Source organism: Schistocerca gregaria, chromosome 5, assembly GCF_023897955.1.
Source record: "Schistocerca gregaria isolate iqSchGreg1 chromosome 5, iqSchGreg1.2, whole genome shotgun sequence".
NCBI classification, from domain to species: Eukaryota; Metazoa; Arthropoda; class Insecta; order Orthoptera; family Acrididae; genus Schistocerca; species Schistocerca gregaria.
The window spans coordinates 519,965,304-520,098,393 of NC_064924.1; the positions used below are offsets into that span (position 1 = coordinate 519,965,304).

The 133,090-nt window shown below is 40.4% G+C and overlaps 1 protein-coding gene and 1 long non-coding RNA gene across 2 annotated transcripts; one reads left to right on the forward strand and one right to left on the reverse strand.

Moving 5' to 3' along the window:
• Window positions 1-1,200: 1,200 nt before the first annotated feature.
• On the reverse strand, window positions 1,201-99,736 carry LOC126272768 (tubulin beta chain). The gene is made up of 6 exons (XM_049975905.1): window positions 99,319-99,736; window positions 99,132-99,240; window positions 98,142-98,497; window positions 97,690-97,889; window positions 20,982-21,234; window positions 1,201-1,693 (listed from the first exon to the last, which is right to left on the reverse strand). Exons 1-6 carry the CDS (start codon window positions 99,373-99,375, stop codon window positions 1,325-1,327), a joined length of 1,344 nt encoding a protein of 447 aa, XP_049831862.1. The 5' UTR covers window positions 99,376-99,736; the 3' UTR covers window positions 1,201-1,324.
• LOC126272770 (uncharacterized) lies at window positions 79,716-80,738 on the forward strand. Its single transcript, XR_007549261.1, has 3 exons — window positions 79,716-80,103; window positions 80,261-80,371; window positions 80,550-80,738. It is a non-coding gene; the product is annotated as an uncharacterized LOC126272770 (long non-coding RNA).
• Window positions 99,737-133,090: the final 33,354 nt, after the last annotated feature.

The window sequence follows — 133,090 nt, forward strand, 5'->3', positions numbered from 1 at the left end:
TTGCCAAAGTTGTTTTGGGTATGCTGCAGAAGTTTCACTTGAAAGTCCTTACATGTCTTCCATACAGTCCCTATCTCTCCCCATTCCATTTCCATATCTTTGAAACCCTGAAGAAAGACTCTGTGACCATCGATTTTCTTCAGATAAAGAGATATGTGTCTTGGTACAATCACAGTTCTGTTGGCAACTGCAAGTCTTTTCCCATGAAGGCATTGACCATCTTGTCTCAGATTGGGATCAATGTATTAATAATTATGACAATTACTTTAGAAAAAATAAACAGTTTACTTTTTTCCCATGTGTCCCATTTTCATTTGCCTTCACCTTATACTCGCATCGATTTCTTCCCTCTGAAGAATCTAAGTAGTTTATCATACTTTTTATAAGCTTAATTGTCATTCTGGGCCTCTTCGATTTGGTGAGTAGCTTTCTATATTTCCATAAGTCAAAACTTTTGAATACATATGAATCTTATGAGTGATTGGTCTTTTCCAGTTAACTAGTAGCTGCTCCCTAGTATACTGACTCCCATCTTATGTTTTCGTCATTCTTGATGATAGTAACTTGTAGTTGGTTCCAACAATTTTTCTTGTAAAGTGATCAGGAACTCTTTGATCTGCTCTGTTAATGTAGAATTCAAAATACTACTTATGAGTAACAACAGTATTTGCAATGTTGTTTTTTTTATGAGAGGAAAGTTACATACCAATATATGTCTTTATTTATGTATCTCTATTTGCTTGCATTTCTGCCTATCACTCGGCTAAGCGTAGTGTCTGCCTGATGTCAAGGGCACTACTGTACTATATTGTGCTGAGATGGGGATGGAGCAGTTCTGGTACAAATATGAAAATGGAATAGTCAGTAGTATTCCCTTTCACAGAGATGGGTGGACTGCAGGAACAAGGATGTCTGAGGATTGCTGGAAACAAAAATAGTTACTGGCAAAAAACATGTAAACATAAATTGAGAAATGAACTGCCTTGTTGTGATTGCTCTGTGTGTTGTCTGTTTTATGCAGAAGATTCATGTTGTCTCTTTTATGCAGAAGATTCTAATTGTTGAGCACAAAAAGCTTTATTAGCTGCAATGCAACACCTAAATCATAAATACACCATTAACTCTCCAGACACACACTTTGAATGGCGAAACTGCATTCTTGTGTCTAACACATATAATGATACAAATGAAATACTATGGTAAAAAATTCAGTGTTTATTTCTGCAGATCTTCAGTAACAAGTTAACAGATTTCAATTTCTTTGAGCAACACTAAAAACTCAGAATTAATTAAGTACAGCATTTACTGCCATGAAAATTTGGATTTATGCTTCTTCTCCTTCTCCTTCCTCCTCTTCATCAAATTCTCCCTCTTCTTCAGCTGTTGCTTCCTGATACTGCTGATATTCACTAATTAAATCATTCATGTTTGATTCAGCCTCAGTAAATTCCATCTCATCCATACCTTCACCTGTGTACCAATGAAGGAAAGCTTTGCGTTTGAACATTGTTGAAAACTGTTCCCCTAAACGTTTAAAGAGCTCTTGTATAGCTGTGGAATTCCCAATAAATGTTGCTGACATTTTAAGTCCACGAGGTGGTATGTCACACACTGCAGTCTTAACATTGTTTGGAATCCACTCAGCAAAATAACTGCTGTTCTTGTTCTGGACATTCAGCATTTGTTCATCCACCTGCAAACACCGTCACGCATATTATCTGGTTCATCATACATCAGGAACTATTTTAATAAACACTGTTTTATTGTCAGTTGTGTTGTGCACTATGAACAGAGATCTTGTATTATGTACTGATAGCTTTCTCAAATATTCAAGTTGATGCCTATTACTAATGAATATTGATGAAAGATGATGAGAAGTCAACCTATCCAAAACATGCCATTTAAAACTAAAAAACCTCACCATGAAGAAATCAATATTTGCATATGTGAGTGTATAGCAGGAAACTACAACTGTGCTAAATTAGTTTGAAAATAAATAATGAAAATGTAAATTAGGATAAACACATTGAACATATAAGTGGTAAAATTAGCTAACTCAAAGACACAAATATTATGAAAATGATGTGCTGCACACTAATCCATTCAACATTATGGTATAGTTTTTTTTGGGAGACACCTCAAAAACAAACATCAATAGAATATTCAAACTACAAAAAAGGGGGAATAAGGATGATAGCCAACCTTAAATGTAGAGGATAACATAGGCCAGCTGTTAAATTTCGTAAGACACTAACATTGTTTAGCATATATCAGAAGCAGCCAAGATTTCTGCTTGCAGGCCGGGCACTGGCAAGAGTGCCAGAGCACTTGCATTCACAGCACATTTCCCCCACTGCAATGCCAAACAGTGTGAACAGGAGCAGAGGCAGAGGGGGAAACTGAATGTGCCATATTTAAATTGCACTACATATAACTTGGTTTTATTTTCAGGTTTCCCAACAATGTAGACCACAAACAGAACAAATTTTCAGTATTATTTATTTTTGGCATGCTGAAGACATAATATATTTTTTATGTGATGCAGACTGTTGGCACACAGACAGTCACAGACAATTTCAAAGAGTTTCACACTTACATTGTCATGTAAGTGTGACTTGTTTAGTTTCATGATTGAAAAAAAAAAGCCTGTGATACAAATATGTCAATCATCTCATTACAGAGATGTAGAAACTCTGAGGGATGCAATGTAGATATCCTGGACAGTTGTACTGTAAAAGGATTTGTCATTAAATTGGGAATTACCTTGCAGGTCAATCATTTACATCTGCACATGCACAGGGGTGCTTCTATCTGAAACAACAAATGGTCTCAAAAAGAGTTCAAAATCAGACGTAAGATTGACAGTGTCCTCAAAATATTTGGGGAACTATCTTTGTAATTCTTTCAAGGCCACAATGAATTCTTCAAACATCAAGTCCTTTTATAACGACAGTGAGCTTATGTAACTGAATCGTGTTTGTCAAAATGTTCCTTTTCTATAATATTATTTTCTTTTCAGATGTATCTCCACCAAATCCGGAAGTTGTTCCTCATCTTTCAGTGTCTTACTATTGGATGTGTGTAGTCAAGTCCATCTAAAATGCACTTTTTCCTTCATAAATGCAACAAAAGTGAGTTTTAAATTGAAATATAATTCCAGGCTTACCCCTTGACTTAACCAACGTACTTTGCAGTAATATATAAAATATTCATACTCTTCATTCAGTTTCACTGAAAATAGCTGAAACTGACAGTGGAGCAGTATGTACACTTCAGATATTTTGCTATTTAGCAATATCTTCACAAGCTGCATGGCTGCAAATTTAGCACAAAGTACTCCTTAATGTACTGAACAATGAATCCCATCTTTCAATCATTGTAATTCTTTGCTCTTTCATTGTCAATTAAACCTTTAAATTCTTTCTGCATGGTATTGTAATATAGCTTCCTAGCAACTTTGTGATACCCCTTACTTGTGCAACTGCATAATATATCCTGAGAATTCTCATCCCTCTCTTCTGTCATTCCCATTCAAGTTTAAACACTTGTAATGGTAGACTGCTTCTTTTGTGCAAACACTCCCTGGACCTGTGACTGTCCTTCATACCATAAACAAATAGTGAAGGGTAAACAGTGCTGACATCATTATTCTGCTGAACTGAAGAGAGTTGCACCAACTGAAAATGCTACCCCACAATATTAAATGAAATTATGTAAACTGAAGGTGGAGGGAGAGAAATAAAATGGAAGGAACTAATGATATCAGTTGCATCAGTGCTTTATGCATAACCAGCAGTGATGAGTGAAAATGTATGTAGGACCATGACTCAAGCCCAGGATTTTCTGTGTACAAAGCAGTTGCATTAACCATCATGCTGGCTAGACACAGAATTTACCACAAGTACATGGACTATCTCAGCATGCTCCCCAGCTGACTCACTCCCACATATCACTACCTATCCACAGTCTCCATCCATGTCCTCCTTGCTCACTAATTTTAGATTCCTGGTGGAGGTCAAACATAAATCTGCATCTGCACTGAAGGTTGTGGATTCATTGCCTATTGAGGCAAATTCATTATATGAATGTGTGATGTCTGGCCATTTGGGCATATCCAAAAGACCGGACCCCATGTGTTCATACAACTAAATTAAATGTCATGTTGTACCAAGTACTTCTGGGAAGGATTGAGCAAAAGCATTTAATGAAAAGCCTTGGTTTGCACACTCAGCTGTGTGAAGTTTGGCATACCATGGCCATCACTGACCTACACGAGCTCCTGTGTTGGACAAAATTAAAATATTCTCCTGACACTCAAAATAACAAGACACAACACAGCCACGACACAAAGAAATGGGTCCTCTTCCATGAGCCAATACAAAATTGCATGAAATACAAAACAATGGCATCATATGTAGGTCCAAAAGCCCTAGAAAAACTACTTTCAAACTTGAGAGTGATAAACGATAAGAATATTTTTAAAAAATCTCTCAGACCTTATTTAATAGAAAACAGTTACTATATCATTAATGATTTCATATGCACTACTGTTAAATTGTAGGACAATTTGCAATGCAATTACTATATCAAAAGAAATGTCACTTAACATAAATGATATAAAAGGCAATCATAATTTGCCATGAAATAGACCTAGAATATTATTGTAGAAAATCATAATTCGCTAAATGCTTAGAAAAAGTTTATTCTCAGCAGTGTGTGTGTAATATAGACCTAACTGCACCTGATTGATACAGTGTATTTTGTCTATGGGTATGATGAATAAATAAATAAATAAAATTGTTGTGTATTCATGATAAGTACTGTGGGATATAACAAGTACTGAAATAAATACTGTTTTTTAACCAAAAGCCTACAAACCACCAGCTGAATACACCCTGTGTGATCTCAAGCCATATATCTAGTATAATGTTAATACAGGCCTAATGTATAAACATTATGGACCTAACTTCTGTCAGGTTGTGTCAAAAGAAGGAACAGAATGAATCTGAATGGAATATAATTACAGAGTGACATGGTATGGAATTTGACAAAATTAAGTTTGGGAAAATTTCGCATATTCATTAAAGGTGGTGCAAAAATTTTTGTACCTAGTTGTCAATAAATCAGAAATCTTGTGTTAAGTAATTGTATTGACCATTTTGTAATAATTGAAAGGAATAAAAATGTGCTAGTAATCTAGAGAGCTACGTTACTTATACATGGGTAATATTCTTTTTTAAATGTATTTTGATACTCGTTTCGTATTTTAGTATTTTGCTTGAGATACTCCTTGTGTGATGTGTGGCAGATGGCATAACTCATCAGAAATCCTGATACCACAACAAGTGCTGCACAGGGTTACCAATATACTGTACAGTGCTAAGGGAGACCTGGTAACTACGAGGATAATCCCAAAAGTAAGGTCTCCTTTTTTTTTTTATAAGTACATAGACCTGTTTATTTCTACATTGGTTTACATCAGGTTACAGCTTGAACATTTAGTAATGTTTTGACATAATCACCATTTCTCTTGATGCATTTTTGTAGACACTGTGGCAGTTTTTGTATGCCCGTGTCATACCAGCTCGCCGCCATGCTGTTCAGAAAGTTATGAACTTCTTCTTTCATCTTCTTGTCGGAGCTGAATCACTAGGACCACAATTAATGCTGACAGGTACTGTGAGACCCTGGAAAACTCAGATGGGCAATTCAGAAGCAGAGAAGAGGAATGCTGAGCAAGGGCGTACACATTCTCCATGACAACACTCGCCCACACATCGCTCGGCAAACCGTTGCTCTCCTGCAACAGTTTCAGTGGAGTGTAATCACCCACCTACCCTACAGTCCTGACTTGGTGCCCAGCGACTATCACCTGTTCCCTAGGTTAAAATAACATTTGGCCGGAAAGTGATTCAGTTCTGACTATGAGGTGAAAGAAGAGGTTCATAACTTTCTGAACAGCATGGTGCAAGCTGGTATGACATGGGCATACAAGAACTGCCACAGCATCTACAAAAATGCATTGACAGTAATAGCGATTATGTTGAAAAATAGCTAAATGTTCAAGCTGCAAACTGATGTAAACCATTGTAGAAATAAACAGGTCTATGTACTTCTAAAGAAATAGGTGACCTTACTTTTGGGATTACTCTCGTATATCATTCCATTGTATGGATATTGAAGACAACAATTACATTCTTGTACATATTGAGTGTGAAGTGGAAAGCTTTTGACAGTTAGTATGAATCTATCTCCTGCTCATGGGGGGGGGGGGGGGGGGGGGAGGGGGGAGGAAACAACAAAAAAACAGGAAATTATAAACCATTACATGTTTGTCCAAATAAACAAAAGTATGACAGCTGTTCAAAAAGAGTCTGACCTTATTTTATTTTTGTTGAAACGAACAATGGTATCAGGGTCCATGCACTATCTATGTATGTAGGCACATGTAGTGAGCATGCCTGATTTTTTACAGTGGAAAGAACTGGTTGCTGAGTAGCCACTGACACATGAAAACATGTAAGTGGTATTTTTCGAATTTTGTGGTGTGATCAAAATGACAGAAAAAGTGGAACAACATTACTGCACCAAGTTTTGTTTTAAGCATGGCTATTCTCACATTGAAACAGTCTGCAAGATTTGACAAGTGCCAGGGACAAAGCAATGGGTACCACACAGATAAAGGAGTAGTACAAACACTTCAAAGATGGCCACTCATCAGTGGCAAGTGAAGCACTTTCAGGTAGGCCTTCCAACATTTCTAAGTGACGTTGTTATTGATCATGTAAGGATCCTAGTGATGCAGGATTGACAAAGCAAGATCAGAGAACTTGCAGTCGAGGTTAAAATTAGTATTGGCTCCATTCATTCCATTTTAACAGGACATCTGAACCTCAGAAGGATCATACCAAAATTTGTGCCAAAGCTGCTAACAACCGAGCAGAAGCACCTTTATTCAAAGATCACACAGGACATGCTGGATACTCTGAACAGCCATCCTAACTGACTTAACACAGTGATCACTGGGATGAGTCCTGTGTTAATGGGTACAGCCCAGAAACAAAGTTTCAGTCATTATAATGGAAGCATGCATCATCCCTGAGACCTAAAAAAGCAAGACAGGTCCACAGTAATGTGAAAGTCATTCTAACTGTCTTTTTTGACTCAGATGGTGTGGCCCATCTTGAGTACAATGCAGAAGGTACTCTTGTCAATAAAGAGGACTGTCAAAAGGTTCTGTGTTGCCTTCATGAAGCAGTAAGTAGTGAGGTTCAAAGGCTGGATTTGTGGGCACCAGGCAGTTGGCACCTTCATCACAATAATGCACCCACTCATCATTCTAAGTTAATTTTTTGACCAAACGCAGCATGACTATGGTTTGTCAGCCTCTCTATTCTCCTCACTTTGCACTGAGTGACTCCTGGCTTTTCACTAAACTCAAAATGACTCCAAAAGGGGCCAGATTTCAGAACAGGGAAGACATTATTCAGAATTTGATGGAGCAGCTGTGCTCCATATCAAAGGAGGCTTTCCAGCAATATTAGCAGCATTATGAGAGGCGTGTAGAAGCTAAAGGGGACTACTTTGAAGATGACTAGTGCCAATCAATTGTATCTGAGCAAAGATTAACTTTAGAAATAAAAGTAGATACTTTCTGAACAGCCCTCATATTTATGTGAGAAACTGATTATTTGACTAAATCAAGAAAATAAAAGAAGAAAAAATATAATTATGTATGAATCTGAATGATGAAAGCACAGCTGCTGCAGTCAACAAAATACATGATAATGTTTGCCTTGAAAACACACACACACACACACACACACACACACACACACACACACCAGAAGGAGAATTCACATTGTAGCAATTCTGTATCTTGCAACACATTGCAAAAGGACAACTAGTTTGGTTATTCCAACAGAGAGATTTCAGCAAAGCAGTCACACATGATCAGATATGCTACTAATTATGTAACTATGAAATTAAAGTGTCATGAAAGTACTAAAACCAGTCACAATGGAGGTCAAAATTTTACTGTGTAAGGTGGTATAGTGTTTAATACACTGAACTTGTATCCAGAAATACTAGCACTGAAATTCATCTGTTTTAGGTTTAACTCTTTGGGTGCTTCAGACATGTGTACTGCATCCCTAACAGAGTTGTGTATCATTGTCACCTAATGTGCTTAATGGCCTGTATCTAAGCATCTACCTAAGCCAGAGCTACCACAGTTTCCTGCTTCACCTTGTGCTGAGCATTTCTTGGGTGTTTTCTGTTGTGTCTCCTTCTATCACTCTAAGATTTGTCACCGGCATGAGGAACACTGCAAATGTAAAATTAGTTTCAGAATTTGAGGACAGTATGTGAATTAACACTTGATACAGATCTGCGGAGATTTAAAGCTGGCTTATCCTCCAATAGTTTATGATGCAATTTTGGTATCTAATTCTGATTGTTATGTGTCACTTTCAGTACATAGAAGTAGTTCAGTATCCCTTCATAGCTATAAATTCTTAATATGTAATGTAGTGTATGCATTCTTCATTTTACTAAATAAAGGAATAAACAAATTTGATCTTACAAAAGTAGATATTTTTGGATTGCACATTGTCTGTCCAGATTATAATACTGTTCCATTGCATGTGAGGGATGAAAGCCATCAGTGATACTGTTTTCCTTTATAGTATTTTTGTAATAAAAAAGCATCATGATACACTGCCCAGTGAATGAAATATACTGATTGTCTGTAATATCATTCATGTATTGGCATTTATTTTGAGCCACATTGAAAGCTTTTAAACTCCACTGTTACTGTTTCATGTTGTTGTTGTTGTTGTTGTTGTGGTCTTCAGTCCTGAGACTGGTTTGATGCAGCTCTCCATGCTGCTCTATCCTGTGCAAGCTTCTTCATCTCCCAGCACCTACTGCAGCCTACATCCTTCTGAATCTGCTTAGTGTATTCATCTCTTGGTCTCCCTCTACGATTTTTACCCTCCACACTGCCCTCCAGTACTAAATTGGTGATCCCTTGGTGCCTCAGAACATGTCCTACCAACCGATCCCTTCTTCTAATCAAGTTGTGCCACAAACTCCTCTTCTCCCCAATCCTATTCAGTACCTCCTCATTAGTTATGTGATCTACCCATCTAATCTTTAGCATTTTTCTGTAGCAACACATTTCAAAAGCTTCTATTCTCTTCTTGTCCAAACTATTTATCGTCCATGTTTCACTTCCATACATGGCTACACTCCATACAAATACTTTGGGAAACGACTTCCTGACACTTAATTCTATACTCAATGTTAACAAATTTCTCTTCTTCAGAATCGCTTTCCTTGCCATTGCCAGTCTACATTTTATATCCTCTCTACTTCGACCATCATCAGTTATTTTGCTCCCCAAATAGCAAAACTCCTTCACTACTTCAAGTGTCTCATTTCCTAATCTAATTCCATTAGCATCACCCAACTTAATTCGACTACATTCCATTATCCTCATTTTGCTTTTGTTGATGTTCATCTTATATCCTCCTTTCAAGACACTGTCCATTCTATTCAACTGCTCTTCCAAGTCCTTTGCTGCCTCTGACAGAATTACAATGTCATCGGTGAACCTTAAAGTTTTTATTTCTTCTCCAAACTTTTCTTTTGTTTCCTTTATTGCTTGCTCAATATACAGATTGAATAGCATTGGGGATAGGCTACAACCCTGTCTCACTCCCTTCCCAACCACTGCTTCCCTTTCATGTCCCTTTGACTCTGGTTTCTGCTATCTGGTTTCTGTACAAATTGTAAATAGCTTTTCACTCCCTGTATTTTACCCCTGCCACCTTCAGAATTTGAAAGAGAGTATTCCAGTCAACATTGTCAAAAGCTTTCTCTAAGTCTACTTATGCTAGGTACGTAGGTTTGCCTTTTCTTAATCTTTCTTCTAAGATAAGTCGTAGGGTCAGTATTGCCTCACATGTTCCAACGTTTCTACAGAATCCAAACTGATCTTCCCCGAGGTCAGCTTCTACCATTTTTTCCATTTGTCTGTAAAGAATTCACGTTAGTATTTTGCAGCTGTGACTTATTAAACTGATAGTTCAGTAATTTTCACATCTGTCAACAATTACTTTCTTTGGGATTGGACTTATTATATTCTTCTTGAAGTCTGAGGGAATTACACCTGTCTCATACATCTTGCTCACCAGATGGTAGATTTTTGTCAGGAATGGCTCTCCGAAGGCCGTCAGTAGTTCTAATGGAATGTTGTGTACTCCCGGGGCCTTGTTTTGACTTAGGTCTTCCAGTGCTCTGTCAAACCTTCACGCAGTATCATATCTCCCATTTCATCTTCATCTATATCCTCTTCCATTTCCATAATTTTGTCTTCAAGTACATCGCCCTTGTATAGACCCTCTATATACTCCTTCCACCTTTCTGCTTTCCCCTCTTTGCTTTGAACTGGGTTTCCATCTGAACTCTTGATATTCGTGCAAGTGGTTCTCTTTTCTGCAAAGGTCTCTTTAATTTTCCTGTAGGCAGTATCTATCTTACCCCTAGTGCGATAAGCCTCTCCATCCTTACATTTGTCCTCTAGCCATCCCTGCTTAGCCATTTTTCACTTCCTCTCGATATCATGTTTGAGACGTTTGTATTCCTTTTTGCCTGCTTCATTTACTGCATTTTTGTATTTTCTCCTTTCATCAATTAAATTCAGTGTCTCTTCTGTTACCCAATGATTTCTACTAGCCCTCGTCTTTTTACTTACTTGATCCTCTGCTGCCTTCACTATTTCATCCCTCAAAGCTACTCATTCTTCTTCTACTGTATTTCTTTCGCCACATTCTTGTCAATTGTTCCCTTATGCTCTCCCTGAAACTCTGTACAACCTCTGGTTCTTTCAGTTTGTCCAGGTCCCATCTTAAATTCCCACCTTTTTGCAGTTTCTTCAGTTTTAATCTACAGTTCATAACCAATAGATTGTGGTCAGAGTCCACATCTGCCCCTGGAAATGTCTTACAATTTAAAACCTGGTTCCTAAATCTCTGTCTTACCATTATATAATCTATCTGAAACCTTTTAGTATCTCTAGGGTTCTTCCATGTATACAACCTTCTTTCATGATTCTTGAATCAAGTGTTAGCTATGATTAATTTATGCTCTGTGCAAAATTCTGCCAAGCGGATTCATCTTTCATTTCTTAGCCCTAATCTGTATTCACCTACTACATTTCCTTCTCTTCCTTTTCCAGTCACTCATGACTATTAAATTTTCATCTCTCTTCACTACCTGAATAATTTCTTGTATCTCATCATACATTTCATCAATTTCTTCGTCATCTGCAGAGCTAGTTGGTATATAAACTTGTACTACTGTAGTAGGCATGGGTTTCGTGTCTATCTTGGCCACAATAATGCGTTCACTATGCTGTTTGTAGTAGCTTACCCTCACTCCTATTTTTTTTATTCATTACTGAACCTAATCCTGCATTACCCCTATTTGATTTTGTATTTATAATCCTATATTCACCTGACCAAAAGTCTTGTTCCTCCTGCCACCAAACTTCAGTAATTCCCACTATATCTAACTTTAACTTATCCATTTCCCTTTTTAAATTTTCTAACCTACCTGCCCAATTAAATGATATGACATTCCATGCTCTGATCCGTAGAATGCCAGTTTTCTTTCTCCTTGTCCTCTTGAGTAGCCCCGTCTGGAGATCCAAATGGAGACTATTTTACCTCCGGAATATTTTACCCAAGAGGATGCCATCATCATTTATTTGTACAGTAAAACTGCATGCCTTTGGGAAAAATTATGACTGTAGTTTCCCCTTTCTTTCAGCCGTTCGCAGTACCACAACAGCAAGGCCATTTTGGTTAGCATTACAAGGCCAGATCAGTCAGTCATCCAGACTGTTGCCCGTGCAGCTACTGAAAAGGATGCTGCCCCTCTTCAGGAACCACACGTTTGTCTGGCCTCTCAACAGATACCCCTCTGTTATGGTTGCACCTGCGGTACGGATATTTGTATCGTTGAGGCACACAAGCCACGGCAAGGTCCATGGTTCATAGGGGGAAGATTGTTCCATGAGATTTTTTAATTTCAATGTTATTATATCATGAGACTTATTTAGTAGCTTCATGAATGGTTTTTCACCAGACTGATTGAGTGCTTAATCATTGGAGGTGGACAGATAGCCTATCTATAATACACTCCTGGAAATTGAAATAAGAACACCGTGAATTCATTGTCCCAGGAAGGGGAAACTTTATTGACACATTCCTGGGGTCAGATACATCACATGATCACACTGACAGAACCACAGGCACATAGACACAGGCAACAGAGCATGCACAATGTCGGCACTAGTACAGTGTATATCCACCTTTCGCAGCAATGCAGGCTGCTATTCTCCAATGGAGACGATCGTAGAGATGCTGGATGTAGTCCTGTGGAACGGCTTGCCATGCCATTTCCACCTGGTGCCTCAGTTGGACCAGCGTTTGTGCTGGATGTGCAGACCACATGTGACGACGCTTCATCCAGTCCCAAACATGCTCAATGGGGGACAGATCCGGAGATCTTGCTGGCCAGGGTAGTTGACTTACACCTTCTAGAGCACGTTGGGTGGCACGGGATACATGCGGACGTGCATTGTCCTGTTGGAACAGCAAGTTCCCTTGCCGGTCTAGGAATGGTAGAATGATGGGTTCGATGACAGTTTGGATGTACCGTGCACTATTAAGTGTCCCCTTGACGATCACCAGAGGTGTACGGCCAGTGTAGGAGATTGCTCCCCACACCATGATGCCAGGTGTTGGCCCTGTGTGCCTCGGTCGTATGCAGTCCTGATTGTGGTGCTCACCTGCACGGCGCCAAACACGCATACGACCATCATTGGCACCAAGGCAGAAGCCACTCTCATCGCTGAAGACGACACGTCTCCATTCGTCCCTCCATTCACGCCTGTCGTGACACCACTGGAGGCGGGCTGCACTATGTTGGGACGTGAGCGGAAGATGGCCTAACGGTGTGCGGGACCGTAGCCCAGCTTCATGGAGACGGTTGCGAATGGTCCTCGCCGATACCCCAGGAGCAACAGTGTCCCTAATTTGCTGGGAAGTGGCAGTGCGGTCCCCTATGGCACTGCGTTGGATCCTAGGGTCTTGGCGTGCATCCGTGCGTCGCTGCGGTCCGGTCCCAGGTCGACTGGCATGTGCACCTTCCGACGACCACTGGCGACAACATCGATGTACTGTGGAGACCTCACGCCCCACGTGTTGAGCAATTCGGCGGTACGTCCACCCGGCCTCCCGCATTCCCCCTATACGCCCTCTCTCAAAGTCCGTCAACTGCACATATGGTTCACGTCCACGCTGTCGCGGCATGCTACCAGTGTTAAAGACTGCGATGGAGCTCCGTATGCCACGGGAAACTGGCTGACACTGACGGCGACAGTGCACAAATGCTGCGCAGCTAGCGCCATTCGACGGCCAACACCGCGGTTCCTGGTGTGTCCGCTGTGCCGTGCGTGTGATCATTGCTTGTACAGCCCTCTCGCAGTGTCCGGAGCAAGTATGGTGGGTCTGACACACCGGTGTCAATGTGTTCTTTTTTCCATTTCCAGGAGTGTAAGTACACCCTGAAAGCAATACATCTATGAAACAACTCTCTTCTTACAGGAAATTTGGTAATGTGTTACTTATATTTCTGATAACTACTTGTCCACTGAAAACAGGCAACATAGTTTTCTGTCACACAGTCAGTAATATTTCATAACCTGAATACAATTTCAGACTAGGCATATACAATCTGAAATGTTCATCTTTTCATGTGTGTTTTCTGGCACAGTAATTCATCCCAAGTCAGCCACAAAGGGAAAGATGGGTACTGGCCTGAACAGTTTATGGAAATGCATGAAAACAGTACAATTTTTGTGCATTAATGTCTTTAAGGCAATAGAAATCAAGCTGTATGGACATTTTTATTAATATAAAAATAGATCAAAATCATACATAGATGATCATTTATTATATTTGTGTATCTGACACAGGATATGCAGTATTTTTATTTTTGTGGATTTCACTTACAAAATAAATCATGACACTTCAAACCTCCGGTCTGTGAATTTTTCTGCACAATATGTTCTCTCAAAAATGACAGTATTATTGGATCTTTCCCTAGTTAACAGTTGTGTCCTAAAGGTGAATCATCAAGTGTGTGATTAAGTGGACAAAAATAATTTTGTTGCATTCACATTTGTCACTAAACTGTGTTTTGCTATCACTTTTAGATTCGGATTAACTGTCAATTTCATTCTTGTTGAGACATGAGACTGTAGTGTTATGCTTGCTGATGTGGATGGCTCAAGACTGTTGTTGCCCAGAAGCTTTTGCTTAGAACAGTATGAACAACACATCATTGTACAGTGGAGAAGCTTTTATTCTGTAATCAATAACACTAGACAATGGTGGATAGATGGGCACAAGTGGATTAGACTGATGCCTGAATTACTGTGTGTCTAAGAAGTTCCCATGTCTCTTTATCAAAACAGTATCTTGAACTGGAGTTCTGACATATAAGAGCTATACATCCAATAGCTCTGTGTGTGTGCTATTGTGCTTTACACAGAGGTCTGTGTGTCTCCATGCCCTCCTTGACATATTGCAGAACATCTTCGAAGTTATGCTTCATCAACACTTCCAAGTAATTTATCATCAGCCATGTACCAACAATGAGCTACAGGGGATTTAATTACTCCCCATAATGAGTTGTCTGGTATGGTAAGATCATGGTGGCAGTTTCAATGAGGATGGAGATGGTTCTGAACCACATACTATCCAGAAGTCTCAAAACTGCTTATCAAAGAACTTGCATAACCAAAAGTCAGTGTGTACTAGAGGTCAGTCCTGCTGCAACCACATAGAATCTATGATTCCCTTTCAGTTAAGCTGTGGTATTAACCACATTTGAAACATGTCAAAATATGGTTTACTATTCATGTAACTTTTAAAAAATAGGATATAAAGAAGTTTCATGATTACATTCTGGTCTATATCATAACATTCCTTTCCAACTCTCACTAATAATGACATTTTTCATGTGACAAAAAATCAATTTCCCTCCTGTGTGAACTATGATATATTGCACATTCATCATTGCTCCATGCTGTCATCAGGTAATTCAGTCACAAACATTGGTCTAAATCCATTTACAAACACTGGTCTAAATTCTTTCATTCTTAAGTCTTTTTTCATGTGGTCATGCAAAACTAAGTTCAGTTGCTCTTTTGCAAACGGATTTTATTAAAGACCACTCAGTTCATTGAGCCACAGTGGCACACATTTCCTCTCACATTATCTTATAACCACTAAGTGGCTTGCTTTTGATGCTGTCTGAAATGAAACCACATTTCTGCCAATCAAGTAGGAGTGCCTTGTGAGGCGGAGTTTTGCCGAAGCGATCTCTAAACTTACTCATCATCTCTGTTACTTTTGCATGTCTGGTGACATTTGTGCACCCCACAGGTGTAACAAATCACTCGTCAACAGTGTGTGTCCACTCACATCAGTCATGGCTTCGTAACTTGAAAAGACACGATACTGAAGTGAAACAATACAGTACTGGCAACATATTTTGGCAGCTTCGAAGGAGGGATAGCATTAACTATTTATTTTCCTAATTGTGCAAAGTCAAAAGTGGACAAATTTCTCAGAGAACCTGTGCTCTGTTGACACTGAAACTAAGTGAAGATGGTATTCGGGCCTTAAACTCCAACCACTTGCTGCAAATTGCATTAATGTATTTATAAAAACATTTTGAGAATAATATAAGTGAAATTAGGGCATGTACTGAAGCATACAGTCAGTCCGTTTTTCCTTGTCCTTGGAAGAATGCAACAGGACAGGAACTTGTTAATCCCTGTATGAAGTGCAGGTGGTTTATGATAGGAATGAAAATTACTCTTCCACCAGAACTCCCAGTGATGTGTTCCATTTTCTATGATGTATTTACAAACAGATCACTCGAATATGAAACAAATTAATTAATAAAATTAAATAAGCATTGCAATCTCTGAAGTGTGCATTCCATGAGTGAGTTGATAGGTCAGATGAATCTTCCACAGTACCACATTATTCAAAACCGTCTCAATTCTTTGTCAAGAAGTAAGGCCAGCTGTACTTATACATCTATATTCTGTGCAGATGATGCTGTCATTTACTGCCTAGTAAAGTCATCAAAAGGTCAAAATCAGTTGCAGAATGATTTAGATAAGGTATCTGTATGCCATGAAAACTGGCAATTGACTCTAAATAATGAGAAAAGTGAAGTCATAACACAAAGAGGAATCCATTAAATTTCAATTACACAGCAAATCAAACAACTGTAAAGGCTGTAAATTCAACTAAATATTTAGTTATTACAATTACGAATAACTTAAATTGGATTGATCACATAGATTATGTTGTGGTGAGGGTGAACCAAAGACAGTGATTTATTGGCAGAACACTTCAAAAATGCAACAGGTTCTCTGAAGAGGCTGTTTACACTATGCTTGGCCACCCTCTTCTGCTGTATTGCCATGCCGTGTGGGATCTGCATCAGATAGGATTCATGGAGGACATTGAAAAAATTCAAAGAAAGACAGCTTGTCTTGTACTATCATGAAACGGGGGAGAGAGTGCCACGGATATGATACACAAATTGGGGTGATAATAATTAAAACAAAGGCATATTTTGTTGTGACATGATCTCATGAAGTTTGAGTCACGAACTTTCTCCTCAGTGTTTGTTGGCGCCCACCTACGGAGGGAAAATAATAATCATAATAAAATAAGAGAAATCAAAGCTCACACAGAAAGATTTAATTTTTTGTTTATCAAGTATGTGTTTGAGAGTGGAACGGTAGAGAAATTGCTTCAAAGTGGTTCAATGACCTCTCTGGCCAGGCACTTAATTGTGAATTGTAAGATACTCATGTAGATGTAGGTTAAAATGGATGCAGGTTGCAATTGTTACCCAGAGGTGTTTGCTGGCGGCTTGTAAACTGTCAGTGTTTCTTAATCCATCACTGCAGCACAGCATAGTCATCTAGCTGAAGGACCTTTTTTTAAACTTAATTTTTTTAAACTCATAGCCATTTTCACTTTCTTCTTACTGGTTATACAGAAGCATAACATTATCTTGCATCCATCAGTATATATCTGCTCAATTTAACGACTTCTATGTAATCTGCTGATAAGCATAATACATCTCTAATATTATATCTGCTCTTTTATTTTCCTGTATAGATATTCCAAATCAATCCTTTTTACTAATGAGACTTCTTATACTTGGTTAAAAGACACTAAATGTGTTTTCTTTAATACTCATGGCTTTGTCCAATGTGCAGTACTTAGTTTTGCTAGTTTCCATTTAAATCAGAACAATTTCTAAACTGAAGCTCTTGTCACTTGGACAAATTTGCTAAAATTAAGTCCTAGGAAACATGATGGATATCACTGAGCTAAGATGACTACTACTTTGCTCAGATTGGATGCTTTTGGCAATTATCTGTGCAAGCAACCTCTTACCAAAAGCATTCAGATGTAAAAGAATGAGGGATGATGCATCAGTCACACTCATGTGAGAATGTTTTTGTATCCTTAAAATATTCTGAGCTTTATTGTAACATGTTTCACAGAATGCTTCACCAAGGGTTTATCACAAAGCTCAGAGAGAGACACTTTGGTAAATTCCATAGAATAGGTAATTTTCTCATAGATAACTGTGTAGTTAACAATGGACAATATTTATCCACACTTGCACTATGTACTTTTGCAGGGAAAGATAAACATGCAGACTGAAGCAAAGGCTGTTCTTTATTGTCAATGACAAGTGTGCTCACTTGTTGTGGTAGTACCAGTGATGTCAATCCCCATGATGCAACCACATTAGCCCCCTCGTTTTTTTTTTTTTAAAAAAAAAAAAAACTTTTAGTCCTTGGTACTTGGGGGAACTGGCACTTGACTTGTCTGCCAGTTCTCATGAAGACAGCCTGTGACATTTGTCTGCTTTATTTCTTCTTTGATAGTCCATGGTATGAGTGCACTGCATTGTGGAACTGGCTGAATAATGGGGAGTGGAACTTCAACACCGACTACTTTAAATAATGTAGCCAACAGTTGCATTTCATAGTTCTTTACTTTTGGTGTTCACAACTCTCCCCCCCCCCCCCCCCCCCCCCTAATAATACACAGTTATACAGCCAGTGCACTATTGTTTAACTTTCGATAGGCCTCTTTAATAGGTTGCAGGCAAACATCCACATAATGCTACAATAGATTTAGATAAGATACCTAAGATTTAGATAAGATACCTGTATAGTTCACAAATTGGCAGTTGATCTTAAATAATGGAAGTTGAGAGAGCATCTGTGATGAGTGCTAAAGGAAATATGTAAAACTTCTGTTACACAATAAGTCAATCAAATCTAATTGAGTTAAATACCTAGGAATTACAATTACAAACAACTTAAATTGGAGAGAACACATAGAAAATTATGTGTGGAAGGCAAACCAATGACTGCATTTTATTGGCAGAAAACTTAGAAAATGTAACAGATCTACAAAAGAGACTGCTTACACTGTGTTCTCTGTCCAGTTTTGGAGTACTGCTGCACATTGGGGGATCCTTACCAGAAAGAATGAACAGACTACATTGAGGTGGTTCAAAGGAGGACAGCACATTTTGCATTACTGAGAAACAGAGGAGAAGGTGCCAAGGACATGATACAAGATTTGGGATGGACATCATTAAAGCAAAGACATTTCTCAGTGCAGCGGGATCTTCTCATGAAATTTCAATCACCAACTTTCTCCTCTGAATGCAAAAATATTTTGTTGATGCCAACCTACTTAGGGAGAAATGATCATCATAATAAAGTATGGGAAATCAGAGCTTGCTCAAAAAGACGTAAATGTTTGTTTTTCCGCATGCAGTGTGACAGTGGAATAATAGAGAATTATTGTGAAGGTGGTTTGATGAACCCACTCCTGGATACGTGTGATTTGCAAAGTATCCATGTAGCTGTAGATGTAGAAGTAGTCTTAATTTGCTACCTTAATATCTGTTGCATCAGTCCACAATTGTAGGCAGTCCCTAAGTACAATCCAGATAGATTCAAGTCCTTAGCCAAGTCAATAATACCCTGAAACCACTGACAGAGAGAGGCATATAACAGAACATTTAGTGGACTAATGATAACTTGCAGCATCCCCTCAGCTGAGGAGGGCAGCTGTCAGCCAATGGCCATGGTCGCTATGTAGGTGCCTCTGGCAGCAGGGTGTGGAATGTTTGGTGCCAACCTATGAATTATGAAGTGACACTTCTAGCATGGGGCAAGTGTACCTGTACCTATGTGTGTACTTCTGAACTTCTTAGGTAGTTTGATTGCTTCGTCTACAGCCTCCAAAGCACTGAAGTTATTAGTGTTGTAGCACCACCTATACTATTTCACTGACTTGGAAAGCTTGAGTGTAATCCAGTCTTCTGAAACATTCTTAACATTACTAGTGCAAACTCTAGGTCACAATTGTGGTAATTCTTCTTGTGCTACTGCCAAATCAGCCTGAAGCTTCATTATTAGCTGCTCTTTTTCTAGTAACGATAACTGATTTCCAAAAAAATCACTTTAAATCTTAATTTCACAAAGATGCATACTCTATTTCAAACAACCAAAAATGACCTTTCTTTAGCACCCAAAGTGTACCTTACTAATTGTACTCTGCATGAAATACTGTGAGCAAATTTCCTTGGGGTCTAGTTGGATAACTCTTGAAAAGGAAGTCAACGTATAGATAAACTCACTGGGTTCAGCTAAAGACAAATGTGTTGTCTTATTTTGTATGTTTTTATTCCTGGTTGTCTTGCAGAATTATCCCCTGTGGTGGTGCAAAAAAGTGTTTATTCAACAAAAGGAGTGAGTAGTGAGAACATTGATTGAATCCAGGACACCTATTTTGTTTATTTTTACTCCTTATGCTTCCTGCCATCATTGAGAATGTTTGACTTGTAAGAAGGTAATAGGTTGTATGCTGCAGATAAAAGCTCTTTAAGTACTAGTTAGTCAATTTGAGAACCAGCCAGAGAATTTATAATGATCTTGAAGTTCTAACACTCACTTCTCAATACATTTACTCCTACTGATTTTTGTTGCTGATCAAAAAAGTCAGTTTCAAATGAACTGTGATCAAAAAAATAACAATAGAAGAGACAAAAATAATTTTCATGAAGACTTTCCTACCTTATCTAGAGTTCAAATTGGATTTATGTTCTCTGGTGCAAAGGTCTTCTTATGCTCCCATTAAACACAAAGCAAGAAACTCAGAATTCCTATCACTTAAAAACAAAATCAAAAATTCCTCTCATTAGCCACTCTTTTTACAAACTGCCATTTTATTTAGATTACATGATTGGAAATCCTGATAGCTACAATAGAAGTATCTGTGTTCATTTTAAAGGTGCATGACAAGTAACAATGCATTATAAACATTTATCTGTTGTTACAGATGAAGGTAACTATACAAATGAAAATATTATGCTACCAATAAACTAACACTGTAATTATACAAATCTCTAAATAATAAAAAGCAGTAACTCTAGGTATGACAGTGCATCCCTCATCAAGTGAGAATCCCATGTTGATTCAATCTAATTTTACATGAGATATCTTTGCAGGCAGTCTCTAACCCAGATCTGTGGACTGAAGGTGTTACATTATGGATCTGGACTGGGACTGTGAAATCAACTTCTAGTTACAGACCTATTTCAGTCCTATCAATTTTTGGCAGTCACCTGTGATATAAGTTCTGGCTACAGTTTAAAAAGGGAAATTATACTCTTAATGTGATACAAGTGACAGATACCATTCTGTTGACTTACTGTAATGGAGGCACACACATATGTAAAAGCAAGCTAAGCAAGTTAATTAATTAAATAAACATCACCTCTTTCATAGACATGCGCCCTCTGAAGATGGCTGCCACAGTGAGATATCGACCATGTCTGGGGTCACAAGCTGTCATCATATTTTTTGCATCAAACATCTGCTGCGTGAGTTCCGGTACAGTTAAAGCTCTGTACTGCTGAGACCCACGTGATGTCAAGGGAGCAAATCCAGGCATGAAAAAATGCAAACGGGGAAATGGGACCATATTTACAGCAAGCTTGCGAAGATCAGCATTTAATTGTCCAGGGAACCTGAAATTTAAAAGTAAACATATAGTATTTTGTAAATAAAATAGAAAGAAACTTCCACATGGGAAAAATATATCAAAAACAAAGATTCCAAGACTTACCAAGCGGGAAAGCGCCGGCAGACAGGCACATGAACAAAACACACAAACACACACACAGAATTACGAGCTTTCGCAACTGGCAGTTGCTTCGTCAGGCAAAGAGGGAAGGAGAGGGAAAAATGAAAGGATGTGGGTTTTAAGGGAGAGGGTAAGGAGTCATTCCAATCCCGGGAGCAGAAAGACTTCCCTTAGGGGAAAAAAAAAGGACAGGTGCACACTCGCACATACACACACACACACAATCTAAATAATTTCTTATTCTTCTAGTAGAAATAAAAAAATGATACATGTTTAAAAAGCTAAAGAAAATACAACGGAAAATCTAGGATCGAATGTAACAATATTATGAAAAGGAAAGTTGCTATTCACCATATAGAGGAGACGGATACCTTCATCAACAACACACACATACACATACACACACACACACACACACACACACACACACACACACACACACACACATACACACACACATGAACGTAGACTCAGGAAACTGAAACCACAATGCGAGCAGCAGCACCAGTGCACGATGGGAGTGGCGACTGGGTGGGGGTAAGGAAGAGGCTGGGGCTTGGAGGGAAGGGATATTATGATGGGGATGGTGGACAGAAAAGTACTGCCTTCAACATGCAAACTAACCTTATATCTGCAGAAAAAACTGCAGTCCACCATCTAAAAACTGATCCTGGCCTTATAATCTTACTTGCAGACAAAGGCCCTATCACTGTTGTTTTGAACTGCAAGGATTACCTGGCAAAAGGACTCCTCCAGCAGTCAGATACTTCCACCTACAAACAAACCTTGCCACAGTGACCCCATTCCGGAAATCTAGCAGGATCTCCAGTCACTACTCAAATCCTTAGGCCCATTCCAGAACCTCTCTCTAGAGTCAATCTCTCTACTCACCCCTGCCATTCCCCACATTCCTACCTTCTATATGCTTCGTAAAGTCCATAAACCTAACCACCCAGGATGCCTCATTGTGGCTGGTTACTGTGCCCCCACTGAGAGAATCTCTGCTCTCATAGACTAACACCTTCAATATATTACCTGGAACCTTCCCTTCTATATAAAAGATAGGAACCATTTCCTCCACTGACTCTCCACAGTTCCTATCCCTTTACCACATAGTGCCCTGTTCATCACTATTGATGCCACCTCCCTTTATACTAATGTTCCTAATGCCCATGGCCTTACCACTATTGAACACTACCTTTCCCAATGCCCAACAGATTCCAAACCAACAACCTTCTTCCTAGTCGCCATGACCAAGTGTGTCCTCACCCACAATTACTTCTCCTTTGAAGGCATTACCTACAAACAGATCTAGGTATGTATATGGGCACCCACATGGCATCATCCAATGCCAACCTATTCATGAGCCACTTAGAGGAATCCTTCCTAAAAACCCAGAATCCTAAACCCCTCACCTGGTACAGATTCATTGATGACATCTCTGCAATCTGGACTGAGGGTGAGGATACCCTATCCACATTCCTCCACAACCTCAACAACTTCTCCCCCATTTGCTTCACCTGGTCCTACTCATCCCAACAAGCCACCTTCATAGATGTTGACTTCCACCTCACCTACAGCAGTACCTCCGTCCATGCCAAACCTACTAACCACCAGCAATACCTCCACTTCGACAGCTGCCCTAGCCACCTGTGGTCGCTGCATCTGCAGTGATGAGCACTCCCTCTTGAAATATACTGAAGGTCTCACTGAAGGCTTCACAGAACGTAATTATCCTCCCAACCTTGTACAAAAACAAATCTCCTGAGCCTTATCTTTCCAGTCTCACACTGTCTGATCACAGAGAAGCATTCCCTTCATAACTGAGTATGTCTCCTGTACTGTATGTATTTAAACTCACAGACTGATTACGTGTGTGCTACTAGTGTGATTCACAACTCAAACAATTATTTATCATTGTGGTTTATGGAATGTCACAGGACTTCTATATGGAATATCATAATTTGCTAGAATGTTCTATGTATGTATCAATAAGACCACTCTCTACTCATACAATAAAGGTGCTTTCAGCATGAAGTGTAAGTTCTTGTTGATGACCCAGTCCTCATAATGTATTTGATTCTGGATTGTGTGTGATGCAGATTGGTGGAGATATCCAGTTATCTCAAACATTAAAACCACAGTGGCTGCAATAAGGTTACATAAAACCAGTCATCTTGATGGGCAGGAACCCAAATACAAATAGTACATTCCCCCTATGGTCTACATTGTCAAGGCACCAATGAAATCAAAAGAATTGCCAAGTGATATGTCCACCAGACATCTAGCAGTATATGTGGGAGATGCTGACCAGTATCCAGCAAAAAGTTTGAAGGGATTCAGTTGCGTCACGAAGCACAAATAGTGGCATGACATGTTGTGTCTCACTGATGTGTATATTTACTTGGATGGTACAACCCAACTGTGGTTTAATAACAATGAAGAAGTGAAAATTAAGAAAACATTCAGCAACAAGCAGAGGGAAGTTTGCACAGCTGAAAAACAACTGAAGTAAGGAGCCCAACACCAAAGACAAATGACACAGTTGTCAACACAGACTATTTAAGCACAATGTCACACTTTGAACCTGAATGTGATGGAGGTCAGCAATTTTCACACCCAGTGAAGGGTTTGTTAGAGGACTCCTTTCAAGAACTTCAACAAAGGAATTCATTAAGTGGTGTCAGTACATCTAGGCACTGTATGATATGGGAGTAAGCCAAGTTATGCCTGAAAGACTTCCAAATTTCATAATGTTGGTCATCGTGGAAGACCATCACAATGTCACATTGCAATATGGCAAATAGTAATAGAGAAATATGTGGTTTATAGTGCCTGTTAACGTAATACCCAGATGGCTGGAAGTAGCAGCATTCAATGCCATACCCAGCCAGGAAGTGATATCATAGGTAATTCTCAAAGAGATTCATCAGTCATAGGCACCAATCTCTAGAATACATGCCAACATTGAGGAATAGACCTTTGTGTTGATGACCATTGCTGCACCATAACTGAGCTGGATCTTCAGTGCATCACAGTCATTTCTGATCACTATACACAGATTCCAGCCATTTGCCCAGCAGTAAATCTGTAAAACTTAATGAGCTGACCATATATGGGGGCTGCCACAGATGAAAATCCTACACAGACAGCAGCTGCTAAGATGACAGGAAGGCAAAGTCCTAGCCAATGCTTTTCTTTGTTCCCTCTCACTCCCAGCCATCAGCCTAGCCCTCCCTTCCCTTGTCCACTTCTTTTCTCCTCTCACCAACTCCTTTGACATGACCCCTCACCCCATTCAAGCTGCAGTGCTTATATTACATTTACTCTTTACAGTATTTATATTCTACCCAGCAATTTCCATTACCATATTTAACTCGAGTCTTTGTATTAAACGGATCTTGACTTTTCCTCTACATGTACAGATCATAGTGTGCTGTGGAAAGTTATGTAAATGCTTTGTCTGAAAGAGCAATGGCTTTTCCCACAGTACTTGTTCTCCTCCCATTATACTACACTTATATACATAAAGTACTCTACAAATAATTTTTATGACTGTCAATAAGTGTAAATCAGAACTACAATTTCTTAGCAGGGCTGTATTTAATTTATCTATCTAGCTACCTCTGTTGAATTTCCCCAACCAATGAAATTTTATGATGTGAACTCAACCAACAGTCTGGTTCTTGCCACCTCAGATTTTGATAGTTTTTTGTATACTGACAGTAGCAGTTGTTTACATGAATAATGACAAAATTACAATTCTGGAAATTCCTGGGTGAAAGAGTACATAAAATAAGTGAAAGACAACCACTTGTGTGTATTCTCACTAAAAAAAGAGCAAGAGCTCAAAAGCTAATGTTAATTGTTTTCTATTATGTGTTTCTATGCACCACATAGCAGCCCTCTGCAGGTAAATGACTGCCTTTCCCCTCATTTATCATTAATATCAAAATTAAAATGATCATATCACAAAAAATATTTGACTTAAATACCTTAAAATTGAAAAATTTCATTGAGTTTCTTGTAAGTTTAAAAATCTGTGCTACTTGGTCATATTCAAATAAAAGCGAGAAATTTTCCTGAACATTTTTTTAAATTTCAAAATGAGAATTTATTATTTCTTTGAAAGAAATGTACATTAGTCACACATTATTTATTAATGTGTGTGCCAAATTTGTTAATGGTACTCCATTGGGAATATACTGGAACAAATTTAGTAGTAAGTGTAACCTCCAGTGCCTAGTCTGTTATGTCTTTGACTTAGTCATAAGTTGTAATGGAACCTGAAGCTTCAAAAACCAGATAAATACTTCTGCAACATGTGCACCAAACAGCGCAGGTGGAGCAGTTCTTGGAATAAGGAGATACTTGGTGAATTGAGTGGCCTGCCTGTTCCCTGACTAAAATCCCATCGAGCACACATCTCAACGGTGAGACATATTTCAGCATGTCCATGTCCACCACGACCATCCAACAGCTGTCAACTGTGCTGGTGGAGGAAAGAAATGTCCTACCATAAGAACTCCTTACTAATTTCATGGCCAGCATGATAACATGTTGCAGAGCATAGATTACACACCAATAAGAACAGTGCACACCTTTTGCAATGTCCAGGGGAACATCATGAATTGTGCTGCTGACTTCAATGTAATCCTTATCTTTTAATAAAAGAGTCATTTTCTGTTTGTCTCATTGTATGTTTCTTTCAGTTACCTGTATCAATTCTCGGTACCTATGATCCAACTTTCATCCAGTTGTTACTTGGCAGTGACACAACAAGCACAAATGTTCTTCAGTTATGCATACTGGTGTACTTAAAAATGCGTTATTTGAGTGCCTTGGAATGACAAACTTACTAGATTAAAACTTTTTGCTAGACAGGTACCAAACCTGGGATCTTCGCCTTTCATGTGCAAGTGTTCTACTGACTCAGCTTTCCAAGCCATATTCTTTCTCCAGGAGTGCTAGTCCTGCAAGGTAAGCAAGAAAAATATAATCTTATTAGAATCTAACATTATTTACTGCACTCATCTTTTAAAGGATATAACTTTGTCCTCTCAAGCAATAGTGATAGATTATTCATACAACAATGTGTTCTTTTCCAATGTAATCTATGAATCTTTTCACTTCTTTTCCTTTGATATTCTGTGTTCTTCCAGTTACAGTTGCGAGATTTAATTTTCTTGGAGCTGTCAGTTTACCTGGTATTCTTGGGTATGAAGTAGATGGAGCTGGTCCATAAATGATGCATAAATAAAAGCTTTACTCCTTCTTTTGCATCTCTTGATATCACACAAGGCTTCCATCATTTGTTGTAATAATAAGTAACAAATTCTATAACCTGTACAAAAGCATGGCATCTACATCTGGAGCCACTTGAATTGTGTGAGGATCAAAATCCTTAAAATGAGAAATAACTTTTGTCTTGACTTTGGCTTTGCTCATAGGACTAAATAGATGATACTTCTAACTCCCTGTGACACAGCTTAATAAAATATTTTTGGCAAGCTCCTTTATTCTGCTGCAAGTTCACCATTTGTCACATAGACAAAAGTGACTGATTGTATATTTGTTTAAATTCCTCACACAATTGGAAGGAAAATACTTGGTCATACTGCTGCCACAGCTGATTAATATGAATGTTAAGAACAGCACCTCAACCGTAATTTTAGGTTCATTTATTAAGCCACAACTGCTTTCATTCTATATCCACAGGTGGCAACTGATGGACTATGGTGCTGCTCTGGACAATGGTATGTCAAAAAATGACTTCCAAAATTTTTTGAAACTATAGATTACTCAAGTAAATTATTAAATGCCGGCCGCGGTGGTCTCGCGGTTTTAGGTGCGCAGTCCGGAACCGTGCGACTGCTACGGTCGCAGGTTCGAATCCTGCCTCGGGCATGGATGTGTGTGATGTCCTTAGGTTAGTTAGGTTTAAGTAGCTCTAAGTTCTAGTGGACTGATGACCACAGCAGTTTAGTCCCATAGTGCTCAGAGCCATTTGAACCATTTGAATTATTAAATTTTTTTCTATAGGTAACAATATGTTTGAGCATCACCCGTTTCATTATTATAGTATTTTTAGAGCTTTAATTGTGTGACTGATGTTGTTGTTGTAGTCTTCAGTCCTGAGACTGGTTTGATGCAGCTCTCCATGCTACTCTATCCTGTGCAAGCTTCTTCATCTCCCAGTACCTACTGCAACCTACATAATTCTGAATCTGCTTAGTGTATTCGTCTCTTGGTCTCCCTCTACGATTTTTACCCCCCACGCTGCCCTCCAAATACTAAATTGGTGATCCCTCGATGTCTCAGAACATGTCCTACCAACCGATCCCTTCTTCTAGTCAAGTTGTGCCACAAGCTCCTCTTCTCCCCAATTCTATTCAATACCTCCTCATTAGTTATGTGATCAACCCATCTAATCTTCAACATTCTTCTGTACCACCACATTTCGAAAGCTTCTATTCTACTCTTGTCTAAGCTATTTATCGTCCATGTTTCACTTCCATACATGGCTATAACCCATACAAATACTTTCAGAAACGACTTCCTGACACTTAAATCAATACTCGATGTTAACAAATGTCTCTTCTTAAGAAATGCTTTCCTTGCCATTGACAGTCTACATCTTATATCCTATCTACTTCAACCATCATCAGTTATTTTTCTCCCCAAATAGCAAAACTCCTTTACTACTTTAAGTGTGTCATTTCCTAATCTAATTCCCTCAGCATCACCCGACTCAATTCGACTACATTCCGTTATCCTCGTTTTGCTTTTGTTGATGTTCATCTTATACCCTCCTTTCAAGACACTGTCCATTCTGTTCAACTGCTCTTCCAAGTCCTTTACTGTCTCTGACAGAACTACAATGTCATCAGCGAACCTCAAAGTTTTTATTTCTTCTCCATGGATTTTAATACCTACTCCATACTTTTCTTTTGTTTCCTTTACTGCTTGCTCAATATACAGATTGAATAACATTGGGGAGAGACTGCAACCCTGTCTCACTCCCTTCCCAACCACTGCTTCCCTTTCATGTCCCTTGACTCTTATAACCGCCATCTGGTTTCTGTACAAATTGTAAATAGCCTTTCGCTCCCTGTATTTTATGCCTGCCACCTTCAGAATTTGAAAGAGAGTATTCCAATTAACATTGTCAAAAGCTTCCTCTAAGCCTACAAATGCTAGAAACGTAGGTTTGCCTTTTCTTAATCTTTTTCTAAGATAAGTCATAGGGTCAGTATTGCCTCATGTGTTCCAACATTTCTATGGAATCCAAACTGATCTTCCCCGAGGTCGGATTCTACTAGTTTTTCCATTCGTCTGAAAAGAATTCGCATTAGTATTTTGCAGCTGTCACTTATTAAACTGATAGTTTGGTAATTTTCACATCTGTCAACACCTGCTTTCTTTGGGATTGGGATTATTATATTCTTCTTGAAGTCTGAGGGTATTTTGCCTGTCTCATACATTTTGCTCACCAGATGGTAGAGTTTTGTCAGGACCGGCTCTCCCAAGGTTGTCAGTAGTTCTAATGGAATGTTGTCTACTCCAGGGGCCTTGTTTCGACTCAGGTCTTTCAGTGCTCTGTCAAAATCTACACACAGCATCGTATCTCCCATTTCATTTTCATCTACATCCTCTTCCATTTCCATAATATTGTCCTCAAGTACATCGCCCTTGTATAGACCCTCTATATACTCCTTCCACCTTTCTGCTTTCCCTTCTTTGCTTAAAACTGGGTTTCCATCAAAGCACTTGATATTCATGCAAGTGGTTCTCCTTTCTCCAAAGGGCTCTTTAATTTTCCTGTAGGCAGTATGTATCTTACCCCTAGTGAGATAAGCCTCTACATCCTTACATTTGTCCTCTAGCCATCCCTGCTTAGCCATTCTGCACTTCCTGTCGATATTTTTGAGACGTTTGTATTCCTTTTTGCCTGCTTCATTTACTGCATTTTTTATATTTTCTCCTTTCATCAATTAAATTCAATATTTCTTCTGTTACCCAAGGGTTTCTACTAGCCCTCGTCTTTTTACCTACTTGATCCTCTGCTGCCTTCACTATTTCATCCCTCAAAGCTACCCTTTCTTCTTCTACTGTATTTCTTTCGCCCCATTCCTGTCAATTGTTCTCTTATGCTCTCCCTGAAACTCTGTACAATGTCCTTCTTTCATGATTCTTAAACCAAGTATTAACTATGATTAAGGTGGCTTCCTATTTCATTTTTTAGCCCCAATCCATATTAACCTACTATGTTTCCTTCTCTCCCTTTTCCTTCTGATGAATTCCAGTCACCCATGACTATTAAATTTTCATCTCCCTTCACTACCTGAATAATTTCTTGTATCTCATCATACATTTCATCAATTTCTTCGTCATCTGCAGAGCTAGTTGGCATACAAACTTGTACTACTGTAGTAGGCATGGGCTTCGTGTTTGTCTTGGCCACAATAATGAGTTCACTATGCTGTTTGTAGTAGCTTACTCATACCCCTATTTTTTTTATTCATTGTTAAATGTACTCCTGCATTACCCCTATTTGATTTTGTATTTATAACCCTGTATTCACCTGACCAGAAGTCTTGTTCCTCCTGTCACCGAACTTCACTAATTCCCTCTATATCTAACTTTAACCTATCCATTTCCCTTTTTAAATTTAAGGGATCTGACATTCCATGCTCCGATCCATAGAATGCCAGTTTTCTTTCTCCTGATAACAACGTTCTCTTGAGTAGTCCCCGTCCGGAGATCCAAATGGGGGACTATTTTACCTCCGTAATATTTTACCCAAGAGGATGCCATCATCATTTAATCATACAGTAAAGCTGCATGCCCTCAGGAAAAATTACGGCTGTAGTTTCCCCTTGCTTTCAGCCATTCACAGTACCAGAACAGCAAGGCCATTTTGGTTAGTGTTACAAGGCCAGATCAGTCAATCAACAAGACTGTTGCCCCAGAAACTACTGAAAAGGCTGCTGCCCCTCTTCAGGAACCACACGTTTATCTGGCCTCTCAACAGATACCCCTCCGTTGTGGTTGCACCTTTGGTACGGCTATCTGTATCGTTGAGGCACGCAAGCCGCCCCACCAATGGCAAGGTCCATGGTTCATGATTCGAGTTCTTAATGTTTAGTACAAAAATTAATTACGTAGCTGCTATACTGTGTAGCACTGGACAAAGTGTTGGTGAGCATGGATGGAAGGGAGCAAGCTGGATGGCCAGTACAGCGTGTTATGTCAATTCACATAAAAGCTCTATACGTGCGAAGGCAACACAAGAATTTTATATAATGCAATAGGAAATTTTATAAACCAGTATCTGACTATGGCAACCAATGAAGCCTATTTTAATTGGAGCATGCATATTATTTTTAACACAGTTTTTGTGCTCATAGATGAAAGCTTAACACCACTTCAAGAAGCTTTAATGTGAATTTACAATTTTATCTTTTAGGTACATTTCACGGTGATGGCAACCTGTTAAATTGAAGCAGTTCCTTTGTGGTATGTTGACATACACTTTGACATAGAAGCAGTCCTGCTGTGGTACATTTGGCACACACTTTGTGCCAGGAGGTAGTATTTTAGTAAAGAGAAAATTTAAATAAAAGAGACATATTTTATTGTTACTTCATCAGTAATGGTTGCATATCATATGAAGCACTTATTAATCTATTTTCTCATTGTCAAGGCTTATAACTACTTTTTGTATCAATATGGATCCTAAAAAGTGTGAAGTTGATAGTGAAAGAAGGAAGTTTTTAACTGAGTGGACTGAAAAATATTGTTTATGCTGTCTCACAGGCCTAGAGCTGTTCCAGTATCCCTCATGTACAACAAAACTGATGCTCTTGTTAAAAGCGCTAATTTAAAGTGATGCAATGAAACAACTCACCAGCAGTTCTATGAAAATTTCCTTGGGTACTGAAGCTCATGAAGAGAACCTCCAGGCATATCTAGGTTAGTACCAAAAAAAATCATATCCTTATTAAACCACTCTATGAGCAGGCTAGAAAAATCTGCTGAAGCAGCACTGCGTATGTGTTGGATGCTTAATAAACACCAATAGCCATTTTCAGACCCTTTGACAGTAAAAACATGTATGTTGGAACAGCCAAGCCACCAACTGAAGAGAAAAAGGATGATGTTGCTGCACTTCAAGGTATTCCATTGTCAGTAAGTAGCAATGCCAGAAGAACCAAAATTTTGATTGCTGACAATAAAAGTAGTTTGCTCAAACTTTTCCAGAAGACACTTGGGTAAGCCACTGCACTTGATGAATCATGTAACATTGTTGATGAAGAACAAATGTCTACTTCTGTGTAATTTTTGAATACTGAAAGTAAAGCACTTAGGGAAGAACTGCCGGAAATATTGTCATTTAAAAGCGAAACTCATGGGGAAGATTTATTCAAGAGTTTCGTTGACTTCATGGTAAAATCAAACATTAGTTAACATAAAATGGTGTCTCTTTCAACAACAGCACCTCAGTGATGATTGGCAAATAAAAGGAACTAGTAAAGAGAATCAAGAATGAGAATGCTGGGCTGCTACATTGTCAGTGCATACCAGATGTCCCGGTATGAAATGAGCGTTTTTTTCTGAAAATGGAACCTTAATTTTAAATTTAAAAGTAAAAACATTTTATTCAAAGTACTGACCATTGCTTTCTATACATTTTGACCACCTTTCTGGCAATTTGTGGACACCACGCCAATAGAAATGTTCGTCTTTTGAAGCAAACCAATCAGACACCCAATTTTCGACTTCTTCGTAGGAATCAAAGTGTTCCTCGGCCAATGCATGTCCCATTGATGAAAACAAATGATAAACGGAAGGGGCCAAGTCTGGTGAATACGGCAGGTGGGGTAGCAGCTCCCAGCCAAGTGTTTTGTTTGTATCCTGAACCAGTTTTGCTTTGTGTGCAGGTGCATTGTTGTGTAAAAAATTACTTTGCCAAGTCTTCTGGCCCATTCTGGTCTTTTTTCGATCAATGCATAGTTCAAATTGATCATTTGTTGTCTGTAGCAATTAGTATTCACAGTTTCACCTTGTTTTAGAAGCTCATGATACACCACACCTTTCTGAACCCACCAAACACAGAGCATTGTCTTCTTGCCAGATCGATCTGGTTTTGCAGTCGATGTTGATGGTTGTCCCAGATTAACCCATGATTTTTCCCATTTAGGATTCTTAAAATAAATCCATTTTTCATTGCCAGTAACAATTTGATGCAAAATTGATTTTCTTTCATGTCTTTGAAGCAAAATTTGACAAATGGTTTTTCGGTTTTCCATCTGTCTTTCATTCAATTCATGTGGCACCCATTTTCCACACTTTTGGATCTTTCCCATAGCTTTCAAACGGTCAGAAATTGTTGTGCAACATGTAGCATTGCTGCAATTTGCTTTTGACTCAAAGTATCATCTTCATCCAATATTGCTTGAAATTCAGCGTCTTCAAACTTTTTTGGTGGTCTTCCACATTCTTCATTTCTTACATCAAAATCATTATTTCTGAACCATTGAAACCGTCTTTTGCATGTTGCTTCTTATAGAACATGATCACCATATGCCTCAACAAGCATTTGATGGGACTCTGGCAGCACTTTTTTTCAAATGAAAACAAAAAATTAATGCTTTCCGCAAATCATCACTTTCTGGTACAAAATTCGACATTGTTAACACGATGAAAACATATGATGATGTTTGTTCCATGACTTGATGTATACTAAATATCTTTGACAGATGTCATACCAACCAAGGAAAAAAAAATATTAAGGCTCGTTCACAACAAATGTTTCCTATCGACACATTTGTATCTTAATGCTCATTTCATAACGGTAAACCTGGTAATTCACCAGAAAAGTCTTTGTGGAAAACTCAGTGCCGTTCTTAAAGAAATAATGCACTATTTGGTCAAGTTGATTCATATTATGAGGTCTCATTCTACCCTTCAGTACAGAGAGTTGAAAGAGTTTCTACCAGAGTGTGACTTGTCACATTCTGACTTGCTGCAGCACAACAATGTTTGTTGTGAAAGTAAAGGTCAAATGATTGAATCTTTGGCAAGTAAAAGAAGTAGTAACCTACTCCTCAGACAACTTGGATATGAAAGAAACAAGGAAGCATTTGCAGTTCCTAACAAAGGAATGTAATATGCTGGCTGTGGATCTTGCGAATGACTTTCTGAAACATTTAAATGCACTCAATACCAAGCTACAAGGAAATAGGAAATTAATGTGTTCTGATACAAACGTATCTTCTTTCCATTGCAAGCTGGATATCTCTGAAGAAGCCACTGCAAGTCAAAAATCTATTACTTTTCCAAAAATTCTTGAATACAAAAATAATTATGGCGTAGACATTGCAGTATTTTCAAATTTTATGTCAGATCTCAGGAAGGAATTGACAATATGATTCTGAGACTTTGTACAGATGGGGATGTTGCAATTCTTCAGAACTGCCTTTTTTGTATTTCCCCAGGGGCAGAATGGACTGATGTGGCTGCAAAGTCGTTCTGTCTTTCAGAACCATTACTTCAAATGGAGCTAATAGACTTGCAGGAAGACATTTTCTTGCAAATGTTAAAACTGCCATCTGCTGAAGAATTTGGGAGTGAACGTGTCCCAGAAAAATAAGGAAATTGCAAAAAGGTTAGCCATTTACTGGCTGCAGTATTTGATTCCACAAATGACTTTTTTGAAAAACCAGTATTGCTCAAGATCAACAGCCACTGGCCACCCACCTTGAAGACACTCTTCATGTAAGCTGCTCCCCATGTAAACTTAACTTTAAAAAACACAACACTCAAGACTGCAAATTTAATCTCTCCAGTTTATTTTTGAATATAATTATGCTGTTTTGAATATAATTATGGCTATCTATTGTATTTCATATTATTTTGTGAGTGAAAATTAAAGTAATTAGAAAGGACTAAAGGAATATGAGTTTTTTAATCTCAATACAATTGTCATATGGGATGGTTTGGAAAGGTTTACCACATTCATGAAATGATAAATCAAAGTGACTGTAATTATTATTATTATTATTATTATTATTATTATTATTATTATTATTATTATTTTCTTTTTACAAAAGTGGTGCGAGCAGTTGCAAAATTAAAACCACAGCTTAACACAGACGTATTGTGCAGTGTCTCTAGTATGCCTGTTGATCACATCATGTCACAGTCATTTGGAGGATGCTGTCAGCATATAAACAACTCCAGAATAGAGTGTCTCCCACCAAGTGTGAAGCTCATCAACAAATGAGTAATGTGGATGGCAAAACTTTCAGGAATGACAGCAAAGTGCAACAGTGGTGCAGGAATATTCAGGAAAGATATACAGATGTTCATGATACAGGCCATCAGAGATGGAAGCAGGTGTAAACTGATGATCCTGTTCAGAAAGTGGACCAGGTGATCTGAGAAAATTGTTAGCTCACAGTTTATGTGTTGAATGATTCATTTCCTGAGTTTTCAAAGTCAGGTGTCTATACCATTTTGAGAGACTTCAGTACTTACTGCAAATTCTGTGTGAGGTAGGCTCCCAAGATGATGTCTGACCACTGCAAAACACAGTGAATGAGCCTGCCACCTTGAAGTTTCACCAGCACTGCCTCAACACAGTGAATGGGCCTCCACCTTGAAGTTTCACCAGCACTGCGATGATGAAGAAGATTTTTTTTTAAACGAAATTGTCAAGGAGATGGGGTATGAGTCCATTTTGAAAATGAAGAAACAAAAGAGCAATCGAATAAGTGGATGCATTCTCTTTCCCAAATAAACCAAAAAACCTTCATCATCAGGAAGTGTATGGTTACTGTCTTCTGTTTTGTTGGCACAATTCATTAAATGTGGCACAACTGTCATTGCAGCTTCATACAGCATGCCTCTTCAACTTCTGCAAAGAACAATTTAGAACAAGCAAAGAGGAATGTTGTCATCAGGCACTGTCCTCCTTCATGGTATACTCAGTTGCACATTGCAACTGTTACAATGACACTCCCACAGCACTTGTGATGGGAAGTGTTTGATCATCTGCCATACAGTTCGGACTTGGCTCCCTCTGCTCTTCATGTCTTTGCTCATATGAACCACTGGCTATGAGGACAGCATATTAGCATAGATAGTGACTTGCAGGCCAATCTTAGATAACTGGCCTGAAGTACGCCCATCTATGAAAAGGGTATTGGAAACTTGGTACCATGCTATGACATTTCTCTAAGTCCAAGCAGCACCTATGCAAGCTGGCGGGTGTAGCTAAATTTACAAATAAATTTTTTTTATTTTCACTGTGTTTTCATTTCACAGCCCATCAAACCTTGAAAACAAAATAACCCTGAGAATTCATAGGGAGTTTCATTTTAATATTAGTTTTACAAATCAGGTTGCAAACTGTAAAGTCAACAATACATATTGTAGAAATATGGAATTTATTTAGTGTTTGATAGGTAACCATTACAGCTTATTACTAAGTTCAAAGTCATACAGAATGGATGCTGCACAGTAAATTGACTTTTTTTAAAAAATATGTTCCCATTGGAATACCATTACGGAGTTTGGCACATACATTTAACAAATACTGTATGAGTAACATACATTATTTTGCAATTTTATGAAATTAAGAAAAGTTTAGTTTAAGAAAATGTTGTCTTTTATGAATAAAGTGGTACATATTTTTAAAGTTTATAAGAAAATGAATGACATGGAGGTCTGTAAATCAAATGGTTTTGAGATATGACCATTCTAAGATATCAAAACATGCAAAAATCACAAAATTTTTGAAACTAAAAATTCATAGGCCTAACTCAAAAACTAATACCCAAAAACATCTTTAAGTTTAAATTTTACCTTGTTCTGATAGAAAGAATAAAATGACAAAAAATAATAAAATTCTACACCATCAAGCCTCAAATCTATTTTTCTTATTGACTGATTCCACACAGAATGACTTGATAACTAATCCACAAAAACAGCAATTTAAAACAGAGTTTATGTAAAAGTCTACCACTCTGCATTTAAGGTTTAATGTTTTATTGTATAAAATCTGAATATGCAATTATGATTGTGTGAAATAATGAAATTAAAAAACGAAAAGTATTTTCATTTTGCACCATCACTTTTCTTTATATGAAGATTTTGTATTTTGTGGTAGCCATTAATAACAGAATACAGAGAATTTACAAAGAAAAGTTTCATTAGGAAGATAGCTTTACTTTGCTGTTACACTGTTGCTAAGTGCTTGCACTGACACATCAAGCCATGATGGAAGTTTGGTCTATTGCACTACAGCCATCATAATGGTGTAATACTGATGTTGACAGAATTGTTTCCAATTGGTAGAAGAATTTGAAAAAGTAAAAACTATTTTTTTGTAAAAGTAAATTTATATTTTTTGAATGCATTTGTTAATTGGTGTTTGAAATTTTTGCTAGTGCGCTCACAGTAGCCCTGTAACCTTGCTATGTTGTCACAAGTCAGTAAGCTTATTTCCCTAATGTTATGGATCTTAAGATGTATTGTACACTTCCTACAATATCCCATGTATGAATACGTTTTCTGCAAATTGCTCCCCCCCCCCCCCCCCCTTTTCAAGAGCTCAAGAAGTTGTACATTTCCTACAGTATCCCATGTATGAATAAAGTTTTGTGAAAATTCCATTAACCATTCTCTTAAGTCTTGGCAGTTCTGCCAATGTAAGTGCCATGAGTATGATGGGGCACCAGTGAGGATTTGGTGCTATGGAGCCCAGGGTCGAGGTGGTGAATGCTGACCTAAGCCAGATTTCCACAGGCATCAGTTTCTTACAAATGCATCCCCTCCATCTCTATACATACATGCAAGTTAGCATTTACAAAAGTCAGCATTTACATATGCCAAAGTTGGAAATGCTACTTACATAACTTTCAGATTGTGACAAGTTAAATTAATTGTACTCGAGTTTTGCAGCTTTTAGCCGAAGAGCTTATAGTGACATTAACAAACAAATATCAGTTCACATTCTCAGTTACAATACTTTTTAAACGAAAGCATCATTTCAAACTGTTATAACTTCAAGTTGAACAAATATATTTGAAGGACGACGCAATACATGAAAGTCACAGATCAAGTAAACAGAGTAAGACATGTGTCACTTTAACAGTCAAATCATAACTGAGTCCGAGTCTAGTGGCCACTGGCTGGCTGGTCGCTTAGGTGGCGCTGCTGCTGCATGGCTGACAGACAGCGCCGCATGTAGAGGATGCGCGTAACTGCACGGCGGCACTTTGAAAGATCGGCGAGTCATAACACTTTTCCCCCATTTGAAGTTTTTTGTACAGGTCTTGCTGGAGGTGACCTGTAGATTGCTAACGTCAATAGGTGTTGTCTGACTAGCCGTAAAGTCTCGAGGAGGAGACTTCCCGTAAGGACGGAAGTGTCCCCAATGATAACGTGTCGAGATGACAGGAGGTGTGGGGGCCGAATCTGCTGGGTCCCCATGCACCTATCTGCCCATTGCGGCAAGTCCGGTTGTTATAACAGGAGACATGGGTGATGTGTCCACATCCGTAGGAGCAGGAGTTGCTCCGACACATGGTGGTCATCTGGTTCCTGCAAGGGCACGTCTTCTGTTGGCGTCAGTTCTTGTGCTGGCACTGATATGATGGTGAGAGGACTGCATTGTGAGTAATGAGAGATTCCAGGATCCCAAGCATCAGGTAGAGCCAAAGGTGGTTAGCGGCATCCGGAACAGGCATTGCTGGCACATGAAGCTGAAGCTGGTCCGAATGACGCACTGCAACACCCGTGTCCATCTGGATTTCATACAGGCGTCGGCCATGGTGTTGTAAGATGCGGCCAGGACTCCATTTTGGCTGCCTGCCATATCCCCGTACCCATACAAGGATGCCGGCAGTGAACCAGCCAAGCGAAGGCACCCGCAACCATGAGGTGGAAGGGCGCAGAAGATGAAGTAGCGTGCGGGGCTGTCAGCCATGTAAGAGCTCACCCGGGCTGTGGTTGCCCATGGGGGTGAAATGGTGAGAAGCCAGAAATTGGAGAAGCGCATCATCCGCAGCAGAAGAAGTCAGGAGTATCCTCATCTGAGCCTTAAATGTGCGGACCAGTCGTTCAGCCTCACTGTTTGACTGTGGATGGAATGGAGGGGCCGTGACATGCATGACGCCATGATGGGCACAAAAATCCGCAAAATTGGAAGAGGCAAGCTGCGGACCATTATCAGTAACAAGAGTAGAGGGAAGGCCTTCCAAAGAGAAAATGCGAGCTAGAGCACTGGTGGTTGCCACGGTGGTAGGCGACGTGCAACGGACAATGAATGGAAAGTTAGAGTAGGCGTCAATAACGAGAAGCCAATAAGTGCCTAAAAAAGGTCCCGCAAAGTCAGCATGAATATGCTCCCAGGGCTTCTCAGGTGAAGGCCATGGTGACAAAGATGACTTCGGGGCAGCGGCCTGTGATGCACAAGGGCTGCAGGCAGTGACCATGTGTGCTATTTCAGAGTCGATGCCAGGCCAGTACACATGACAGTGCGCCAGAGATTTTCTGTGAGAGACACCCCAGTGTCCTTGGTGAAGGAGGCGCAAGACCAAAGCATGCAAAGTGATGGTGGTTAGTGTTTAACGTCCCGTCGACAACGAGGTCATTAGAGACGGAGCGCAAGCTTGGGTTAGGGAAGGATTGGGAAGGAAATCGGCCGTGCCCTTTCAAAGGAACCATCCCGGCATTTGCCTGAAACGATTTAGGGAAATCATGGAAAACCTAAATCAGGATGGCCGTAGATGGGATTGAACCGTCGTCCTCCCGAATGTGAGTCCAGTGTGCTAACCACTGTGCCACCTCGCTCGGTAACAAGATATTGGCCAGGTCGATAAGTAGCCAGGCACAGGGCCTGTTTCAGCATAGTCTTCAATTTCTGGAAAGCCGCATTGCATGACGCGGACCAGTGAAAAGGCACATTTTTATGCAACAGGCGATGCAACGGCTGAGCCATTGAAGCAGCAGACGGTAAAAACCTGTGATAGATGAAGTCCTGTAGTTCCTTAACAGATGTAGGGTGAGGAAGGGCATCAATTGCAGCGACAGTTTCTGAAGCGGACGAATACCATCCCGAGAGAGTTGAAACTCCAAGTACGTGATAGATGCCTGAAAAAATTTTGATTTCTGAAGATTACACTTAAGACCGGCTGTCTGTGAGACATGAAAAAATATGCGGAGATTCTTAAGATGTTCTTCAGTGGTGGAGCCAGTGACAACAATGTCGTCCATGTAATTTATACACCCAGGGACAGTGATCAATAATTGTTCCAAGAATCGCTGAAAGAGAGCAGGGGTTTTAGCAACCCCAAATGGCAATCATTGGTATTGATAGAGGCTGAAAGTCATGTTAAGGACCAGAAACTGCCAGGAAGCAGTGTCGAGAGGAAGTTGATGATAAGCTTCTGACAGGTCAAGTTTAGAAAAATACTGGCCTCCAGCAAGTTTAGTGAACAATTCTTCAGGTCAAGGCATAGGGTAGGTGTCAATAAGGCATTGAGCATTTACAGTGGCCTTGAAATCACCACAGAGACGAATATCACCATTTGGCTTAGCAACAATAATGACAGGAGAGGACCACTCACTGGAAGTGACATGAAGCAAGACCCCCGAAGCAGTGAGACGATCCAGCTCCCATGTGACCTGATCACAAAGGGCCACAGGAATGGGCCGAGACCGAAAAAACTTAGGCTGAGCAGTGGGTTTGAGAGTGATATGAGCTTCAAAGTCGTCTGTATGGCCTAACCTAGGAGAAAAAAGGGACGAAAATATCATCGACAAGGAATCCAACTGAGCATAAGCAATAGCACCAGAGGCGATATTGACAGAGTCATCTATGGAGAACCCAAAAACGCGAAAGGCATTGAAACCAAAAAGATTCTCCATGTTACTATGGTCAACCAAAAATATGGGAACAGTGCGAATGACAGATTTGTAAGATACCTCAGCATCAAATTGTCCCAAGAGAGAAATCTTCTGTTTATTGTAAGTCCATAATTGCCTAGTGACAGGTGACAGGATTGGAGAACCTAACTGAAGATATGTCTGAGAATTGATGGGAGTGGCAGCAGAACCTGTATCCACCTGCATGTGAACACCTCGACCAAGTATTTAGACAGTAAGGAATAACTTACCTGAAAGGGAAGAAGTACAATTGACAGACAACACAGAATCAGAATCAGCACCATGTCCATGAACATCATGTATGTGATCGGATTTGCAAACGGATGACACATGACCCTTTTTTTTTTTTTGCATTTGTGGCACACAGCCCAACGTTGTGGACAATCCTCTCATGAATGTTTCGTAAAACACCACGGACATGAAGGAAGTTGCTGTGGGTTTTGCTGCAGTTTCTTAGAGCTTTGTGTATGGTTAGGCCAAGGCTGCACTTGGGAGCGTACTGCGGCCACGTCGGCCGGCGGGGACACGCCACACCCTTTGTCAAAGGCGCAAAGAGGTTGTATTTCCCCAACGTCACCTCTTGCCTCTATTTGCGCTCCAGCGGCGCGAGAAATTTCAGAATACTGAGCGATGGATAGGACTTCATCTAGAGTCGGATTTGCCAACTGAAGGGCACAGTGCCTAACTTCTTTGTTGGGTGCCGACCGGATAATAGCATCCCATACCATGGAATTGGCGTAGGATTCTTTGTGAACATCAGTAACAAATTGACACTTTCTGCTGAGGTCGTGAAGTTCAGCAGCCTAAGCGCGATAGGATTTATTTGGTTGTTTTTGACAACGATAAAAGGCAACATGAGAGGCTACCATATGCGTATGCTTTTGAAAATAAACGGACAGAAGTGAGCACATTTCAGCAAATGACAAAGATGCAGGATCTTTCAAAGGAGCCAATTGCGACAACCACCAACACATTTGACGTGAAATCCATGAAAGGGACAGAGACTTACATGTTTGGTCGTCCATGACATGAAGTGCTGTCGAAGACATTTTTCATAATCAGACCAGTCTTGCACCATCTTGTCGTTATGAGGAAAGGGAGGTAGAGACAACGATGAGAGATGCACCACATTTGATGCCACAACAAAATCACGAATCACATTCGTGAGAAGCGTTTGCTGTTCTATGAGACCTTGCAACAGTTGCTCAAAAGTAGCCATGGAAACACATGGGTCAACGATGAAAAAGAAAAATTCACTACCTCGTCGCTAATTGTTATAACTTCAAGTTGAACAAATATATTTCAAGGATGATGCAGTACATGAAAGTCACAGATAAAGTAAACAGAGTAAGATGTGTGTCACTTTAAAAGTCAAATCATAACTGAGTCTGAGTCAAGTGGCCGCTGGCTGGCTGGTCGCTTAGGTGGCGCTGCTGCTGCAAGGCTGGCAGACAGCGCCACATGTAGGGGATGCGCATAACTGCGCGGCAGCACTTTGAAAGATCAGTGAGTCACAACACAATGTTATGTTCCTATATTACAAATAAGTGATTATAAGGAGTTGCTAACTGCTAGCATGATATTCATATCACACAATTTAAAAATATGTTGCCACTTTAGAAAGTATTTATTCACTTTGCTCAAGACTTAGCCCATTACTCTGGCATGACACTAACTTTTCACATTAAAAAATAAATAAATAAATAAAAATAAAAATAAAAAATAGGTCTGTATGTAGCAGTTCCAGCTGCTTTATTATTTCTTCATTTGTTGATCTCGGTGTCAATGTACTGCATTGCTACACTGACTGAAAAATGGGGTTTGTAATTTGGACACTGACTACTGTAAATAATGTAGCCGACAGATGCACAGTTGTGTTTCACAGTACTTTAATTTCGCTTTTTGACAACCTCCCATTCACACATTTATGTGTGTATGGCCAGTGCACCATTGTTTAAACTTTCCATAAGCCTCATTAATAGTTTGCAGGCAACCTTCACATACTGCTACAATAGTTTACTGTTGAACATCTACGAGCAGTAAAACCTAACCACAAAGTTCACAGTTGTTGAAGAATAATCACATACGTATGGAAACAGTCACTGTCATTGTTGTTATGCATGGTCTTATTGTTAAACATTTATTCCACAGTTAAGTTTAAGCATTGTTATCATTCTAACCAACATAGGTTCCTTGTCTGAAACTTGGCCGTGGACTGACTGTCTCGTGACCAAAAATTGGTCCCTTATATATCACCACAACAATAGGTACTGAAACTGCACATTGTTCAAAGTTAAATTTACAGAAATTACAATTAAAACTTAACTCATTAAATTAACTGAATACATTAAAAAATTCCATCCTTTTAACAATTTCTTCTACTACAAGAGTTCGGCCGAATGATTTGTTAAATTGTGAAATTAACAAATATAGTCATGCAAACAATACTTTTGACAAAACTGTTAATTACTTTGGAATTAATTAAGGGCTAGCTTTGCTAACATGCTTCCGAATAGATCCAAATAGATCCTTTAAAAGGACTGTTAGTTGTTCCTCCAAATGTTTATACTTTGTGCAGAATTTACATTTGTTTATATATCAACAACAGAATTTAAGTTACAAAACAATTACATATTTTTCCCTATAATGAAAACTACTAACTAGGAATAGTCGAAATAAATTAGAAAATCAATTGCAGACATAAAACTAAGCACAAAATTAGATCTGGTGTTCTATTCTTTAAAACTGATGGCCAATCTTTCTCTTTTATGAAAATGCAGATTATATTCATGAATGTTAATGGTAATTATTTAAACATGAAAAAATAAATTTAAGGAGGCAAATGGCAAAACTAAAGGGGAATTAAAATTATCTGAGCTTGCTTCATCACATGCGCTGTCAAACAAATGAGAGCAGAATGAGAGGAGATGCACATGCTGGCTGCTAGTGAAGCTCATAGGTGATGGTGGGTGATGCAACATCATGCAAGAAAGTTAAATAACTTTCAGCTTTTGTAACTTATGGGTAAACTATCATGACAATGTGACGTGGGGTGTTTCCACATATAAGTTAACTTACAAGAGTGGTGGTGGGGGAATAGACGTGTAAGTAATTCATGTCTGTGGAAACCCGGTTTTCATTCATATGAGCTACCCACTGAAAAATTCAGCTGAATAAGCTCTGCAAAAAAATTACACCTCTGTCATTTCTGATCATGATGGCTCACACATAAAGCTGTCATGCATGTGGGTTTCCACTGATTTGTCCAAGGATGTATGTGTGTCCAGAGGAAAACCTGGATCTTTTCTTGTGCCTGGAGATATCTGACTCATTGCAGATAAATAGATTTTAGTAAATCCTACTTAAAATTCATTAAATGAGAACTGCTGTATGTGTATTTTTGTTCATTTTATGTTAGAAAACCAGTGGCAAGCATGCTTAGATGCTCTTCTACACATACATTTCTATACTTATTTAGTGAGAACAATGAGAAGCCACCAACAACCAGTGATCGCATGCACCATGCTGCCTGCCCACCAGCTTATCACAGATAGACTGTATGTTTTTTAAGTTCTTCTCTGGGGTTGGCAATTTAAGTGATGGTAGGACTACTTACACCACAGTTATAACAAAAAACTTTTTCATTTTAAAGTTTTGTTGGCATGAATCCGTAGGCTGCACCCCTGTTCTTTGACAGTGTACTGGACGTCACTTAAAGTGGCTGCCTTTGCCTGTTAATGAATAACTTTACTCATTACTCATTCCTGAATGCCCTCCTTCATGATGGGATTTATGAAATGAATGAGGAAAAGGATGGCTAAAATCAAAGTATCTTGTGTCAGAAAGAGAGAGCTTTACTTAATGTGGAGGACTAGGTCCAATCTAGTTGTAACTGTGCACCAGAATCAGCATGGCAAAATTGTTAAATATCTCATCAAAACAACAAAAAAAGCGAAAAAACCATGTACTGCAGTGTATACAAAAAAATCAAATTCAAAGAACGAAGAAAAAACACTTTGGATTATTAGGAGCCTATTGGCATGAAACAAATCAACTTCATATGGTAAATTGTATCAAACTCACTTATTGCACTAGCTGCCAGACTGATGATAAAGCAGCTGAAACCACTAAAATCAATCAAGGTCCCCAGGGCTGGACAGAATCCCTATCAGATTCTGTACAGAATGCTGTAGATACCACACCCTTCCCCCTCAAAAAACTGTGTTCAGTAATTGGAAGAATGCACAGTATCATACCCATCTTCAACAAAGGCAGTAGAAATGAATACAAAGCTATCATCCAATATCATTGACATACATGTGTAGAAGAATTTTGAAAATAATGAGATACCTAGAACAGAACGATCTCCTCAATTCCAATATGGATGCAAAAAACATCAGTTATGTGAAAACCAATCACACTTTTCTCACATGACATTCTGAAAGCAATGAATTGAGGCATTCATGTGGCTGTAGCATTTCTAGAGTTCCAAAAAGTATCATGTCAACATTTATTTTGGATGGTGTGGTCATATGAGGTATGATGTGAAGTTTGTCAGGTGGACTGAGGTTTTCTAGGTTGGGAGGACACAGCAAATACTCATGGATGGACAACCATCAACAGATGTAGGAGTTATGCCACAGGAAAGGGAATTGGGACCCTCGCTGTTCACATTGTATATTAACAACCTTATTCTTCTTAGGTCTTCAACCATCAGGTTTGTTAGCAACGGTTCTGTACTGCAGAACACTCCAAACAAATGCATTTATGTCATCATTGCTGAGATGTTTGTCTATGCTGCTGGATGTGAAAAGGTTTCTTCCCTTGTTAAAAGCAGATTTTGCCTGGTGGATCCGGCTTGCAACATCCTTCCATGATCTTCCGCCTGAAGTAATTTTACTCCCTAGGTAGGCTAAGGATCTGACAGTCTCCAGTCACTCATTGCTAAGTTAGCTGTCTTTATACTTTACGCCACTTTCTCCCAACATCTCAAAAAGCTGTCACCAGTCTACACTAACAAATCCTTTTTCTAAGTCAATGAGGGCAAAATATGTTGCTTGAGCTTTCTGTAATCTTTTTTCAAGAATTAATTACAAGTCCAGTACTACTTGTGTGCCTACCCCTCTTCTAGAGCCAAACTCATCATCCATGATCATTGCATCTATCCTGCCGTCAGGCTCAGGTCAGGTCAAGAACATTTTTTTTATGCAAGAAACTTATTATTTTGTATCTCCCTCTCCCCCTTTTCCCTCACACACTTTCACCCATGTCAGTTTTTTCTACCAATTTTGATATCCACTGTACACAAATTCTGCACTTGGGTGCCCCCGGCACCCTTCTCCAGTTGGTGCCCCAAACAGCACCTTGTGTCACTAGGGCCTGAAATAGGCCCTGCCTGCCTTTGATCCAACTTGGAATGATACAGAGGTTAAGATCCTGCAGGTGTGTGTTATCAAACTAAGGGTCCTATATTGTTCACATCTGTTTGCAGATGCTTTTTTTTTTTTTTTTTGAAATGGCTATGTAACACATTTTTAAAGTCTCTTTGGAGCTCACCAGCTTCACATATAAATTGCAAAGATAGAACAGTTCTTCATGTAGCTATCCTCCAGCAGCCTTGATGAATTCTGCTGGTATATCACCAACTCCAGCAGCTTTCCCAGGTTTTACCTGCTTCACTGCAAGGTTGAACTCACCACACAAGAGAATCTTCCTCTCTTCCTGGATCGACTTCCTCAGCATTCGTCAATTCAAAATCTTCATTATTCCCTGCATAAAGATTTACAGTGTGTTGTTCCCTTCTTTCTGCTACATCTTTCTGCACATATAATAATATTCAGTCTTCATTTTGGACTCTGCGGCATTTTATTCATCTACTTCCAAAGAAGCCAGTGTACATTTACTTTAGCACAGTTAGTCAGGTTTCAATAGTCACCTGCTGCACACCTGCAGAGCAGCAAGTTACATACTTAGCTTTTCTGTGTTTTCTTACAAGTGCTGGAATGGATAGGATGTGTGCATGCTGTGAACAGATACAAGAGGTGCTGGCCACAGTTCACAAACAGCTGTAGGTACTTTGGCTGTGGTCAACTGTCTTGAAGCTGCATTTAGTTCCAGATGATGGATTTAGAGGAATTATGGGGAAAGTTTAAACAGATTGTAAATCACACTCTGGAGAAATATGTGCTGTGGAAGAGGATTAAGGATGAAAAAGATCCCCGGTGGTTTAATAATTAAATTCATAAAATGCTGTGGAAGCAAGGCCTATTGCACTCTCAGTTCAAAAGAGAATTTGCAAATGATGACAGACAAAAGTTAACAGAAATCTGTGCAACTAAAAAGATCAATGGTACAGCATACACAACTACAACTGTCATACCTTAACAAAGGATCTAGCCATGAACACAAGAAAATTCTGGTCCTACATAAGATCACTAAGTGGGTCAAAGTCTTCTATCCAGTGACTCATTGACCAATCTGGTATGACAATAGCTGAATTTTTAAATTTCACATTTAAGAAGTCATTCATGCAGGAGGATCACACAGACATACCATCAACTGAACATAACATCCGTGGCATAGAGAAGAAACTGAAAGAGTTGAAAACAAATATATTGCCAGTTCTGGATTGAATCCCAATTAAGTTTTACAAGGAGTGTTCTACACCACTGACCCCTTACTTAGCTTGCCTTTATTACAAATTTCTCACCCAGCAGAAAGTCCCAAGCAACTGGAAAAAACACAGATGATTCCTATGCACAAGAAGTGTAAAAGGATGAACAGCAAAATTAACTTAATATCAGTTTGCTGCAGAATTCTTCAACATGTTCTCACTTACAGTGTGTTGTTCCCTTCTTTCTGCTACATCTTTCTGCACATTCATTTTTCAACATGTTCTCACTTTGAATACAATATGGTTCCTTGAGATGGAAAAAACTTCTGTCCATGAATCATCACAGGAATTGGCTGTGCTTACCTCACATGATATCCTGCAAACTATGGATGAAGAACAGCATCCATATTCCATATTCCTAGATTCCCAGGAAGCATTTCACAAGGTGCCTTATTGCAGATTTTTAATGAAGGTACAAGCATACAGAATAGGTTCCCAGATATGTGAGTGCCTTCAACACTTCTTAAATAATAGGACCTATTTACATTGTCCTTGATGGTGAGCTTTCATCTTATACACTCATTAGAAGTGCCCCAGGGAAGTATGATATAACCTGTCTAATTCTCCACATACACAAGGATGAACAGCAATCTGTGGCTGTTTGCTGTTGATGCTATGGCAAATGGGAAGGTGTCACTTGACTGTAGGAAGATACAAGATGATAAATAAAATTTCTAGTTGGTTTGATGAATGACATCTAGCTCTAAATGAAGGAAAATGTAAGATATGAAATCGATGAGCATGCAAGGATTCTAATGGGGAAGGTGAAAGGTGAACTTCTAGTTTCCTGCGACATTTTTTGGAAAGTGTTCATATGAATAGGAGAACACACGTGGAACACTAGTACAACCTATTCTTGAATACTGCTTGTGTGTTGGGATACCTAGCTAGTTGGATTAAAGGAAGACATCATAGCAATTCAGAGGCAGGCTCCTACATTTGTTACTGATAGTTCAATCAACACTGACGTATTACCTTTGAGAATTCAAATGGGAATCCCCAGAGGGAAGGTGACATTATTTTTAAAGGAATTTTATTGAGAAAATTTAGAGAACAGGCATGACCCTACTGCTGGCAAGGTATGTTTTGTGTAAGGTCCATGAACATAAGCGAAATTAGGGCTCATATGGAGATACAAATATGGAGGCACAAAGACAGTCATTCTTCCCCCGCTCTATTTGCGAGTGGAACAGGAAAGGAAATGACTACAAGTGGTATAAGGTACCCTCTGCTATGCACTGTATAGTGACTTGCAGGTACATATGTATACATAGATTTAGAACTGTTTAATGAATTTTTAGTTGATTTACAGACACAATTTGGCTTCCCTACATTGACCATTTCATTCTCTTTGCAGTGGTCCTAGTAGAATTGTTGTCTAGCTTTTTTTTTTTTTTTTTGCTCTTAGTTGATTTCATTCCTCAACACACTATATTGTCTGTGCCCTTCTTCAGTGTTGTATTATTAATAGTAATTTCAGACTTTTTGCAGATGATGCAGCTAAGGGAATACTGACATCGATAGTGCTGCTTAGAGGCACAAGTGTCCCTGGGCAGAGAGAGTGGGGGCACTAAACAGGAATATCTGTGCAATAAATGAAGACTTCAGCATGCTGTGAGACATGTGCATGTGCAATTATGCTTCTGTGTCATTTGATTGCAATAAGATACTGTCTGCTCAAAACTATCTTGTCTCCATTATCAGAACTTTCATTACACACAATAGAGAAATCTTCCATATTGGTGACACTGTGTCAACAGCATACCATGTACCATGATGGCACGTATTTGTTTCATTTCAGTTAATGCACATTAACAATGCAACCATCTTTTGTTGGACATACCACTTCACCAACCCCTTGTGAATCTGCTGCATGGAGCCCTCAGGGGTTCAGCATTCACTTGATGGGTACGGGCTTGGGGACCCCTGGATTCATGAGCTGGGGACTGGTACGTGCTTCCAGTCCTCTTGTCACTGTAGAAGCTGGGCATGCTTTGGTGACCACTGTATGGTGTGGCGGTGTAACATAGTTTGTCACAGGGACTAGGGATCTTTGCTTGACCACCCAGCTGGCGAGGATGGTAAAAACCCCTATAAAAACCCTTCAGTCTCAAGGCATGCTGCATGCCAATGTTGAGGTGTAACAGTCATCAGTGGGTTAACCTCTGGGGCACCTAATACACCTCAATTATATTAGGCTTACCTAGGCACGCGGAACTCCGCCTAGGTGGATTTTTATTTCCCTAGCTGCTCATGGGACTTGGATGGAACCCTTTAAGTCTTTCCTTCTCCTCCTAGCAGAATGAGTGGGCTGCTGCTGGGTATCAACCCCTAGTCCAGTGAGGGCACTCGTGTAGTCCCTCCTCCTGACTCAGGGATTTTTCAGAGTACTTATGGTAATAGTAACAGAATGAATGCTTCTGGTCAGAAGTGTTCATAATAGTTACAAGGAAAGAGGGCAGCTTCAAGAAATTTTCCCCTTTTCACATTCAAAAGGGTTTAGAGAAGATTGCTGTGCATTTAAAATAGGTCAACTGTTTGCACTATGGGACACTGTTGGTTGAAACATCTAGTTCCCAGCAAGTGAAGAACATCCAGATAGCTCAATACTTCAGAGAATGTGCAATGAAAACTGAACAGCACAACGCCTTGGACTACAACAAAGGAGTGTGAATTGCAGGGATGTGGTTAACATTCCCAGAGAAGAACTGAAAGCTGAGTGGACCCAACAAGACAGTGTTGATGTGCAAAACACAATGAAAAGGATGAGAAGTGATCTAGTGAAATCTGATTCATTTCTACTGACTTTCAACAGTACAAAACTTCCAGAGAACGTCAAGGTTTTCTTCATTTAAGCTTGTGACTATTTTAAATGCCAGTGGTTTGACCACACTACTCTTGGTTGTAAGGCGGAAGCCATTTGAAGCAAATGTCGTCAGGCTGCCCATGACGCACTTGGTTGTTCATCTTTTCTGAACAGTGTAAATTGCTCTAGGGATCATCCAGTCTGGAGTAGGGACTGCCTTGAGGAAAGGAAGATACTGGAAATTTAAACAAAGAAGTGCATCCAGTATGATGAGGCCAAAAAGATCTATAAAGCTATGCAGCCCTCCACATTTGCTACCTCTTTTCCTTCTATTCGTAAACAACCAGTTCAGAAGACTGCTGTTATTGCACAAACAGAGGATGCTAGTGTCAGCATTAGTAGCTGTGCCACCTTCACATTTGTGGCTCCAAAGCCTCTCCATGGGGGGAGGGAATCAAAGTCCAAGGTAAATAACGTCACTGTTGGAAACAGAAAGTAAGCAGTCTGATGATGTGGATGTCTCTCTGACATCTATCATGATTTGTCTTCAGAGCTAAAGGACCCTGATATTGGCTTAGAGCACTTGTCTCACACCAAGACTGAATCTCTCTTCCCAGCAGAAAGACAGAGCGAAAGTACACTCCTGTGATAAAGGTCACCCATACTACAGTATAATGTTAATGGGTTCAGGACACACATGGGGGAACTGAAAAGCTTAGCACTTCAACGCCCCCTGTGCTTAAGGATTAGGCTCTCTCAGACCTTTCATAACAACTCCCCTGCCTATGTCTCCTACTGGCTGAGTTCAGTGCCCATAATGTATTATGGGGCTTGAATTATACTTGCCCTAGGGGTCAAGTCTTGGAAGACTCTGTGATTTCTCAGAATCCTCAACACAGGCAGTAAAATTCGTTTCTTGGCTGCTACTGGATTATCCTCAGCCAAAGACCTCTCTTTCTGCTCTCCAGCCCTTGTAGACTCTGCTCAGTGGGAAGAAAATTAATTTCATTCCAATGAACACTTCCCACTCTGGACGCACCTACTGGAGCATTACATGAACAGAAACCACCAAACAGGATGTCACAACAGCTAACTGGACATTGTTCAGTGAGCTGGCCATGTTTGAATACCGTGGCAGCATCCAGGAACGGGTGAACCACATCTCACAAGTGATCCATCATGCTGCTGAATTATCCATCCTCAGGCACTTAGGAGGAAACCTGTACCTTATGAGTGCTGCTCAGCAAACTGGGACAGGTGTGCAGCTCTTCAACAGTTTAAATACCACCCAACAGAAGACAAGCTAACAGACTTAAGTCAAGAGAGCCAAGGACGGATGCATTTTTATGGAAGGTGAGAAAAGGCCATGGCAAGTGTTCCTGGATTCCAGCAACCATTCCACTTGTTCTATGAAAGTCTGGTAAGCCATCAGGAGGATTTCCAGTAAACACAGTCATTTTCCAATAGAAGCATTGCTCATATGATGGCAGAGAATTTTGCAATGACTATGGCCAGTGTCAGCCAGTATCTAATGTTCTGCCATTACTGTGGGACTGTTAAGAGGGGCAAGTTGTAATTCAGATGCAACAATTCCGAATCTTACAGCTACACTTTCTCCATGTGGAAGCTGGATTCAGCACTGTCTGGGACGCGTGATACTATACCCCATCACGACCAAACCTGGTACTGCATGTGCTTCAACATTTGCCAAGAGTGTCACAGGAAATCCTCCTCAACTGTTTTAATTTGATATGGCAGACAGGCTAGTTTCCCAGTTTGTGGAGAGAGGCAGTTTTGATACTTCTCATCAAACCAAGAAAGGACTCAACATGCTGTCGTAGTTACCAGAGCACACCTTAATGAGCTGTGTAAGAAAGACCCTGAAGCGAATGGTTAACCATCATCTGGTCTGGTGTTAGAGAATAACTCCTTAGCTACTCTCAGTGTGGATCCCAGAGATTTCAGTTCACCTTCGACAGCATGAAGCTGCTATAGGTGGCTATTCAGCAGGCTTTCTTATGTAAACACCACTCTCTTGGTATATTGTATGGCAGCAGTAAGGCTAATAACACTGCTCAGAGACACAGTATTTTAGGGCAACTCTATTAATGGGACTTCTGCAGCCACCTCCCCATCTTCATATTTTTGCTTTAGGTCCTGAGTTGGTGATATGATGTCAGATCGTTTTGAGCAGGAGAATGGTGTCCCTCAGGGCAGTGTTTTAAGTGTTACCCTCTTTGCCATGGTCATAAACAGTATCATGTCTCCCGTACAGAATCCATGTCTCCCGTACAGAATCCATGTCTCCCGTACAGAATCCTGTATAACGCTCCTTATGTGGACGATTTTTCCGTTTTCTGTTCCTCTTCAAATGTTGCCACAGTTACTTGTGAGTTACAGCTTACAGTGCAGAGGTCAGAGGAATGGACTACAAAAATGAGTTTTCAGTTTTCTGCAGATAAGTGTGAATGTGTTTATTTTGATCATTCTCACTGTATATTTAATTTACCTGACTTGCATATGAGGGACAACATTCTACATTTTAAAATTTCAGTGAGGTTTCTGGGCCTCATTTCTTACTCCAAATTGTCATGATTACCTCATCTGAGAGACATGAAAACCAGAACACAGAAGAAACCGTATATCTTAAAGAGCTTTTAGCCACAGGTCTTAGGGATCAGGTGGGACACAGCTGTTCCGGTTTATAGGGCTTTTGTGCATTTATTGTGGGACTGTGGGTACGTGGTGTACAGGTCAGCAAAGCCTTCCTACCCAAAGATTATTGACACTAACCACTATGAGCAGATTAGGCTGGCCATGGGTGTTTATGGGACCAGCCTCATACCCAGTCTCTGTGCTGAGGCTAGGGAATTGCCACTCACCATTCAGCGAAAGCTCCTCATGGTGTGTCAGGCATGTTAAGCTCCTCGCTGCTGCAAATTCACCTGAACACCATACTGTTGCTTGTCAGTGTCTGGAACATCTTTTCTCCAGTTGTCCACAAGCAACAATGTCATTTGGGAGCCATGTACAGTATGTGCTGGAGTCACTTGGTGTGGAGCAAGTACAACCTCAACTCCAGGGTTTTAACTGGCTGCCACCCTGGTTATTGCAGAAGCCCAGAGTGATTTTAGGTTTTGTGCGGTAAAGGAGAGATTTCACTCCTGCATATGTTTTTGGTACATTGTTTTATGACGTAGTAACTGAGCACTACAACTCTGTAGCTGTATTTCAGGATAGGTTTCAACAGCAGACCCCTTTGATTGCTCTGTTGTTTTCCCCGATGATATTCTCAAGATCCAACTGTCTCAAGACTTTACTGTCCTTGATGTGGAATTATATGTGATCTTGCAGGCACTGAACAGATAAGATGGGTTTTCAGTGTTAAATACCTTGTCTGTTCCGATTCCTTGAACGCCCTTCACTCTCTACATCACATGGACTCAGCAGATAAAGTAGTCCAGAATATCAAGGATGCCCTCCTCTGACTACAAAGGCTGGGCAAGGAAATATCTTTGTGCTGGGTGCCAGGGCACATGGGTATTGTAGGGAATGAAAGGACAGATGTACCAACCAAGGAGGTGTGTCACGATCCTCAATTAGTTTAGTCCGCTACCCCCCAACATGCTCTCACCTCACTGTTGAGGTACAGAGTCATGTGGTGCTGGGAAGAAGAATGGCTGGAAGTGACAGATGCTGCATCTGATTAAGTCAGCAATGTGGCCATGGTGTAGCTCCTTCCAGCCACACAGGCAGCATGGAGTCCCCCTCACAGGTCTTCATATAGGACACAGCTCTATGATGCATGGTCTCTTTCCTGGCAATACAACCTTCCCACGTGTGATGCTTGTGACATACATCTCATAGTGCACCACATTTTATTACATTGCATTTTATTTTTGAACCACAGTACGGTGGCTCATTTACCGACTATTTTAGCTGACAATCAAACGAATGTGGTACAACTTTTAAAATTATGTAAATTTTCCAACTTTTTCTCTGAAATTTTAGGCTGACTGGTTCATCCCTGTTTTTGGTTAATGATCAGTCAGCCACATATTGCTGTGAATCTATTTTAGTTATTCCAGTCTTCATTGTGTTTCAATTGATAGTTGTCAAAAATCTCTTCATTTGTGGTGTCGTTTTCCACGTTGTGAACTAGAGTGACTGAGTGGGTGATCATGAGTGAGACTGGGAGAGAGTGAGTGTCCCAGTTTACCTTTCAGTTCTGTAATCACATTTTCTATGTTTTAACCACGTTCGTTGGAGTGAATGTGGTCAAAACATAGAAAATACGATTAAAGAAATGAGAGTCCATTGGCTCTGGGTACTGTTTTCTATAACAGGCCCAGCCCAAACCCTCCTCAACAATGACAACAGCTGGATATTCTTCTGTTAGACCATGAACACTTGCACAGTGACTCTGGATTCTGTATTACATAACAGGTCCAGCCCAAACCATCTTCAACAAAGGTAAGAGTCAGATGTATTTCTGTTAGACTTTGGACATGAACTGCCTCCAAGTGCATCAGTGTGTGAACCAGCGCAATTAACAGTACAACTTTTGAACTGTGGTGCATTTCACAAGACACCCACATCAACTGTGCCACGAATAGTGGTTGGAAATACAATTACTTCACACATGGCTCTACAATTGGCCACCCACTACATTATTGTTAGCCAGTTCACGACTGTGACATGAGTACTACAGATGACCTCGCATCTGAGGCCATTTCACTCAGCCACTGTTATACCACTACTACATGACACGCACAGACTGGCCCTCAAGCCATACTGCTGCCATTTTGCTGAGAACAATCCTCTCTCTGCTTCGTAACTGAAGAATGTATTTTTGGTAATGTAGGCATCCTGGGTGATGATACCAAATGTGTGACACTAATTGCCATCTGGCAGAGCATGCTGATCTCATCAGTGATGACTTACTGACACCATACACTCAAAACAAATACAATGGGCAAAATCAGACCTTTTGCAGTGCCTGTAGCAGACATTGGAACAGCCGTTACAACAAGCAATATATGAGGATATCTCACTGATGCCATCCCAGCTTAGGTGTCAGCAGACAACACTTGACGCAATCTAATGCTGGATGCAGCTCTGTCGACACTGTGGGAGGTGAAAAACATCACAGTTACAAGTGGCAATTATCACTCTTTAGGCAGAGCCTGCTGAAAAAAAATATTCTGGCTGATAGGACATTTACCATGATGCAACACCATCAGCAAATAAACGCCACAGCTAATTCCACTCCACACAGCACATGGTCACAGTCGAACACCAAAATCACTGACATGCTTCTTGCAAGCTAGTACAGTGCGTTCTATGTCGCCATGCACTACAAAAAATGTAGGCACCTCAGCCACAGCAAATTTCACACAGTCCAAGGTGCAATTATACATGATCTACAATGGCACAGTGCGACCCATTTTAACAACTACTGACCCAGCAATTGTTAAAATGGATTGCACCATGCCATTGTAGATCGTGTATAGTTGCACCTTGTAATGTGTGAAATTTGCTGTGGCAGAGGTGCGTACATTCATTATGCTGCATGCTGACATGAAATGTGCTGTACTAACCTGTGTTGCAAGAAGTGTGTCAGTGATTCTGGCATTCATCTGTGGCCATGTGGTGTATGTGACATTTATTCATCAATGGTGTTGCATCATGGTAAACATCCTATCAGCCAGAATATTATTATTTTTTTTTCAGCAGGCTCTGCCTCAAAATGTGTGATGTAAGTTTCACTACACACATTGCTGACAGACCTACGTCCAGCATTAGATTGTGTCAAGTGTTGTCTGCTGGGACTGTGAAGTTCTGGATATTTGTTATCAGGTAGCTATCATACATGTACAGGAGCTGAGAACTCTTATAGTCCCCACACAGTCTTTCTTCCGCATGAGTTTTATTGGTGACTGCTGCCTTTATAGCATGCAGGCTGCTGGGGCTAGACAGCACACTTTGTGTTAAATTGCTCAGTTGCAGGTGCTACCATCTTCAGAGTGGACTGTAAAAAGGCACACCTCCAAATTCTCATGTACACCGATGGTATTGCAAAAACAGCAATATCACACCATTTGGATTGTTTGAACGTGTCCTCGTGCCATACGATCTGATGAATCCATTCCAAATGTGGCAGTATTTCAAAGACAGGATACTTTTTAAATTTGATTTCTGCTACGCCTACTTTGACCTATCTTCATTTTTTTCAGCCACAGCCCAGCAACACAACTAGCTCCTCAAAAAAGTTTTCGATGCCTTACAGGACCTAGGCATGGTCATTAATGAGGAGAAGTCTCAGCTGCAGAAGGTTGAAGTAACCATCCAAGGGCATAAATTAAATGCTGCAGGTATCAGACCTACAGCTGATTGAACTGATCTCAGCAAACAACTCTCCCTCCCTCTAAACTACCACAAACTTTGACACCTCTCAGAGAACTTCTATCAGCATCACCTTCTGCAAGCAGCAGCAACCCAGCACCAGTAAATTACGTCCTTGCTCACCTGAACAAGCAGGGGAAAAGACGAGTAGTTTGACCAATAAAATGAACAATGCATTAGAACTTGTTAAGGACTGTCTAAGATGAGGAATTATGTTGGCTCACCCCGTTCTGAATGCGCAGCTCCCCATCACCACAGACACCAGTGACACTGGTACCATGGCTGTACTGCAACATGTTGTAGGGGATAAGATTCAACCACTACGCTTCTTTTCAAGTAAAATGTTTGAAGATAGCTCCCGCTACCAGTTTGCATTCAGAGTCTGTTAATTCTCATCATATGACTATAATTGTCCTGCATGAATTCATCCACTGAGTAATAACACTTCAGTGACAGTACCCCATATACTTTTCTTTTAAGTGAACCTAAATTCATCTGCATCAACTTGTTCAATTTTCATTTATTACAAATTTTCATTCCCATGTACTTCGGTCCCTGGGAGATGAAGAAGCTTGCACAGGATAGAGTAGCATGGAGAGCTGCATCAAACCAGTCTCACGACCGAAGACCACAACAACAACAACATGTCGCAAACCTTTCTACATGAATCAGCTAATTACAAATGACAGCTTCACCAGTGCACTTTGCTTTTGTATGTTATGTATGTAATACTACCTCCATCTGCATATGTGCATATCGCTATCCCACGACTTTTGTCCTATCAGTGTAAAATTAACAGAGGCATTGAGTGTAATATTGAGAAGCAGCATGTATGGTATACAGAAATAAAATCAGTAGCGGCGAAGATGAATAGAAGACCTATTTCGAGTCATCCACCATCCAGTGGCGTCACCATTTACACCAACATCGCTTATTGTGAACTGTGTTTTATTCATCTCAAGGCGTACATTTGCAATCCATTTGGTTTGCATACAGGAGACATGTAAAAATTTATAAAACAATGACAATGATTTTTACATTAATAAATAATGGCACTATAATAAATAATGACACTATAAGGATAGCAAATTGTAGCCAGCTCAAATATCCAGTTTGTCCTGCGTGAATTCATCCACTGAGTAATAACACCCCATATACCTTTCTTTAAGTGAACCTAAATTCATCTGCATCAACTTTTTCAATTTCCATTTATTACAAATTGTCATTCCCATGTACTTAGGTCCCTGGGCATACAGTCTGAGGCAGTGGGTGGGGAGCATAATATTTTCTTTGTTTCTGGTATCATGTGAATGGACAAAATGGTTTCCCTCAAATAATTTATGACTGGTGTACAAAAATATAATAATCTCATATATGCTTAAGGATGGCAGGGTTAATATTTTAAGTTTTCTAAATAATGGTCGACCTGGTTCTTTGCAATTTGCAGTGCACATATTTCATATGATTTTTTTCTGCATTTTTTAGTATCCGCACTATGTTTGTTGAGTTACTCCAAAAAACAATACCATACCTAATAATGGACTACAAGTAGCTTGTATATGCTACTTTTAATGTGTCCATGTCAGTTGCAGTTGACAATATTTGCATTGCAAATGCAAAGCTGCTCAGTTTGTTTGCCAGGTTTTAAATGTGTGCCTGCCAGCTCAAATTTTTTATCTACATTTAAACCTAAGAATTTGACTGAGTCAACTTCGTCTATACCTCGGTTGTTGTGTACAATCTTAATCTGCTCACATTTTGACTGTTTGGTTCTGAACTGCATCACATGAGTCTTAGATATGTTTAGATTCAACCCATTTAGCTGAAACCAAGTTTCTAAGGTAGTGAGGGTACTGATCACAGATTTGGAAATTTTTTCCAAGTCCTGATCTTCAACTAAGACAGAAGTATCATCTATGAACAGAACTGATGGGGAGCTGATATTTAATGGTAAGTCATTAACATAAAAGAGAAATAGGACTGGGCCTAATAAGGAGCCTTGTGGAACACCCTGAGATATTTTTTCTGGTCAGAAAAATAAGATGTGCCATTTGAAGAACTGCTAACTCTTTGCTTTCTGTTGGATAAGTAGGATTTAAGCCATTGTAGGGCACTGCCACTGATGCTATATTTTTCAAGTTTGTAAATAAGCAATGCATGGTTTGCGGAATAAAATGCCTTTGTAAGGTTGCAGAAAATTCCTGACCCCTTATTTCTCTTGTCTAATGAAACTCAATGAAACTGTTTACTGCATCGATGACGGTTTTACTTTGCTGAAAACTAAATCGATTGTTTAGAATAACAGAATATTTTGCAATAAAGTTTTGGATTTGTGCAACAGTAAGTTTTCCAAATGTTTTACATATTCATTGTTACCAATTGTAAGAGATCGTATTTACAAATACTGTTGCAGCCGAAAACGGCGATCGACACCCTATTTGGGCTGTACAAGTATCTCTTCATGCTGTAAGGCCTCAAGAACGCTACACAAACGTGGCGACGTTTTACTGATGGACTACTCCTTTGACTTCTATACTGCTACAGCTATCTCACAGTCATACTCATCTTCTCCAGTACTAGTGATGAACACTTGCATCACCTAGAACGATTTCTAGGTGCACTATGACAACACACGTGACGATCTTAAGACACGCACTCAATGCGCCAGGCATCAAACAAACAGCAGAATGTATGGATATGACGAAAAACCTTCTAATTCAGAAACTTTTCACAACCCGCATTGATCCTTGGAATCTTTAACTTCTCTTGGCGACACCTTCCCCATGCAGCTACATTGCAGTCTCCTCTCACAAAGGCCTTAGCTGGCAAAGCCAGACACAGAAAAAAGAAAGTCACATGGTTTACAGAGATGACAGAAGCATTCCATCAAGCGAAGATCTGTTTTGTATGAACTGTTATGATGACACACCCTAACCCGAAGCTCAAGATGAGTGTCGTTCAGTGACACTGCAATGGGAGCTTAAGTCATAATCTTTTGACTGAGAGAGGACATGAACCAGTAAAATACTCCTGCGAGGAAATCAAGAGACCACCAAGTGACTGTGTACACAGATAATTGAACCTCTGGGGCATGCCATTAAGAACCCATCTCAGGATGTCAGTGTATGATGTTTCAGACATTTGGACCTTATTGCACAGTGCACCACTGACAGATTCAGATTCAGATTCAGATTCTTTATTGGTCATTCAGCATTATTACATGCAATAGACTTCGTCAGTTCACTTAACCTAATATTTTTATTAAATATATTTAACACATTTAACTTAAGTTGATATTGGGTATTTCTAAAAATTCTTCTATTGAATAGAATGGGTTCATTAACAAGAAGCTGTGTAGCTTTTCCTTAAATAATTTGATTGGCATGCTTGTGGCATATTTGTACAATTTGTTATATATTTTAATTGACATGTACTTATGGCTATTGTTTGTTTTTGCTAATCTATTCTGTGGCAAGATCAGAGAAGTACAGTTTCTTGTATTGTAGTCATGTCTTTGATTCATTACACTTAAATTAGGTAGTTCCGCAAGTATGAAGTTAACACTATCAAGAACTGTTAAAATTCTATATTTAATGAACAATGGTTTACAATGTGTCCTATTATCTACCTTTGCTATTACTCTGATTGCTTTCTTCTGGATCACCAAAATTTCATTTATTTTTTTTTGCTATTTCCCCAGAGCGTTAGCCCATACCTTAAAACAGACTGAAAAAAAGCAAAGTACGCTGTCCTTACATATTCCGATGTCACACAGAACATCAGCCTCTTCAACAGGTGTATAACTCTTGACAGCCAATTGCTATGTGTTCTGCATTAGAGTCCCATGTTAGTTTGTTGTCCAGGATTATACCTAAAAATTTTGCACTTTGTTTTTCTATCTTTGTAGTCTTTGATAGACTGAACCACATGTTCTGGGTCTTTGTCTCATTTAATAGTAGCCCATTTGCATTAAACCATGATGTTGCATTTTCTTTTGCCAAATTCATACTGCTTACAAGTCTATCAAAATCATGGTTTACAGACAGCAGAGTTGTATCATCTGCATACATATATGTCTTTACATTAATATTTGCCAGTAGGTCATTTATATGTATGAGGAATAGAAGTGGTCCTAATTTAGATCCCTGTGGCACTCCATGTTGAACCTCAAGTGTGTTTGACACATTACTTCCTGAGCTTACCACTTGCTTCCTATTATTAAGGTATGATTTGACGAGTTTTAAACTTTTGCCACATATTCCATAATATTCGAGTTTAGAGAGTAAAACAGAGTGGTCAACACAGTCAAAGGCCTTGCTCAGGTCACATAAGGTTACCTGTATGTGAGCCTGGTCCTCAAATGCTGCTAAAATGTCACTCACTAAGAGTTCTATGGCATGTATGGTTGACCTTTCTTTCCTGTAACCAAACTGTGATGTACTCAGCATATCGTTTAGTTCTAGGTACTCATAGATCTGCTGATACATTATGCCTTCAAAGACTTTGGCTAGTGTTGGAATTAGTGAAATTGGCCTGTAGTTAGCAGGCTCAGCTTTGCTTCCCTTCTTAAAGATTGGAGTCACCTTGGATAGTCTGAGAGAATCAGGAAAGACCCCTTATCTAAGACACAAGTTTATAGAATATGTTAATGGTGCTGCAATGTAAGGTATTACTTCTTTCAGTAAATTGTTTGACATATCATAAATATCTGTACTATGTGAATTTTTCATTTCTTTGACAATTTTGATAACTTCGTCTTGACATATCTCTTTAAGGTGTTCCAATGAAGGTCCGGCCTGATTATGATTTCGGTTTGCAGTCTTAAGATAATCTATATGCGTCATATTGGGTTTAGTGATCAAGTTTTTTATTTCATCTGCACAGCTTACAAAATATTTGTTGAATGTATCTACTGGTATTGGGACTGTCTCATCAAAGTTTCTTATTTGACCTTTAACAGTCTTAATTATTGTCCAGGCAGTTTTGCACTGGTTTCTACTACTTTTTATGAGATTAGTGTTGTATCTTTGTTTAGCCAATTGTAGCTCTGTCTTATACAATTTTTTTGCGTTGATTTCAAGATCCTTAATTTCTTTAGAATTAATTACTTTGCCTAGGCGCTTTAACAGCATTAGCTTATTTTTTAGATTCTCCAACTCTTTCGTGTACCACATTTTACCCTTTCTTGTTTTGTGATATTTCTTTGGTGCAAGATGAGCTTTTAAAACCCCTATTAAGTAATTGTGGAATGTTTCATATACTAACTGCGCATTAGAACCACATGTTTGAAATAATTTGTCCCAGTTAGTTATGTTTAGTTGGTGTGTTAGTTTTCCGAGATTGTTTTTTGTTAGTATAAATGTATTGCATTTTGATATTTTTTGTGTGGCCTTGTTCCCATTCCTTTTCATAATATGTCTTAATTCTACTGTTAGGATAGAGTGGTCAGAGAAAGCAAATTCCTTTACATTGGTGGAGTAAATATCATGAGTACAGTTGACAAAAGCATTGTCCAGGCACGCTTTTAGTCTTGTCGGTTCAGAATTTACATGATGGAAGTTGTGCTGCCTTAGCATGTTTAGTAACTTATTTACACTTGGTTTGTTACATGTTACATCAAAGCCTGAATTAAAGTCCCCCCCAATTAGTTACATATTGTTTCCACTTTGTTATGTGGCAGAGTATACTGTCTAACTTATCTAAGAAAGTTTTTTCATCTGAGTCAGGGGTATGGTATATACATACTAAGATAAGTTTCATTACATCACATATGATTCCAGCAATTTCAAAGTGTTTCTCTTCACATGCCCAACTAAGATCTAGTGGTCTAAACTCTATTTCCTTTGAAACGAAGATAACAGTACCTCCTTTGCGGTACTGAGATCTGCAAAAACTGTTTCCATGTTTATAGCCTTCTGGTACATAGTATTCAATTTGTCCTGGTTTAAGCCAATGTTCAGATAAACATAGGAAGGAGTACTTATTATGTGGCATTGCCTCCTCCAGTATTTCAACTTTACTTTCAAGACCCTGAATGTTTAAGAATATGATACTACTGTTACTTATCTGTGAGTTTGCAGGCAGTTTTTTCACATTTTTGTCTTCTTTTTGGCTTGAAACCATAAAAAATTATCACTAAGTGGTACAGATGTATTTTTCCTTTGGCTCCTCCTTAAGCTGCACTGTACTGCTACTGTTGCTTCCTTTTCCACCGCTGTACTTGGTGATGTGGTTACTGCTGCTGGTGAAACTTCTGCTGGTACTGCCTTTTCCACTACTGTTACTGGTGATGTGGTTACTGTTGCTGGTGAAACTTCTGCTACTGGTGATGTGGTTACTGTTGCTGGTGAAACTTCTGCTTGGTACTGCTACAGTTACTTCCTTTTCCCTTGCTGTTACTGATGATGCCACTGGTGACTGTGATACTTCACATGTTGGCACAGATGTCATTTTTTCATCACAGAGTGTATCTGCAGATGTTTCTTCCTCATATGTTGTAGGTGCACTTTTCATTTCTGTTGTCATTGGCAGAGAACCTGTTGCAGGTAGTGCTATTTTCACATGGGTGTCCACTCCTGCAGTTTTTATCACCTGGAGAATTTCTTTGGCCAGCACTTTCTTGCCTAGGTTATTTCTGTGTAGTCCATGTCTAGTAAAATGCTCTCTTACTGAAGTCGTCGCTTCAATGAAAGTTGTGTGCACAAAACTGCTACAAATCTTCCTGAATTTTCGATTTGTTGCGATGATTTCTCTGTTTACACATAAGTTTTCTGTTAAGTCGTGCCTATGGGGAATGTTTACAACAAATACTTTCGCCTGTGAAATTTTTCTTAGCGATTCTTTCAGTGCTCACATCCATGATGCAGACAATATAACTGCAGACTACCTTTCAAGAAGCAGTGCAATTTCTCTTCAGTATGACAACCAGCACATTGCAGTTGAACAAACAAACGACCCAAGCAACGAAGATCTCCTCAACGGCCATTACACAAAACTCTGCGTCGAGTGTCAGTCTCTCCCCATGTCTCAAGCAACACTGTGGTGTTCTGCAGGATGAGCCACAAACGCTGGTGCCTCTTACTATGCACCACTAAATATTTGAGCAACTACATAACATGAGCGAATCTGGTGTGAAGGCTATGGTCTATCTGGTGATGGATGGATTTGTACAGGCCAAAGTCAAATGAGACTGTCGTCGCTGGTGGAAAGCCCCTTAATGTGCCAGCACTGCAAGACACCCAGTCACACCCAGCCTCATCTTGGACACTTTTCCCCATCGTTAGACTTGATTCCAGCATGTTCACCTCGACATCATTGGACCTCTGCCAGAGTCAGAAGGATTTAGATACCTCCTATCCATAATATACAGGACGTCACAATAGGTGGAAATCATAATCTATGTGTCACATTACAGCTGAATTAGCTGTATGTGCATTCATTGAGCTATGGATTATCTACTTCAGCTTACCTGAACTATTTACCACTCATAAGGGCCACCAATTTGAATTGGCCTTCTTCAGCACCCTGTGCCACCTCTGCAAGATCAACCCACACATGAACTACCACATATCAACTGCAAAGTAATGGCCTTGTTGAGAGGTGGCATAGGTCGTTAAGGTGGCCCTTATGTGCCACAGCATTTTCTGGGCTGAGACACTCCCACGAGTCCCACTCGGCATTTGCTCAGCGTACAAGGATGTCTCAGGCAGAGGTGGTCTACACAGAGCCGATGGTCTTGCCTGTAGACTTGCCTAGCCTATGGCCGACAGAGATGAGATGGACTTGCCTACACTAGTTTATCGTGTTCAGCAACATATCCAGAACATACATGTCCTGCCACCGTCAGCCCTTTTGATCCCAAAAGTATTTATACACAAAGAACATTGCCTCCTGCAACTTTGTGATGTTGCTAGACGATGCTGTACGAGCAGCTCTACAGCCCATAATCAGGCCCATACAGGGTGCTCAAACATGGCCCACAGATATTCGACATTCTATAGCGCAGCAAACCTATGACTGTCTCGCTCGATTTAAACCTGCTTGGGTGCTCCAGGATAACTCCATCTCAACTCATTGAGACGTCGACATCCCGGTCAAGGAGAAACACGATTAACATAGATTGCTCACTTCACACCCGCCCTCAGATTCGATGTGAGATGGGCAGGACTTTGACGAGTTTCCACTGCCACCTTCTCCATTGATCGCAGCATGTGAGTCATGATACGTGTGTATCAGACTCCTTCCATAACTTCTGGTACAATAACACATGAAAAGCAGCAGCATGTCTTACAGCACCACGATAAATGGCCTCCAAGGCGATACGATCAGTCACGCACATCCAGTGTTATTAAAAAGGAAATTGGGCCTGAGTAGCGAAACGGACTGCGATTGGCTAGCGCAGTGACGTCACTATAGGAGCAAAGCGAGGCAGTGGCTGTCGCAGCGAGCGGCTCTCAAGCACAAATAACTACTTATAACTGCAATAAGTTATCAGGAAATTGTTTAAAACAGCCAGTTTATCTGTTCAGCTGTTGGCAATTGATGAAGAGCACCACTGCCAGGATTTTCGTCTTTGTGTTGTTGCTGCTGCATTTTGCATTTTCAGTTTCATAGTGAGGAAGCCAATACAAATGAAAACCTTGTTTTAAAATATAATTTGATAATTTCTAGTGAAAAATCGGCACAAGTGGTTTGGACAGCAGCGCATATTGTTTTCACTATATTTCTTTCTTTCGTAACATTTTCCAAATTGGTAAATTCAAGAAAAATTAATTCAAAATGCGGCACTTTATGTAGCCAAGCCCACCGCGGGATAGGACATCAGTCCAGCTGATATGCCTCTCAAGTGGCAGGAAATCTTAAGATATGACTAGATAGTGTTCCCAGTGCGTCGTCATACTTCTTTGCACAAACACGTTGTACCCGGCCAGGTATCTGAATCCTCCTGACAAGCAGCCAGGTCTCTCCCTGACAGCTGACTCTTCTGGTGTAAGTTGAAGACGAAAGTTAATATCCTGCAGTTCTCTTTCATTCGTATCTATTCCGAGCAGTCTTCATACAACAGATTTATTAACAATTTTCCCACCTGGAAGCCTTATTCCATCATCTAGAATGTGGTTCTTCTTTAATTTAAATAAATGTAGAATCTCTAAGAACACCCAGATTCTTTGTTTTCATACTGAGGATTTGGAAAGCAGGAATATGCATCTGTTACACTAAAACCCTTACACACAGTTCGATTTCTTGCGCCGAGGTCGCAGACCGCCGAAAAAATATTGTAGCCAACATCCTGTATGGCGCAGATGGCCGTGTTTAACTGATTAGCTTTTGTCAGTGAGACAAAATCATAGTAGGCTGGCTGCCTCCACACTGAAAACAAACGCATCTCATAACAAGTAACACCTTAGTGTGCAGTCCTACAACACGATCTTCAACAGAATCGTATGAAATACTGCTGTCTACAGTCACTTCGTCGAATGAGAGCACACATATACATTCAGCTTTTGACAATAATGAACTTTAATTAGCAACTGCAAAACATCTGAAAGCACACCAGGAAAGAATGTGAAAGAGATGACCATCTTTATTAGCGTTGATCGCCTTGGAAGTGGGAAACCAACCTGATTTCTTAAAAATAAATAATGCTTCCTTGGTACAGCACTAAAAATAACTCTTTCGCAAATGTCTTCTCTTTGCCATTTCACTTGTTTCTTTTCATTCAGCAAGTAGTTTATCTGCATTCTTGAAAACACGTTTGCCTGATAATTACCACTGTCTTCTGCACTAACATCTTTTGATGTGTGTACTGATGTTTTATTTTCTCAACACAAGCTTTCACTTTTATTTTCATGCAGTTCTCATTATACCTCGGTTTTGCACATATAGCTCTCAGACTGTGGTTCCTATATTCTAATTCGTGTTGGGTTTACTAAGTTCATTGATTTGCTTACTGTCAATCTCACATTCAACTGTAGCTGTTGTCCAGCACAGTATTTTAATTTTTTTAAACACATTAGCGAGGTGCTCAACAGCACTTTGCATTGTCTTCCTTGCCTGCAACCTTTCTGTCCTGCACTTGAATTATCACTAACACTTGCTTATATATTTACAGTAATTTGGTTTAAGTACTTTCAAAGGTGGTAGATTAAAAACTTCTGCTTGTAAGTCAGGAATGTAGTCATCAAGTGTGAAATGCAACAAACACACTGTTGATGTCATAACACAGAAGCAATGTTTTTGGTGGCACTTTGTTATCCAGACTTCCTGCAATGACAGTCTTCTGGGAACAAATGATAAATTATAAATAAGTCTTTTGTCTTCCAAGTGTGCGACAGGCACCTCGTTACATCACAGCCAAGCATTTTACGGCAAAACTTGTATCAAGCATCGCAAAACATCACAAACTAAAGCAAGCAACACAACTCTGTTATGCGCTTCGATACAGAATGGAGCTGCATGTCCCTATGTGCTCTTGTGATGACGAGATACACAGAACGAAAAAATGTTCAGCGATCAGCGCATGCTATTTGGTCGCCCCCTGCGTGCTTCTGCGTCCGCCAACCACTGCTTTCCGCAGTACTCTGTGAGGATGTCGACCTCTGCGCGAGGCTCCAACATCTCTGGCCGGCACAGAGTGGACGATCTTTGCATAGACTGAGAAGATGTGGGTAAAGTTGCTCTTTAGAATAAAGTACACATTACGTGAACCACGTCGTGTATGATTGGAAGTAGTGCCTACTATTCTGTGAGCGATCCTTCCTACATTCGTAATGGGTTTGTTACTCGGGCGTCATCCAATCACTAGTCCACGTTCGACGCCACTGAGCTCTCCTGACTTCTCTACTGACAACGCAATACTCCCTGCGTCTTTTTATAATGGTAGGTCCACTTCTCGTGACATATAGCGGCTATTACTCTGGATTTCAACCCCCAGGTCTGCTTTTCGACACGACGACAGGGGTACCAAAATTAAAAGTACAGCACATGATACAGAGCTGGCCTTATTCTACTGCAGGTCAGCACTGTTTCACATAAAACGATTGGTACTGTATCATTGATAGCCAGATCATGGGTATAATTCTTGCAGACCACAGACATTAAGAATAGTTTTTAGAAAATCTGTTGCCAGGGAACTTGGAGATTGTGATTGTGCGAACGAGTACTGCACAATAAGCTCCCCTAATGAAAACTATCGTTTGCAGTGATGTTGTTCTGTTACCATCTATGTCAATATGTTATTACTTTTTTGGACTGGAGAAATACAAAAGTTTACCAGTAAAATGTATGAATGTGGGAGGAATTGTTTGCCTGCTGTGTAAGTACATGTGCATACGTCGCTAGTGTCTGAAAAAATTTTGCTGATAAAGCGGAAAGGGGCTGTGTAAGACTCTATAATTGCCCAGTTTCGGTATGCGTCATACCATAAGAACTAACTTTTATAGGAGACACAGAAAACTTAGAGAAGTGATAGGTAGTAGCATTGAGCCTCAGACTGCTCCAAGGTCCGATCATCATGCATTTATTACTTTTTTTTTGAAGAGTGAAATGAGTAGGTTAACAGATCTGTCCATTTTGGCTCGAAGAATGCCATGTCTTGTTCCTTTGTGAATGTGTCTCCCTTTCCATGGTTTTGAAATTGCTCATGTACTATTCTGACAAAGGGAGGAGAGACGTGAGGAGATAGTCGCTCTTCTGTGCCATACCGCCTTTATTATTGCCTTCTTTGGTGTATTGTTGTCAAGTTGACTAGGAGGCGTGGCCTGACTGTTGTGGTAATGCAATCTCCCTTGCTGTACATCGCTGAAAAGCGAGGCAAAATAAATTCATTATAGTAGGGACTGTGGTAGGAGACAAAACGGTGTTCTGCATTTTGAAATAATAAAATACTGTGAGCTTTTGTAAACTGCGAGTGCTAAAACACTTGATTATAATATATCGTCTTCGAAATGAAGTGTGTTTTTAATAGTGACCTATAAAAGGAATGCCCATACATAAAAAAAAAACAATTTCTGACGCAGATATTAGGTGCAATAATTGTGCATCTGCTTTCATTATAAGCCATGGGGGGCGATCGTTTACATCACAATATATGTTAAAAGTGAAAAACATAAAAGAATGGTGCATGCAAATGCTTATTCTAGAACCATATTGACTTTTTTTGGTGATAATGATGAAATTAGTAGCTGTTGAAGGAGCGTTCAGTTACCATACCGTCCAACAAAACCAGTCTTTCAGATCAACGGACTGTAATGCTAAACTTATCCAACGTAATTTTGAACAAAAATTTAATTGCAGCTGTAACAAAACTGAGGCAGTTATATCCAATGTGTTAACCCCATTTGTCAGTTCTCAACAAGAATCTAATCTGCAGATAGCTAATTTTATATAAGTGACGTGGATGCATCATACCATAACGAAGTAAAAGTGTTTCCGTTGCTTGTTAGGTACATTAATCCTACTGAGGGGATTCAAGTTGAAATAATGGATCTGAAATCCTTTCCTGGAGAAACTTCAGAAATCATTGCCACATTTCTGAACGAGTGTTTGAAAAATAACAACTTAAAGAAACCGCTCTTTGTGCAAGTAACACGAAATGCAGATTTGGTGGTGTGCTTCCAGAAAAGGCATCAACGCCTTCACAAAACTAGAGGAAATTTAGTCATAACTTACTTGGGATTGAGGTTCTGCTAATATGATCCACAATACTATCCATATGATGTTCTTCCTATTCATATTGGAGGCGTTATTTCTAAAATATGTTTGTACTTCTTTGTGTATATTGAAGGAGTTGAAAATCTTAAAGTATACTGTGAATTTGTAGACCAGCAGTACAAAAAAAGTGGCTTTACTCACTATGGCCAGACGTCTTTTGACAATGTTTGCTCCTCTGAAATCGTATTTGAATCTGAAAATAAATGTCCGTTTCTTATTAAATCAGTCTATAAAAATCATTCTTCAAAAAAAATTCTTTAAAAATTCTTCTTGAAAAAGCTTTCTTCACAAACATCAACTTTTCACAATACACTGCAAAGAGTTAAGGTGAAACAATTATAGTTTTGGAAGTAATTTCTGTGTTTAATGATTTAAAGGCCAATTTAGTTTCCAAGGATGAAGGCTGTTTCATAACATCAGTTGTCAGAACAATTCTTGGTAAATTGGAAAATGAGGGATTATCATCAGAGGTTGCAAATTTTGAACAATATGCCCATGTATTTCATCAGACTGCAGCTGAATGTTTAAATAAGTGGCTGGGGCCCACTGAGAGATTGTGGGACATCAGTTGGGTAGCACTTAAGGCAGGAGTACCCCAATGAAGATTTCATTCATGAAATGGTTCCTTTAGCTGTAACGGACGATACTGACCTGTATTACGAGTATGTCTATATTAAACAATACATATCACTGAAAATATCTGAGCTGATAATGTCGCTGTTGAGCACCTGTGATCTCCGAAAATTTTACAAAAGTGGAAAATGGGAAAAATCATCATGTAGCAACTCTTGGGTAGAAATTATTTTACGCTGTAACATGAACAATGTGCCTTATACGAATTATCTCAAAATATTGGAACTTCTTCTTTGTTTACCTGGGACTAACACCATCACCAACCGAATGTTTTCTCATATGAATGGTTTATGGACAACTGACAAGAACACTCTTTCAGTGAAGACTCTGCAAGCTATGTTGATTAACAAGGCGGGCTTTAATTATACTTGCATAAATTTTTACAAAATGTCGAGTGGTAAAGTGTACTTACTGAAGAATATACCCTCATCAGCAAAACATCAGCGAGGATGAATCCTGCTGCAATAATTCTACACTTCAGAACTGTTGTACAAGTTACACAATTTTATTTATTTATTATTAATTTCGAATCCATGGTATTTATGACGAAACAACTTTACGCTTTCTGTTTTATCCCTTTTTCATTTTCAAAAATTTCAAAATGTCCTTTCTTCTTGTTTCGAAAATATGGCCAACTTAAATATAGTCTAAGTCCTACATCCTACTTGCTTTTTTAAAGGGAGTTTGTTGCTGAGGGAGATAAATGAAGTGACTATTTGAATCGAGAGGACCTAAATGACACCATCTGGTATTGGTTGATTTCTGACTGCTGCGAATGTGAACTAGCAAAACACTCTTCAGTGCATCTAGATGTGTGAGAGCAGGAGTGATAGGCGGAATTAACGATGTTATATGTAACTGATTTTGGAATCGTGTTAAGTGTGACATGTTAGTCTCATTGAACACTGTTGTTTGTTGTACACACTGTCGGCATTCGATTTTATCGCATCAATACCCTTGCCGAGTGTCTTTTTGGGGTTAGCATATAATATTATTATACTCAAATTATAACATATCCAAAAAGCTGAGCTTCTTTAGTCGAAATTATTATTTCATGCTTATTTACAGGCATAGACGTCCGCAGAGGTAGGGGAAGGAGCAAGATGTTAACTTACCTCTTCTCCCCCCACCCTCGCCGAACGAGGTGGCGAAGTGGTTGTCACACTGACTTGCAGTCAGGTGGCCAAGAGTTCAAACTGCCATCCAATCATCCTGACTTTGGTTAACCGTCATTTCCCTAAATCGTTCCTGGCAAATGCTGGGACGGTTCCTTAAAGAGGGCGCGACTGATTTCCTTTCCCATCCTTGAAACAATCCGGCATTTTCGTCTGTCTCTAATGACCTCGATGTCGACTGGACGTTAAAGTCCTAATCTTCCGTTCCTCATTCCTCCCCAAGTAATCTGGAGTATTAAGTTTTGATTCATACATTATACATTATAAATTCTATGAAATTTAATAAGTTTTTGTTACCTATAAAATTTAGTTCATGTGGTTTGCGACGTCTCGAAACTGACAATCTCATTTGTATAAAATGTGGCAAGTTTAGTCTTACCCCCCTCTCCATCCTCTGCATAAATTTCTGCAGACCCCCATGCTAACAGAATGAACGAAGGCGTGGCATACGTTTTATACTCAAGTCAGAAGTCATGATGAGACCCACTGCCAAGCCGGTTCTGGCTCACACAAGCTAATATAAATTGCTACATGTCACACAGTGTATAAAAGACAATGGATCATACCGTTAAAAAAGGAAAACATACAAAATTTAATAAATTACAGCAAGATTTAACGATGGCTATTTTGGAAAACTGAAGTTTTCGGACAAAATTGACAATATTGTGCATACTATGGAGTATTAGCCAAATGAAAATGTTTGTATTAATTGTGTATTTCAGAAAGTATGTCTTACATTTCACACATTCGATTTTTGTTGCAATTGAAACAAGCACATGTACTGTATAACACCGTCAAGACAGTTTCGAGAATATTTTCCGACACAAAATATTTATCATTTGGAGCACTCCCCCCTTCCCCTTTTCACTCTGACACTTTCATCCGTGTCAGTTTTAGCTGCTAATTGTGAAATGCACTGTATACAAATCTTGTACTTGGGTGTCTCTCTCACCTTGGCGCCCCAAGCGGCCGCTACTAATAATTGTGATACGTCTTGTACATAAGTCTGGCAGTTGTGCCGCATCTCGCGCTCTTCTCAGCTTGTGTCCCAAATGTCGGCTAGTGTCGTTTATGCCTTAAACAGACCCTGAACTCCATCGTGTCCAGCAGGGGCAAGTGTGCAGCGGTCCACTACGTCAAACTGAGCGATTTCCATGCGCCACGTCTGAATAAAACAATAGCGGATACAAGGGATTGACAGAAATAAAGGCTGGGGGGCGAGTCTGCAAAGGTTCGAATGAACCCTGAGTTTATGTTAGTACAAAATTAAAGCTTCGCCGAACGAAACGGCTAATAGCCCTTCAGCAGTGTGACAACCAAACAAGCATAAATTATGCAACGATTAATAAAGCAATATTCTTCATTGGGGTCGTCAACATTATCCTAAAATTGCCCAAACCTTCAGCTTATCAGAATAATAGACAATCTTTTATCAGAGTAATAGACAATCATTTCTAGAAGTGTCTGAGAGTTCTCTATTTAGTAAAAAGTTGTACTCCAGTTTCCAACGCAAGGTGAGAGGAGAGGGTGGCTAGTGCCTCCTCTTGCTCCCCCTCCACATTTGCGAAGTCCATGGCATATTAAAAAATTTAAAACAAAGAATAGGCCCATCTACGATAAGCAATACAGCATCTATCAACGCGCAAGCGAATTAAATTTGTGCAGTGGTATTTTTGAGCATGAGCTGTAAAAGAGAAAAGTATGTATGTTGGTAGTATTTTGTAGGAAAATGTGTTCATACAATATTATCCAATCAGGAAGAGTTTTACCACTGTGTCGCAAGGTGTGCTCTTTTCTTTAGCAAATACCTTGAATACGTTTTGAAATGGGCCACATACAGTCGAAAAATCTCAAAGTCGAAAGCGCGAGAATCGTTTGATTAAGTGCGACGACGCTGTGCATTTGCTCCAGGCAGTTTGCAATTTCTTCATATTTGAGCAACAATATAACATTACATTGTGCAACTATGGACTGTTCTTGTGAAAGATCACCCTTTTTGTAACAAACATAGCTGCATTTCAACCACCATATGCCCTGCTATCCAACAAAGAAGTTATCAGGACCCAATTATGGATTGCCCTTTTTTTACATAATCTATCAGGGCCATTCCTTGAGAACCTAAAAAAAGAACATTGTCCATCTGCTTATTACCTGATAAATTTGTTTTCACATTCTGCAATAAAATTACACTGGTCCTAGTTCATACATTCATGTTCACAAGAAACAGAACACCTTGAACGGCTAGAGATAGGACATTAGTACCACAAGGCGTGTACATTAGTATGTTCAGCAGAAATTATTAGCATTTGAATTTATTTATATTGAATGTATTTGTATTGCGAGTTCCACTGATCCTGATAACAATGGAGTTGCAACGATATGGAACAAGCCAATATTTTAACGATGTTAACAATACAGCAGCACACAATAATGTTAATTCATGAGAAAACTCATTGTAACCGCTTGGGACACTAGGAGGAATACAAACATATTACATGCATCAGAATTAACAATTATGTGTACACATTCAGATTAATAATATCAAAGTATTTCAGCAACAGTATAATATTACAGCAATAAACAGTTTCATTTATGCTTGCATTGCGTGGGTAACTCGGTTGTATAATAAAAACTTGCTCCTATGTACTAAACAATTCATTAATTGAATAGAACGACTTTTGTATTATGTATTCCTTCAGATTGCTCTTGAACTTTGATGTTTCAGGAGCAAGACTTTTCATGACACTGGGTAGAGCATTGTAAATTTTGATGCCTGTTTGACTCCTTTCTGTACAAGGTTTAGTTTGACTGGTTACTATGAAACTCCTCTTTTGACTTTGTGTTGTGACCGTGATATTCACTATTGGTTTTGAAGCGAGAGTGGTTTTTATTAATGAAACATAAAAGGGTGTATACGTACTGAGATATCATTGTAAATACCTGTAATTTCCTAAACAGATTCCTGCATGAGTGCCTTGCTTGCACACCACTCGTGATATGTATAGCTCTCTCCTGAGTAATAAAAACGTTTTTTTGCCAAGGGCTGATTGCCCCAAAAGATGATCCTGTAAGCCAAAAGTGCACGGAAATATCCAAAATAAGCAGCTCTTGTTGTTGTTGTCTTCAGTTCTGAGACTGGTTTGATGCAGCTCTCCATGCTACTCTATCCTGTGCCAGTTTCTACATCTCCCAGTACCTACTGCAACCTACATCCTTCTCAATCTGTTATTCATCTCTTGGTCTCCCTCTACGATTGTTACCCTCCACGCTGCCCTCCAATACTAAATTGGTGATCCCTTGATGCCTCAGCACATGTCCTACCAACCGATCCCTTCTTCTGGTCAAGTTGTGACACAAACTTATCTTCTCCCCAATCCTATTCAATACTTCCTCATTAGTTATGTGATCTACCCATCTAATCTTCAGCATTCTTCTGTAGCACTACATTTCGAAAGCTTCTATTCTCTTCTTGTCCAAACTATTTATCGTCCATGTTTCACTTCCATACATGGCTACACTCCGTACAAATACTTTCAGAATCGACTTCCTGACACTTAATTCTATACTCGATGTTAACAAATTTCTCTTCTTCAGAAACGCTTTCCTTGCCATTGCCAGTCTACATTTTATATCCTCTCTATTTCGACCATCATCAGTTATTTTGCTCCCCAAATAGCAAAACTCCTTTACTACTTTAAGAGTCTCATTTCCTAATCTAATGCCCTCAGCATCACGCGACTTAATTCGACTACATTCCATTATTCTCGTTTTGCTTTTGTTGATGTTCATCTTATATCCTCCTTTCAAGACACTGTCCATTCCGGTCAACTGCTCTTCCAAGTCCTTTGCTGTCTCTGAAAGAATTACAATGCCATCGGCGAACCTCGAAGTTTTTATTTCTTCTCCATGGATTTTAATACCTACTCCAAACTTATTCTTTTGTTCCCATTACTGCTTGCTCAATATACAGATTGAATAACATCATGAAGAGGCTGCAACCCTGTCTTACTCCCTTCCCAACCACTGCTTCCCTTTCATGTCCCTCGACTCTTATAACCGCCATCTGGTTTCTGTACAAATTGTTAATAGCCTTTCGCTCCCTATATTTTACCCCTGCCACCTTTAGAATTTGAAAGAGAGTATTCCAGTCAAAATTGTCAAAAGCTTTCTCTAAGACTACAAATGCTAGAAACGTAGGTTTGCCTTTCCTTAATCTTACTTCTAGGATAAGTTCGTAAAGTCATTGCCTCACATGCTCCAGTATTTCTACGGAATCCAAACTGATCTTCCCCGAGGTCAGCTTCTACTAGTTTTTCCATTCGTCTGTAAAGAATTCGAGTTAGTATTTTGCAGCTGTGGCTTATTAAACTGATAGTTCGGTAATTTTCACATCTGTCAACACCCGCTTTCTTTGAGATTGGAATTATTATATTCATCTTCAAGTCTGAGGGACTTTCGCCTGTTTCATACATCTTGCTCACCAGATGGTACAGTTTCGTCAGGAGTGGCTCTCCCAAGGTCGTCAGTAGTTCCAATGGAATGTTGTCTACTCCAGGGGCCTTGTTTCGACTCAGGTCTTTCAGTGCTCTGTCAAACTATTCACGCAGTATCGTATCTCCCATTTCATCTTCATCTACATCCCCTTCCATTTCCATAATATCCTTCCACCTTTCTGCTTTCCCTTCTTTGCTTAGAACTGGGTTTCCATCTGAGCTCTTGATATTCATACAAGTGGTCCTCTTTTCTCCAAAGGTCTCTTTAATTTTCCTGTAGGCAGTATCTATCTTACCCCAGTGAGATAAGCCTCTACATCCTTACATTTGTCCTCTAGCCATCCCTGCTTAGCCATTTTGCACTTCCTGTCGATCTCATTTTTGAGACGTCTGTATTCCTTTTTGCCTGCTTTTTGCCTGCTTCATTTACTGCATTTTTATATTTTCTCCTTTCATCAAAAGCAGCTCTTATGGCCTCCTTATCTGCAATTGATGCAGTTATGCGTGAGGCATATGTTGCAGAATGTAGCCTTTTTGCTAGATCTAGGATATGGTTGGACCAATTAAGTTTGCAGTCTGTGTACACACCCAGGAACTTAGCTGAGTCGACTTGCTTAATTTGTTGTCCTGGTTGTTTATGTGCCATGTGAAACTGTGCATAATGAGATTTTTTTTATATTTAGAGAGAGTCCATTACAGTAAAACCATTTCAGGATGCTATCAAATGTATTGTTTGCAGATATTTCCCAATTGTTCCCTGTTGCTTTATCAACTAGAAGAGAAGTATGGTGAGCGAATAGGGTGAACTTGCTCACTGATGTGGTGCAGTGCGGGAGCTTATTTATAAAGATAAGAAACAGCAAGGGCCCCAATACCGAGCCTTGAGGCGCTCCAGTGTTGACTGTGCCCCACTTGGATAAAGCTGGGATTCCATTACTGTCAGTAATTATTACCCTCTGTTTCCTATCTGTAAGGTACGATTTAATCCATGTCAACATTATTCCACTTAACGCATAGTAGTCTGCTTTATTTAACAGAATTTCGTGGTTGACACAGACAAAAGCTTTGGATAGGTCACATAGGATTCCAAGTGGTGCCAATTTTCTGTCAAGAGATCCGAGAGTTTGATTGGTGAAAGAGAAAATAACATCATCAATTGATAGGCCTTGCCGGAAACCAAACTGACATTGACTCAGAATGTTATGGGTGTTCAGGTGATTAAAAATTTTCCTGTATACCAGAATGTCGAGAGCCTTTGAAAAACTTGTTAGCAGTGATATTGAGTGGTAGTTTGTTATAAATCAGTTTTTTCACCTTTCTTGAAAAGTGGTTTCACACAGGCATATTTTAATCTAAGTGGAACAATACCTTGTTTTAGGGATTCATTAAAAATGTGACACAAGGGTGCATTTATATAGCCATGACAGTGCTTGAGTATCTTAGTTGAAATATTATCAACCCCACAAGAGTTTTTTGATTGAATCTCTCTGATTGTCTCATTGATCTCACTAATTGTTATGGGGGTTATCTGCATCTGGCAAACTCTGGCATTGTTAGCTTTGTGCAGAAGGGCTATCGTATCATCCACTGAGCCTTCACAGCCAATCTTTTCTGCAGCTGTTAAAAATGTTTATTGAAGATATTAGCAACTTCCTCAGTATTTTTTACAGTACTTCCATCCTGAATTAATTCTATGTATGTCATGTACTCCATTTTTTTACCACTCTCTCTTTATAACTTGCCAGATGGTTTTTGATTTGCTGTTTGAGTTATCAATTTCAGATGTTATGTACATAGTTTTGGATTTTTTTACTCTTTTTAAAATATTACAGTACAACAATCTATAGTCATCCTTTTTGATGGGATCATTAGATAGCCTTAGGGATTCATATAAACTTCTTTTTGTTCTACAGGAAGTTCTGATCCCTTTAGCAACCCAGGGTTTCCATTTTGCGGCCTGGAATTGTTTCTCAAGATTATTTTTGGAACTACAGTTTCAAATAATGACAAAAACTCATTAGAGAACAGTTTAAATTTTTCATTAATTTTCCTCTCCATAAATACAGGGGTCCAGTCGATATGCTGTTAGAGAAGGTTAAAGATTTCTAAGTTGACTGGCCTGACAGTTTTAAAAGAGTGTTTAGGTTTATCGCAGAGTTTGACATCATTTACTGTAAGCAGCTTACCATCACGATCTGACAGACCTATGAGAATTAGACTTCTGTATCTGCCCAGGAATATATTATCAATTAGGCTCTTACAAGTACTACTTACTCTAGTGGAAAAGTTAACTACAGAAATTAGGTTAAATGATTCTATCAGGTGTTCTAGTTCTCTTCTGCTGTTATTTGTAGTTAAGAACTTAACATTAAAATCACCTATGATACTTAAATCCTTGTGATTTGAATATAATTGGTTCAGAAGTTGTTCCATTTGGTTTAAAAAGATACATGTTTTCCCTGCAGGGGCTATAAAAACTGCCAAAATTATAAACGACTTATTATTTGTAGTAATTTCGGTTCCACAGTCTTCAAAGTGAGAATCTGCACTGTAAATACTCGTGTCTAGGGATTTATATTTTACATTAGTTTTAAAATAGATTGCAGTTCCTTTCTCCTTTATAGTTCTACAATAGCTGGCTGCTAATGAGTATCCATCAGTTTGAGGTATTTCAGTTCCATTTGTCATATGGTGATCTGTAAGACATATTATGTGTGCATAGACTACAGATTCAGCATCAATAATGTCGAGATTTAGAAGCTCCAGTTTGTTTCTGAGACCATTGATGTTTTAGTGGAACACACAGAGTTTACTGCTACCGTTATTTCTTGGTTCGTAGCTACACTTCGATAGCTTAGCATTTCCCCATAAACTCGGACTGTTTGGTAAAATATTACACCTCGGATTATCACCAGTCTTAACATTTGGCCTAAAAAAGCCTTAGAAACAGATTGCCGATGTTTGTCTAACAATACTGACCACGTGATTATCTCTTGAAGCTTATTTCCTATTTCACTCAGCACTTTATTCGCTACAAGGCGTTTTCCCAGGCCGTTTAGATGCAGTCCATGAGCAGTGTGAAATCGGCGGCCAATATAGTTTATATTCACTATAGTAGCGTTTTTGAAGTATTTAGCAATCGATTCATATTGTCATTAGTTGCATGTATTTCATGATTCATTGTGGTATTTCATGAAGATGTGGGATGTAGAGAACAACATTAGTATGAGTTAAGTCACTCAAACATTCCTTTAGCCCCTGACAGGCATTTGATGCTTCGATTTTAAAGATATCGTTAGATCCTCCAACTAGCACAATGTAATCATTTGTGGATAACTTACCGACTTCTGCCGTGTTTGTATGTTTACTCAACCTGGACCTGGTTTGATGAATCCCATAGCAGCAATCGTTGTAGATGTCTCATGTAGTATATGAGATGTGATTCCGCGCCCATGGCTGTCGGTAACAAACATCAATTTTCTTCTTGACTCTTCTTCCTTGGAGCTCTGAGATAGTGGGTGATGGAGTTGGGGAGTAGTTGCGTGTTGACCGGACTGATTATCTCCAGAGGTGATATTCTCCTTAACACCACTTATATGAATGTCTGTCATACACTGATTAAGTGTGTCTTCACCTATAAATTGTGATGAAAGGTTTTCGTCACTTTAAATACTATAATCCTTAGAACTGTTTTTCACTTGTATGGCTGGGAGCACTTATTTGCGATTTTTATATGCGAAGTCTCGGAGAGATCTGGACTGCTTTTCTTATCGAGTCTGCATAATTCACACTTCCACACTTGTACGTCTAGTTTGCCATATCGATAATGAAACATGCTTTTGTAGCACACACATATGGCACCATTTGTCTTTTTTGAACACTTTTTGCAAAGACTTGCACAAACGTTTTCGTTTTTATTCGATTTACTTTGGGTTTTATCGGTACTGAGTTCTTCTGATACACTAAATGCTTCATGCTGTATTACTTTTTGTTTTAAGTGCGTATTTCCTGAAGTAGCGCTAAAACAATTTCGGTACTGGATCTGCATTCGTTTAGCTGTAGGCCTAACTCTTTGCTTTCACATTTTGAGCAGAACCATATTTTCTGACTTAGATTAGCATTCACATTTCTGAGACGATGAATAGTGTTACAATTAAAACACACCAACCCTTTATTTGTTCTCTTTTTCTGGAGCACAGTTCCGCGTTTAAATTTTCAGAAACTACACGACAGTTGTACTCATGTGAAGACGTGCTTGCATCACACGAGTAATTCGCTTTTCTATTTGACTCACCCTCAATGTTTTCGGTAACTTTTGATACAAAGAAGCATGAAATACACTTATCATCACAATATATAGCAAAATTAACACATTTTGTACACTTTTCTACTTTATTTTTCGATTTACTTTCAGAGGTATATAGTTCACTACCTACACACAGCACCATATAAAGAGCGAGTTCGAGGTCAACATCGATAGCATTCATCTCACGCTAGGTGAGGAGAGCCGCACGTCATAGTGACGTAAGCACGCGTCGTCATGAGTTCCACGAGTTGTCGTATCTACTGTTGTGTGCATTCTGTATATATTAGTGATGGGCTAAATTGCGATTTTCCGATATCAGTGATTTCTGTGAATGCTACTTTTCAGTATCTGCTATTCTTAACTGTGATTTGTCGCAATTAAGAGTCGCAGTTAAGGAAGGTAGGTCACGTATCCCTCCGCCACTGCTATTTCTGCGATTTCTGCTACTTCCGCGATTTCTGTGACTTCTGCTACTTCTGCGATTTTTGTGACTTCTGCGATTTCTGTGACTTCTGCGATTTCTGCGACTTACAACCGTATTAAAAAGTTACATCTGCTCACACAGAAAATTGCATCTTAACAAATCTGTCATTGGTAAGTAAGTTTTACGTTTGTTCTTCCGTTGGCTTTAATTACGTATTAAAGAAACAACTGTGAAAATATTAATAGTGTAATTAATATGTAAGTAGCCATATAGTAGCGTATAGTTCGTGTTTAGAAAATTAATTCTAACATATTGTTATGTTCACAGGTACCTGAACTACATTTCAGTCACTCAGTAAATTGATAACTCAAAATATCATTGTCAACAGATTTGGAGAAATTGCCACTGCATCTTTAGACCGTTTTCGTCAGACGAGAGGTTAGTTTCTAAGTGTTTCGATGGACTTAATTACTTCAGTGAGATCGTTCTTGCAAATGTGAAATATACCCCATTGAGTGGCTTACATTACAGCAAATATTAGCAATCTACTCTGTCAATTATATTGCTTGTAATTAGTGACAGCAAAAATTGTTTAATAATCCTTGTAATTTTGCAGACACAATTCTGACTCTTGATTACTGGTTGCTGTACGTATCCATCCACATCAAGGCTATTGAGAGAGACTCGTGAAGATTCAAGACAGCTCTTAGAGGATTTGCAGTTTAAAAGTGACATAATTCTGAAATAAGTGTGCAGATGAGTGATTAAACTGTGTTTTATTGAAGTTGTTATGCGATTTTAAAGGATTAATAAGTGTTAAATGCAGTGATTGAATAATGAAAATCTCATTTTCCAAATGTTTAAGCCGTCGTATACCCGTAATTTTCCGCCACATATTTACTGGTAAACACTAGTTGAAGAGTGACATGCCGCCGCCCCCCCCCCTCCACAATCTTGGTGTGACACTGACCTGTAACATAGCCCGAGGTATAGTGTATGCATATTGAGGCTGTTGATATGAAAGTGGGAAGTACAGATCTTCCAATTAAATCAGGAATATCTTAAGTGCATTACTTGAAAGTAACACAGGAAAAGCTTACTTATGTAGGTGGTTGTAGTGTCGGCAAAAAGTTCGTGTGTGTGAAGTTGCCATGTAGAACACGAAGGGCAAAACTTTTATCCCGAGTCTTGAACTGTACCGGAATAAAAGTGAGGCATTCATATGACTCAATAATGCTGTTTTCAGTTCACTACACTTATACAGATGTCTGAGTTCTGCTGTGTTAACATTGCAAAGTCCTGTAGACATGTGGAGTATTAACCAAAATTGGGAGAAAAAGGCAATGTTGCTTCTTATTAATATAATACATTCAGAGTCACAACTGTGTTTGACCAATCATAACTGATGCTGAATGTGCATGTTGTCATATAATGTGAAGGGCTTATTTCAATAGTGGTACAAGTCCATTACCTCCACTTTTCTGTCTATAATGCTTCTGAAATTAATGATCCAAACAAACATTAATAAAGGTTCATTTCTAGCAAGAAGCCATATGCTTGAATATTTCTGGTATCTCAACTGTAGATTTTTCAGCGCTCATTTAACTTTACGAATCCGTATCTCGAAATTAACAAAAATGGACTTGTACCACTAATGAAAGAAGTCCTTCATACGCACACACAGCACACCGATCTCGTGAGGCACAAGGCTCTTATAACGAAGTACGTACATCGTTCAACAGATGGCACTAGGAAAAGAATGTTAACTGCGCTTTTTAGTTGCTACTTACGACTCTTAGTTGCGATTTGTCACTGAAATCGCAGAAAGCAGTATGGAATTCGGCCAACAGATGGCTCACGGCGTTTATTGTGAAATGATACTTGCAACTGCTAACTGTGACTGAAATCGCAGCTAGATTTTGTAAAGTTGTTACTGTGATATCTGTGACTTCTCAATCGCTGTGATTTCTAACAGATACGCGATTTCCTGCCCACCACTAGTATATATCGTCTGTTGTGTGCTTCTTGAATCTGCATTGTTAATCGTTTATGTGCTTTGATTGTCCGGTGTTGCTAGCGTGTACGTCGTTTTGAACATGAGGTGTAACGGAGATGAGAGAACTTTCGAGCAGATCCATGAAGATAGTCTGAAAGATTTCACTATATTTCTTAGTTGATTTACAACACGAAGGCAAAATTAAATGGAACTAGATGGTTTAATGTTTCTAGCAACATTCGGAATTATCTTCAGAACCACTTCAGTTTCTCAGTTTAACGTTTCTGCCCACATGAATTATGTACAATTCATTGGATTTTATAAAAATACGAAAGATTTTAATTTCTTCCTATTTTACGTTTTTACCCACATGATTTATTCAATATTAATCGGATTGAAAACATGACTAGACACTTTTTTAACTTTCGTTGTGGTTATGATTCCTTCATTCAGATACTCGTTACATTCACGAAACACACAATAACATCTCACAGTCTTTGGATTGTAGCTTAATAATTAATTACTTCACTTTTCTGTCCACACGATTTATGCACGATTCATCGGATTTAAAAAGAATGACAAGCTTTTTTTTATTTCGTTATGGTTCCTTCGCTCAGACATTAATTATGTTCATGAAATACACAATAACATCGCAAATTGTTGGTATTACATTTAACAATTCATTCAGCTGGGATGAGCATATCACACAACTCCTGCCACTTCGTTTGTACCCATGTATTTACATTTAGCTTTGACGTTATCGGTACAACTGCGAAGGTCGATTACGTACCCATTTAGTCGATTTAGGATAATTACGTCACGATGACGTAGCGTTAAATCATTGTGACGTAGGGTTCTCCTCACCTAGCGTGAGATGAATGCTAAGCGCGGCTGTCGTCGCTATGAGCCGAAGATAATGGATCAATGTGACTTGAGCAGACGTGCAGGATGCCTCACAGACTTATCAGTGTGACTTGAGCTGACGTGCAGGATGCCTCACGATCCGTACTGTAAAATCAGTGAGTTTGAAAGAGGGCATGTTATTGGCATGAGAGAATGTGATGCATCCATACCGGAAAATGCTGCTCGTGTGGAACGACTAATTTGAAGAAACATGCTAGACAACAATGGTGTATAGAACGTCGTCACTGGGAGCACGAATGGCACCACATAGTGTTTTCGGACGAATTTACGTTTTGTTTGTAAACGATGGGCGCATTTTGGTTAGCCACAGACAGGGGGAGCGGCATCACGGTGACTGCATTCACATAAGTGCCACCTCAAGGCCTTTTGATGTGGGGTGCTATTGAGTACAACCACAAATTACAATGTGTGGGACTTGGTGAAACGATGGGTGCAGTGCTGTGACCCAATGCCAGTCACCACAGAAGAACTTTGGAACCAGGAGAATGCAGCATGGATGGCTTTTCCACAGGAACAAGTTATCAAGGCCCATGGCGTACCCTCTGCCTACTAGGCAACAGGACATATGCTGAATCGAGGTGACTGAAAGACAATCATTTCTGCAGAACATATTAATGTACATATCCTGTGAATATGAATGTCCATTCTCTATTCGTTCAAGATGTTGTTTTTCTCTGAACATGAGTGTAGTGTTGACTGATGTATAATAATGGATGCAAGTTTCGCTCAGTGTTACTTGAGCAGACATGCAGGATGCCTCACGATCCGTACTGACAAATCAGTGAGTTTGAAAGAGGGCATGTTATTGGCATGAGAGAATGTGATGCATCCATACCGGAAAATGCTGCTCATGTGGGACGACTAATTTGCATAAACATTGACTGATCTGGCCTTGCAACATTAACCAAAACGGCCTTGCTGTGCTGGTACTGCGAACGGCTGAAAGCAAGGGGAAACTACAGCCGTAAATTTTCCCGAGGACATGCAGCTTTACTGTATGATTAAATGATGATGACGTCCTCTTGGGTAAAATATTCTGGAGGTAAAATAGTCCCCCATTCGGATCTCCGGGCGGGGACTACTCATGAGGACGTCGTTATCAGGAGAAAGAAAACTGCTGTTCTACAGATCGGAGCGTGGAATGTCGGATCCCTTAATGGGGCAGGTAGGTTAGAAAACTTAAAAAGGGAAATGGATAGGTTAAAGTTAGATATAGTGGGAATTAGTGAAGTTCGGTGGCAGGAGGAACAAGACTTTTGGTCAGGTGAATACAGGGTTATAAATACAAAATCAAATAGGGGTAATGCAGAAGTAGGTCTCATAATGAATAAAAAAATAGGAGTGTGAGGGTAAGCTACTACAAAAAGCATAGTGAACGCATTATTGTGGCCAAGATAGACACAAAGCCCATGCCTACTACAGTAGTACAAGTTTATATGCCAACTAGCTCTGCAGATGATGAAGAAATTGATGAAATGTATGACGAGACAAAAGAAATTATTCAGGTAGTGAAGGGAGACGAAAATTTAATAGTCATGGGTGACTGGAATTCGTCAGTAGGAAAAGGGAGAGAAGGAAACATAGTAGGTGATTATGGATTGGGGCTAAGAAATGAAAGAGGAAGCCATCTGGTAGAATTTTGCACAGAGCATAACTTAATCATAGCTAACACTTGGTTCAAGAATCATAAAAGAAGGTTGTATACATGGAAGAATCCTGGAGATACTAAAAGGTATCAGATAGATTATATAATGGTAAGACGGAGATTTAGGAATCAGGTTTTAAATTGTAGGACATTTCCAGGGGCAGATGTGGACTCTGACCACAATCTATTGGTTATGACCTGTAGGTTAAAACTGAAGAAACTGCAAAAAGGTGGGAATTTAAGGACATGGGATCTGGATAAGCTGAAAGAACCAAAGGTTGTACAGAGTTTCAAGGAGAGCATAAGGGAACAATTGACGGCAATGGGGGAAAGAAATACAGTAGAAGAAGAATGGGTAGCTCTGAGGGATGAAGTAGTGAAGGCAGCAGAGGATAAAGTAGGTAAAAAGACGAGGGCTAGTAGAAATCCTTGAGTAACAGAAGAAATATTGAATTTAATTGATGAAAGGAGAAAACATAAAAATACAGTTAATGAAGCAGGCAAAGAGGAATACAAATGTCTCAAAAACGAGATCGACAGGAAGTGCAAAATGGCTAAGCAGGGATGGCTAGAGGACAAATGTAAGGATGTAGAAGCTTATCTCATTAGGGGTAAGGTAGATACTGCCTACAGGAAAATTAAAGTGACCTTTGGAGAGAAGAGCACCACGTGTATGAATATCAAGAGCTCAGATGGCAACCCAGTTCTAAGCATAGAAGGGAAGGCAGAGAGGTGGAAGGAGTATATAGAAGGTTTATACAAGGGCGATGTACTTGAGGACAATATTATGGAAATCGAAGAGGATGTAGATGAAGACGAAATGGGAGTTACGATAGTGCGTGAAGAGTTTGACAAAGGACTGAAAGACCTGAGTCGAAATAAGGCCCCGGGAGTAGACAACATTCCATTAGAACTACTGACGGCCTTGGGAGAGCCAGTCATGACAAAACTCTACCAGCTGGTGAGCAAGATGTATGAGACAGGTGAAATACCCTCAGACTTCAAGAAGAATATAATAATTCAAATCCCAAAGAAAGCAGGTGCTGACAGATGTGAAAATTACCGAACTATCAGTTTAATAAGTCACAGCTGCAAAATACTAACGCGAATTCTTTACAGATGAATGGAAAAACTGGTAGATGCGGACCTCGGGGAGGATCAGTTTGGATTCCGTAGAAATGTTGGAACATGTGAGGCAATACTGACCTTATGACTTATCTTAGAAGAAAGATTAAGAAAAGGCAAACCTACGTTTCTAGCATTTGTAAACTTGGAGAAAGCTTTTGACAATGTTGACTGGAATACTCTCTTTCCAATTCTAAAGTTGGCAGGGGTAAAATACAGGGAGCGAAAGGCTATTTACAATTTGTACAGAAACCAGATGGCAGTTATTAGAGTCGAGGGGCATGAAAGGGAAGCAGTGGTTGGGAAAGTAGTGAGACAGGGTTGTAGCCGCTCCCCGATGTTATTCAATCTGTATATTGAGCAAGCAGTAAAGCAAACAAAAAAAATTTGGAGTAGGTATTAAAATTCATGGAGAAGAAGTAAAAACTTTGAGGTTCACCGATGACATTGTAATTCTGTCTGAGACGGCAAAAGACTTGAAGGGCAGTTGAACGGAATGGACAGTGTCTTGAAATGAGGATATAAGATGAACATCAACAAAATCAAAACGAGGATAATGGAATGTAGTCAAATTAAATCGGGTGATGTTGAGGGAATTAGATTAGGAAATGAGACTCTTAAAGTAGTAAAGGAGTTTTGCTATTTGGGGAGCAAAATAACTGATGATGGTCGAAGTAGAGAGGATATAAAATGTAGACTGGCAATGGCAAGGAAAGCGTTTCTGAAGAAGAGAAATTTGTTAACATTGAATATAGATTTATGTATCAGTAAGTCGTTTCTGAAAGTATTTGTTTGGAGTGTAGCCAGGTATGGAAGTGAAACATGGACGATAACTAGTTTGGACAAGAAGAGAATAGAAGCTTTCGAAATGTGGTGCTACAGAAGAATGCTGAAGATTAGATGGGTAGACCACGTAACTAATGAAGAGGTATTAAATAGGATTGGGGAGAAGAGAAGTTTGTGGCACAACTTGACTAGAAGAAGGGATCGGTTGGTAGGACACGTTTTGGGGCATCAAGGGATCACAAATTTAGCATTGGAGGGCAGCGTGGAGGGTAAAAATCGTAGAGGGAGACCAAGAGATGAATACACTAAGCAGATTCAGAAGGATGTATGTTGCAGTAGGTACTGGGAGATGAAGCAGCTTGCACAGGATAGAGTAGCATGGAGAGTTGCATCAAACCAGTCTCAGGACTGAAGACAACAACAACAACAACAACAACAGTTTCGCCCACAGTTCCGAAACGACACAAAAAGTCCTATCGATTCTGACTAAACAGCGCTGCTGGAAGATTATGCTGGATGCGTTATGGGTTAACAATTGACAATCCTGACACCAGTCACACACAGTTTTTGTGCAGGATATTGTGTCCACGTTCAGTTGAGATGCCTATTGTTCCTATTATCTTGCGCACTTTCGGCAATGCTGCATCACAATGTTATGTGTTTTGTCATCGACCTCCGTTGTAGTGACCTTAACTTAGCAGTGAGCATCTTTCATCCTTATAGCTTATACTGACACGTAGAAACTCATTAATCTGAAAGTATTTGTGTAGAACCCCAAGCACTTTTAAACTGTTTTGATCAGTTCTTCAGCCTAAGCCTTAAACCGAAACACCGAATAACCCAAACCTTGTTAATTTTTCCCATGTTTCTTAGCAGCTGTTACAGTAACCACTTTAGACAGCTGTCAACAGTTATCTTCCCGAAGTTCTAAAGCAAGGATTATTTGCAATCGGTACAAGAATTACGCTTATCAACAACAGCATTTGATAAAATTCTCTGATTTACCAGACCTACCAAACGACACTACACCTTTATTACTAACTTCTACATAGTACAACTCCCTTTCCCTTACACTAGAAAAAGACACCAGGGAAAAATTACTACCTGTATGCCTCTATGTCTCTCTCATGCTAGGCCCGCATAATGCCTCTTTAATTGAGTGTTACTGCACATTATCGGTAACGAAAGTTAATACGAAAAAGTGACTGAAAACAACGAATGATCTCTTATTGGTATATACACACTATTGGTAACTGTTCTTGTTAAGATTGCAATTTTAATGATTCTCTGTGTGACTTGCGCTAAATGCTGTATCCTCAAAGAGTAAAACAGGTGTTTTTGTTCAATTGTTCTGTTACGCCTTTCAGTTTAATAAAAACCAACTAATAGTTTTTAACTTTACGTGTTTTATTTTATCGTAAGAAACTACTACACCCCTGGAAATTGAAATAAGAACACCGTGAATTCATTGTCCCAGGAAGGGGAAACTTTATTGACACATTCCTGGGGTCAGATACATCACATGATCACACTGACAGAACCACAGGCACATAGACACAGACAACAGAGCATGCACAATGTCGGCACTAGTACAGTGTATATCCACCTTTCGCAGCAATGCAGGCTGCTATTCTCCCATGGAGACGATCGTAGAGATGCTGGATGTAGTCCTGTGGAACGGCTTGTCATGCCATTTCCACCTGGCGCCTCAGTTGGACCAGCGTTCGTGCTGGACATGCAGACCGCGTAAGACGATGCTTCATCCAGTCCCAAACATGCTCAATGGGGGACAGATCCGGAGATCTTGCTGGCCAGGGTAGTTGACTTACACCTTCTAGAGCACGTTGGGTGGCACGGGATACATGCGGACGTGCATTGTCCTGTTAGAAGAGCAAGTTCCCTTGCCGGTCTAGGAATGGTAGAACGATGGGTTCGATGTCGGTTTGGATGTACCGCGCATTATTCAGTGTCCCCTCGACGATCACCAGAGGTGTACGGCCAGTGTAGGAGATCGCTCCCCACACCATGATGCCGGGTGTTGGCCCTGTGTGCCTCGGTCGTATGCAGTCCTGATTGTGGCGCTCACCTGCACGGCGCCAAACACGCATACGACCATCATTGGCACCAAGGCAGAAGTGACTCTCATCGCTGAAGACGACACGTCTCCATTCGTCCCTCCATTCACGCCTGTCGCGACACCACTGGAGGCGGGCTGCACGATGTTGGGGCGTGAGCGGAAGACGGCCTAACGGTGTGCGGGACCGTAGCCCAGCTTCATGGAGACGGTTGCGAATGGTCTTCGCCGATACCCCAGGAGCAACAGTGTCCCTAATTTGCTGGGAAGTGGCGGTGCGGTCCCCTACGGCACTGCGTAGGATCCTACGGTCTTGGCGTGCATCCGTGCGTCGCTGCGGTCCGGTCCCAGGTCGACGGGCACGTGCACCTTCCGCCGACCACTGGCGACAACATCGATGTACTGTGGAGACCTCACGCCCCACGTGTTGAGCAATTCGGCGGTACGTCCACCGAGCCTCCCACATTTCCCCTATACGCCCTCGCTCAAAGTCCGTCAACTGCACATACGGTTCACGTCCACGCTGTCGCGGCATGCTACCAGTGTTAAAGACTGCGATTGAGCTCCGTATGCCACGGCAAACTGGCTGACACTGACGGCGGCGGTGCACAAATGCTGCGTAGCTAGCGCCATTCGACGGCCAACACCGCCGTTCCTGGTGTGTCCGCTGTGCCGTGCGTGTGATCATTGCTTGTACAGCCCTCTCGCAGTGTCCGGAGCAAGTATGGTGGGTCTGACACACCGGTGTCAATGTGTTCTTTTTTCCATTTCCAGGAGTGTAAAATTACGTCAGGTTATGGGCCCAGATATGTTTTAAATAAACGGAATCTGCAATAAATACCTGGCCCCAAGTGTAATCTCACGTAAAGTTAAGCCGAGAAGGCAGCTGAAGCGGGAAAATATCATATTCCTGTACTCGACGGAACGAATTTCAACAATTGGAAATTTAGGATAGAAATTGTCCTTGAGGGATTGGAACTATTACCATTTGGGCAAGCGAATTATCTAAAAAAGGTGGAATTTGTCGATGGAGAGAACACACAGCCTGCCGCAAAGGGAACAAAAAAAGTGGTTCTGAGCACTATGGGACTTAACTTCTGAGGTCATCAGTCCCCCAGAACTTAGAACTACTTAAACCTAACTAACCTAAGGACATCACACACATGCATGCCTGAGGCAGGATTCGCACCTACGACAGTAGCGATCGCGCGGTTCCAGACTGAAGCGCCTAGAACCGCTCGACTACAACGGCCGGCCAAAGGGAACACGATTGACTTTCAGCTAAACAAGATCGTAAAGGTAAGTCTCATATTGTTCAACGCATTGCCGACAGTCACTTGGAATACGTGAAAGATAAGGTAACTTCTTTTGATTTATGGACCTCACTGTGCAATACGTTCGAGAGAACAGGAATTGCTGGTAAACTTCTGTTGAGAAAACAATTGTTAACTATGAAATTTAACGCAACAAATAATTTGCTACGTAACCACTTTCTTAAGTTTGATAAACTGATTCGTGATTTACGTTCGACTGGAGCTACTGTCGAAGAAACGGACATAGTGTGCTATTAGCTTTTAACGATGCCTACGGAATACAACGTAGTGGTCACTGCAATCGAAACGCTCTCAATGAAAGATTTGACGCTGAGCTTCGTGAAAAATAGGCTACTGGATGAAGAATCGAAGCGGAAGGGAGTCGTCGGAAAAAAGAAAAATGATGAAACACCGCCCCCTACAGCTTTTCAGACTCAAGGGTAAGAAGTCAACAAAGAACTTCCTACAACTTTACTTGCCACCGTTGCGGGAAGCCTGCACACAAAAGGGCTAATTGTAAAGTTAAGGTACCAAACAAGAACTCAGGAATCAGCAACTGTGTGGTCGTAGCTAACGTCAAAGAGGAAGATGGGTTTTGTTTTGCAGCATCAAATGAAGATCAGTCAACGAACAAAATAAATTTGTTCTTGGACTCTGGAGCAACGGAACATCTCATTAACAGTAAGATACCTCTCACTAATTTAAGCAAACTGGAACAGCCAATCAAAGTCAGATTAGCTAAGTCAGACATTTTTCTTGAGGCTAAAGTAAAAGAAGAAATTAAAGTCACTAGTGTGGTAAAGGGAAATTCAGATAACGAATAAAGATTTTTTATTTGTGCCTGATATTAATTACATTACTGGCCATTAAAATTGCTACACCACGAAGACGACAGACGCGAAATTTAACCGACAGGAAGAAGATGCTGTGATATGCAAATGATTAGCTTTCCAGAGTATTCACACAAGGTTGGCGCCGCTGGCGACACCTACAACGTGCTGATACGAGGAAAGTTTCCAGACGATTTCTCATACACAAATAGCAGTTGACCGGTGTTGCCTGGTGAAACGCTGTTGTGATGGCTCGTGTAAGGAGGAGAAATGCATACCATCACATTTCCGACTTTGATAAAGGTCGGATTGCAGCCTATCGCGATTGCGGTTTATCGTATCATGACTTATCAGAATATGGAATCGGTGGGTTCAGGAGGGTAATACGGAACGCCGTGTTGGATCCCAACGGCTTCGGATCACTAGCAGTCGAGATGACAGGCATCTTATCCGCATGGCTGTAACGGATCGTGCAGCCACGTCTCGATCCCTGAGTCAACAGATGGGGACGTTTGCAACACAACAACCATCTGCACGAACAGTTCGCCGACGTTTGCAGCAGCATGGACTATCAACCCGGAGACCATGGCTGCGGTTACACTTTACGCTGCATCACAGACAGGAGCGCCTGCGATTGTGTACTTAACGACGAACCTGGGTGCACGAATAGCAAAACCTCATTTTTTCGGATGAATCCAGGTTCTGTTTACAGCATCATAATGGTAGCATCCGTGTTTGGTGACATCGCGGTGAACGGACATTGGATGCGAGATGGTATGGGGTGCCATTGCTTACACGTCTCGGTCACCTCTTGCTCGCATTGACGGCACTTTGAACAGTGGACGTTACATTTTAGATGTGTTACGACCCGTGGCTCTACCCTTCATTCGATCCCTGCGAAACCCTACATTTCTGAAGGATAATGCACGACCGCATGTTGCAGGTCCTGTAAGGGGCCTTTCTGGATACAGAAAATGTTCGACTGCTGCCCTGGCCAGCACATTCTCCAGATTCTCACCAATTGAAAACGTCTGGTCAATGTTGGCCTAGCAACTGGCTCGTCACAATACGCCAGTCACTACTCTTGATGAATTGTGGTAACGTCTTGAAGCTGCATGGGCAGCTGTACCTGTACACGCCATCCAAGCTCTGTTTGACTCAATGCCCAGGCGTATCAAGGCCGTTATTACGGCCAGAGGTGGTTGTTCTGGGTACTGATTTCTCAGGATCTATGCACCCAAATTGCGTGAAAATGTAATCACTTGTCAGTACTAGTATAATAAATTTGTCGAATGAATACCCGTTTATCATCTGCATTTCTTTTTAATGGCCAATAGTGTATAATTTGCTGTCTGTTAGAAAACTGGAAACGAATGATTTTAGTATCACGTTTGAAAGGGCTCAAGGTTTAATTAAAAAAGGAAAAGAAACTGTTGCCATTACAAATAGGAATGAATCTCAGTTATACGAGGTGCATTCAAGTTCTAAGGCCTCCGATTTTATTGTCTCCAGACTGGAAAGAGATAGAAACATGCGCATTGTTTTAAAATAAGGCCGCGTTCATTGTCAATACCTCCCAGAGATGGCTTCACCGTACGGCAGATGGAATTTTACCGCCAGCGGCGAGAATGAGAACTGTTTTAAATACTTAAAATGGGGACGTTTTCCTTACTTGAACAGCGTGCAATCATTTGTTTTCTGAATTTGCGTGGTGTGAAACCAATTGAAATTCATCGACAGTTGAAGGAGACATGTGGTGATGGAGTTATGGATGTGTCGAAAGTGCGTTCGTGGGTGCGACAGTTTAATGAATGCAGAACATCGTGTGACAACAAACCGAAACAACCTCGGGCTCGCCCAAGCCGGTCTGACGACATAATCGAGAAAGTGGAGAGAATTGGTTTGGGGGATCGCCGAATGACTGTTGAACAGATCGCCTCCAGAGTTGGCATTTCTGTGGGTTCTGTGCACACAATCCTGCATGACGACCTGAAAAGTGCCATCCAGGTGGGTGCCACGAATGCTGACGGACGACCACAGAGCTACCCGTGTGGCATGTTGCCAAGCAATGTTGACGCGCAACGACAGCATGAATGGGACTTTCTTTTCGCTGGTTGTGACAATGGATGAGACGTGGATGCCATTTTTAAATCCAGAAACAAAGCGCAAGTCAGCTCAATGGAAGCACACAGATTCACCGCCACCAAAAAAATTTCGGGTAACCGCCAATGCTGCGAAATGATGGTGACCATGTTCTGGGACAGCGAAGGCGTAATCCTTACCCATTGCGTTCCAAAGGGCACTACGGTAACAGATGCAGCCTACGAAAATGATTTTAACAACAAATTCCTTCCTGCACTGCAACAAAAACGTCTGGGAAGGGCTGTGCGTGTGCTGTTTCACCAAGACAACGCACCCGCACATCGAGCTAACGTTACGCAACAGTTTCTTCGTGATAACAACTTTGAAGTGATTCCTCATGCTCCCTACTCACCTGACCTGGCTCCTAGTGACTTTTAGCTTCATCCAACAATGAAAGACACTCTCCGTGGCCGCACATTCACCACCCGTGCTGCTATTGGCTCAGCGATTTTCCAATGGTCAAAACAGACTCCTAAAGAAGCCTTCGCCGCTGCCATGGAATCATGGCGGCAGCAGCGTTGTGAAAAATGTGTACGTCTGCAGGGCGATTATGTCGAGAAGTAAGACCAGTTTCATTGATTTCGGGTGAGTAGTTAATTAGAAAAAAAATTGGAGGTCTTAGAACTTGAATGCACCTCGTATGTTCTAAATTTTTTGCAACGAAAAGCCTTGTCAGCTGCTTCAGCTGCAACTAATGCGAAACTGTGGCGTAGCAGAATAGGCCACATGAGTAATGATAACATGAAACGCCTCCAGTCACAAGTTGATGGTATGGAACTGGATACTTCAACAAACCCAACGGAACAATGTTCACATTGTGTGTTGATGGAAACCAATCACAGCTGCCACACAATCACAATAGGAAACGTGCCACCAGACCTCTTCAGTTGATCCACAGTGATTTGTGTGGGCCAATTGCACCGCAATTGTTCGACGGAAAGAAGTAAGCGCTCATGTTCGTCGACGACTTTACACATTTCACTGTGGCGTGTGCACTGGAAGCGAAGTCAGAGGTCTCTCACTACCTGAAGATGTTTCACGCCATGCCTACAGCTCATTTCAAATTGAAGATTAGCAGATGACAGTGGTCGTGAATACATGCCAAATGAATTGAAACAGTTTTTTGAATACCAAGGAATACAGTTTGAGTTTACAGTCAGATATACTCCTCAGCAAAATAGTGTTTCAGAGTGAATAACACAACTATTATTGAGAAAGCTCGTTGTATGATGCTTCAGTGTAAATTAGATAAAATGTTCTTGTCAGAAGCTGTTCGTAATGCCGTGTACCTGCTTGATACAAGTCCTACCGCAGCTTTGGAAGGAAAGGTGCGTTGCAGCTTTGTGGTATAACGAGAAGCCTAATTTGAGTACGCTGAGAGTATTCGGATGTATTGCTTATCTACTGGTACCAAAGGAATTGAGGACAGGGAAATTTGAAGGCAAGTCCTTAAAATGCTATTTCGCTGGTTACTGTCCTAAAGGGCTACAGGCTTTGGTGTCCAAAGCAAGGAAAAATAGTCACAGGAAGGAACATTGCTTTCTACAAAGAAAGATTTGACGTTGAAAGTAAACCAGCTCAGGACTGGATCCCAGAATCTGTACAGGAATCATCCGAGAAGGGTGATAATGAAGAAGACATCGTCGAAGAAGATGCCAAACCAAGTGATGGGGGTCATGAAAGAATTACCATACCAGAACTGACCAGTGACGAAGAGGAAGCTGAAAATTTTTAGGAGCTGTTCGATGTTCTACCAGAAAGAGGAACCCTCCTAAATATCTGAAAGACTATGCTGTTCTTGCACTCAATGCTGATTCATTTGTGAATGACGTTCCGAAAAGTTACAAGGAAATTGCAAATCGTGAAGATAAGAAACAATGGTATAAAGCTGTACAGGATAAAACTGACTCTATAAAGGAGAACAACACTTGGATCTTTGTTAAATTACCATCTGGAAGGAAGACTATTGGCAGTGAGTGAGTGTTCAAATTAAAAAAGGACAAGGATGGAAATATCATAAGACACAAGACTAGATTTGTGGCAAAAGGATGTTCACAGAAAAGGGGATTTGACTACGATGAAACACATGCAACAGTGGCTCGACTTGCAACTGTTAGAATAATGCTAGTTGTTGCAATCTAACTACGACTGGTTCTGGAACAATTTGATGTCGCCAAAGCTTTTCTTCATGGATTACTCAAGGAGGAAATATACATGACTATTCCCGAAGGAGGGGTATTCCAGCAGAATTGAAAGACACAACTGGTTTGGTCTGCAGATTACAGAAATATTTATACGGCTTAAAGCAAGCACCACTAGCATGGAATCACTCTATTCATACCTTTCTTATGTCTATACCATTCACTCAGTCAGAAGCAGATATATGTCTTTACTATATAATTTTAAAGGAAGTTGTCATTTGTGCTCTATGTTGATGACATTTTGATGGCAGGAAATAATAGAGAGGAAATGGACAGAGTGAAATTTAAGTTAAAGCAGAAGTTCAAAATAAAGGAACTGGGAGAACCACAATCATACTTGGGAATCAAGATTTCTCTGAAGAACGGAGAAATGTATCTGTGCCAAACATCATATTTAAAGAATTTGCTACAACGATTCGACATACAAGATTATAATCCGGTCAAGACGCCTATGGAAGTTAAACTGGAAATCAATGAAGGAAAAATGATCGACAAGCCCTGTAGAGAGATGATTGGATGTTTCATGTACGTAACGACAGCAACAAGACCTGATTTGTGTGCTGTGGTCAACTTCTTGAGCAGATACCAAAACAATCCATCGGAACAACTCTGGAAAAGCTTGAGATATGTCAAAGGTTCAAATGGCTCTGAGCACTATGGGACTTAACATCTATGGTCATCAGTCCCCTAGAACTTAGAACTATTTAAACCTAACTAACCTAAGGACATCACACAACACCCAGAGATATGTCAAAGGAACCGTCAATATGAGACTGCATTATCGAAAGGGGAATCAAGAAGTTCTTCTGGCCTATGCTGATGCGAACTGGAATAGAAAAGATAACGTAAATCTACCTCTGGTTATTTATTAAAATGTTTTGGAAACACCGTCTGTTGGGCAACAAAGAAACAGAATAGTGCTGCTTTGTCTTCTACAGAGGCAGAATATGTAGCTCTGGCGAGAGCTGCAGCTGAGTTACTCTTGGTTAAATATTTGCTGGGCGATATTCAGATTCCACTCCAGCTAGCAATTCGTATATTTGAGGATTATCAGTCCTGTATACGGTTACTGAAAACATGGGAACATCGACGGCTGAGACGCGTCAAATAGTTCAAATGGCTCTGAGCACCATGGGACTTAACATGCGAGGTCATCAGTCCCCTAGAACTTAGAACTACTTAAACCTAACTAACCTAAGGGCATCACACACATCCATGCCCGAGGCAGGATTCGAACCTGCGACCGTAGCGGTGGCGCGGTGCCAGACTGTAGCGCATAGAACAACCGCTCGGCCACTTCGGCCGGCGAGACACGTCAATCTTAAATATAATTTTGTGCGTCAACTTCACCACAGCAGGGTCATCACGGCCGAGCATGTACGTTCGGAGGACCAGATTGCAGATTTGCAGATATTTTTACTAAAGGCTTACCAGCTCCTAGATTCATTGCTTTGAGGAGCTTTTAGGGTTGATTTTAATTTTGGTTAACGTTAAATGTAAAATGATTAAATTGAGGCGGGATGTTAAGATTGCAATTTCAATGATTCTCTGCGTCACTTGCGTTAAGTGCTGTACCATCAAAGAGTAAAACATGCGTTTTTGTTCAGTTGATCTGTTACGCCTTTCAGTTTAATAAAAACCATCTAATAGTTTTTAACTTCACGTGAATTATTTTATCGTAAGAAACTAAAATTACATCAGTTCTGAAACTACAAAAATTCCGTCATTACGTTGACAACCCACTCTACATAAACGAACAACGACGTTCCCGGTCGCCAAACCTATTTAGTTGAAAAATCCAAGTTGTGAAGCTATTTGAGTCAGTTGGACTTAAATTTCAGTCACTGTCTTAAAGAACCAGATGCAGTAGCTTGGCGAGCTACTCGTAGATAGAATATACAAGAGAAGCTTTAGATATGAAAAGAGTAAATCTGACAGGAGGCATTACTACGAACAGAGCAGCATGTTTTTACCAAGATGTTTCGGAATTGGCTGTTCAGAAGAAGAAAGCATTCTTAAAATACAAAGGCAGTCAAAGTCGAGACGATTATAGCGAGAGTAAGATCATCTGTAATAGGACGAAATCGGATGTTCGAAAAATAAAAGAGTATTATCAGGAATGATATACAAAACGTACGGAACGACACCATTATGGAACACGGAAAGAAGTGTGGTGGATGCTCCAAAAGCTAAAGAAGGATGTTAATGAACGCATTCAGATACAATTTTACCAATCGGTAGCACATTGGCACTCATCTTTAACCAACACACCAAGCTAGACTTCTCACTAGCAATTGTATTGTGATAGGTATTCGAGTAAATACAATAATGAAATTAAAAGTGGCCAAATAAAAACACATGCAGTATTTGCTTTTATGTTTACATGTAGTGTCAGGCCGCAGACGTATTGCTAGAACTATGTTTGAGAATCATTGTATCGTAAGTGGTTAGTACATCACTATAAATATTCTCAATGTTAAAAGCGAAATAAACATCTGTAAATGAAAATACAATTATCGTAAAATGAGTGACAACATTACATGACTCCAACAAGCAGCTAAAAAATTCTTAGCCTCCTTTCCTAGCGAAACTGATGTAGGCCTACACGTTCATATTTACATTTGAACGGTCTAAGCATAACACCCGCTCAGCGATTTTCAGCGATTTAGATAACTGCTGTTGGCATTAACGACATTCATTTTCTTCAATAGAACACGTACCTGAGACATGTTGTAACTCCAGACATTGCTGCAGACACTAGGTGATTCAGATCTCCATAAGTCGGAGTAGTGAGTTTTAATGTGCGGAAGCAGATATCATACAGAGCTTCATTGTCGATGCAGTATGTCTCGTCGGAGTTCTCAACTAGCTGATGGACGGAGAGGGTGGCATTATATGGTTCAACAACTGTGTCAGATACCTGTGAAATAATATCATCAATCACTGAATGGTTCAACAGTACATGTTAAAGGATATGTAGTGACAACTGAAAGGTTGTGCCAGACCTAGACTCGAACCGGGAATTCCTGCTTATTACGAGCAATGGTCTTAACCACTAGGATACGTAAGCACGCCTCCAAGCCTGGCACATACTTTACTTGGCACACATCTTCATTGCTTGCAGCGTATTTAACTCAGTACATGTCTACATTAATACAACTGCCGCCCTTACCTTAGGTGATGGCACAACACTGAAGGTGTTCATAATGCGGTCAGGGTACTCCTCTCTTATTTTCGATATCAGCAGCGTTCCCATGCCAGAACCAGTTCCACCGCCCAGCGAGTGAGTTAGCTGGAACCCCTGAAGGCAGTCACAACTTTCTGCTTCTTTCCTCACAACGTCAAGCACGGAATCCATCAGTTCAGCTCCTTCCGTGTAATGTCCCTTCGCCCAATTGTTGCCTGCTCCACTCTGCCCAAATACGAAATTATCTGGGCGAAATAGCTGTCCAAATGGCCCAGATCTGACCGAATCCATAGTACCAGGCTCCAGGTCCACGAGAATGGCTCGTGGCACATATTTCCCTCCTATAAGAAAAAAAATTGACTGTTGGTGTTCAGAATTAGAAACATAGCTGTCAGTATCTAAAACCGAAACGGTCAAGTATAATTATATTTGAAGTATGAGATCTTCATCACATGTATGTTTATTTTATGTCAGAAGACAGCCGGAATGACCATTAAATGCAATTTTCTCTATAGTACTGCGGAAAGAAGCCTTTAGAAAAAAATACCATGAATTTAGCTTGTCACAATTTTTAAACTCTAAATCAAGATATTCTGATGGCTTTTTTAACTATGAATTTTGTCGCAAAGGATTATGTATCTCCCTCCACAAAAATCAGTAGAATAAAACCTAAATTAATTTACCCCAGATCCTGAATCTCACCAAAGTCATGTTATGTGTTATGCTCAAAATTCGATAAAAATGATTTATTTAAATATTTAGAGCAACTGTTTCCTACAGTTAACAGAACAAATGTATAAGCAAGTAGAAACAACGAAAGAAATGAAACAGTCTCATTTCAAAGTGATAGTCAATGGTAATCTCAAATGAGGTATGTTATCTGCGTAAATAGCCATATATTCATCGATGTAAAATTTTCAGTAATTAATAAGAGATACTACAGTGTCACAAATAACTATAATTACAGTGAATTACCTGTTGCTTCGTTGTAGTACACATTTATCCGCTCCAGTTGTAAATCAGAATCACCATGGTACGTTCCAGTCGGATCTATGCCATGTTCATCGGAAATTACCTCCCAGAACTGAAAAGAGAATATTATTATTTGTATCACTGAAATACGAAGCTTATGAGATAACTTGCAATAAAACTACTTGAATACCTTCGCCCCTATTTGATTTCCACATTGTCCAGCTTGAATATGTGCTATCTCGCGCATCTTTAATCGGTCTTAAATTACCACTTGCTATCGCAAACCACTCGCATTCCCTATCTTTTAGCGTTGGAGTATGTGTTGACTGCTGTACGAAATTTAGAAATGTGCGTGTTACAACAATAGACTGCGGAATAGTTAGTAAACAGGAAACTCCGATATGAAGTTAGAAACTTTTCTTGCGGAAATTATACCGCCAGAACGTACTTTATCCTGTTGTGAAAGCGTCTACTGTCATTTTACAATTACAAAGCCGCAACTGTCGTTTATTTACCTAAATGGTATCGGAACTACTTTCTGTAGCTATAAAACGCGGTTAAATAAGTTTTTTTTGATGCTTTGTTGAAAAAGCAAAGAATATCCATCTAAGAAGAATCTAAAATCAGGAACACAACTTTCTAACTTTTTGTGATTTTTTTACATTAGTTTTTTATAAAAATATGCAACGTAGGAACATTCAAGCTACGAATTCTTAGTTTTGTTTTTATTTTGCAAGACATCTGTCTCCTTCTTGGCATTTACTACACTATAATCACACTACCAAATATAATTTTTTTTATGCAAACATGTATGTCGGCTCTCCCCTTTTATCTGCTTCCTACAAACACAGATACAATGAAAGAGTATTTCAGCGCCATTTTAGGTCTTTGAAGACATTTTACTGTCTTTTTCTTTACTGTTTGAAACTATTAATCCAGTGTTTATTTCACAAGGACAGATGAATGGAAACCGGCTAGAAAAGTATGTTTACGGGGATGCCCCTGTCAGAAATGTTACCTCCAAGAGCGGGTGCAGTCGAGCAGGCCACAAACTTATGATATATCGTGCATATTGGGGCATTGATTTCCGATTTTAAGTTCACACGAAGAAACACAAAATTCCGTATCCGCTGATTGAATAGTGATTTCCCACCATGGGAAAAATAACAGTTACAGTGCCCATTCCCTAGTACTGGTTAACCTCACACAACAGAGAAAGGCGCCAAAAACTTAGAAGTGCACTGTGTTAGTTAAAACGTTTTCGTCTTATTCTCGGAAATTGTACTACTGCGTGCAGAGTAGCTTCTTCCGGACTGTTGCTTCCAGCGCTACTATGCGTTAAGATGGCTACTCACGTAACTCCATTCTTGATAAGCAGACATGAGCAAGCTTTTTGCACAAGCATGCACAAATCCTTCATGCTTCCACATGGCTCAAGTATGCTTGTACAAGCATCAGTACGTACCTGAAATATGTCAGTTCATACCACAATGCGTTCACATTACTGATCTAAGATTGCTATAGATTTTGCGGAGAGTTGTACTTTTCCGTCCTGTGGTAGCCGTATTGATAGAAAATACACATAGAGAGTCCCTAAAGCGAATGTCATCAAGAATTTGAAAAACAACGAAGCCCCAGCTATAGATAATATTTCCATAGAAATGCTAACTGTGATAGGAGAGGAGTGTATGCGTCCTTTACATTTAATATGCAAGAGTTAATCTGTTCTAATTCTTCATCACAAAAAACGGGCAGTTAGGAACTGCTCCAGTTATCGGACTACAGCATTAGTATCGCATGCAAACAAAGTTCTCCAGCAATTAATTAATCAACGCCTAAAGAAATTCCTGTATTCTGCGATTTATATGGAACAGACGGTTTTGTGATAGGTAAAGGTACTCGAGAGACAATCACGAATTTGAGGTAGATATCTGAAAAGATCGTAAAATCCGTGTCCGTGCCCTCATTTTTTTCCTATATTATGAAAAGGCCTTTGACTGTGTCTTGTGGTCAATGTGCCTGCGTTCCGAAACACCTAGCATCATTACTAAACGGTCTTAGAAACAGTCATATTGCAACCGTAAAGATGGATGATGAATGCTAGGAGTTTCCGATGTGACAAATGGAGTCAATTCATTGTCAACTCAGCTCTGTAACATCTATGCGTAGTATCTCATCATGCCACATTGAACTGTTGGAATGGTAGAAATTCAATCGACGTCAGGAAAATCAGCAGTTTACGCTTTGCTGATGATACCTCTCCCATTGCAAGAATTGAGGGCGAAGTTGGTAATGTGTTCTCCGGAGTGAAGAATCGTCCTTGGCCGAGTTGCAATGGTTAAGCTCAGTAAGATTTGGCAGCAGTGGGCAATAGCCAATATGACGGTTGACGCACTTGGTGGAGTCATTGGTGTTCCCGGTGTTCTTACACTCCTGGAAATTGAAATAAGAACACCGTGAATTCATTGTCCCAGGAAGGGGAAACTTTATTGACACATTCCTGGGGTCAGATACATCACATGATCACACTGACAGAACCACAGGCACATAGACACAGGCAACAGAGCATGCACAATGTCGGCACTAGTACAGTGTGTATCCACCTTTCGCAGCAATGCAGGCTGCTATTCTCCCATGGAGACGATCGTAGAGATGCTGGATGTAGTCCTGTGGAACGGCTTGCCATGCCATTTCCACCTGGCGCCTCAGTTGGACCAGCGTTCATGCTGGACATGCAGACCGCGTGAGACGACGCTTCATCCAGTCCCAAACATGCTCAATGGGGGACAGATCCGGAGATCTTGCTGGCCAGGGTAGTTGACTTACACCTTCTAGAGCACGTTGGGTGGCACGGGATACATGCGGACGTGCATTGTCCTGTTAGAAGAGCAAGTTCCCTTGCCGGTCTAGGAATGGTAGAACGATGGGTTCGATGCCGGTTTGGATGTACCGTGCACTATTCAGTGTCCCCTCGACGATCACCAGAGGTGTACGGCCAGTGTAGGAGATCGCTCCCCACACCATGATGCCGGGTGTTGGCCCTGTGTGCCTCGGTCGTATGCAGTCCTGATTATGGCGCTCACCTGCACGGCGCCAAACACGCATACGACCATCATTGGCACCAAGGCAGAAGTGACTCTCATCGCTGAAGACGACACGTCTCCATTCGTCCCTCCATTCACGCCTGTCGCGACACCACTGGAGGCGGGCTGCACGATGTTGGGGCGTGAGCGGAAGACGGCCTAACGGTGTGCGGGACCGTAGCCCAGCTTCATGGAGACGGTTGCGAATGGTCTTCGCCGATACCCCAGGAGCAACAGTGTCCCTAATTTGCTGGGAAGTGGGCTTGCGGTCCCCTACGGCACTGCGTAGGATCCTACGGTCTTGGCGTGCATCCGTGCGTCGCTGCGGTCCGGTCCCAGGTCGACGGGCACGTGCACCTTCCGCCGACCACTGGCGACAACATCGATGTACTGTGGAGACCTCACGCCCCACGTGTTGAGCAATTCGGCGGTACGTCCACCCAGCCTCCCACATTTCCCCTATACGCCCTCGCTCAAAGTCCGTCAACTGCATATACGGTTCACGTCCACGCTGTCGCGGCATGCTACCAGTGTTAAAGACTGCGATTGAGCTCCGTATGCCACGGCAAACTGGCTGACACTGACGGCGGCGGTGCACAAATGCTGCGTAGCTAGCGCCATTCGACGGCCAACACCGCCGTTCCTGGTGTGTCCGCTGTGCCGTGCGTGTGATCATTGCTTGTACAGCCCTCTCGCAGTGTCCGGAGCAAGTATGGTGGGTCTGACACACCGGTGTCAATGTGTTCTTTTTTCCATTTCCAGGAGTGTATATGGCAGCGAGACCTGGACGATGAAAGCCATTGGCAAGAGCAGAATTGATGTCATTGAGATGTGGTCTTGGAGGAAGATGTCACGTTTACCATGGTCAGCAAGAAGAACCAATGCTTCAGATGTAGAATAACGTAGCACCACAACAATTTGTCTTCCTGTGTCAGTCAAAGCTACTTCCAGTAACTTGGGCACATTTTGAGAAGAGAAGGGGATAATTTAGAAAAGACCAACTTGCAAGATGAAGTTGAAAACAGAAGGCCACAAGGAAGAGCAGCAAGTAGATGAACTGAAGATCCCTGTGGATGGAGACGTCTGTTCGAAGGTTCAGTTAGTTAAGAAATAAATGAAGAAATGAGATCACTTCATTCGGCCCTGATAAATCGATTAATTATGATGATGAGTTCCTCCAGCTGCTAGTGGCTCATTTTCTTTTAATTACACACGTGCTGCAGTACGGTTCTACAAGTAATTGTAGACGTAAATGATAGACTTATTGTTTTCGATTTCGGTATAAATGACAGGATACCGGATGGACGTGCTTTTTAGAATACAGAATTTTTTTTAGGTGACATTTGTGTCATTGAACATTTCAGAGAGACAGAAGTCGTCAAAAGTTCACGAAAACTGTGTAGGCATAGGAGATGATGCTTTTCATTTGAGGCTTATTATTGAGAAGGTTTTTGGGATATTTACAATTATCTTTAGGATTTTTCAGATCGCTCTACATATGGAACTAGGGCACATTGACAAAGTAATAAAAACGACCCTTGCTTTAAGTGATTATTTAATAGCTACTAGGAGTCATACCTACCACCAAACATCTACAAGGCCTGAATTTGCGCAAATTTGTCGTCTACATGCTCACGCAGGCTTGGCGTAAAACATTAGATCATTCGTGCTTGTCAAGCATGCAGTTAAGTGTGTAGTCTCTTTCTAAAGGGGCGTTCACATATGCGACAGCAGGACACTGTCACTCATGGTATAGTTTGTCAAACTAGAGCCAGCAGAAGGTCTCCTATGAGTCAAGCCTATGGTTCTGTGCCAGCAGTCGAGAATAAAGTGTCTTTGTACACCAACAGTTACATACAATAAAGTAGGCTTCGTCAGCGATAATTAGCGTTAAAGTAACCAAGAAAATACTATTACACCTCCCTGGAGGTTACGTACTATCAGAATCTTTGGAACAGATATCAACATTGAGCGTGTGGTTTTAGTTTTAAGCTTGGTTGTAGAGCCTTACTGTTAACATTTTTTAACAGTATGATCAATGCAAAGAATTAAAAAAAAAAAAACTGAAGAGGATCACTTTAACTGAGTTTCGGTCTTGCTAGATAGTCTTTATTTTAAGATGTCTAAACTTTCCTGCATCTGGAACTGAATTTCTTATGAATGGTCTTGGTACAGAAACACAGATACAATTGTTACTTCCTGAGGCCGGTAAAAAGGGGACGCCATTGGTGCATATGAGTGTTTCTAATCATGATAAGTACAAATTTTTCTGTACTTTACAGAATGCTCCCCTCGTGAAAGCAATACAAACATGTGCTTGGAATAATCTGAAACACTATTAGCCCAGCGCGAAAGCAATCTGTATTAACTTCATTCCTCCGAAGGAGGTAGAAAGTAGTGACATATCTGACTACAATCCGTTCATCATAAGAATAAACCTGATGTAAAACATTGCACTATGTATTCTTCCGCGTTTGCTGGAACCTAATTGGATTTTGGTTTCACGTGGGACTGCATCCAAGCTGTCGCGAGTTCTGTCAAGTACGATAATAAGGGTAGGTTTCGTGCTGTGCGTTACACGCACATCGACTTAGCGATAACACGGGACAACAGTTCTACCGGCGCATTTAACTTGGACAGCACTGGCCGGTCAGCTGATACAACTAGCCAGCAGTGGCGTGGCCAGTTGCAGTTCACTCATAAAACGAGAAGAACAGAGGAGCAATGCCGCTTCGAATGTCATTTAATTTTTAAGCAGCATGAAACAACACGCTGCAAATCTCCCACAATACTCTCCTTAGATGACTAGACGAAAACCGCAACACGTTATCGTTTTTAGCTAACGTACTATTGTAACTAAAAACAAGAATGATGAAAATTCCTGAGTTAACCACAGGGTAATTTTTCTGTATAAGTCTTGTGTTACGTAAGATAACATTCAAGGATTATGCCGTATAGTTAAATATTAAAGCCACTGAAGGTATTACTTAAGTCAGTCGTCTGGTAATCTCTTAGCTCTATCCTTATCCGAATCCGAGGAACTCTGGAAGTGTCATCTGCTACGTGGATAACGGCCCTATCGACAACAGAATCCACGAAGCACAGCGTTTTCTCTTCTCCTTTTATGACAAGCCGTTCTATATCCCGCCAGCGTTGAGCAGTGACGTGTGAAAAAGCTGCGTATGTTAGTTCCAGTACGTCTGGCAGCTTAAGAGTATTGTTACTTCTCTGCCAAATCATGCACCTTGGTTGTGAAAATGATTATTTTTCATGTTTCTACGATACTTATCTACCTCTGTGTTATAAAACGATTGACATAGTCCAAATAAAGAGGATTTGGTTTTCTATTTTTACCTCCCCCCATGAACCGTGGACCTTGCCGTTGGTGGGGAGGCTTGCGTGCCTCAGCGATACAGATGGCCGTACCGTAGGTGCAACCACAACGGAGGGGTATCTGTTGAGAGGCCAGACAAACGTGTGGTTCCTGAAGAGGGGCAGCAGCCTTTTCAGTAGTTGCAGGGGCAACAGTCTGGATGATTGACTGATCTGGCCTTGCAACATTAACCAAAACGGCCTTGCTGTGCTGGTACTGCGAACGGCTGAAAGCAAGGGGAAACTACAGCCGTAATTTTTCCCGAGGACATGCAGCTTTACTGTATGATTAAATGATGATGGCATCCTCTTGGGTAAAATATTCCGGAGGTAAAATAGTCCCCCATTCGGATCTCCGGGCGGGGACTACTCAGGAGGATGTCGTTATCAGGAGTTCTGCATCAAACCAGTCTCAGGACTGAAGACAACAACGACAACAACCTTAAAAATTAAATTGTTATATTTTCTTAATTTAAACAACTTTTATGAACAGTTTTTCATAAAACATCGATAATTAAGAATTCGTGTTTGAAATGGAAAAAGAAATTTCGTGTCCAATATGTAATTAGAAACAAAAAGACATGTTTTCTGTTCTTGAATTGGTAGCCGACAACCGACAACCGGCGGTGTTTTCGGCGTACCCTGACTGCTGGCAGCCTACGCAGGCAATCGTTTTCAGTTAACCTGCTTACTATCGTAATAATTACTTGTTTTAACTCGTTACTGAATGTATTTTAAAAGGTAACTATCGTCAAACAAGGATAATAAATAATTCCAAAATAATTTTGTGATTTTACAACGTATAATGTAACTAATAATTTTCTTAAATTATTGGGGTGGCTCCGGCCCCCCAAACGAATTTTTGAGGGGGCTCAGGGCCCCTCAGCGCCCATGGAGTCGGCGCTTGTGGTGATTTCAATGGAAGCAGTGGATGCTTGCACAGGCTGGCGCACGAAATGTGTTACTATTTTGTTTTTGAATATATACTTTATTGTCAATACAATCTGAAAGGAACATATACTACAATGAAGAGCCGTCCATGGAGATTTATTCTAACTCAGCACATGCTCAATATGTCCACCATTTCGTTTCCTAACTTCCTTCAAACGAACACTGATTACCCTACGGCACATGTCTTCCCTAATTTCACTGCAAGCTTGAAAAATAGGTCTTCTGAGATCCATTAAATCACGTGGACGTTGCGGGAAAACTTTTTCCTTTAGATACCCCCAAAGAAAAAAGTCACATGGATTGAGGTCTGGACTATTGGGGGGGGCCAATTTTGTCCGTCATTGAAGCGACCTGGAAACCTGAGTGAAATGGTCCGCATGTCGAAATGCTCGGGTAAAAACTGGAACACAGTGTTTGCAACATGTGGCCTTGCTCCATCTTGCATGAACCACTGCGTGTTGAAGGGCAAGGCAGTAGCAAGAAGCTGTGGAATGAAGCTATTGCGAAGCATGCTCAAATAACGCTCGCTGTTCGCAGTTTATTCAAAGAGAAAGGGTCCAATAAGTCCATGACTGGAAATTTCTGCCCACGCTGTAATCCTCGGAGCATAATGTTGTCGTTCATGAAGCACTTGTGGGTTTTCAGTGGCCCAAAAGCGTACATTTTGTTTGTTAACCACACCGTCTAAATTAAAATGCGCCTCGTCTGAAAACCAAACGTTGTTGAAAGTTTCTTCCCTATCCTCCACCCACTGAGCAAACAGTAGTCTCTGCTGTTGTGTTCTTCAGTGAGCTTCTGTGCACAGGTCATCTTGTATGGGTACATATGGAGATCACTTTTAAGAATGCTTTGAACGGAGCGTCCCAGTTGCACTGCTGCCTTTCTACACGATTTCCCGGGACTTCTCTGTACAGCAACTCGGGCCGCTTCAATATTCTCCAGCGAACAAACAGGCTTAGGCCGAGGTCGCTTCGCTTCCAATACTGTTCCTTCCTGTACAAATTTATCGAACAACCTGCGGATGGTCTTCTTGCAAGGGACCCATCGTGTGTTAAACTGTTGTCTAAAACGCCTCTGAGTAACAACAAGGCTTTTCGTTTCATGAAAAGTTAACACAATTGCCGATCTTTGCTGTGTCGTCAGTCTTCCGTTGTCAGCCATTTGCTGCTTACTAGTCTCCTAGCAGCAGTATCGTGAATTACACGTCATTTCGTAAGTCATTTCTTTTTCCAAGCTCTGCCGGTACTGCTGTAGAGATCCCAGCAGGATTTCTAATGTGCGTCGTAAATTGTGAAAGAAACAATTGGTAACACGTTTTGTGCGACACCCTGTATAACTTCGAACAGTGCCACAAAAATTGAAGATGTAAGGTAATGAAATTTCAGTCAAAGCGTCAACTTGACAAAGCATAGGAAACTGCGAAATCGGCCTGAGATTCTGTAGATGAGATAAACAAACCTCTCTCACCGTTCAGTGACGAATTTGTTATCAACTCCGACCAATCGGGGCATGAAGAGAAAATGCATTTGAAAGGAAGCCTGGAAATTAGAGGTACCAAGAGAGTTGAATCAAGATTGGCTAACATCAATGCCTTAACGCAGTTGTATATAATTATGCAGACAGTTAATTTGGATAGTAAATTAGCTGGAAAGTTATTTAATGCACAGCAAGAAGTTGGAGGTGCTCTGCCTTCTACGATTCTTTCTTGTATGTGTGAGCTTGCAAGGGCAGTAGAGAATATTTACATCACAACCAGCAAGAGTGGGAAAATGGATGTACGAGAACTACAACTGTAGTATGAGCCTGCGTTTGGCCATTAGCTGGTCAAAATAACTTATTTTTGCTCCATATAAAAATCATACTCCTTTAGAGCAAACTATTCCTCCTGAAAAGTGTGTGATATTGCAATTCATACCACCTGGAAGCGTTGGACAAATTCAACCTCTAGATGTATGCTTTTTTTCGCGTCTGTGAAACATATTATCGCACTGCCTGCAGCTACACCCTAAAGCAGAGCCAGTTTCACGATAAGTTCCATGACAGACTATTCCCCATTCTGTTGCATGCTAACACATTCCATCGGATCTCATCAACCCGTTACACAAATATAATTCTATATACACTCTTTAAGAGTGGAAACCTAGCTGAATGTCTTGCATGGTTTCTAACTGCAAAGGAGTTCGCCTTCGGTCTTGATGGCGCGAACCTTTTTGATCATTATAGTGCGCCATTTTTGTTCATGGTGCAAGTTAATGGTTTGTTTGGAAAATATCTTGAATGCCGACGATGTCCATTTTAAGAAGTGTAATACATACATCCCATAGAAGGTTGATCTCTGCACCTCCTTGACACTCATTTTCTGCCGTCCTCCTGATGGTTGTGGTGACTTATTTGCTGTCATAATTGCTAACATATCGCTTTGAAAAAGATTAATAAAGATGGAACTTAGGACCTCACACTCAATGGGTTCCTTGTTAAGCTTTTACACAAAATTATTTTTTGTTTTGTTTTGGTTGCTGTGTGATCTTGCATCGTTTTAACACTACTGCTACACTAAATAACAACAAAAAGCAAAACTATAATCAAATGGAACGTTTTTATGACATTTCAAATTGATAAAAAGTATTTGCCTTATTTTGTGTTTATGTACATATTTATATACATTGGGTAAAGAAAAAAATGCCGCACTTGGAGATTATCATGCAGTTCCTCATCCACATTCAAGACAAAAATTTATCTAGCAACATTATATCCGATGCATTTTGAAAACACTTCTATCAAAACGAAGAGCTGGAGACTCTGTCACATTGTGCAACCCATGAGAACATACTGAAGAACGTGATCAGCCCTTACTACTGTACCAGCTGTCGTAGCTCACTGAGTAGACTGCTGGAACACTCAACCCACATCAGCTGTGGTTTGAATCCTAATTAGGTTGCTTTTTTTTATTTTTTAGACGTCCGTTCCCTAGTTCTCATCGTTTATAAGCAGTATATCATTTTGTCACAGGACAATAACCCATCACATGACAGTACAACCCAGTAAAATGCATGAAGTGTCTAATAACCGCGCAGTGAACACCCATAAATAGTCCTGTCAGTTTCACGTAGGGCAAGTTCCCGGTGGAGTACACAAACGATGAATATGTCGATATGATTTTGGTGCTGGGTGCATCCGATAAACAGGCTGCTACTGCTGTGTGGTATCCTCAAAGGCGCCATTCCGATAAGAATATTTTTTTTTTTGCCTGGAGGAACGCCTTCAGGAAACCAGTAATCTTTGTCCACATGTAATGGAGACAGGTTGTCCAAGGACTAGAAATGCTCCACAAACACAGGACGCGCTTCTCGAAACCGTTCACCAAGCTCCTCAAAGGATATCGCAAGGCAGTTCGACGTATCTCAAAGACTGGTTGTTGAAGTGTTGCATGGTGAAGAACTGCATCCATATCATTACTTGTCAACACCAGCGATCAGAGGACCATATTATACAAGTACAGCTTTGCACCAATTGGAAGATAAGTAATATGATATGGACTGACAAATCTACACTATGTGATCAAAAGTATCCAGACAAAGTCACACGTTTTTCGTATTAGATGCATTGTTCTGCCACCTACTGCCAGGTGCTCCATATCAGCGACCTCAGTAGTTATTAGACATCGTGAGAGAGCATAACGGGATGCTCTGCAGAACTCACGGACTTCGAACGTGGTCAGGTGATTGAGTGTCACTTGTGTCATACGTCTGTACGCGAGATTTCCACACTCCTAAACATCCCTAGGTCCACTGTTTCCGATGTGATTGTGAAGTGGAAACGTGAAGAGACACATACAGCACAAAAGCGTACAGGCCGACCTCGTCTGTTGACTGACAGAGGCTGCCGACAGTTGAAGACGGTCGTAATGTGTAATAGGCAAACATCTATCCAAACCATCACACAGGAATTCTAAACTGCATCAGTATCCACTGCAAGTACTATGACAGTTAGGTGGGAGGTGAGAAAACTTGAATTTCATGGTCGAGCGGCTGCTGATAAGCCATATATCATGCAGGTAAATGCCAAACGACGCTTCGCTTGGTGTAAGGAGCGTAAACATTGGACAATTGAAGAGTGGATAAACATTCTGTGGAGTGACGAATCACGGAACACAATGTGGCGATTCGATGGCAGGGTGTGGGTATGGCGAATGCCTGGTGAACGTCATCTGCCAGCAAGAGTAAAATTCTGAGGCGGTGGTGTTATGGTATGGTGGTGTTTTTCATGGAGGGGGCTTGCACCCCTCGTTGTTTTGCGTGGCACTAACACAGCACAGGACCACATTGATGTTTTAAGCACCTTATTACTTCCCACTGTTGAAGAGTAATTCAGAAATGGCAATTCCATCTTTCAACACGATCGAGCACCTGTTCATAATGCACGATCTGTGGCGGAGTGGTTACACGACAATAACATCCCTGTAATGGACTGTCCTGCACAGAGTCCTGACCTGAATCCTATAGAACGCCTTTGGGATGTTTTGGAACGCCGACTTCGTGCCAGTCCTCATCGACCGACATCGATACCTCTCTCACTGCAGCACTCCATGAAGAATGGGCTGCATTCTCCAAGAAACCTTCCAGCAACTGACTGCAGTTATGCCTGCGAGAGTGGAAGCTGTCATCAAGACTAAGGGTGGGCCAACATCATATTGAATTCCAACATTACCGATGGGGGGTGCAACGAATTTGTAAGTCATTTTCAGCCAGGTGTCCAGGTACTTTTGATCACATAGTGTAGCATTACTCATGAAGGTATTTTCAGCATTCACAACGGTCGTTAGTGGTCAAAACACAACCCACATGACACCTGTGAACGTGGCTTTCAGGCATGCATTGGCATAAACCCCTCATCGGATGGGTGCTTTTGGGCCCTTACTTATTGCCAGACAAGCTGAATGCGCCCCTACGTCATAGTTTTCTTTGCAATACATTGCCTGATGCATCAGAAAACGCTCCACTTGATGTTCGGTGATGGCTATTGTTTCAGCATTGTGGTGCAACGCCACGCTCTGGAATGAAGGTGCTTAACTATGTAAATGAAGCGTCTCCAGGGAAATGAATTGGTTGTCGACGTCCAATATTCTGGCCTCCACATTAATACACTATATACTTAGTAAACTTCACTAATGAGTCAAAACAAACTTAAAGTCTCAGACTTTCACTTGTACATTCAGCTGCAGTATCAAACCATCTCATAGGGATAGGATTTTTTGGCATTCCGGGAAATGTAGAGGTGTCCTATAACAGAACTCGTGTTGACTTGTCTTATATCACATAACTACGAACTCACTCTTTTCCACGAATTATCCTGCTCACCTCTATACCTAGCTTCACTAACGCACCACTGTTTTTCATCAACCAGATCACTCAATTCCCCACGTTGCACGTCACCCTAAAGCCTATTTCGTCTGATAACTTTGTCGTGAAATACGTTCAGCAAAGACAACGTAATTAATTGTTTAGAAAATAGGAATTCGTGATGTAGTCAATGCAAACGCATTTCTGTAAAACTAGCGCCTAAATTTGAGAGCTTCTCCTGTCATCACTGAGAGATCCACTCAGCATATCGTCCTCCATGACCTGTGTGATGCCACTGACATACTTACTTTAACAGGCTTACTTATCCTCGTATTTCCAAGAAGCCCTATATGTTCCTCATGATTTCCATTATTCCTTACACTAATTCTGATGGTTATCATAGGTAAATTGTGTGCTGCCACAGTGAATGAAATTCGAGGGATCAGGAGGTATATAACAATGACGTCACAACCAGTGAACTATCTAGCAGCAGGGGGATCTCAGAAATTCGCTGGGTTGTTTTTGGGCCAGCGGTGTGTGATGAGAAAACAAAAAGCCCAAACCATAAAACATTGTTGTGACCAGGATATAGTTTTATCCCATGAGTGCTATGCAACAGCTTAAACTACCTAGCTAGAGAACAGAATAGCAGATCGAGCAGAAATGGAGTGACATATTAAGGAAAAGAGAAAAGCTCCAAACACCATTTGGACAGTGTGTGGATGTTTAACCAAATATCTGCTAGTGTAGATCCCTGTGGGAGTTTTCAGTTCATAATTCGTATGACAACACCATTTATAACACCTTCAACTGCCTACTATCTACATTCGCCTAAACATACCTGATAACCATGATGTACTATGTTTCAACCATGTACTCTTCTTACACTGTCGAGCTTAATGCCGTCTTTGTCAGCATATCCAACATGCCATTTCATGTGACTTGGTACATGGCGCCACATGAGCTGGAAGATCATACTACATTCATTCAACCGATTTCAGCGGGTCGCCCCTTGCACCTCTCCCAGGTACTGCAACCAAATCTATTCCTGGCATACTCATGACACATCTAATAGGAGAGTGGAAAGATGATAAGTCCAGGATCGGTTCATACAAGGACGCTGCGAACAGTAATGGCTGCACATGCTATTGTGTGTGTGTGTGTGGTCTTCAGTCCAGAGACTGGTTTGATACAGCTCTCCATGCTACTCTATCCTGTGCAAGCTTCTTCATCTCCCAGTACCTACTGCAACATACATCCTTCTGAATCTGCTTAGTGTATTAGTCTCTTGATCTCCCTCTATGATTTTTACCCTCCACACTGCCCTCCAGTGCTAAATTTGTGATCCCTTAATGCCACAGAACATGACCTACCAACTGGTCCCTTCTTCTATTCAAGTTGTGCCACAAACTCCTCTTCTCCCCAATTCTATTCAATACCTCCTCATTAGTTATGTGATATACCCATCTAATCTTCAGCATTCTTCTGTAGCACCACGTTTCGAAAGCTTCTATTCTCTTCTTGTCCAAACTATTTATCGTCCATGTTTCACTTCCATACATGGCTACACTCCATACAAATACTTTCAAAAAAGACTTCCTGACACTTAAATCTATACTAGATGTCAACAAATCTCTCTTCTTCAGAAACGCTTTCCTTGCCATTGCCAGTCTACATTTTATATCCTCTCTACTTCGACCATCATCAGTTATTTTGCTCCCCAAATAGGAAAACTCCTTTACTACTTTAAGTGTCTCATTTCCTAATCTAATGCCCTCAGCATCACCTGACTCAATTCGACTACATTCCATTATTCTCGTTTTGCTTTTGTTGATGTTCATCTTATATCCTCCTTTCAAGACACTGTCCATTCCATTCAACTGCTCTTCCAAGTCCTTTGCTGTCTCTGACAGAATTACAATGTCATCGGTGAACCTCAAAGTTTTTATTTCTTCTCCATGGATTTTGATACCTACTCCAAATTTTTCTTTTATTTCCTTCACTGCTTGCTCAATATACAGATTGAATAACATCGGAGAGAGGCTACAACCCTGTCTCACTCCCTTCCCAACCACTGCTTCCCTTACATGCCCCTCGACTCTTATAACTGCCATCTGGTTTCTGTACAAATTGTAAATAGCCTTTCGCTCCCTGTACTTTCCTCCTGCCACCTTTAGAGTTTGAAAGAGAGTATTCCAGTCAACATTGTCAAAAGCTTTCTCTAAGTCTACAAATGCTAGAAACGTAGGTTTGCCTTTCCTTAACCTTTCTTCTAAGATAAGTCGTAAGATCAGTGTTGCCTCACGTGTTCCAACATTTCTACGGAATCCAAACTGATCTTCCCCAAGGTTGGCATCTACTAGTTTTTCCATTCGTCTGTAAAGAATTCGCGTTGGTATTTTGCAGCTGTGACTTAATAAACTGATAGTTCGGTAATTTTCACATCTGTCAACACCTGCTTTCTTGGGGATGGGGATTATTATATTCTTATTGAAGTCTGAGGGTATTTCGCCTCTCTCATACATCTTGCTCACCAGATGGTAGAGTTTTGTCAGGTCTGGCTCTCCCAAGGCCGTCAGTAGTTATAATGGAATGTTGTCTACTCCCAGGGCCTTGTTTTGACTCAGGTCTTTCAGTGCACTGTCAAACTCTTCACGCAGTATTGTATCTCCCATTTCGTCTTCATCTACATTCTCTTCCATTTCCAGAATATTGTCCTCAAGTATGTCGCCCTTGTATTGACTCTCTATATACTACTTCCACCTTTCTGCTTTCCCTTCTTTGCTTAGAACTGGGTTGCCATCTGAGCTCTTGATATTCATACACGTGGTTCTCTTCTCTCCAAAGGTCTCTTTAATTTTCCTGTAGGCAGTATCTATCTTACCCCTAGTGAGATAAGCCTCTACATCCTTACATTTATCCTCTAGCCATCCCTGCCTAGCCATTTTGCACTTCCTGTTGATGTCATTTTTGAGACGTTTGTATTCCTTTTTGCCTGCTTCATTTACTGCATTTTTATATTTTCTTCTTTCATCAATTAAATTCAATATTTCTTCTGTTACCCAAGGGTTTCTACTAGCCCTCGTCTTTTTACCTATTTTATCCGCTGCTGCCTTCACTATTTCACCCCTAAAAGCTACTCATTCTTCTTCTACTGTATTTCTTTCCCCTATTCCTGTCAATTGTTCCCTTATGCTCTCCCTGAAACTTTGTACAACCTCTGGTTCTTTTACTTTATCCAGGTTCCCATCTCCTTAAATTCCCTCCTTTATGCAGTCTCTTCAGTTTTAATCTATAGTTCATAACCAATAGATTGTGGTCAGAGTCCACATCTGTCCCTGGAAATGTCTTACAATTCAAAACCTGTTTCCTAAATCTCTGTCTTACCATTATATAATCTATCTGATACCTTTTAGTATCTCCAGGGTTCTTCCATGTATACAACCTTCTATCATGATTCTTAAACCAAGTGTTAGCTATGATTAAGTTGTGCTCTGTGCAAAATTCTACCAGGCGGCTTCCTCTTTCATTTCTTAGCCCCAATCCATATTCACCTACTATGTTTCCTTCTCTCCCTTTTCCTACTGAAGAATTCCAGTCACCCATGACTATTAAAGTTTCGTCTCCTTTCACTACCTGAATAATTTCTTGTATCTCATCATACATTTCATCAATTTCTTCGTCATCTGCAGAGCTAGTTGGCATATAAACTTGTACTACTGTAGTAGGTGTGGATTTCGTGTCTATCTTGGCCACAATAATGCGTTCACTATGCTGTTTGTAGTAGCTTACCCGTACACCTATTTTTTTATTCATTAATAAACCAACTTCTGCATTACCCCAATTTGATTTTGTATTTATGACACTGTATTCACCTGACCAAAAGTCGTGTTTCTTCTGCCACCGAACTTCACTAATTCCCAATATATTTAATTTTAACCTATCCATTTTCCTTTTTAAATTTTCTAACCTACCTGCCCGATTAACGGGTGTCTGACATTCCACACTCCGATCCGTAGAACGCCAGTTTTCTTTCTCCTGATAACGACATTCTCTTGATTAGTCCCCTCCCAGAGATCCGAATGGGGGACTATTTTACCTCCAGAAAATTTTACCCAAGAGGACGCCATAATCATTTAATCATACAGTAAAGCTGCATGCCCTCGGGAAAAATGATGGCTGTAGTTTCCCCTTGCTTTCAGCCGTTTGCAGTACCAGAACAGCAAGGCCATTTTGGTTAATGTTACAAGGCCAGATCAGTCAATCACCCAGACTGTTGGCCCTGCAACTACTGAAAAGGCTGCTGCCCCTCTTCAGGTACCACACATTTGTCTGGCCTCTCAACAGATACCCCTCCGTTGCGGTTGCACCTATGGAACGGCTATCTGTATCGCTGAGGCACGCAAGCCTCCCCACCAACGACAAGGTCCATGGTTCATGGGGGGGGGGACTGTGTGGATGTTTAACCAAATATCTGCTAGTGTAGATCCCTGTGGGACTTTTCAGTTCATAATTCATATGATAACACCATTTATAATAAGTTACACCTTCAACTGCCTACTATCTACATTCGCCTAAACATACCTGATAACCATAAAGTACTATATTTCAACCATGTACTCTTCGTTCAGTGTCCAGCTTAATACTGTCTTTGTCAGCATATCCAACATGCCATTTCATGTGACTTCGTACATGGCGCCACACGGGCTGGAAGATCACACAGCATTCATACAACCGATTTCAGCGGGTCGCCCCTTGCACCTCTCCCAAGTACTGCAACCAGATCTATTCCTGGCATACTCATGACACATCTAATAGGAGAGTGGAAAGATGATAAGCCCAGGAACGGTTCATACAAGCACGCTGCGAACAGTAATAGGCTGCACATGCTGTTACTTACTCTCAGCTGTTTTGCTGGTGATAGTAGAACTTCCAACGATCCCACTTCTGACAACATTTGAAGATGGTGTGGGTGTGTTCTGGTGGAGGATGGTGGGTTGAGTTGAGTCAAAAGCCACTCAGTGACAATAGGATCCCTGTATCTCTTCCCAACAGTACATTTTATTAGTTCAGGCTGACATCTGGAAATTGCTGGAAGGGGGGCATCAACCAATTGAACTTGTGGATGAAGCATTGCCATGAAGATGACCACAGCTGCTAAGGCCAGTGCAGCACAGGTTCAGTGAGACCTTGCTTGATACTCTTTCGCAGGCAATGGCCGAGCTATGTCAGGGGCTCATGTGGCTGACTGGCACGACCAGGCCGAGCGTAGGACAGGTTAGCAGATGTCCCATCAGTGGTGGGCAGCGGGAGTATAGATGTCTGGGGTGCAGACACCAGGTCCGCGTTCGGCCTGTTTCTGGCGCTGAGCCCATCAGTGCTGCAGTTAGGCCCCTGGCAGGTAGTCCTCCAAGGATGACAGTGGGGCGATAGCTATCTCACGGCTGTAGCCGACACTGAGATGGATGCTGATACAATGGTTGGTTGGTTGGTTTGGGGAAGGAGACCAGACAGTGTGGTCATCGGTCTCATCTGATTAGGGAAGGATGGGGAAGGAAGTCGGCCGTGCCCTTTCAGAGGAACCATCCCGGCATTTGCCTGGAGTGTTTTAGGGAAGTCACGGAAAACCTAAATCAGGATGGCCGGGCGCGGGATTGAACCGTCGTCCTCCCGAATGCGAGTCCAGTGTGCTGATACAATGACTCCCCCATTTAATCCTGTCACCATCCTGACTGGGCAGTCAGTATTTATACACACCAAGGAGAGTACATTGTGGTGACGCTGTTGCAGATGTCATGTACATCATGTGCCAAAGTGTCCCTCATTGCAGTGACTACCCAGTCACTGACTGACAGGCAGATGGTGGTGGCGAGCACGTGCTGCAGTCTAATACTGCACCAGTGTGTTGTGGCAAGTGTCCATTTTACGGCATCGAGATCTCTTGCCTAAGCTTGCACTGTTACAATGCTATGTTCCTGGAAGATAATGCGCCCCTGAGTCCATATTTAATTTCAGAATTTCTGTAATGGCCTCAGTGTTCATTTAATAACGATTTTTGTAAATGCTTATGACAGTCTACGTATTGTATGCACGAGGAAAAATGACACGATCTCCCAACAAGACTTCCAAATGCAAACAGCGAAAAAAATCTGTCAGTACACAAACAAATCAAAGAAATGGGTCATGTAAGACTAAATACACCTAGAGAATCTTACACCGACGGGAAAAAATCGCAACACCGAAAGGCAGTTAATGTAGTTTTTGAGTTTTTGGAACTCATTGGTCTAGGCAACAGTTTACAGTGATTAACAATGCAAGATCACAGGTTAATGTAAGTGTGAGAAGATGCATTAATAATAGGTGTAACCTCCAGAATGTTGAATGCAGGCATGCAAAACGTCCATGGATAGTGTTGTACAGATTCTGGATGTCAATTTGTAAGATAGAGTTCCATGCCTGTTGCACTTGGTCAGTCAATGTAGGGACAGTTAATGCTGTTTGTGGGTCACGCTGGAGTTATCGTCCAATGATGTCCCATTTACACTCAACTGGAGACATATCTGGTGACCGAGCAGGCCAAAGCGACATGTTGACACTCTGTAGAGCATGCTGGATTACAACAGCCGTATGTGGGCCAGCGTTATTTTATTGGGAAACACCCTCTGGAATGCTGTTCAAGAATGGAAGCACAATAGGCCGAATACCAGACTGACGTACAAATTAGCAGTTAGGGTGCGTGGAATAACCATGAGAGTGTTCCTGTTGCCATAGGAAACCGCACCCCAGACCATAACTCCAGGTGTAGGTCCAGTGTTTCTAGCAAACAGACAGGCTGGTTGCAGGCCTTCAACTGGCCTCTTCCTAACCAACACATTGCCATCATTAGCACTGAGGGAGAACCAACTTTCATCAGAAAACACAACATTCCTCCACCCTGCCCTCCAATGAGCTCTGGCTTGACACCTTTGAAGTCGCAGTGGTTTGGGGTCAGTGGACTGCAGGCTACAAGACGTCTGCCACGGAGCTGCCCTTGAAGTAACGGATTTGTAACAGTTCGTTGGGTCATTGTAGTGCCAACTGCTGCTGAAATTGCTGCTGCAGATGCAGTACAATGCGCCAGAGCTATACGCCGAAAACAGTGGTCTTCCCTCTCGTCAGTGCCAGGTGGCAGTCCAGAGCCAGGTCTACTTGCAACCGCACATTCTCGTGACCATCGCTGCTAGCAGTCATGTACAGTGGCTACATTCCTACCAAGTCTTTCTGCAATAAGGCAAAAGAAACATGCAGCTTCTCGTAGCACTATTACAGGACCTCGTTCAAACTCAGTGAGGTGTTGATAATGACGTCTTTGTCGTCTTAAGGCATTCTTGACTAACTCACCAAGACCTATGTCAAATGTAACTAACGCTCACGACCGTCACAGCGTATGTTTATAGCAAACCTACTAGCGCCACCCCGGCCGGTGTGTGCCCGAGCGGTTCTAGGCGCTACAGTCTGAAACCTGCGCTACGGTCGCATGTTCGAATCCTGCCTCGGGCATGGATGTGTGTGACGTCCTTAGGTTAGTTAGGTTTAACTATTTCTAAGTTCTAGGGAACTGATGACCACAGCAGTTAAGTCCCATAGTGCTCAGAGCCCTTTGAACCATTTTTACTAGCGCCACCCTTATGCGACTGTCGCTAAATTTGAGTAGACATAATCTTTCAGACATAGAAACACGCCTATTAACTTTCGTTTATGTCACACACCTCCTTCTTGGCGATGCGGTTTTTTTCCATCAGTGTTTTAAAAATACTGCCGATTTGCTGCGAAACTGTGCCTCTGGGATCACACTTGTAACTACCGCAGTTGTTCGAAAAAATTTTGGTACGCCAAGTATTTTAGGTGACGCGATGTATCCCGTATGCTGGTGTGATATCAGAGGCTGTTATGCTTTTTATCGCGATGGTTTCCTGTCCTATTATTGCGTAAAAAGTTCTTGCAGACGCTTGTGAAAGACAGCCACACAATACTTCCATCACTCAACAAATCAAGGAAATGTTCGTCAGACGTTTATTCATTGATTTGCTGTCATAGGAGTATTCCTTCCTCTGTTTTTGTTTCATCGGTCGATGGAAACGTCTCTCGCAAGTACATGAATTCATGTGAAGTTTTGTCCATAGTTTCCACAAAGTTTATGAGGCGACCCAATTTAAGGTGCAGCAGAGGTAGGTATACATTTTTGGGGTCAATGAGAGGAGAGTTCATAACATTCTTCCATCCAGAAATAGTGCATTCCGTAAAGGCCATTTCTTTTTTTGTATATAATAGTGGCATTTTCTGTTTCTGTTGCCCTACATGCAAAGAAAGCAGCACTTCTTTGTGTACCTGGGCTTGTTCTCGAGAAGAATTGCAATTATGTTGAGACCAGGATGATATTTCAACATTTTCAGAGACCAAGTGTTGGTCTTTCTACTACTTCTTCATGATGATCATTCTATGAACTGTCCCATCTTCCAAAATGACAACAGTTGCGCTTACAGGGCAATACGCATACGTTCCTGGTTTCATGGACAATTAGGCAACATATATCACTGGAACTGACAGGCTAAATTAGCTAATCCTAACCCCATAGAAAATGTCTGGGACTATTTGGAACAGCAGGTGAAACGTAGAAATCAACGTATATGCAATTTGGTAACTCTGCACCATGGAGTCTGTGGGGATGTAATCGTCAGTGAACGGCCCATGCTGGAAACGGCTTATCTGCGGAAACTTGCGGGCTCTTCGAACTGAGACCATTATCAAGAACAGAGACGGTGTTACTCTGTATTAGCGCAATGTCCCCTGACTGTGACTAACTTTTTGTTCGATGTTTTGTGATATCATTGATGACAAGAAGCCCTGCTGAATAAGAAATGACGATAATCTCGCTAGTAGTATCACTAACGTTTACAATTTCTTTATTCAACAGCATTTACCTGCTGGACGCGTGGAAGCAGTTCATCCGCATATGTTACTGCCATACGCTAATTCCTTCTGTGCAGGCAGCTTCGGTCGCAACTACGCTAAATAATCATCGCTGCTTCGCCTGTTTAATCGTTTATTGAGGTCAACACTACTTTTCAGTGAAGTAAAAGGTATACATTTCAATAGGTATTTTTGACGACTGAATTCAAAAATTAGGACAATGCATGGTCCAAGAGGCATTGCTTTCAACAACCACGTGGTTCCTTTTTAGTTTTTCATTACTGTGAAATGGAAAGCCGTAAAAATTCAGCATAAAACACAAAAGCTACTACACTGACCGACAAAACAAGGGAAGCGCGCAGAGGGGGATGAGGAAACGAAATGAAACCTCATGGACTGGGAGAGTACGTGACGTCATTTCAGTGATTCCACAGCAGAGGCAAATTTACAAAGAACTTTGCAGTTTGAGCCCTCTTATCACGACGCCGCCCCCCACCCCCCTCCCCGTCGCCCCCCTCTAGCTTTGATGCATATTCTGATACAGTTGAGAAGGGCATCATAAAGCCGTTATATTCTCTCCTGAGGCAAGCTCGTCCTCAACTGTAGCTGATCACTGATGTAGTGGATATTGGCTCTGGGGCAGATTCGACACCCGAGCTGGTCCGTCGCACCTTATACCAGTGACAGATCTGTGGATCTTGCAGACCACGAGTCTACTTTCACATCAGGCAGACAGTTCATAGAGACACGTCCACTGCGTGGACGAGCGTCGTTCTGCTGAAATACGGCACTGTGATACTGTTACGTGAGAGGTGACGCATGCGGAGGCAGGATACCTGTGATGTACCACTGTGCCACCAGAGTCCCCTCAATCATTACCGGCCGAGGGTTGCAGCCATATCTGATGGCTCCCCCACAACATGACGCCAGAGTAACACCACCGTACCTTTCCAGGACATTGCAAGCGTAAGACGTCTCCCCAGGTCGTCATTATACTCGCCGATTATTGTCATCCAGCATAAACCAGAACGGCAATTCATTGCTGAAAACAAAGCGAAGCTGTTAATCAGCACTTCATGCTCCTGCGCCACAGAACGCTCCAGACCCAACCGTTTGTGTTGAGGTATTAATGGCAGCCTTTACAGGGACAGTAATTCCCTAGTCTCCCAACAATGGTGTGGGATGATACAGAATGTTGCTGGGAGTCGATTACTTTTTCTAAGACGGCTGGAACAGATATAAAGGGGTCGTAACACCAAAGATGCTGATAGAATACTTTCTGCACGATCCCAAAACCCTCGCCGTTTAATATCCATTCATAACTTGCACTGTACTTATGATTCTGAAGCTGTGTTACACAAACTATATTTAATAAGTAATCGATGTAATAGTCTATTTATTTATGACTGTAAATAATTGATTGTAATTATAATGAAAATATTGTAAGTTGCTGGGTAATAGCCAAAGGAACTTTACTAAAATGTATCGATTGTTGTTGTTGTTGTTGTGGTCTTCAGTCAAAAAATGCTACAAAACAAATTGTCAATAGATTCTTAGACCATTCTGTTTAATGTTAATACTGAACAGGATTTAAAATCTGCTAGGACTGAGTTCAAAAGGGTAGTCAGTAGAACAAATATTTGTTATTGTAGGAAACTCTTCAAAGACATGAACTGAAAAGAGCTATACAGTGCTCATAGCATGAATCAAGAATACAACACATTAATTAGTAATGTCCATACCTTATTTGAAAACTAACCCATATTAAACCAAACTCTACAAAGAAGCCATGGATTGCCAAAAGAATAAAGCTGTCTTGTACGACAAAAAAGAGACTGTGTCTGTCTGTCAGAAACAACTCTGATGTTGATGCTGAGGCTTATCACAAGATGTACAGCAAAATATTAGATGTGGTAATGCAAACATCAAAGCAAATGCTCTATGAGAAAAATATAGTCTATCATATAACAAAATAAAGACAATATGGGATATAGTAAAGGAGGAGACTAATTGAACTAGATATGAAGAGAGGCAGGCAGCATTAAGAGTAAATGATGTAATGTTAACAGATGTGAGCAGTATTTGCAAAAGTTTTTAACAGGCATTTCATAATCATTGCTGAAAAGACAGGGTTCTCAGGTTCAGTAGTTCTTGCTGTGGAATATCTCAGACCAGTCATTACAAATAACTCGAGTAAGATTACCCTCATTACACAAGTAAAGCAACATCCACCCCAAAATCTTCAAAATTAAAAAAAATGTAGTCATTATGATAACATATCGACAACATTAATTCAAGAGTATGCCACTGAGTTTAATAATTTATTGAAATTAACTATGCAACCTCCCATACACTTAAATTAAATTCTTGCTTAAGTAAGGAGATAAAAATACTATCGAATTTCAATCCAATTTAACTTTTGCCAGTGTTCTCGAAAATTTTAGAAGAGGTAATATACAGTCAACTGCTTAATCTTATTAAAATAAATTATGTATTATCAATGTCACAGTTTGGATTTGTAAAGGGTCCCTATATTGAGAAGGCTATCTACACATACAGTGAGAAGGTATTAAATTCATTAACCAAAAAATTACAGGACTGGTATATTTTGTGATCTGTCAAAGATGTTTAACTGTGTTAATCGCAATATCCTTTTAAGTAAATTAGAATATTATAGTATAACAGTAAATGCTGCGAAATGGTTCAAGTTGTATATCCCTGAAAGAAAGCAGAGGGTGCTAATAGGAAAGAGACATGTATTAAGCTATCATACGTCATCCAACTAGGAACAAATTGTAAGTGGTGCCCCATGAGGTTCCACCCTAGATCCCTTACTTTTTCTTGTGTATTACAACTCTTCATCCATAAGATTACCAGATGCCAAATTTGTTTTGTTTGCAGATGACACATGCACTCAACAAATGGCAAATCAAGTATAGTCTCAGAAAGACTGGTTTATAAAATTTTAATTTACATTCACAGATAGTCCGAAGAGAGTTCTTTCTCACTAAACTTTGAAAAAACACAGTACATGTTGTTTAGCATTTATAAGTGATTTCTGCTAGAATTTGTAAGTAGTTTCTGCCAGTATATGCCTGAAATGTGACGACAAATAGATGCAAGTAGTTTACAGTGTTTAACTGCGACCTAACCCAGTGGTGACCACGAGTTTGGCGCATGAGCTGTACCCTGGAATGAATATAAGTGCTCAATCTCCCTGGCACTTTCCCTCCACCGCTATGCCATGCTCCCTGACAGCGAGGAGGGGTAAGAGGAGGAAACTAGGAATGTGCATATTTAAATGGCAATGCAGTCACCTGCATACGACTTTGTTTTACGTTTCACGTTTCACAGTAACATGGATCAAAAGCAAAACAAATTTTCAGTATTATTTACACTACTGGCCACTAAAATCGCTACATCACGAAGATGACGTGCTACAGACACTAAATTTAACCGCCAGGAAGAATATGCTATGATATGCAAATGATTAGTTTTTCAGAGCATTCACACAAGGTTGGTGAAGGTGGCGACACCTACAACGTACTGACATGAGGAAAGTTTCCATCCGACTTCTCATACACAAACAGCAGTTGACCAGCGTTGCCTGGTGTAACGTTGTTATGATGCCTCGTGTAAGGAGGAGAAATGCGTACCATCGCGTTTCCGACTTTGATAAAGGTCGGATTGTAGCCTATCGCGATAGCGGTTTATCGTATCACGACATTGCTGCTCGTGTTGGTCGAGATCCAATGACTGTTAGCAGAATATGGAATCGGTGGGTTCAGGAGGGTTATACGGAACGGCGCGCTGGATCCCAACGGCCTCGTATCACTAACAATCGAGATGACAGATATCTTATCCGCATGGCTGTAACGGATCGTGCAGTCACGTCTCGATCCCTGAGTCAACAGATGGGGACGTTTGCAAGACAACAACCATCTGCACGGACAGTTCGACGACGTTTGCAGCAGCAGGGACTATCAGCTCGGAGACCATGGCTGCCGTTACCCTTGACGCTGCACTCAACGACGAACCTGGGTGCACGATGGCAAAATGTCATTTTTTCGGATGTATCTAGGTTCTGTTTACAGCATCATGGTGGTCGCATCCGTGTTTGGCGACATCGTGATGAACGCACATTGGAAGCGAGTATTCGCAATCGCCATACTGGCGTATCACCCTGTGTGATGGTATGGGGTGCCATTAGTTACACGTCTCGGTCGCCTCTTGTTCGCACTGACGGCACTTTGAACAGTGGACGTTGCATATCAGATGTGTTACGACCCGTGGCTTTACCCTTCAATCGATCCATGCGAAACCCTACATTTCAGTAGGATAATGCATGACCGCATGTTTCAGGCCCTGTACGGGCCTTTCTGGGTACAGAAAACGTTCGACTGCTGTCCTGGCCAGGGCATTCTCCAGATCTCTCACCAATTGAAAACATCTGGTCAATGGTGGTCGAGCGACTGGCTCATCACAATACGACAGTCACCTCTCTTGATGAACTGTGGTATCGTGTTGAAGCTGCATGGGAAGCTGTGCCTCTACACGCCATTCAAGCTCTGTTTGACTCAATGCCCAGGTGTACCAAGGCCGTTATTATGGCCAGAGGTGGTTGTTATGGGTACTGATTTTTCAGGATCTATGTACCCAAACTGTGTGAAAATGTAATCACATGTCAGTTCTAGTGTAATGTATTTGTCCAATGAATACCCGTTTATCATCTGCATTTCTTCTTGGTGTAGCAATTTCAATGGCCAGTAGTATAATTATTTTGGGCTTGCTGAAGACAATCTATTGTTTCTGATGCAAACTGTCAGAACATAGACAGATGCAGATAATTTTACAGTTTGTTTCACTCAGGTTGCCAATGTATGGTAATCTTTAATTATTTAATTTCATAATCGAAAAGACGACTTTTACTAGCATATGTTGATCGAATACTGTAGGACGTTTGCAACTTCATTATGGAGACGTAGAAATGCTACTGAGGAAAGCTATGTAGACGCCGTAGACAACTGTAACTGTAACTGTAACTGTAAATGGGAATTACCTTGGAGATCAAACAGATACATATGCACATGAAACGACAAACGGTCCCAAAAACAGCTTGAAAACACGTAGAAGATTGGCAGTGTCCTCAAAACGTTTTGAAAACTGTCGTTGTAATTCTATGAGTACCAGAAAGAGTTTCTTCAAATCTCGTGTTTTCTTTAATGACAGTAAACTTAGGGAACTGTATTATATTTGTCAGAAAGTGTCTCTTCTACAACGCGATTTTTTAAAATACTGTAAGGGGCAGATTTTAGCACCTTACACGAGATTTATTCAGAAAATAAATGAGAAATACCACTCAGACAGGTATAACCATTAGATGGAAGAATACCACACCAACATACCAATTTTCATATTGGTATGTAAGACTTTGAGAACTGTGGTTATTATGATTGGGAAGGTGGTTTGGATGGACACAGGAAAGAACTCTGGAACAAGCGAGGTGACCAGACCAGCGGCTTGCCGGAGCAGCACATGGCGGACGTTTTGGCGGCAGAGTGGCACCAGTGACCGCAGGAGCCACCGGGGGAGCCTGAGACCACACAAGTGGAAGGGGGGAGAGAGAGAGAGAGACAGCGTACATGCGAGACAGAGAGAGAGAGACTGCTTCTCGCCGTTGCGGCAGTACAACAGTTGGAACGGGACACAAATACGGCGCGCCCATGAAAGGTGGGAGAACCGCGCGAAGTCCTCATCGGCCGAAAATGCGTAAGGATCATGTGAGAGGAATTGGAAAGTTTGGCAGCAACAAGAGATAAGGACTCTGGTGTCTGGTGTGGTGCTGGGCAGACAGGGTGTGTCTGGTCGGCGAGTGGAGGCCTAGACATAGGTTTGGAGATATTGCTGGCATTTCGAGCAGTGATCCCTTTGCAATTGTTTAGAATTAGTGCATACATCTCCACAAAAGCATAACCATCTGTTGCTCTGAGAAGCGAAAACAGATTTGTGCTCATTTGTGGCGTTCGAATGGAACATTAAGTGTTCCTTTTCTGCCGCGCACTTGAGTCTACCACCTAATCCTATAGATTGTGTATCGACTCGGGACGGACTCCGTAACTGAGCAACTTACGGTCAGGAGTTTTCGGACGGAAATCACATCCACGTTTTTAGGTAAAGTTGAGCTTTCACAGGGGAAAAACGACATCACACCGGTGCCTGGGACGACCGTCGTAATCTTCGCACTGAATTATGGTGATATTAGCGCAAACACATGGCAAAGTAGGGCACTGTAATTGTAAATGAGTATGTGTTCCACTAGCTCTTTGCTTGAGCTCCCTGAATCTGTGTCTGTGTAGGCGGAGCTTCAGTAGAACAACGACTTGCGTGACCTGTATGAACCAACATAAGTAAAGGAAATGGGCGTGATCATGAATAGAATTTCCATTGTCCCAATGGTAGGATAGTTAGTTTAGGGAGTTAATTTGATTAGTGTTGTAATGTCTTAGGTTAGTAAGATTGCTCATCCTGTGTTTAATTAGTAAATTTGTTATTTGATTGTATACCATAACTAAATTTATTATCATTTCCGTAGGTTGTAAACCACTTATTGAAATTAAAAGTTTTTATTAACAGAAATTATCATTCGAAATTGATGCAAACAGTATTGGGCGTATTATTTGTGGAGTTAAACAGAGCGAAAGTCGTATAGCACTAAATAAATGAGGATGTTTGATGCACATTATAGCCCTGTACGTTACAATGCATCTGCATAAAATCAGAAAGAAGTTACCTTGAAATGTCTTACTGTGGATAGTGTTCAGTCAAGTCCTCATAAAGTGTGACGTTAAAGTGCGACGTCTGAAGTCCACTCCACTTGTTCTAATTTTCTATCCTGCACTTCTTTTTCCTTCATAAATTCAACAACAGCGACTTTTAAATCGAAAAGTCTTCCCAGGCTTACACAATGTACTTTCAGTAATACGCAAAATCTGCATACTCTTTGTTGATCTCCACTGCAAACTGTTACAACTGGCAATGCAGCAATGCTTGCGACTTCAGAAATTTTACTATTCATACCACAAATTTCTTCATGTGCTCCATGTCTCCAAATTTGGTTCAAAACGTTTTTTGATATGCAGAGCAATGAATCCGTCTGTTGGTTATTTAATTTTTTCCTCTTTCATTGTCTACTAAATCTTTAAATACTTTCTGCATGGTATTAGATTATTATTTCATACCAAATACGTAGTACTCGTTTCTTATGCGAACTGAGAAATTCTCAACCCTCTCTTCTGTTATTCCCATTCTTTTAATGGATTGTGACGATGGATCGTTAGACTGCCTCTTTTTGTGCAAAAAGCCACTGGACCTGTGCACGTCCTTCAAACCATGAACAAGCAATGAAGGGTTAACTATGCTGACACGATGATACTGCCAAACTCAGAGAGCTGTTTCAGTCGAAAAACGCCACACCGTAATACGAATTGAAATGCCATTCTGTTCTGGGTGCTTCCAAGAAAGAGTGAGTAAAGCTGAAAGACAGGTTGGGCCTTGGGCTGCACTCAACCCGCACATGCCACACACATGACGTTTGGCACACCTTGGTGGGTCGTGACCTAGACAGATCCCTATCTGCAATGCTAATGTTGTCAAACATAGGGGATATAAAAAAGATAGCATACTTAGTTTACTTTCATTCTGTAACGTCATTCAGGATTATTTTTTGGGTTAGCTGATGTCTTTAATTATGTCTGGCAGAGAATTACAGAGCAAAACATGGTAAATTGGAGTAAAAATAACATATTGCTCCTTTCTTTCCTTTCTTTCTTGCAACCAAAAGTTACACTGGAACTATAACAACAAAACAAAAAAAAACAAATATACAATTTTATAATATCATGAAACACGGTCGCACACAGAATGAACATAAATATCTGGCGCCCTCACACCACAAAAACTGAAATTGAAGCCACTAAAAAAAACGCAATACAACAAACTCTCTGCTGTCAACAGTAATCCATCAGTCCAAGCTAAAGTGTTCCAAGTCCAAAAATGTGCAATCTGAAATATTTGTCATGCAAACTCGAGAAAGTCCTGCAAGTACCTGTTTAGGAAAATGGCGATACTAGCTACTGTTCCCCAATATATTTATTCCTTAATGGAACTCGTCATTAAAAATATAACTTTGTTTCACACTAACAGCTCGCTTCATGGAATCGATATTAAAATGAGAATAATATTCGCAAAAGTTTTAATGGTAGGATTACTTCTTTCCAGAAAGGTGCCCATTTTCAGGAACACACGTTTTCAGTAGTTTTACAGCACCTATAAAAAGGTAACTACGAATAATTTTCAATTTTAGAGAATCCTAAAGGATTTATTGGTGGCCAATTTGTGCTCCTCCATTGCAGAATGCTGATGCATATATGTTACTAATATCGAATAATATTAGTATTAGTAGAATCTGATTTCTGTTCATATTCATTGCAGTAATTTTGACGTTGTAAATATAGTGAAATGATTTTTCTGCCTCATAACAAGTCACTACAATTGCCTAAGAATTAACTAACAAACTTCAGTGCACTGAACATTTACATGTTTTGTGACAAATGGTATTATATTTGGAATAAAAATATGTTTTGACCTATTCAACACCCACAAGGACCATTTCACATGGGTTTTGTGGAAGATACATCAGTATAACTCCATTTTTTGTAAACAGTTGTTGTGCATTCTTCTTTTCTGGTATGTTCTACAGCCTGGAGAATCTTCCCACTATGTATCAATTGAACCGAAAATTACAGCTAATCTAATCACTGTGTCTCTATCGTTTTACAGGAGGTTCCCGTCAATGCTGAATCAGCTTCTTGCGAACGCGCCCCCCTAATCCATCAACGAATCTTAATTTACATGCGACCCATTTTCTGAACGATGAAAACCGAATTTTGAAAACCGTTTTTCGCTGTCATGTTTACGTGTTAAGGTCTGAATCAGACTTACGGTCCCAGTTAAATATGGCACCTGTGAAACGACTGGCACAGTTTCCGTTAACAAGATGGCGGCATTCTGTGTGCAAATGAATAGTGTTCCCGCGAAAAACGAAAAAAATGACGGTAAAAGTAATGTGTGTGCGAATTGTACAACGGAAATTGTGAAGTTAATAGAGCATATTTCTAGCTGTCAGTTAATCATTAGTGCACTGAATAGTGATATCTCTGAATTTCGAAAAGAAAAGATTGAGCAGTTAGGCAAACAAAGGCCCACTTGTTTTCCACTTAAAAATTCAAATGGGTGGACTAAATTACCATATAAAAACGAAAGTCTGAGCACAAAAAAATAGCTAGAAAGTGAAAAATTGAACATCTAGTGGTTAAAAACACATTCAAGCTCTTTCCGTGAGTGAAGAGACTGAACCAATACCGGTAAGTGGAAATAAAATTCAAAACCACCATGTCGACAGAATGTTGAAACATCGTATAAATTTAGCATTAGAGAAAGAAACAGGGGCGGCGAGAAGCTGTGCATACCATCCATTGCATGTAATAATGAAATGAATGTGAAAGACACTGTTAACAAAAACGTACATAACGTAAATCGTGCATATAGAAAAAGAGCAAAATACACGTAATGGCAGAGAGCCATTGAAAAGGAATCGCCGAAATTTTACGTAATGCTCAGCAAGGACTTGATGTAACTGACACTGTTAAACCAGGAGCCCCTTTATCTGAAACTCTAAAAAAATGTGAAAGCTCCTTACAGTCTGGAAGCAAGTGTATTGTGATAGGAGGCGAAAACGATATCTACTGTAATTAAACTAGGTGGGCATTGAGGAATTTGGCAAACAAACTTCGAAATAATTCACAAGTTACCATTTTTGTTCTTGCTCTTTCATGGAGGTATGATTTAATAGAAACGTCATGTGTTAATATTGAAATCACGAACACTAATGGGAGACTACGAAAAATTTGTAAATCATATCCCAATGTAACTTTCATACCAGTTGACAGCTGTGTGAGAGAGCACTTTACAAAATTTACAAAACAAGGTTTGCACCGAAATAGCAGGGGTAAAGATGCAATGTGTGCTGAAATAATGAAAGCTGTTCTATCAACAAGTAAAATAAACAATATCCTGTTTCCCCTACCAGCAGTGACAAGTATTGATGATCCAACTATAATTGTGCAAAGAACACATTACTCAGCAGGAATATAACCCCAAACTTCAGGTGCAGCAACAGTGGAATCTCAAAAAGTAGCTATCAAATCTGCAACTGCTCTTCCCCTGCATTCGCCAGCAGCAGTGGTAGAAATCTGATCTATTGTTGACCTTACATCCGTGGCTCAAGACGCTTCATCTGTCTTATTCCCCGCACAATGTACAGCAGTACAAGGCCCTGCTCCACCTGATGTGTTTCCACCATCATCAGCAGAAACACTGGCAAGCAGACGAAGCTCAAGAACCAGGAAATCCACAACTCTACAGGACTTTTGGATCCCAGCCTCAGTTCAAGGACTAACTTAAGAGCACACTGGACTTGCATTCTGGACGACAATGGTTCAAACGTGCATGTGATCATCCTGACTTAGATTTTCTGTTATTACCCTAAATCGCTTCAGGCAAACGCTGTGATGGTTCCTTTAAAGGACATGGCCAACTTCCTTCCCTATCCTTCCCTAATTCTATGGAACCGATGGACTTTCTGTTTGGTCTCCTCCTCCAAAATCAATCCACTAACTTTGCCAACAATCTGCAGGTGCACTGCCTTTAATCTCTAATTTCAATTTACAACAAAACAATGATGTCAGAACAAAGAGTTTATAAAATGACAAACTTTGTATTTTTCATCAGAATATAACGTGTGTAATAAACAAACTGGACCAGTTGTCTGTTTGGATTAATTACACTGATCAATAAACAATCCCCATATCTTATGTTTTACTGAACATCATTTGACGGAAAGATTTGAAATGGTGCTACTATGTAAGTACAGCAAAGCAGCTTATTATATTAGAAACACAATGGATAAAGGTGGAGTAATAATGTATGTTAAAAATAATATAATGTACAAGTCTGTAGATGTGAATTAAATTGTGTTGATCACATTTTGAGGCTTTGTTGTATTCAACTCCATGTTAATACTTTGCCTGTTTATGTCGCCACTGTTTACAGAGTACCCACAGGAATGCATAGTATATTACTCAAGGAAGTAAAATCACTTTTAACTTGCCTGTACCCAAAAAGCAGAGAAATGACAATGCTTGACGATTTTAAGGTAAATCTCCTTACCTGTAATAATGATAGAACAGACGTTGAGAATGTAATAAGCCCCTTTAATCTGAGGGCAATTGCTGACTTTCCCACAAGGGTGACTAAGAACTGTAGACAATAACAGAATTGATAACATATCTGTAACACAAACCTTAAATGGACCTTTTGATACATTACAGATAGTTGTTAAAAATGCACAATTTAAACCCAGTTAACATGAACAGGTTTGCCAACAGAGCTTTCAGACTAATCAATAGAGAGAATCTGGTAACATTCAATAGACATTTGCAGTAGTTGGATTGGGACACATTATATCAGGCTAAAAATGTCAGTGACACATTTAACATATTTCTGAATGAATTCGTTACCATTTTTGAAGCTTATTTCCCAAGAGAATTTAGAAAAAACACCAATCTGATTACAGCAGACAGTGGCTCACTAAGAGAACCAAAACATCCTGTAAAACAATGAGAATGGTTTATGTCTCACTCAGAAATTCCAACAAACCTCAGGATAGGGAGCACTACAAATTATACTATACCATCCTGAAGAGTTTCATTAAAAATCCCAGAGCATTTTTATTAAATCTTAAGAAAACAATTCAAATACTAAAGTAAAAATTACTTGGAAGGCGGTCAGAAGGGCGATAGGAAACTTAAAGAAGATGCAGACAGTATTGAACTGCATCATAATGCAAGCATAGTAGATGAATGTGAAGTAGTTACCAATATCTTCAACAAACATTTTTGACAGTAACAGATCAAAATGGTTGTAAAGAGTTTATAGTTGAAGCTATGAGTCTTCTACGAAAATCAGTTTAAACACAATTGGTCAGATACATGTGCCCTAATCACAATTGAAGAGATTGCAAATGTAATAAGGGAAATGAAAAATAAAAATTCTATGGGTATGGGTAGTATATCTATCAAAGTATTGAAGCACTGCTGCAGATTCTCTGTCACATCTTTAATGAGTCCATAAATCAAGGCACTGTCTCTAA

What these genes read in the sequence shown, in the direction of transcription:
- LOC126272768 (XM_049975905.1), bottom strand. Translation starts at nt 99,375, where the DNA reads ATGCGCGAGATAGCACATATTCAAGCTGGACAATGTGGAAATCAAATA. An exon ending in GTGTTGTGCCATCACCTAAG is followed by an intron (nt 97,890 to 98,141) that starts GTAAGGGCGGCA and finishes ATTATTTCACAG; the next exon opens with GTATCTGACACAGTTGTTGA. An exon ending in GGCGCATGTCTATGAAAGAG is followed by an intron (nt 1,694 to 20,981) that starts GTGATGTTTATT and finishes CGGTGTTTGCAG; the next exon opens with GTGGATGAACAAATGCTGAA.